This window comes from Arachis hypogaea, chromosome 19 (assembly GCF_003086295.3).
Source record: "Arachis hypogaea cultivar Tifrunner chromosome 19, arahy.Tifrunner.gnm2.J5K5, whole genome shotgun sequence".
NCBI classification, from domain to species: domain Eukaryota; kingdom Viridiplantae; phylum Streptophyta; class Magnoliopsida; order Fabales; family Fabaceae; genus Arachis; species Arachis hypogaea.
Window position 1 is genome coordinate 87,201,001 of NC_092054.1, and position 144,179 is coordinate 87,345,179.

Below are 144,179 nucleotides of genomic sequence, written 5' to 3' on the forward strand. Positions count from 1 at the left end.
TCGTGAGCCATAAGCAAGCCAATTGGGTAGATTTTCATGTTTCCTTGGATTTAATCAACCATGTATGAATTAATGCAATTTCATGAGGTTTTATGCTATAATTGTCACATATTATGAAAGAATGAATATCTCATGATTTTGAGCATAGCTTTGATGTGTTTGGTTGATTAATGATAGGTGAAGAAAGCTTGGAGAAAGGTTGAAGCAAGAAGGAATGGCTAGGAGAAAGAGAGGACAAAAAGTTTGAGCAAAAGTTTGCCTCAAACTTTAGCTCAAACTTTTGGAATAAGTGAAAATGAACCAGGGAGCAAAAAGCTGGACCAAAAGTTTGCCTCAAACTTTTGTGCAAACTTTTGGGCAAAAAGCTGGAGCAAAAGTTAGCCTCAAAATTTTGTGCAAACTTTTGGACAAAAAGCTGGAGCAAAAGTTAGCCTCAAACTTTTTGGCAAACTTTTGGCATCACAAATCAATACCCTGGAGAGCAAAAGTTTGCGCCAACATTAGCCCCTAACTTTTTGGCAAACGTTGGCGCATGAACAACACACCCTGGAGAGCAAAAGTTTGCGCCAACGTTAGCCTCTAACTTTTTGGATAACGTTGGCGCCATGAGTGTGGAAGGGGAGGCCAACGTTGGAGCAACAGTTTGACCCCAAACTTTTGCCCCAACGTTGATATCAGCAAAAGAGGGTGGCTGATGTGAAAAGTTGGAGTAAAAGTTTGCCTCAAACTTTTACTCAATCGTTCATGATTCCAAACCCGGTTCAATTCGGTTCTTCTCCAAACTCCAAGAGCAATCAACCAAGGCCTCTATCAACCCAATTCCATCAAGAGCAAAGGCCTAATTGAAGGCTTGAAGACCATTTGAAGAAAGTGTATAAATAGCATAGGATTTAAGTTTTTCGGAGAGCTTCCTTTTTAGAATTTTCAATACTTGCAGTAGAGAGTTTTCTTTTCGGTTTGATTAGTGCACTTAGTGCAGAGCTCATTTTACATTCTAGCATTGTTGTTTTAATTCAAGAGAATTGGGGAGGAGAATTGATCTCTCTTCTTCCTTGTTCTTGCCCAGCACTCTTTAATTTTCTTGCTTCGGATCTTGGGTGGAGAATTGAAGAACTTCTGTTTCAATCTCACCTTGGGATCTTGTTTAATTCTCTGCTTAATTGAATTTCAGTTTCGGTTAATTGCTTCTTCATCTATTTTCTTCGTTTCCTTTGCAATTGTTCTTGTTGGATCTAGGATGGCATTGAGATCTACACTTGGTTATCTAGTCTCTTGGGTCCTGAGATCCGGATTTCCCATTTTCAATTCTCTGTTTACTGCTTTCAAGCTCATTTACATTTCTGTCTTAAGATCCGGTTCAATTCCAGTCATCCTTTACTTCTCTGCTTGTTGCAATTTTACTTTTCCTTGTTTAATTTCTGCAAATCCAATTCCCAATTCCCTTTACAATTCAAGCCATTTACATTTCTTGCACTTTAAGATTCTGCAATTTACATTTCTTGCGTTCTAAGTGTCTGCCATTTAATTTCTTGTTCTTTAAGATTCAGCACTTTAAATTTCAGTTCTCTTTAATTTCATGCCAATTACCCATTCCCTTTACTTTCTATGTAATTTAAATTCTGCAAATCACAAATCTCTCAACCAAATCTTGATTCGCTTGACTAAATCAACCACTAAACTAAAATTGCTCAATCCTTCAATCCCTGTGGGATCGACCTCACTCCCGTGAGTTATTATTACTTGATGCGACCCGGTGCACTTGCCGGTTAGTTTTGGGTGTTTTGGAGAAATTCATTTTTCCACAAAAATACACATCAAGTTTTTGGCGCCGTTGCCGGGGATTGATTAGATTGACAATGATTAAGTAAAGTGGAGATCTAGATCTAGCATTTTTATTTTCTGTTTCTCTAATTTTCAACTAACCCACTAACTGTTTGAATTTTTGCTTAAGCTAACTAAAACTTCATTCTAGCAAGTAGATTGAAGTGTCACTGGTTTGTGTGTTTCTTATGTTCTGCGTGTATGTCAGGTACAAGAAGAACCACACCCACTTTTCATGAACAAGATGAAAGAACTCTCAGGAGGTTAAGAAGAGCTGAAAGAGGGAAAAATATTGTTGGAGAAGAGGAATCAGAAGAAGAATTCCAAGATATGGAGGAACATTCAACCAATCCACCTGGTGGAGCAGACAATAACAACAACAACCCACCCCAGAGGAGGGTTTTGGCCTCCTATACCTTTGCAAATGCTAGGCATTGTGGAAGCAGCATTCTCACCCCTAATGTCAATGTAAACAACTTTGAATTGAAGCCACAACTCATTACATTGGTCCAAAACAACTGCTCGTTTGGGGGAGGACCATTGGAGGATCCAAATCAACATCTATCTACCTTAAGGATTTGTGACACTGTCAAGTCCAATGGCGTGAATCCTGAGACCTACAAGCTTCTGCTGTTCCCGTTCTCATTAAGGGACAAGGCCGCACAGTGGCTTGAAACTTTTCCTCAAGGAAGCATCACTAGCTGGGATGATTTGGTGACTAAATTTCTAGCCAAATTCTATCCACCTCAAAGAGTCATTAGGCTGAAAACTGAGGTGCAAACATTCACACAATTGGATGCTAAAAATCTGTATGAAGCATGGGAGAGATACAAGGCTCTGCTGAGGAAATGTCCACCAGAAATGTTCACTGAGTGGGACAAGCTACAGAACTTCTATGAAGGACTCACTCTAAAGGCTCAAGAATCACTTGACCACTCAGCTGGAGGATCATTGCAACTGATGAAACCAGCAGAAGAAGCTCAAAATCTTATTGACATGGTGGCCAATAATCAATACTTCTTTGCTCACCAAAGAAATCGCCAGCCATCACAAAGGAGAGGAGTAATGGAGCTAGAAGGAATGGACTCAATCTTAGCTCAAAACAAGATGATGCAGTAGCAAATTCAACAATAATTTGAGCAAATGGCCAAGAGGATTGATAGCCTCCAAGTTGCAGCAGTTAACACAAGCCAACCATCATCCACATGGGGGCAAAATGAAGAAACTCAAGAAGAACAACAACAAGAGCAAGTGCAGTATATGCACAACCAAGGACCAAATGAAGTGTATGGTGATACATACAATCCATCCTGGAAGAACCACCCAAACCTCAGATGGGGAGATAATCACACCCAAAACCAACAACCATGGCAGAGGAACTCGAACCAAAACAACCCAAGAAGCAACCAAAACCACAACCAGCAGCAAACTAACCAGAACCCCTACAGAAAACCTCAAAACAACTACCCCAACCCCAACCAGTACCAATCCAATAACCAACCCACCAACCAAAATGCCTACCATCCACCACCCACATCTCATAACCCACCTCAAGTATCACCTGAATCTCAAAGACTCACTAACTTGGAGACCTTGATGGATAAAATGTTGAAACACCAGGAAATAACAACCAAGAACCATGAAGCCTCCATAAAGAGCCTAGAGAGGCAGATGGGGCAAATCTCCAAGCAGATCTCTAGTGAGAGACATTCAAGCTCTCTGCCGAGTGACACAATTCCAAATCCTAAGGAAGAATGCAAGGCAATACAATTAAGGAGTGGGAGAACATTGATGAGCAATAATGACACTACAAAGAAGCAATCAGAGAGCAGCAAAAGGCCAATAGAAGATGAGGAGCAAACAAAGGCAGATGAAACCAAGGATCGAGTTGTGATGCCAAACAAGAGCATTGAGAAACTCAAAGAGAAGGACAACCAACCACACGGTTCAAAAGAAGTAACTCAGGGACAGCAGCAAATAGGAAAGAGCATCACACCTCCACTGCCATATCCCCAGAGGTTCAACAAAGAAACTAAGGACCAACATTTTCATAAGTTCCTTGAGACTTTCAAAAAGCTGGAAATCAATATTCCCTTGGCCGAAGCACTTGAGCAAATGCCTCTGTATGCCAAGTTTTTGAAGGAGCTTATCAACAAGAAAAGAAGTTGGGATGAGAAAGAAACTATACTGCTTACTGAGGAATGCAGAGGCTTGATTCAAAAAGGACTTCCTCCTAAGCTTGAGGACCCAGGGAGCTTTTTGCTACCTTGCACCATTGGGGAATTAACCATCACTAAAGCAATGTGCGATCTAGGAGCAAGTATCAACTTAATACCATCCTCCTTGGTAAAAAAGTTGCATATAGAAGAAGTTAAACCAGTACAGATATCTCTAGAGCTAGTAGATAAGTCAACAGTATACCCCAGGGGTATGATTGAAAACCTTCTGGTCAAGGTGGACAATTTCATATACCCTGCAGATTTTGTGGTTCTGGATTCAGATGGGGATGATGGTGATTCTATTATACTGGGAAGGTCATTCTTGGCCACTACTAGAGCTATCATAGATATAGAGCAAGGAGAACTAACTCTCAGGATGCATGATAAGAGTGTCACTCTGAAAGTATTACCAGAAGCCCAGTTTAGTAATAGGAGGAGGGACTCTATGGAAATTGACAAGGTGATTTACAATAATATCCCAAGGCAGAAGATTGTGTAGAAGGATAAAAAAGTCCAAGAGGATATTGGAGTATTAGTTACTGAAGAGAGAAATCCCCAAGGTAAGTCTACAGCCGTAAAAGAAAGATCAACAAAAAAGGGGATAAAACGCAGAAACAAAACAAAAAGGGGTTGGAAGGATAGGAAGATTCCAACAGAGGGGCTTTCCAAAGGTGACAAAGTGCAATTGATATATCAACAACTGGGAGCAAGCCAACAGACTGATGACTATTACAATGTCAGCAACATACTCTCGTTGGAACATGCTAAAATTGAACACCAGAGAACAAAGAGGAGGATCACAGTCAGGGGAGACAAGTTGAGGCACTACAATCCTCAACCACCATAAAAGAAAGCTCCAATGTCAAGCTAGTGACAATAAAAGAGCGTTCCATGGGAGGCAACCCATGATTTAAGATTTATGTCATTTTAAATTCAATAAGCTATGATCATCTGAGCATGAAATTTATTTTCATAGACGTACTTAATGAATGCATGCAATTTTTTTTTACATATGCTAAGACTTCTAAAGTTTAGTGTGCCTTCAAGCACACCAAACCAGTGTTACAAACCTTTTCATACTATATGCCTAGCATATGACCAAACACTAAGTTTGGTGTTTCTCTTTTCATGAAAATAAAAAAAAATCATGCATCAATGATCATACATTATCTCTTACTGAGACTTTTCAATTAAAAAGAAATCATATTCTGTGATGAAGGCATCAATTGTGATTTACTACTAGAATCTCACATTTACCCCTTAAGCAAGATACAAGTTTGGTGTTCACCAAACTTTGATGCACGGATTTAGGGACACAATTGATCTTTCATGAAAAAAAAAAGAGAGAAAAAGGAAAATTATGATGAAAACATTTCTTATAAACATTTGACCAAGAATGACATTGGGATTTCAATTTCACTAGTTGGAGGAAGAAACACATATTTTCAACTATATGACCAAACATTAAGTTTGGTGTCCTCCAAGAAAAGCCACGGTTCAAATGGATATAAGGAATGATGATTCATGTAGTGTTAATGAAAAAAAAAAAGCACCATTGCCACGGTTTGATAAAGCTAATGTGTGTTGTCTTGTTGTGATGACTAGGTGGTCAAAGAACACTCTATGAAAGAGACAAGACAAAGGAAAGCATAGCATGAGGACAAAATCTCATCACATGCCTCAAAAAGAGAATCTGCCACTCCTTGAGATGATCACGGCAAAGACAATTGAAGAAGCAAGCTTTGTCTTCATTCATCCTTACATGCACACCTTTGATTCACATAGTATCTAATTGCATCCTAGCCCTTCATTGTTCATTTAAATAACATACCACCTCCAAGCCATGCATGTGACCGAACCCTTGCACTCCAACCATTTAAACTTCTCTTCATCATTTCTCATCATAACAAGCTCGGCCTCAAATTTCATCTTTTTCCAAACACACATCAAAATCTCTAACATTCTTCACACTCCCTTTAACCTCAAGAGTCTCAAACAACCAAGTGATCATGGCCTCTTCCTCAAGAACCAAACGAAGAAGAGGGAAAGATCCCATGGTGGAGGAGAGCACCCCTGAATATGACCGATGGAGATTCAAATCTCGGTACCATCAAATGCAAATTGAATGGATGAATGAGAAGAAGATATATCCAGAAATTCCACTCTTGCTGCCGGATGATGGATGCCAAGAAATGAAGGACAAAATTCGAAAGAGGAGGTGGGAGGAACTCATATCACCAATCACCCGAATCAATGCTAATATCATAAGAGAGTTCTATGCCAATGTCTCAAGACTTGACATGAGTGAGGCCCCAACATACAAGAGCTATGTGTGGGGAGTTGAAGTAGATTTTAGCTCGGATGCAATCAAAAAAGTCTTGGGACTAAAATCAGTCCGCTTTAGTGAACCAGGATACCACCAAAGGGTAAATGGTGATCCGGATTATGATGGGATTGCTAGAGATATTTGTATGGAGAACTCAGAGTGGGAAGGAAATGACAAGAATAAATACAAGTATTTGAAGAGAGTTAACCTTACCCCGGAAGCAAAGGGATGGTAAGAGTTGCTGAAAAGATCAATTATGGGCACAGTAAACACCTTAGAAGTTAACAGGAATAGAGCTATTATGTTGCTTTGCATAATTGTGGGAGGAGAGGTAAAAGTTCATGAAATCCTAGCAAAAGACATTCAAAAGCTTGCTGAGAAGAACTCGGCCGGGTCTTGGTTATACTATCCAAGTACCATTTGGAGGTTGTGTGCAAAAGCTAAAGTGCCAATGGAAGAGGAGAATCCAATGTGGTTAAGCCAAGGCATGCCTATAACCATTGAAAGAATGATGATGGCTCCTGAAGCACATCAAGGCCGAAGACCACATGGAAGAAGGCAGAGAGAAGAACCAATGGAGGGAGAAGAATTACAAGAGGAAGAAGAGCCACAAGAGGAGGAGGAACAGCAGCACATTCCTCTACATAACAATCTGAACATGACTCAAATGCAGGAAGCAATTGGAAGATTATCACAACAGTACATGAGAATTCAAGAAAGGCAAGAGGAATACCATTCACTATACATGAAAAACCAACAAGAACAAGAAGAACGGGAGCTAAGAATGATGAACAAACAAAGTGAATTCGAGTCAAAATTCCTTGTGATGCAAGAAGAGCATGCTTTTCAATCTCATGAATCATTTGGAAAGTTGGAACAAATGCAAGCCGAAAATTTAAAGGCTCTCAAAGAGTTCACAACACTCCAAGATGCAAGATATGAAGTCCAAGCCGACTACAACATAAATAGTCAAATCAAGCTGAACTATATTGGAGAGCATCTGCACAACATGGATCCAGCTTTTCCAACTTTTGATGAATTCTTCAAAAGAAGAAGTGAGATAGAAGTAAGCAATGCAATGAAGCTTGAAGATAGAGTAGAGGAAGCGATGAATAGAGCTGGTTTCTGGCGGGATCAACAGACAACAGACATGGACACAGGAAACACCAGCAACCAGGTGTATGAAAGAAGAAAGAAAAAGCATGACAAATGAAAGGTGGACTTGCTCCTTGTTCATCACTACAAAGAAAAAAGCTTGCATTGTGTCTGTTTTAAGTGGTCCTTGCATCTTTAAGTAGTTATCATAATTAATAATCTTTGCATCATGTTTGTTTCTCTTAGAATAAGTAAGCTAGTCTATGTGTGTGCTTGTATGTTTACTTTCACTGAACAAAACGCATGCTTTGTCCCCTGCATTTTCAATTCAATAAAAGAAATGTTTGAATGTGAAGTGAGATAGTTCTCTGTTAGATAGAAGTACAATAAAAGTAAGTGGTGGTGTGTGTGTGTGATTGTATAATAGCTCACTTTAGTGAATAAGAGAACTAGGATGTCTCCCTCTAAGTAGAAAGTGGCCTACTGTCTATGAATCTCAATCAAATAAAAATCCTTGGTTAGAAAGAAAAACAAAAGAAAGAAAAAGGGGAGAAAAAGAAATAGCCAAAGAGTGGCAGAACAAAAGAAAAACAAAAAGAAACAAAGCTGGACACCAATAGCTTGAACCTTAGAATATATGCCTGTGGTGTCTTTGTATTAGGATCTGCTTGGATTATTAAGCTCTTTGGAGTGCATCAACACTTGATGACTTGGGTTAACTAACCCGGGATCATCAGCTGAAAGTCCACTATCAAGAGCAACCTAACTACAAGGCATTTAGTAACCCAAAGAGGTGCTAGGCATCAATGTTCTAAGAAGGAATGTGAGCCAAGTGTCTATAGTGAATAATGTGTCAAGTATAAAGAAAAGGAAATGAACTTGCTACACATGACACTCAAATAAAGCTTATGAACAAGATAATAGCCAAGGATAAAGGAATAATGAGAGGTCATAGCAGTATGTTACTTGAAGCTTGAAGGAGGCTTTCTAGGCATAAGAGTCAATAAGAGGTGAGTGTGTACATATCCACATAAAACCCCATGAACTACCAATAACACTCTACTAGAATGAACATCCTCTTCCATTTCATTCTTTCTTCTCAATAAATCATTTCTTGCTTGGGGACAAGCAAGCTTTAAGTTTGGTGTTGTGATGACAAGTCATCTTAGCCTAGTTTCACTAGCCTTTTTCTTTTGTTTTCAATTGAATTATGCACTTTCTTGAGCCATAAGCAAGCCAATTGGGTAGATTTTCATGTTTCCTTTGATTTAATCAACCATGTATGAATTAATGCAATTTCATGAGGTTTTATGCTATAATTGTCACATATTATGAAAGAATGACTATCTCATGATTTTGAGCATAGCTTTGATGTGTTTGGTTGATTAATGATAGGTGAAGAAAGCTTGGAGAAAGGTTGAAGCAAGAAGGAATGGCTAGGAGGAAGAGATAACAAAAAGTTTGAGCAAAAGTTTGCCTCAAACTTTAGCTCAAACTTTTGGAATAAGTGAAAATGAACCAGGGAGCAAAAAGCTGGACCAAAAGTTTGCCTCAAACTTTTGTGCAAACTTTTGGGCAAAAAGCTGGAGCAAAAGTTAGCCTCAAACTTTTGTGCAAACTTTTGGACAAAAAGCTGGAGCAAAAGTTAGCCTCAAACTTTTTGGCAAACTTTTGGCATCACAAATCAACACCCTGGAGAGCAAAAGTTTGCGCCAACGTTAGCCCCTAACTTTTTGACAAACGTTGGCGCATGAACAACACACCCTGGAGAGCAAAAGTTTGCGCCAACGTTAGCCTCTAACTTTTTGGCTAACGTTGGCGCCATGAGTGTGGAAGGGGAGGCCAACGTTGGAGCAAAAGTTTGACCCCAAACTTTTGCCCCAACGTTGATATCAGCAAAAGAGGGTGGCTGATGTGAAAAGTTGGAGTAAAAGTTTGCCTCAAACTTTTACTCAAACTTTTACTCAAGATTTCATGATTCCAAACCCGGTTCAATTTGGTTCTTCTCCAAACTCCAAGAGCAATCAACCAAGGCCTCTATCAACCCAATTCCATCAAGAGCAAAGGCCCAATTGAAGGCTTGAAGACCATTTGAAGAAAGTGTATAAATATCATAGGATTTAAGTTTTTCGGAGAGCTTCCTTTTTAGAATTTTCAATACTTGCAGTAGAGAGTTTTCTTTTTGGTTTGATTAGTGCACTTAGTGCAGAGCTCATTTTACATTCTAGCATTGTTGTTTTAATTCAAGAGAATTGGGGAGGAGAATTGATCTCTCTTCTTCCTTGTTCTTGCCCAGCACTCTTTAATTTTCTTGCTTCGGATCTTGGGTGGAGAATTGAAGAACTTCTGTTTCAATCTCACCTTGGGATCTTGTTTAATTCTCTGCTTAATTGAATTTCAGTTTCGGTTAATTGCTTCTTCATCTATTTTCTTCGTTTCCTTTGCAATTGTTCTTGTTGGATCTAGGAAGGCATTGAGATCTAGACTTGGTTATCTAGTCTCTTGGGTCCTGAGATCCGGATTTCCCATTTTCAATTCTCTATTTACTGCTTTCAAGCTCATTTACATTTCTGTCTTAAGATCCGGTTCAATTCCAGTCATCCTTTACTTCTCTGCTTGTTGCAATTTTAATTTTCCTTGTTTAATTTCTGCAAATCCAGTTCCCAATTCCCTTTACAATTCAAGCCATTTACATTTCTTGCACTTTAAGATTCTGCAATTTACATTTCTTGTGTTCTAAGTGTCTGCCATTTAATTTCTTGTTCTTTAAGATTCAGCACTTTAAATTTCAGTTCTCTTTAATTTCATGCCAATTACCCATTCCCTTTACTTTCTATGCAATTTAAATTCTGCAAATCACAAATCTCTCAACCAAATCTTGATTCGCTTGACTAAATCAACCACTAAACTAAAATTGCTCAATCCTTCAATCCCTGTGGGATCGACCTCACTCCCGTGAGTTATTATTACTTGATGCGACCCGGTGCACTTGCCGGTTAGTTTTGGGTGTTTTGGAGAAATTCGTTTTTCCACAAAAATACACATCAGTCTGTCCTCATCTTCTCCCTGTAGAGTTTGGGTAAGTATAAGAGATTGACCCAGAAAGGCCTTGAAGTCTTGAAAGGGTTGTTCACATTCTTGAGTCCACTCAAATTGCTTCCCCTTTATGAGAATTGAGTATAGGCGTAGTGATTTCAATGCTGATCCTGCTAAGAATCTGGATAGAGCTGCCAACCTGCTAACACTTGTTCGGGTTTGCTTTTATGCCTCTTTGCGTTAGCATGAAACCTAAGAATTTTTTCGCCTCTACTACGAAGGTGCATTTCGAGGGGTTTAGGCTCGTGTCATGTTTTCTTATTGTAAAAAACACGTCGGAGAGGTCGGACAAGAGTAACGAGTCGGTCTTGCTTTTAACAAGCATATCGTCCACATATACCTCCATAAGCTTTCCTAAGTGGGAAGAAAATACCTTGTTCATCAGTCGCTGGTATGTGGCCCCGACGTTCTTTAACCCAAAAGCATTACTATGTAATAATGGTTAGCCTTAGGAGTTATGAACGAGGTCTTTTCTTGGTCTGGTTTGTACATCGGGATTTAATTATATCCCGAGTAAGCATCCATGAAGGATAAGTACCAATAACCTGAGGCTGAATCGACCAGAGTGCTGATACTTGGAAGAGGGTAGGGATCCTTGGGACAAGCCTTATTGAGGTCAGTGTAATCTACACACATCCCCTATTTTCCATTTTTCTTTTTCAATAGAATTACGTTCGCTAGCCACAGTGGGTATCCAGCATCCAACAATGCTTGCACTTGTTCCTCCACGACCTGTGTCCTTTCTGGCCTAAGTTTCTGATGCTTTTGCTGGACAGGTCAGGAGCCTGGATACACGGCAAGCTTATGAGACATTAGGTCGGGATCTATACCAGGCATCTCGATGGTTTTCCAAGCAAAGGGGTCGTAATTTCTTCTAGGTTGGCTGGTGCACGAATTGTGAATCACACTTTTCACAACGCGTACCACTAACCAGCAAGTGCACTGGGTCGTCCAAGTAATACCTCACGTGAGTAAGGGTCGAATCCCACGGAGATTGTTGGTTTGAAGCAATCTATGGTTATCTTGTAAATCTTAGTCAGGAAGTCAATTATGTTTATCAGTTGAATTGCGAATAAACAATAGAGCATGGATTAAAGGTTACTTGTTATGCAGTAATGGAGAATATGTTGGAGTTTTTGGAGATGCTTTGTCTTCTGAATCTTTGCTTTCCTCTATCTTCTTGTTCACGCACGCACGTCCTCCTATGGCAAGCTATGTGTTGGTGGATCACCGTTGTCAATGGCTACCTTCCATCCTTCCAGTGAAAACCACGCTCACGCGCTCTGTCACAGCACGGCTAATCACCGGTTGGTTCTCGATCCGGTTGGAATAGGATTTATTATCCTTTTGCATCTGTCACTAACGCCCAGCCTTCAGGAGTTTAAAGCTCGTCACAGTCATTCAATCCTTGAATCCTACTCGGAATACCACAGACGAGGTTTAGACTTTCCGGATTCTCATGAATGCCGGCATCAATTCTAGCTTATACCACAGAGATTCTGATTAAGAGATCTCAGAGATACTCATTCAATCGGATATAGAACGGAGGTGGTTGTCAGGCACACGTTCATGGTTTGAGGAAGATGATGAATGTCACTGATCATCACCTTCATCACAGTTAAGCGCGAATGAACATCTTAGATAGGAACAAGCGTGTTTGAATAGAAAACAGAAATACTTGCATTAATTCATCGAGACACAGCAGAGCTCCTCACCCCAACAATGGGGTTTAGAGACTCATGCCGTCGGAGAATACAAAGTTTAGATCTGAAATGTCATGAGATACCAAAAATAAGTCTCTAAAAGTTGTTTAAATATTAAACTAGTAGCCTAGGTTTACAAAAATTGGATAAACTATGATGGATGATGCAGAGATCCACTTCTGGGGCCCACTTGGTGTGTGCTGGGCTGAGACTTAAGCAATTCACGTGCAGAGGCCATTTGTGGAGTTGAACGCCAGTTTTTATGCCAGTTTGGGCGTTCAACTCCAGCTTTTGATCCTTTTCTGGCGCTGGACGCCAGAATTGGGCAGAGGACTGGCGTTGAACGCCAGTTTACGTCGTCTATCCTTGTGCAAAGTATGGACTATTATATATTTCTAGAAAGCCCTGGATGTCTAATTTCCAACGCAATTGGAAGCACGCCATTTCGAGTTCTGTAGCTCCAGAAAATCCACTTTGAGTGCAGGGAGGTCAGAATCCAACAGCATCAGCAGTCCTTTTACAGCCTGAATCAGATTTTTGCTCAGCTCCTTCAATTTCAGCCAGAAAAATACCTGAAATTATAGAAAAACACACAACTCATAGTAAAGTCCAGAAATATGAATTTTTCCTAAAAACTAATAGAAATACACTAAAAACTAACTAACACATACTCAAAACTATATGAAATTAACCCCAAAAAGCGTATAAAATATCCGCTCATCACAACACCAAACTTAAACTGTTGCTTGTCCTCAAGCAACTTAGACAAATAAAATAGAAGACTAATAAGTTGAGAAGCAATAATATCTCAGAGTTTTTGAGTGAAGCTCAGATTCTAATTAGATGAGCGGGACTAGTAGCTTTTTGCTTCTGAACAGTTTTGGCATCTCACTTTATCTATTGAAGCTCAGAGTGATTGGCATCTATAGGAACTTAGAACTCAGATAGTGTTATTCATTCTCCTAGTTCAGTGTGATGATTCTTGAACACAGCTTCTTTATGAGTCTTGGCCGTGGCCCTAAGCACTTTGTTTTCCAGTATTACTACCGGATACATAAATGCCACAGACACATAACTGGGTGAACCTTTTCAGATTGTGACTCAGCTTTGCTAAAGTCCCCAATTAGAGGTGTCCAGAGTTCTTAAGCACACTCTTCTTTTTGCTTTGGACCTTGACTTTAACCGCTCAGTCTCAAGTTTTCACTTGACACCTGCACGCCACAAGCACATGGTTAGGGACAGCTTGGTTTAGCCGCTTAGACCAGGATTTTAGTCCTTTAGGCCCTCCTATCCACTGATGCTCAAAGCCTTGGGATCCTTTTTATTTGCCCTTGCCTTTTGGTTTTAAGAGCTTTTGGCTTTTTCTGCTTGCTTTTTTTTTTTTTTTTTGCAAGCTTTGTTCTTTGCTGCTTTTTCTTGCTTCAAGAATCATTTTTATGATTTTCAGATTATCAATAACATCTCTCGTGTTCATTATTCTTTCAAGAGCCAACATATTTAACAGTCTTAAACAACAAATTCAAAAGACATATGCACTGTTCAAGCATTCATTCAGAAGACAGAAAGCATTGCCACCACATTTAACCAATTAGAATTTCTTTTATTAAACTCGAAATTTTATTGCTTCTTATTCAAAAGATCTACTATTTTATTCATGTTTAATGATGATGAGAAAAATAAACTATAGCTTAATTGGAGATAAAATCAAATAGATACTAATTACTATTATATGACTTCTAAGGTAAACTTTTTATAAGGACACTGTCACAGGGTTAAGGCGGAAATTGGAAATTAACAACCTTTATTCTGGGGGTATGGGGGTTCCTCTGATCCTTGGGATGCTTGGTATTACAAGAGAAGACTTTTGGCGCTTCAGTTCCCTTAAGTCACGTCCCTGCTCCTCTTGTTCTTTAAACATATGGGTCAGCATTTGACTGTGTTTCTTCTGTTGTTTAATTATTTGCTCCATAGCTTCCTGTATCTTGGTGACAGACGTCTCAAGATATTCCCAATATTCCGCTTGAGGAATCTCTGGGAGGAATTCCTGTGCTCTCTTCTTGATAAGATCCTCCTGTGCTTGTTGTCTCTCCATTGATGCTTTGGTGATTGACTTTTCAATTAGGATATATTCAGTTATTCCCATCTTGACTCCAGCGTCCTTGCAGAGCAGAGAGATCACGCTTGGATAAGCCAACCTGGCCTCTTTTGAATTTTTGTTCGCAATCTTATAGAGTTTAGTGGAAATCAGCTGATGAACCTTCACTTCCTTCCCCGTCATGATGCAATGAATCATCACTGCTCTTTTAACTGTGACTTCAGAACGGTTGCTAGTGGGCAACAAAGAACGCCCAATGAAGTCCAGCCATCCTCTGGCAACTGGTTTGAGATCCTCTCTCTTGAGTTGATTTGGGACGCCCTTTGTGTTGGTGGTCCACCTGGCTCCAGGGATACATATGTCCTCTAGAATCTTATCCAGGCCAATGTCTGCTCTCATCATCCTCCTGTTGAAGGAGTCTGGATCATCCTTTAGCTGAGGTAGCTTTAATATCTCTCTGATCTTGTCAGGGGTGGTATGAACAATCTTTCCCCAGACCATGGTCCGAAATTCGTAGCAGGCAGTTCCAGATAGTCTTTGCTTGTCAGTCTGCCACATATTAGCATAGAACTCCTGGACCATGTTCCTTCCTACTTTCGTTTCAGGATTAGCTAGGACTTCCCAGTTCCTGATTCGAATTTGCTCCTGGATCTCCGGATATTCATCTTCTTTCAGATCGAATCTAACTTCCGGGATCACTGATCTCAGACCCATTACTTTAAGATAATGGTCTGAATGTTCTTTAGATAAGAACTTCCCTTGATTCCAAAGTGGTTTTGGAACGCTCTCTTTCTTGCCTCTTGGAGTGGATTGTTTTCCTTTGGGAGCCATGATCTTAGTGACTTCGGATAAACACACCAAACTTAGAGGTTTGCTTGTCCTCAAGCAAAAGAAAAGAAAGGAGAGGGATAGAAGGAGATCGAGGTGCACTTGGTAATGGAGGAGGGGGGAGGCCGAACCCAATTTTAAAGGGGTGGGGGGGTGGGTTTTCGAAAGATTGGAAAAGATAAGCTAAAAAGATTGAGTTGAAAAAGATAAGATAGAAGATATAGTGTAATTTTGAAAAGATAGGATAGATTTTTGAAAAAGATAAATTTGGATTTTGAAAAAGATAATATGAAGATTTGAAAAAGATATGGATTAGTTGAAAAGATTTTTGAGTGAAAAAGATAGATTTGTTTTCAGAAAAGATTTTGAAAAGAGTTGGATTGAAATTGGAAAGATGGATTTTTAGAAATTAAGGATTTTAGAAATCAGGGTTCTTGACATGTTCATGTAAAAATCATGCCTTGAAGCATAAAATTTGAAATTAAAATGGAAATACGTGTGGGATAAATGGATTTGGCTCCTCCCTGTCTTCCTGGCGTTTGAACGCCCAAACACTGCTTGTTTTGGGCGTTCAGCGCCCAAATGCTGATCTCCTGGGCGTTCAGCGCCCATTTGCTGCCATTCCTGGTGTTCAACGCCCAGTGGGTGGCCATTTCTGGCGTTGAACGCCCAAATTGCTACCATTACTGGCGTTCAGCACCCAGTGGATGCCCATTTTGGGCGCTGAACGCCCAAAATGCCCCTTTACTGGCGTTTTCTTGCCATTGAGCTCCCTATCTCTGTTTTGTGTGCAAATTCCTTCTGTAACCCTGTAAACTTATGCAAATGATTCTTTACCTTAGTGTCAGTAAACTTTATATAAACAAATAAAAAAGAAAAATAGGGCAAAATGCTTAGAGGATTAATGCCCCATGGCTGGGTTGCCTCCCAGCAAGCGCTTCTTTATTGTCTTTAGCTGGACCTTGCTGAGCTTTTAATCTAGCTTCAGCCTTGAGCATTCTTGCTCAAAGTTGCCTTCAAGATAATGCTTGATTCTCTGTCCATTGACAATGAACTTCTTATCAGAATCAATATCTTGAAGCTCCACGTAACCATATGGTGACACACTTGTAATCACGTATGGTCCCCTCCACCGGGATTTCAGTTTCCCGGGGAATAGCCTGAGTCTAGAGTTAAACAACAGGACCTTCTGTCCTGGTTCAAAGATTCTAGATGACAGCTTTCTGTCATGCCATTTTTTTTATTTTTCTTTATAAAGCTTGGCATTTTCGAAAGCAGTGAATCTGAATTCCTCTAGCTCATTTAGCTGGAGCAATCATTTTTCTCCTGCTAATTTGGCATCAAAGTTTAGGAACCTGGTTGCCCAATAGGCTTTATGTTCCAGTTCCACGGGCAGGTGACATGCCTTACCATAAACAAGTTGGTATGGAGAGGTCCCTATAGGGGTCTTGAATGCTGTTCTGTAAGCCCACAGAGCATCATCCAAGCTCCGTGCCCAATCCTTTCTACGGGTACTTACTGTCCGTTCCAGGATTCTCTTTAATTCTCTATTAGAGACTTCAGCTTGCCCATTGGTTTGTGGATGATATGGGGTGGCTATCTTGTGGCGAATTCCATACCGAACCATGGCAGAGTAAAGCTGTTTATTGCAGAAGTGAGTGCCCCCATCACTGATTAGTACTCTAGGGACACCAAACCTGCTAAAGATATGTTTCTGGAGGAACTTCAGCACTGTTTTAGTATCATTGTTGGGTGTGGCAATAGCCTCAACCCATTTTGATACATAGTCAACTGCCACCAGAATATAAGTGTTTGAGTATGATGGTGGGAAAGGTCCCATGAAGTCAATTCTCCATACATCAAACAACTCTATTTCCAAGATTCCTTGTTGAGGCATGGCGTAACCATGAGGCAGATTACCAGCTCTTTGGCAACTGTCACAATTACGTACAAACTCTCGGGAATCTTTATAGAGTGTGGGCCAATAGAAGCCACATTGGAGTACCTTGGTGGCTGTTCGCTCACCTCCGAAATGGCCTCCATATTGAGATCCATGGCAATGCCATAGGATTCTCTGTGCTTCCTCTCTGGGGACACACCTACGGATAATTCCGTCTGCACATCTCTTAAAGAGATAGGGCTCATCCCACAAGTAGTACTTTGCATCAGTAACTAATTTTTTCTTTTGTATTCGATTGTACTCCTTGGGTATGAACCTTGCAGCTTTATAGTTTGCAATATCGGCAAACCATGGTGCTTCCTGAATGGCAAATAGATGCTCATCAGGGAACGTCTCAGAGATCTCAAGAAAGGGGAGGGACGTCCCTTCCACTGGTTCTATCCGGGACAGATGATCAGCTACTTGGTTCTCTGTCCCTTTTCTGTCTCTTATTTCTATATCAAACTCTTGCAGAAGCAATACCCATCTGATGAGCCTGGGTTTTGAATCCTGCTTTGTGAGTAGATACTTAAGAGTAGCATGGTCAGTGTACACAATCACCTTTGATCCTACTAAGTAGGATCTGAACTTGTCAATGGCGTAAACCACTGCAAGTAATTCCTTTTCTGTGGTTGTGTAATTTTTCTGGGCATCATTTAAAACGCGACTAGCATAATAAATGACATGCAGAAGCTTGTCATGCCTCTGTCCCAACACTGCACCAATGGCATGATCACTGGCATCACACATTAGCTCAAATGGTAATGTCCAGTCTGGTGCAGAAATAACTGGTGCTGTGACCAGCTTAGCTTTCAGTGTTTCAAACGCCTGCAGGCATGCTGTGTCAAACACAAATGGCGTGTCAGCAGCTAGCAGATTGCTTAGAGGTTTTGCGATTTTTGAAAAATCCTTTATAAACCTCCTATAGAATCCCTGCATGTCCTAGAAAGCTTTTGATTGCCTTAACATTGGCAGGTGGTGGTAATTTTTCAATTACCTCTATTTTTGCTTGATCCACCTCTATTCCCTTGTTAGAGATTTTATGCCCAAGAACAATTCCTTCAGTCACCATGAAGTGACACTTTTCCCAGTTTAAAACTAGGTTGGTTTCTTGGCATCTTTTCAGAACAAGTTTCAGGTGATCAAGACAGGAGCTGAATGAGTCTCCATATACTGAGAAGTCATCCATGAAGACTTCCAGAAATTTTTCCACCATATCAGAGAAAATAGAGAGCATGCATCTTTGGAAGGTTGCAGGCGCATTACATAGCCCACAGGGCATCCTTCTATAAGCAAACACTCCGGATGGACATGTGAATGCTGTTTTCTCTTGATCCTGGGGATCTACTGCAATCTGGTTATAGCCTGAGTAGCCATCCAAAAAGCAGTAATAATCATGACCTGCTAGTCTTTCTAGCATCTGGTCTATGAATGGTAAAGGAAAATGATCCTTTCTGGTGGCTGTATTGAGCCTTCTGTAGTCAATACACATGCGCCACCCTGTAACTGTTCTTGTAGGAACCAGTTCATTTTTTTCATTATGAATCACTGTCATGCCTCCCTTTTTTGGGACGACTTGAACAGGGCTCACCCAGGGGCTATCAGAAATAGGATAAATGATCCCAGCCTCCAGTAATTTGGTGACTTCTTTCTGCACCACTTCCTTCATGGCTGGATTTAGCCGCCTCTGTGGTTGAACCACTGGTTTGGCATTGTCCTCCAATAGGATTTTGTGCATGCATCTAGCTGGGCTTATGCCCTTAAGGTCGCCTATGGACCACCCAAGAGCTGTCTTGTGTGTCCTTAGCACTTGAATAAGTGCTTCCTCTTCCTGTGAATTTAAAGCAGAGCTTATGATTACTGGAAAAGTGTCACCTTCTCCCAGAAATGCATATTTCAAGGATGGTGGTAGTGGCTTGAGCTCGGGTTTAGGAGGTTTTTCCTCTTTCAGAAGAAAGTTCAGAGTCTCTTTCATGTCCTCTGAATCCTCCAAATCAGGCTGAACATCTTTAAAGATGTCTTCCAACTCTGATTCGAGACTCTCAGCCATGTTGATCTCTTCTACCAAAGAGTCAATGAGATCAACTTTCATGCAGTCTGTTGATGTGTCTGGATGCTGCATGGCTTTGACAGCGTTCAACTTAAACTCATCATCATTGACTCTCAGGGTTATTTCCCCCTGTTGGACGTCAATGAGGGATCGTCCAGTTGCTAGGAAGGGTCTTCCTAGAATGAGAGTAGCACTCTTGTGCTCCTCCATTTCCAGCACAACAAAGTCAGTGGGAAAGGCGAATGGCCCAACTCTGACAATCATGTCTTCAATCACTCCTGATGGGTATTTAGTGGAACCATCAGCAAGTTGGAGACATATCCGGGTTGGTTTAACTTCTTCAGTTAAGCCAAGCTTCCTGATAGTGGCTGCAGGTATTAGGTTGATGCTTGCCCCAAGATCGCATAAAGCTGTCTTGGTGCAATCACCTTCTAATATGCATGGTATCAGAAAACTCCCAGGGTCTTTAAGCTTTTCAGGAAAGCTTTTCAGAATGACTGCACTGCATTCTTCAGTGAGGAGAACTCTTTCTGTTTCTCTCCACTCCTTTTTATGACTCAAGATTTCTTTCATGAAATTGGCATAAGAAGGTATTTGCTCAAGTGCCTCTGCAAATGGAATCTTTATTTCAAGAGTCCTTAGATAATCTGCAAAGCGAGCAAATTGCTTATCCTGCTCCTCTTTCCGGAGTTTTTGAGGATAAGGTATCTTGGCTTTATATTCCTCAACCTTAGTGGTTAAAGAAGCCTTTTTAGAGGGGTTGTTATCAGCACTTGTGTGTGTCTGATCCCTCACTGGCAATTGAATGCCAGAGTCAAAAGCTGGAGTGACGTTAGACGCCAGCTCACTGTCTGTTCCTAGCGCCTGAACGCCAGAAATGTGCCCATTTTGGGCATTCAACGCTGGATTCTACCCCATTTGGGCGTTCAACGCCAGATTCTTGCCCATTTCTGGCGTTGAACGCCAATCTTGCCTTGTTTCTGGCGCTGAACGCCAGTTTTGGGCATGGTCTGGGCGTTCAGCGCCAGCCTTCCACCCATTTTCTGGCGTTTTAGTGCCAAAATTATTTTTCCCTGGGCTCTTACTGTCCTCAGGTAAATCTTTGGTGGGTCGCTCATTTCTTGAATTTTTGATGCCTTGAGGTGGGGTATTTAGTGTTTTCCCACTCCTCAATTGAACTGCTTGACATTCTTCTGCTATTTGCCTTGATAGCTGCTGCTTTGTTTGCTTAAACTGTTCGTCCATATGTATATTAGCTATCCTTGTCTCCTGTAGCCTGTCCTTGAATTCAGCTAACTGCTTTGTTAGAAAATCCAATTGCTGATTGAATTCAGCAGCTTGTTTTACAGTACTGAATTCAGCAGTTACTGTTTTAACCTCTTCATTCATGGAAGGGTTGCTGCTTAGATACAGATGCTGATTCCTGGCAACTGTATCAATGAGCTCTTGAGCCTCTTCAATTGTCTTTCTCATATGGATAGATCCACCAGCTGAGTAATCTAGAGACATCTGAGCTCCTTCTGCAAGCCCATAGTAGAAGATGTCTAACTGAACCCACTCTGAAAACATTTCAGAGGGGCATTTTCGTAGCATCTCTCTGTATCTCTCCCAGGCATCATAAAGAGATTCATTATCTCCTTGTTTAAAGCCTTGGATGTCCAGCCTTAGCTGTGTCATCCTTTTTGGAGGAAAATACTGATTCAGGAATTTTTCTGTCAGATGTTTCCATGTTCTTATGCTGGCCTTAGGTTGGTTATTTAACCACCTCTTAGCTTGATCTTTTACAGCAAATGGGAACAGTAATAGTCTGTAGACATCCTGATCTATTTCCTTATCATGTACTGTGTCAGCAATTTGTAGAAATTGTGCCAGAAACTCTGTAGGTTCTTCCTATGGAAGACCGGAATACTGGCAACTTTGCTGCACCATGATAATGAGCTGAGGATTCAACTCAAAGCTACTGACTCCAATGGAGGGTATGCAGATACTACTCCCATATGAAGCAGTAGAGGGGTTAGAATATGACCCCAGAGTCCTCCTGGACTGTTCATCTCCATTTATGTCCATGATGGATATATGGATATAACTTGGACTGATTTACCTTTTTAATTATTTTATTTTATGGAAAGAGGACAACTTAACCAAAAATAAAAATAACAAAAATTATGATTTTCGAAAAAGTGAGGGGAGAAAAAGTGGTTAGAAAGTTTTGAAAAAGATATGATTTGGAAAAGATTTTAAAATTTTTTTTTTTATTTAATTTTCAAAAATTTGTTTTGAAAGTAGAGAGAAAAGATATTTTTGAATTTAGTGAGGAAAGAGAAAAACAATAGGATAGCACAAGATTTAAAATTTTTAGATCTAGTGTTCCTTGTTTTCGAAAAATTTGGAGGGAAAACACCAAGGAACACCAAACTTAAAAATTTTAAGATCAAGACCAAACCAAAATTTTCGAAAATCAAAGGAAATCAACAGGAAAACACCAAACTTAAAGTTTGGCACAAAATTTAATAGAGAAAATATTATTTAGGAAAAAGAAGGTTTTGAAAAGAATATAAAAGATTCTAACCCAATTACCAAGAACACAGATTAACGCTCTAGCCAAATGAGTTATGGAAATTTTCAAAAAATTTTAAGAAAAATCAACAAGAAAACACCAAACTTAAAGTTTGGCACAGGATTTAACAGAAAAATGATTTTTGAAGAAGGTTTTAAAAATATGATAGCCAATTACCATGAACATAAACACCACGTTCTAACTAACTGAGCTATAAATTTAAAGTGTTTTAACAAGGGATAAATAATAAAAGACTCTAAACCAAAAAGAAAGAATTTTTTCCTAATCTAAGCAACAAAATAATCCGTCAGTTGTTCAAACACGAACAATCCCCGGCAACGGCGCCAAAAACTTGGTGCACGAATTGTGAATCACACTTTTCACAACGCGTACCACTAACCAGCAAGTGCACTGGGTTGTCCAAGTAATACCTCACGTGAGTAAGGGTCGAATCCCACGGAGATTGTTGGTTTGAAGCAACCTATGGTTATCTTGTAAATCTTAGTCAGGAAGTCAATTATCTTTATCAGTTGAATTGCGAATAAACAATAGAGCATGGATTAAAGGTTACTTGTTATGCAGTAATGGAGAATATGTTGGAGTTTTTGGAGATGCTTTGTCTTCTGAATCTTTGCTTTCCTCTGTCTTCTTGTTCACGCACGCACGTCCTCCTATGGCAAGCTATGTGTTGGTGGATCACCGTTGTCAATGGCTACCTTCCATCCTTCCAGTGAAAACTACGCTCACGCGCTCTGTCACAGCACGGCTAATCACCGGTTGGTTCTCGATCCGGTTGGAATAGGATTTATTATCCTTTTGCATCTGTCACTAACTCCCAGCCTTCAGGAGTTTGAAGCTCGTCACAGTCATTCAATCCTTGAATCCTACTCGGAATACCACAGACGAGGTTTAGACTTTCCGGATTCTCATGAATGCCGCCATCAATTCTAGCTTATACCACGGAGATTCTGATTAAGAGATCTCAGAGATACTCATTCAATCGGATATAGAACGGAGGTGGTTGTCAGGCACACGTTCATGGTTTGAGGAAGATGATGAATGTCACTGATCATCACCTTCATCACAGTTAAGTGTGAATGAACATCTTAGATAGGAACAAGCGTGTTTGAATAGAAAACAGAAATACTTGCATTAATTCATCGAGACACAGCAGAGCTCCTCACCCCCAACAATGGGGTTTAGAGACTCATGCCGTCGGAGAATACAAAGTTTAGATCTGAAATGTCATGAGATACCAAAAATAAGTCTCTAAAAGTTTTTTAAATATTAAACTAGTAGCCTAGGTTTACAAAAATTGGATAAACTATGATGGATGATGCAGAGATCCACTTCTGGGGCCCACTTGGTGTGTGCTGGGGCCCACTTGGTGTGTGCTGGGGCTGAGACTTAAGCAATTCACGTGCAGAGGCCATTTGTGGAGTTGAACGCCAGTTTTTATGCCAGTTTGGGCGTTCAACTCCAGCTTTTGATCCTTTTCTGGCGCTGGACGCCAGAATTGGGCAGAGGACTGGCGTTGAACGCCAGTTTATGTCGTCTATCCTTGTGCAAAGTATGGACTATTATATATTTCTGGAAAGCCCTGGATGTCTACTTTCCAATGCAATTGGAAGCACGCCATTTCGAGTTCTGTAGCTTTAGAAAATCCACTTTGAGTGCAGGGAGGTCAGAATCCAACAGCATCAGCAGTCCTTTTTCAGCCTGAATCAGATTTTTGCTCAGCTCCTTCAATTTCAGCCAGAAAAATACCTGAAATTACAGAAAAACACACAACTCATAGTAAAGTCCAGAAATATGAATTTTTCCTAAAAACTAATAGAAATACACTAAAAACTAACTAACACATACTCAAAACTATATGAAATTAACCCCAAAAAGCGTATAAAATATCCGCTCATCATTGGCCCCTATATTTGTTATTTTTTCAGGGTGATCTCTAATTTGCACTTCTTCCACCATTCCTCCAGGTTGAGGGCGCAATTTCTCTTGAGATCGAATACCACCAAGTTCAATAATGTTGACTTCTTTTCCCCCGGACTGCCTTTTAAATTGAGGCTTTTATTGTAACATTTGTGTGCTAGCTTTTAACCTCCCTTTATGGTAGCAATTAGTTCTATAATTGGAAACTTCATGCATAGATGAGGCATAGAGACAACTGCTACAAGTTAGTTCAAGGTTTTCCAACCTATTAGGGCATTATATGCCGAAGTGGCATCAACTACGATGTAGTCGATGCTTAATGTCTTTGAGCTCATACCCTTTCCAAAAGTAGTGTATAGAGAGATATACCCAAGAGGTCGGATCGATGTGTCCCCCAATTCGAAGAGGTTATTTGGGTATGCCTTTAGATCCTTTTCTTTCAGCTTGAGCTTATCAAAAGCGGGTTTAAACAATATATCTTACGAGCTACCTTGATCCACTAGTGTTCTATGAAGGTTTGCATTAGCAATAATAATTGTTATCACCACAGAGTTGTCATGGCTAGGCATTTCCCCTTGAGCGTCTTCTTTAGTGAACGAGATGGTTGGCAAGTCGGAGGATCTGCTATCTTCCCCGACTTGGTACACCTCTAGCGAATCCCCCATTAATCATGTGTATATGTCACTCAGGGGTTTGAGGTGTACGTTGGTACACGGAATTGTGATCACACTTTTCACAACTCCGGTACAACTAACCAGCAAGTGCACTAGGTCGTCCAAGTAATAAAACCTTACACGAGTAAGGATCGATCCCACAGAGATTGTCAGCTTGAAGCAAGCTATGCTCATCCTGTAAATATTAGTTAGGCAGATTCAAATGGTTATGAGGTTTTGATAATTAAAAGATAAATAAAACATAAAATAAAATAAGATACTTATGTAATTCATTGGTGGGAATTTCAGATAAGCATTTGGAGATGCTTTGTTGCTTCTAAATCTCTGCTTTCCTATTGTCTTCATCCAATCATGCGTGCTCCCTTCCATGGCAAGCTGTATGATCCTCTCAGTGAAAATGGTCCAAGTACGGTTTCTGCACGGCTAATCAACTGTCGGATTTCTTGTCTCGGATGAAAAATACCAGGTACAGCTACCGCACGGCTAATCATCTTTCGGTTCTCACTTGTGTTGGAATAGGATCTCTCTATCCTTTTGCACACTATCACTGCGCCCAACAATCGCGAGTTCGAAGCTCGTCACAGTCATCCCTTCCCAAATCCTACTCAGAATACCACAGACAAGGTTTAGACTTTTTGGATCTCAGGAATGCTGCCAATTAGTTCTAGCCTCTACCACGAAGGTTCTAATCTCACGGACTCGGTCCGTGGATTAGAGACCCAAGAGAATATACTCCGGCTATCGTCCAATGACTACGTTGAACATCATGTAGACCGCTTGTAGTTGTCAGGCACGCGGATCTTGGCTAAGCGAGTAACGAAGATAGTGGGTGATTGTCACGGGTCACCCCTTCATTCTGACTTAACAGAATTAAGTACGATAGTATATCTTGGAGAAAAAGTAAGCGTGAATTGAAAGAGAAACAATAGTACTTGCATTAATTCATGAAGAATAGCAGAACTTCACACCTTAATCTATGACATGTAGAAACTCCACCGTAGAAAATACCTAAGAGAAAAAGGTCTAGGCATGGCCAAATGGCCAGCCTCCTTAAAATGATCCAAAATTCCCAAGATCTCTGTGAATACAATAGTAAAACGTGCTATTTATACTAAACTAGTTACTAAGGATTATAGAAAATAAGTAACTAAGTGCAGATAGTGCAGAAATCCACTTCCGGGGCCTACCTGGTGTGTGCTTGGGCTGAGCATTGAGTTTTACACGTGCATAGGCCTTTTCTAGAGTTAAACACCAGCTTGGATACCAGTTTGGGCGTTTAACTCCAGTTCTGGTGCCAGTTCTGGCATTTTTACGCCAGAAAAGGGTTTCTGGCTGGCGTTTAAATGCCAGTTTGGGCCATCAAAAATTTGGCAAAGTATGGACTATTAAACGTTTCTGGAAAGCCCAAGATGTCTACTTTCCAACGCAATTGAGAATGCGCCAATTGGGTTTCTGTAGCTCCAGAAAATCTACTTCGAGTGCAGGAGGGTCAAAATCCAACAGCATCTGCAGTCCTTTCTGAGCCTCTGAATCAGACTTTTGCTCAGATCCCTCAATTTTAGCCAGAAAATACCTGAAATTACAAAAAATACACAAACTCATAGTAAAGTCCAAAAATGTGTTTTTTCCATAAAAACTAATAAAAATATAATAAAAAGTAACTAAAACATACTAAAAACTACCTAAAAACAATGCCAAAAAGTATATAAATTATCCGCTCATCATACGTTCTTGTCGTCCTCCTTCTTCATCTTTTTTCCTTTTCCTTTAATCATCTGACCTATCTACCAAGTACCTATCTAGTCGATCTTCTCTAACCAATTTTTCAATGACATTCTTTAAATCATAACAATCATTGGTAGAATGCCCATAGAGTTTGTGATATTCGTAGTATTCTATCCGACTTCCTACCTTTTTGTGTTTGATTGGACAAGGAGGTAGAAGCATCTCCGCTTGACGTATCTCTTTGTAAACATCTAAACGAGAGACCCGGTGGGGAGTGAAGTTATGAAATTTTAATATTTTTGGTTGTCACAAGTACAAACTCCAATGAAAATTAACTGAAGTATTTAAACCTTGGGTCATCTCAAAAGGAATTGCAATGAAGTGCTCAATTATTAGCTATGAAGGGGCAAAGGGGGTTTAGTTTGCAATTGACAAGAAAAGTAAATAATAAGACAGTAAATGACAAGAACAAATAAACACAGGGGAAGAACTCTTGGCTAGGCAAAGGAATTGAGATCACCATCCTTGTCTACAAACTATATATTGACAATTATGAGGGACCAACCCATTTAGTCAACCTCTATGCTTGAAGTACGTACAATATCTACTTCAGGATTGAAGTATGTCAAATAGGCTTGATCAACATCAATCCATAAGTCCTAACCTAGCTACTAATTGACTTAGCAGTAGGCTAGTGTCAATGTTTATCAAATTGACCACTAAGGATTCTCAAATCACCAAATCAATAAGACCTAATAACTCAAGGTCACTCAATTCCCTTAGCCTAGGCCAAGAGTAAAGAAAACTACTCTACAACTAGTGAAAACATTTCATCAAACACCTAGAGTGCAAGACCAGGTAGGGTGTCACGAAATTAATCTTGATTATTTTTGTTTGAGTTGTGTGAATTTTGTATGATTTGGCTGTGCTAAAAAGTGGTTGCATACATAATTGATTCTTGGTGAAAATTTGGTGAAATTTCGATGAAATTTGATGAAATTCAAGCTTTAAAGTTCATGTTCTTGGGGCAGCTGGAAAAATGAAACCCTAGGCTTAAATTGAGGTTCAATTTTTGTTAAAATCATGTAGAAATGATGGGGTTTTAGTGGATGCTAATTTATTTTGAATTTTGGTAAAAATCGGTTGCTAAAAAGATTGAAAAACGGGTAAAAACAAACAAAGAATCTGAAGAATTTATGAAGAACACGAAGAACACTTTGAGTGTGATGAATAACATTGAAGAATAGGCTTTAGATCCTTAAAAGGGCAAGGGAGTAAAATTTTTGGTGTTTAAGGGGTTATTTGGTAATTTCTGAAAGTTAGGGTGGTAAAAGTAGAAATATTAAAAGTTACGGGTAGTAAAAAGTGAATTTTAAAGGTTAAAAGTAAAAGGTAAGTTAATTTTCGAAAATTAATAATAAAATAATAAATAATAATAAAATATTAGATAATAATATTTAATTAAAAATAATATTTTAATAAAAATAATAAAATATTACGGAAAAGGCAGTTTTCTGTAAAAGTTTTAGAAAGACAATTTTAAGTGTAGAATCTCATAATTACCTTCATAAAACACTTAGGGAGTGGTAAGAACATATTAGTGAGGCAAAGATAAATAAAAGATAAAAAGTTGAAGAAAAGATAAAAATCAAAGAAAAAGTCTGTAAAGTTTTAATGACAGAAAAACAGACAAAGGCTAGTGAACGAACTCAAGCAACATAGTTAGTCTTTGAGTTGCGACTAGAGTTAGGTATTATATGAAAAGTTAAACTGTTTCGGTATAGACTTAATGAGCCTATACTTGGGACAGGCTAACTATTCATACCAAAATTTACATAAGCTTTAAATACACATGTTAAACAGAGAAATCAGAGCAGGGTAAAGAGACTAAGAGCAAAAGGCTTATTGAAAAGTTATTTGTTGCTTGCGGCGACCCAAGAGATATTATATATATATTTGTTGCTTAATGCAACCCAAGAGATATTAATTATTTGTTTGTTGCTTAATGCAACCCAAGAGATGTTTGTTTATTTATCTATTGCCCTGAGGCAACCCAAGAGTAATTTTCCGTTCCCAAGAGTATATATTTCCTGCGAGTAGAAAGCAGAGGCTGTCTCAATAGAGGTGCTAATAATTATATGCGCATTTATTTGAACGGAAAATCGTATCCGGAAAATCGTGAACTCGTGACCGGATAAATGTCGGGAATGCAGGTGCTAACCGACACATGAGCTCATGGCCTGTATTAGGACTAGACATGCATCATTCTTGTCTGCGCATCATTCTCTGTTGCATTCCTACTTGTGTGCGATCTATTTCTTTATGTTTGTTTGCTCGAGTGCTATGTCTGAGCTTTATCTTCTTGTATTCTTCTGTTTATGTTCTGTTCTTTGTTTTTCTATCTATTTTTAACTTCTGTTTACTACTTTACTGTATTCTATTATCCATCTGCTAAATGAAAATGAATAAATGAATGTAACTAAAAACCCCGACCCTACTAAGAACTCCCCAGTTCTTACCCCTTCTCTCCCTTCCTCCCCCTCAGATGGAGATGGGCGTGATCTTCTATGAGTTCGAGGACCCTTATATCTACGAGGATCCAGTACATCACAGTTACTTTATTATGGGTTTGGAGCCTCGTATTAGACGATATGCGTTACCTAATCATGCTTTTCAAAATCCTCTGTCTAGCCCACATTTTGACCCCGATGCTCCTTACAACTTTCCCTTATCCTGGTTACATCCTGACGCACCTGGACATCCTTTTCCTAATGATCCCGGACACCCTATACCAGCTCAACCTTTGAATGAGGCGATACCTGAGCCTATCATTCCTGATGACCCCGAGTTAGCTGGTGACTACGTACCTGTGATACCACCAGAGTGGGATTTTCCCCTGAGCCGATCCCCGACTTTCCACAGCCTGATGAGTCGGCACAACCGGACGGTGGGACAGCTCCTATATACGCGAACGGACCTGTGCTCGTGAATGATTTTGTACATAGTGACAGTAGTGTTTCTGGTGGATCTGAGGATATAGTTGTAGCTGCAGATGATGAGGAGGAGGAGGATCCTGAGATAGAGAAAGAGTAGGATGAGGAGATAGACGAGCCTCACGGCGATCCTCCGAACGGCCACATGTAGATATAGTTTGACTGCGGAAGGGGCACTCTTTTGATGACAGTCTAGTCTGACATTATCTGATAGTTAGTCTCTGACTTGTGTTAGTACACCCGAGGCTAGGAGCTATGTAGTGGTTAGGCTAGCCTGGCTGCCAGTTTAGCGGCTTTTTGTATAGGCCAGGCCCTGGGAATGTCATGTATATATTAGCTATGTAGGTTGACGAGGATGTAAACTGACTTAATCTTGTATAAAAGCTACATGTTTTGCTATAGTGTACATGATGTATATTATCTGCTATATTTCTATATTTCTCTATGCTTGCTTTTATTGCTCTCAATGTATGCTTGTTTATTTTTACATTATCATCCGCAGCGAATAAAAAAAACGTTACTCGTAAAATTGGTAATGTTCTAACAAGGCGCAGGCTCATATATTAAATAATAGATAATAGTTAGGAAGGACAAGTTAGTAACACTTAGCTTCTTATATGGCCATGGCATATTGGGAGTTGGGTCGTTACAATTTGGTATCAGAGCAGTTCGTTCCTAATAGAGCCCAGGGAGTGGACTGACTATGCTTCATTGCATACTCTGCTTGTGTGTCTCATGCTGTTAGGGTATCTTTTGATGCCAGGGCATTTTGGCCAGTTTCACTGACCTTTTCTTTACTGTTTTTAGGGTAGTTTCATGCATTTCCTTAGAAAATAAGCTAGTTTTGGGTAGATATTCACTTACATCTTGATTCAAGCATACATTGTGCACTTTACATGATTTCATGAGGATTTTGCATGAATTTAATGACAAATTGGATGTTATACTTCCCATGACTTGGACTAGAACTTTGATGCACTCTATTGCTTGATTTCAGGACAAAGGAAGCAAGGAAGAACCACGTTAGCAGCCACGTTAATCTAATTAACGTAACTCCTAATGTGGAATGGGAGTAACTTGCAAAGTTAATGAGAAAAGTAATCGCCAATAATGCTCTCGAAGCCATCATTGCCCACGTTAAGAGTCACGTTAACTAAGTTAAGGTGAACTCTAACGTGGAGGAAAGGAAATGGAGCCAACGTTAGTGACACTTACCTTTGTCACTAACGTTGGACCAAGCTCATAAGTGGCCACGTTAGTTTCCACGTTAACTTAGTTAACGTGGCCTCTAACGTTAATAAGTAAAGGGGAAGCCAACGTTAGTGACATTCAACTTTGTCACTAACGTTGGCCAAGTCACAATAAGCCACGTTAACTCCCATGTTAACCTAGTTAACGTGGAAGCTAACGTGAAGAAAGTAGGTGATCGACAACATTAGTGACACCAAACATTGTCACTAACGTTGGGATTAACCCACACAAGCCCCAATAAGCCACGTTAAAGCTAACGTGAAGAAGGAAGGTGATCACCAACGTTAATGACACCTAACATTGTCACTAACGTTGGAAGGAGTCCACACAAGCCACAATGAGCCACGTTAACTCCCACGTTAACTTAGTTAACGTGGAAGCTAACATGGATAAGGGAATGATGAGCCAACGTTAGTGACACTCAACTTTGTCACTACGTTGGAGATGGCTAGCATGGCCACGTTAGAAGCCACGTTAACCTAGTTAACGTGGACTCTAACGTGAGAAATAGGGGCACATTGGAATGTTAGTGACAAAGGTAAGTGTCACTAACGTTCTCGAAGGTTGGCAAGCCTACGTTAAAAGAGCCACATTAACTAAGTTAACATGGACTCTAACGTAGGAAAGGGGGAGACTTCTCAACGTTATTGGGAAAGGTAAGTCCCAATAACGTGTGTGAAGGACAAAGAGGCAACGTTAGTAGCAACGTTTGTGCCACTAACGTTGGAGTTAACGTGGCTCTTACTTTGGTGAGGAACTGATGCACGAATTATGAATCACACTTTTCACAACTCGTACCACTAACCAGCAAGTGCACTGGGTCGTCCAAGTAATACCTTACGTGAGTAAGGGTCAAATCCCACGGAGATTGTTGGTTTGAAGCAATCTATGGTTATTTTGCAATTCTTAGTCAGGAAGTCAATTATATTTATCAGTTGAATTGCGAATGAACAAGAGAGCATGGGTTAAAGGTTACTTGTTATGCAATAATGGAGAATATGTTGGAGTTTTGGAGATGCTTTGTCTTCTGAACCTCTGCTTTCCTTTGTTCTCTGATTCACGCACGCACGTCCTTCTATGGCAAGCTGTGTGTTGGGGCATCACCGTTGTCAATGGTTACATCCCCTCCTCTTGTGAAAATGATCCAAATGCTCTGTCACAGCACGGCTAATCATCTGAGGTTCCCGATTGTGCTGGAATAGGATTTACCCTCCTTTTGCGTCTGTCACTACGCCCAGCACTCGCGAGTTTGAAGCTCGTCACAGTCATTCAATCCCTGAATCCTACTCGGAATACCACAGACAAGGTTTAGACTTTCCGGATTCTCATTAATGCCGCCATCAATCTAGCTTATACCACGGAGATTCTGATTAAGGAATCTAAGAGATATTCATTCAATCTGATGTAGAACGAAGGTGATTGTCAGACACACGTTCATGGATTGAGGAAGGTGATGAGTGTCACTGATCATCACCTTCTCCATAGTTAGGCGCGAATGGATATCTTAGATAGGAACACGCATGTTTGAATGGAAAACAGAAATACTTGCATTAATTCATTGAGACACAGCAGAGCTCCTCACCCCCAACAATGGAGTTTAGAGACTCATGCCGTCAAAGAGTACAAAGTTTAGATCTAAAATGTCATGAGATACAAAATAAGTCTCTAAAAGTTGTTTAAATACTAAACTAGTAGCCTAGGTTTACAAAAAGTGAGTAGACTATGACAGATGGTGCAGAGATCCACTTCTGGGGCCCACTTGGTGTGTGCTGGGGCTGAGATTTAAACATTTCACGTGCATAAGGCTGTTTTGGGCGTTCAACGCCAGGTTTGGATCCATTTCTGGCGTTGAACTCCAACTTTTAATCCTTTTCTGGCGCTGGACGCCAGAATTGGGCAGAAAACTGGCGTTGAACGCCAGTTTACGTCATCTATCCTTGAGCAAAGTATGGACTATTATATATTGCTAGAAAGCCCTGGATGTCTACTTTCCAACGCAATTAGAAGCGTGCCATTTAGAGTTCTGTAGCTCCAGAAAATCCACTTTGAGTGAAGGGAGGTCAGAATCCAACAACATCCGTAGTCCTTTTTCAGCCTGAATCAGATTTTTGCTCAGCTCCCTCAATTTCAGTCAGAAAAATACCTGAAATTACAAAAAAACACACAACTCAGAGTAAAGTCTAGAAATATGAATTTTTCCTAAAAACTAATGAAAATAAACTAAAAACTAGCTAAAACATACTAAAAACTATATGAAATTAACCCCAAAAAGCGTATAAAATATCCGCTCATCACAACACCAAACTTAAACTGTTGCTTGTCCTCAAGCAACTAGAAAAATAAAATAGAAGACTAATAGGTTGAGAAGCAATAATATCTCAGAGTTTTTGAGTAAAGCTCAGATTCTAACCAGATGAGCAGGACTAGTAGCTTTTTGCTTCCGAACAGTTTTGGCATCTCACTTTATCCATTGAAGCTCAGAGTGATTGGCATCTATAAGAACTTAGAATTCAGATAGTGTTATTGATTCTCCTATTTTAGTATGATGATTCTTGAACACAGCTATTTCATGAGTCTTGGCCGTGGCCCTAAGCACTTTGTTTTCCAGTATTACCACCGGATACGTAAATGCCACAGACACATAATTTGGTGAACCCTTTGGATTGTGACTCAGCTTTGCTAAAGTCCCCAATTAGAGGTGTCCAAAGTTCTTAAGCACACTCTTCTTTCTGCTTTGGACCTTGACTTTAACCGCTCAGTCTCAAGTTTTCACTTGACACCTTCACGCCACAAGCACATGGTTAGGGACAGTTTGATTTAGCCGCTTAGGCCAGAATTTTATTCCCTTAGGCCCTCCTATCCACTGATGCTCAAAGCCTTGGGATCCTTTTTATTACCCTTGCCTTTTGATTTTAAGGGCTATTGGCTTTTTCTGCTTCCCTTTTTTTTTTGCTGCTTTTTCTTGCTTCAAGAATCATTTTTATGATTTTTCAGATTATCAATAACATGTCTCATGTTCACCATTCTTTCAAGAGCCAACATATTTAACAATCTGAAACAACAAATTTAAAAGACATATGCACTGTTCAAGCATTCATTCAGAAGACAGAAAGTATTGCCACCACATGTAACTAATTAGAATTTCTCTTATTAAAACTCAAAATTTTATTGCCTCTTATTCAAAAGATCTACTATTTTATTCATGTTTGCTGATGATGAGAAAGATAGACTATGGCTTAATTGGAGATAAAATCAAAATAGATACTAATTGCTACTATATGACTCCTAAGGTGAACTTCTCTAATGACACTATCACAGAGTTAAGGCAGAAATTGGAATTTAACAACCTTTGTTCTCGGAAATGGGTGTTCCTCTGATCCATGGGGTGCTTGATTCTTCAAGAGATAACTTCTGGCGCTTCAATTCCCTTAAGTCACGCCCTTGCTCCTCTTGTTCTTTAAACATATAGGTTAGCATTTGACTGTGTTCCTTCTGTTCTTTTATTATTTGCTCCATAGCTTCCCGTATCTTGGTGATAGACGTCTCAAGATACTCCGAGTATTCAGATTGAGGGATTTCTGGGAGAAATTCCTGTGTTTTTTTCTTGGTGGGATCATCCTGTGCTTGTTGTTTTTCCATTGATGCTTTGGTGATTGGTTTCTCAACTGAGATATACTCAGTTATTCCCATCCTTACCCTAGCATCCTTGCAGAGCAGAGAAATCACGTTTGGATAAGCCAACCTGGCTTCTTTAGAATTTTTGTTAGCAATTTTGTAGAGTTCAGCTGAGATCAGCTGATGAACTTCCACTTCTTTTCCCATCATGATGCAATGGATCATCACTGATCTTTTTACTGTGACTTCAGAACGGTTGCTAGTAGGCAACAGAGAATGCCCAATGAAGTCCAGCCATCCTCTGGCGACTGGTTTGAGATCTTCTCTCTTGAGTTGATTTGGGACACCCTTTGTGTTGGTGGTCCACCTGGCTCCAAGGATACATATGTCCTCTAGAATCTTATCCAGGCCCTTGTCTGTTCTCATCATTCTCCTGTTGAAGGAGTCTAGATCATCTTTCAGTTGAGGTAGCTTTAAGATCTCTCTGATCTTGTCAGGGGTGGTATAAACAATCTTTCCTCTGACCATGGTCCGATATTCATAGAAAGCAGTTCCAGATAGTTTTTGCTTGTCAGTCTGCCACATATTAGCATAGAACTCCTGGATCATATTCCTTCCCACTTTCATTTCAGGATTAGCTAGGACTTCCCTGTTCCTGATTCGAATTTGCTCCTAGAACTCCGGATATTCATCTTCTTTCAGATCGAATCTAACTTCCGGGATCACTGATCTCAGACCCATTATTTTATTATAATGGTCTGAATGTTCTTTATATAAGAACTTCCCTTGATTCCAAAGTGGTTTTGGAAAGATCTCTTTCTTGCCTCTTGGAGTGGGTTGTTTTCCTTTAGGAGCCATGATCTTAGCGATCGCGGATAAACACACCAAACTTAGAGGTTTGCTTGTCCTCAACCAAAAGAAAAGAAAGGAGATAAAGATAAAGATATGATAAAAATATTGATTTGGAAAAGATAAGATAGAAGATATGATAAGAGAGGATATAGTTTAAAACTGAAAAGATATGAAAGATTTTTGAAAAAGATAAATCTAGATTTTGAAAAAGATAATGTGGAGATTTGAAAAAGATATTAGTTGGAAAAAAATTAGATTTGTTTTGAAAATAGGATTTGAAAAGAGTTGGATTGATTTTGCAAAGAGGCTTGGTGCTTATGGATTAAGATACATTTGATATTTTTAAAGTAGGGTTTTTAGAAATTAGGGATTTTAGAAATCAGGGTTCTTAACATGTTTATGCAAGAAATCATGAATTGAAGTATGAAAATCAAGATTAGAATGAAAAAAATATGAAGAAAAATGAGTTTGCCTCCTCCCTGCCATCCTGGCGTTTAAACGCCCAAATGCTGTTCTCCTGGGCGTTCAATGCCCAGTTGTTGCCCTTTTCTGGCGTTGAACGCCAGATTGCTATCCTTACTGGCGTTCAGCGCCCACTGGCTGCCCCTTTTGGACGCTGAACGCCCAGAATGGGCTCTTACTGGCGTTTTCTTGCCAGTGAGCTCTTTTTCTCTGTTTTGTGTGCATATTTCTTCTGTAACCATGTGAACTTATGCAATTGATTCTTTACCTTGTTATCAATGAACTCTATATAAACAAATAAAAATAAAAATAGAAATGGGGCAAATTGCTTAGAGGATTGATGCCCCATGGCTGGGTTGCCTCCCAGCAAGCGCTTCTTTATTGTCTTTAGCTGGACCTTGCTGAGCTTTTAGTCTAGCTTCAGCCTTGAGCACTCTTGCTCAATGTTGCCTTCAAGATAATGCTTGATTCTCTGTCCATTGATAATGAACCTCTTATCAGAATCAATATCTTGAAGCTCCGCATAACCATATGGTGATACACTTGTAATCACGTATGGTCCCCTCCACCGGGATTTCAATTTCCCAGGGAATAGTATGAGTCTAGAGTTGAACAGCAGAACCTTCTGTCCTGGCTCAAAGATTCTAGATGACAGCTTTCTGTCATGCCACTTTTTTTATTTCTCTTTATAAAGCTTGGCATTTTCGAAAGCTGTGAATCTGAATTCCTCTAGCTCATTTAGCTGGAGCAATCTTTTTTCTCCTGCTAATTTGGCATCAAAGTTTAGGAATCTGGTTGCCCAGTAGGCTTTATGTTCTAGTTCCACGGGCAGGTGACATGCCTTACCATACACAAGTTGGTATAGAGAGGTCCCTATAGGGGTCTTGAATGCTGTTCTGTAAGCCCACAGAGCATCATCCAAGCTCCGTGCCCAATCCTTTCTATGGGTACTTACTGTCCGTTCTAGGATTCTTTTTAATTCTCTGTTAGAGACTTCAGCTTGCCCATTAGTTTGTGGAGGATATGGAGTAGCTACCTTATGGCGAATTCCATACCGAACCATGGCAGAGTAAAGCTGTTTATTGCAGAAGTGAGTGCTCCCATCACTGATGAGTACTCTAGGGACACCAAACCTGCTAAAGATATGTTTCTGGAGGAACTTCAGCACTGTTTTAGTATCATTGGTGGGTGTGGCAATGTTCTCAACCCATTTTGATACATAGTCAACTGCCACCAGAATATAAGTGTTTGCGTATGATGGTGGGAAAGGTCCCATGAAGTCAATTCCCCATACGTCAAACAACTCAATTTCCAAGATTCCTTGTTGAGGCATGGCGTAACCATGAGGCAGATTACCAGCTCTTTGGCAACTGTCAAAGTTACGTACAAACTCTCGGGAATCTTTATAGAGTATGGGCCAATAGAAGCCACATTGGAGGACCTTGGTGGCTGTTCGCTCACCTCCGAAATGGCCTCCATATTGAGATCCATGGCAATGCCACAGGATCCTCTGTGCTTCTTCTCTAGGCACACACCTACGAATTATTCCGTCTGCACATCTCTTAAAGAGATAAGGTTCATCCCATAAGTAGTACTTTGCATCCGTAATTAATTTCTTCTTTTGTATCCTGTTGTACTCCTTGGGTATGAACCTTGCAGCTTTATAGTTTGCAATATCGGCAAACCATGGTGTTTCCTGAATGGCAAATAAATGCTCATCCGGAAAGGTCTCAGAGATCTCAAGAGAGGGGGGGCGTCCCTTCTACTGGCTCTATCCGGTACAGATGATCAGCCACTTGGTTTTCTGTCCCTTTTCTGTCTCTTATTTCTATATCAAACTCTTGCAGAAGTAACACCCATCTGATGAGCCTGGGTTTTGAATCCTGCTTTGTGAGTAGATATTTAAGAGCAGCATGATCAGTATACACAATCACTTTTGATCCTACTAAGTATGATCTGAACTTGTCAATGGCGTAAACCACTGCAAGTAATTCTTTTTCTGTGGTTGTGTAATTTTTCTGGGCATCATTTAGAACGCGACTAGCGTAATAAATGATGTGTAGAAGCTTGTCATGCCTCTGTCCTAACACTGCACCAACGGAGTGATCACTGGCATCACACATTAGCTCAAATGGTAATGTCCAGTCTGGTGCAGAAATAACTGGTGCTGTGACCAGCTTAGCTTTCAGCGTTTCAAACGCCTGCAGGCACTCTTTGTCAAACACAAATGGCGTGTCAGCAGCTAGCAGATTGCTTAGAGGTTTTGCGATTTTTGAAAAATCTTTTATAAACCTCCTATAGAATCCTGCATGCCCCAGAAAGCTTCTGATTGCCTTAACATTGGCAGGTGGTGGTAATTTTTTAATTACCTCTATTTTTGCTTGATCCACCTCTATTCCCTTGTTTGAGATTTTATGCCCAAGGACAATCCCTTCAGTTACCATGAAGTGACATTTTTCCCAATTTAAAACTAGGTTGGTCTCTTGGCATCTCTTCAAAACAAGTTTCAGGTGATCAAGACAGGAGCTGAATGAGTCTCCATATACTGAGAAGTCATCCATGAAGACTTCCAGAAATTTTTCCACCATATTAGAGAAAATAGAGAGCATGCATCTCTGGAAGGTTGCAGGCGCATTACACAGCCCAAATGGCATCCTCCTATAAGCAAACACTCCAGATGGACATGTAAATGCTGTTTTCTCTTGATCCTGAGGATCTACTGCAATCTGGTTATAGCTTGAGTAGCCGTCCAAAAAACAGTAATAATCATGACCTGCTAGTCTTTCTAGCATCTGGTCTATGAATGGTAAAGGAAAATGATCCTTTCTGGTGGCTGTATTGAGCTTTCTGTAGTCAATACACATGCGCCACCCTGTAACTGTTCTTGTAGGAACCAGTTCATTTTTTTCATTATGAATCACTATCATGCCTCCCTTTTTTGGGACGACTTGGACAGGGCTCACCCAGGGGCTATCAGAAATAGGATAAATAATCCCAGCCTCTAGTAATTTGGTGACCTCTTTCTGCACCACTTCTTTCATGGCTGGATTTAGCCGCCTCTGTGGTTGAACCCCTGGTTTAGCGTTATCCTCCAATAAGATTTTGTGCATGCATCTAGCTGGGCTTATGCCCTTAAGGTCACCTATGGACCACCCAAGAGCTGTCTTGTGTGTCCTTAGCACTTGAATAAGTGCTTCCTCTTCCTGTGAATTTAAGGCAGAGCTTATGATCACTAGAAAAGTGTTACCTTCTCCCAGAAATGCATATTTCAAGGATGGTGGTAATGGCTTGAGCTCGGGTTTAGGAGGTTTTTCTTCTTCCAGAAGAATTTTCAGAGGCTCTTTCATGTCCTCTGACTCTTCTAAATCAGGCTGAGCATCTTTAAAGATGTTTTCCAACTCTGATTCGAGACTCTCAGCCATGTTGATCTCTTCTACCAAAGCGTCAATAAGATCAACTTTCATGCAGTCTGTTGATGTGTATGGATGCTGCATGGCTTTGACAGCGTTCAACTTAAACTCATCATCATTGACTCTCAGGGTTATTTCCCCCTGTTGGACGTCAATGAGGGATCGTCCAGTTGCTAGGAAGGGTCTTCCTAGAATGAGAGTAGCACTCTTGTGCTCCTCCATTTCTAGGACAACGAAGTCAGTGGGAAAGGCGAATGGCCCAACCCTGACAATCATGTCTTCAATCACGCCTGATGGGTATTTAGTGGAGCCATCAGCAAGTTGAAGACATATCCGGGTTGGTTTAACTTCTTCAGTTAAACCAAGCTTTCTGATAGTGGATGCAGGTATTAAGTTGATGCTTGCCCCGAGATCGTATAAAGCTGTCTTGGTGCAATTATCTTCTAATATGCATGGTATCAGAAAACTCCCAGGGTCTTTAAGCTTTTCAGGAAAGCTCTCCAGAATGACTGCACTGCATTCTTCAGTGAGGAGAACTCTTTCTGTTTCTCTCCAATCCTTTTTATGACTCAAGATCTCTTTCATGAACTTGGCATAAGAAGGTATTTGCTCAAGTACTTCTGCGAATGGAATCTTTATTTCAAGAGTCCTGAGGTAATCTGCAAAGCGAGCAAATTGCTTATCCTGCTCCTCTTTCCGGAGTTTTTGAGGATAAGGTATCTTGGCTTTATATTCCTCAACCTAAGTTGCTGCAAGTTTATTGCCTGCAGAAGTGGTTGAAGAAGCCTTTTTAGAGGGGTTGTTATCAGCATTTGTGTGTGTCTGATCCCTCACTGGCAATTGAGTGCCAGGGTTAGAAACTGGAGTGACGTTAGATGCCAACTCCTTGTCTATTTCTGGCGTCTGAACGCTAGAAATGTGCCCATTTTGGGCATTCAGCGCCAGATCTTGCCCATTTTCGGCGTTCAACGCCAGATCCTTGCCTATTTCTGGCATTGAACGCCAGTCCTGCCTTGTTTCTGGCGTTGAACACCAGTCCTGAGCATGGTCTGGGCGTTCAGCGCCAGCCTTCCACCAAATTTCTGGCGTTTTAGTTCCAAAATTACTTTTCCCTGGGCTCGTACTGTCCTCAGGTGAATTTTGGGTGGTTTACTCATTTCTTAACTTTTTGCTGCCTTGAGGTGGGGTATTTAATGTTTTCCCACTTCTTAGTTGAACTGCTTGGCATTCTTCTGTTATTTGCCTTCATAGCTGCTGCTTTGTTTGCTTAAAATGTTCGTCCATATGTATATTAGCCATCCTTGTCTCTTGTAGTCTATCTCTGAATTCGGCTAACTGCTTTGTTAGAAAGTCCAATTGCTGATTGAATTCAGCAGCTTGTTTTACAGGACTGAGTTCAGCAGTTGCTGTTTTAACCTCTTCTTTCATGGAAGGGTCACTGCTTAGGTACAGATGCTGATTTCTGGCAACTGTATCAATGAGATCTTGAGCCTCTTCAATTGTCTTTCTCATGTGGATAGATCCACCAGCTGAGTAATCTAAAGACATCTGAGCTCCTTCAGCAAGCCCATAATAGAAGATGTCTAACTGAACCCACTCTGAAAACATTTCAGAAGGGCATTTTCGTAGCATCTCTCTGTATCTCTCCCAGGCATTATAAAGAGATTCACTATCTCCTTGTTTAAAGCCTTGGATGTCCAGCCTTAGCTGTGTCATCCATTTTGGGGGAAAGTATTGATTCAAGAATTTTTCTGTCAGCTGTTTCTATGTCCTTATGCTGGCCTTAGGTTGGTTATTCAACCACCTCTTAGCTTGATCTTTTACAGCAAATGGAAACAGTAATAGTCTATAGACATCCTAATCTATTTCTTTATCATGTACTGTGTCAGCAATCTGTAGAAACTGTGCCAGAAACTCTGTAGGTTCTTCCTGTGGAAGACCGGAATACTGGCAACTTTGCTGCACCATGATATTAAGTTGAGGATTCAACTCAAAGCTACTGACTCCAATGGAGGGTATGCAGATGCTACTCCCATATGAAGCAGTAGAGGGGTTAGAATATGACCCCAGAGTCCTCCTGGACTGTTCATTTCCGCTTAGGTCCATGATGGAGAAAGGGTGATGATGTAAAATAGAGAAAATATTTTTATTTATTTATTTATTTATTTATTTATTTTTTGAAAATAAGATAAAGATAAATAAAAAATGGTGAAGATTTTCGAAAAATTGAGAAGAGAGGAAGTGGTTAGGAAATATTATTTTGAAAAAGATATGATTTGGAAAAGATTTTAAATTTTGAAAAAAAAAATCTGAATTTTAGAAATAAATTTTGAAAATTTGTTTTAGAAATAGAGAGAAAAGATATTTTTGAATTTAGTGAGGAAAGAGAAAAAACAATAAAATAGCACAAGATTTAAAATTTTTAGATCTAATGCTCCTAGTTTTCGAAAAATTTGGAGGGAAAACACCAAGGAACACCAAACTTAAAAATTTTAAGATCAAGACACAAGGAAAACTCAAGAACACTTCGAAGACTCACAAGAACACAAGAACATGAAGGAAGAACACCAAACTTAAAATTTTTAGAAAACCAAACTAAAATTTTCAAAAAACACAGAAAAATCAACAAGAAAACACCAAACTTAAAGTTTGGCACAGGATTTAATAGAAAAATTATTTTTGAAAATGATTTTAAAAAAGAAAATAAGGATTCTAAAATTTTAACACGACAATAATAAGAGACTCTAAACCAAAAAGGGAAATTTTCCTAATCTAAGCAACAAAATAAACCGTTAGTTGTCCAAACACGAACAATCCCCGGCAACGGCGCCAAAAACTTAATGCACGAATTGTGAATCACACTTTTCACAACTCGTACCACTAACCAGCAAGTGCACTGGGTCGTCCAAGTAATACCTTACGTGAGTAAGGGTCGAATCCCACGGAGATTGTTGGTTTGAAGCAATCTATGGTTATTTTGCAATTCTTAGTCAGGAAGTCAATTATATTTATCAGTTGAATTGCGAATGAACAAGAGAGCATGGGTTAAAGGTTACTTGTTATGCAGTAATGGAGAATATGTTGGAGTTTTGGAGATGCTTTGTCTTCTGAACCTCTGCTTTCCTTTGTCCTCTGATTCACGCACGCACGTCCTTCTATGGCAAGTTGTGTGTTGGGGCATCACCGTTGTCAATGGTTACATCCCCTCCTCTTGTGAAAATGATCCAAATGCTCTGTCACAGCACGGCTAATTATCTGAGGTTCCCGATCGTGCTGGAATAGGATTCACCCTCCTTTTACGTCTGTCACTACGCCCAGCACTCGCGAGTTTGAAGCTTGTCACAGTCATTCAATCCCTGAATCCTACTCGGAATACCACAGACAAGGTTTAGACTTTCCGGATTCTCATGAATGCCGCCATCAATCTAGCTTATACCACGGAGATTCTGATTAAGGAATCTAAGAGATATTCATTCAATCTGATGTATAACGAAGGTGATTGTCAGACACACGTTCATGGATTGAGGAAGGTGATGAGTGTCACTGATCATCACCTTCTCCATAGTTAGGCGTGAATGGATATCTTAGAATGGAACACGCATGTTTGAATGGAAAACAGAAATACTTGCATTAATTCATTGAGACACAGCAGAGCTCCTCACCCCTAACAATGGAGTTTAAAGACTCATGCCATCAAAGAGTACAAAGTTTAGATCTAAAATGTCATGAGATACAAAATAAGTCTCTAAAAGTTGTTTAAATACTAAATTAGTAGCCTAGGTTTACAAAAAGTGAGTAGACTATGACAGATGGTGCAGAGATCCACTACTGGGGCCAACTTGGTGTGTGCTGGGGCTGAGATTTAAACATTTCACGTGCATAAGGCTGTTTTGGGCGTTCAACTCCAGGTTTGGATCCATTTCTGGCGTTGAACTCCAACTTTTAATCCTTTTCTGGCGCTGGACGCCAGAATTGGGCAGAGAACTGGCGTTGAACGCCAGTTTAAGTCGTCTATCCTTGAGCAAAGTATGGACTATTATATATTTCTGGAAAGCCCTGGATGTCTACTTTCCAACGCAATTGGAAGCGCGCCATTTCGAGTGCAGAGAGGTCAGAATCCAACAGCATCAGCAGTCCTTTTTCAGCCTGAATCAAATTTTTGCTCAGCTCCCTCAATTTCAGCCAGAAAAATACCTGAAATTACAGAAAAACACACAACTCATAATAAAGTCCAGAAATATGAATTTTTCCTAAAAACTAATGAAAATAAACTAAAAACTAACTAAAACATACTAAAAACTATATGAAATTAACCCCAAAAAGCGTATAAAATATCCGCTCATCAGGAACGTTAGTGAAAAAGGTGATTGTCACTAACGTTCTCGAACCCACATTTCCACTTAAACGTTAACACCACTAACGTCCTGAGCTAAAGTCTCTGCCCACTTCACACTCTCTCTGCAAGTAAAACTAAGCCCAATGAAGAAGATAACTGCTTCAAACTCAAGATCCAAAGGCCCATACCCAAGACTTGAAGAGCCAACTAGAAGATCAGAAGAGTAGTATATATAGGAGTAGCTTTGAATTAAAATAGGAGTTAGAAATTATAGGGAGCCTCTTGGCATAGAACTACTCTCTATATTTTACTTTCTCTGCACTTCTAGTTTCATTATGTATTCTCCATCTTTGTTTTCATTTTCCAGAGCTATGAACAACTAAACCCCTTTCATTGGGTTAGGGAGCTCTGTTGTAATTTGATGGATCAATACTAGTTTTCATTATTCTTCTTCTATCTTTTCTCTTGATTTTACTTGAAAGTTTTCGATCTTCATCCAATTGGGTAGTTATCTTGGAAAAGAAGCTATTCAAACTTGGATCTCTTCTGAACCTTGAAAGAGGAATGAAGAGATCATGCTAGAAATGCTTTCTCATGCTGGACCAAATTGGGTTTGGATGGATATGTGACTATAATCCTCTCAACACTTGATTTGGGAAATGCATGTGGTATAATCAGTGACCATACTTCGTCTCTTCTCATGAGTAATTGACCAAGGAATTGGCTATTGATCAAGATTTAAGAGATTGAATTACAAGGAATTGTAATTCGATCACTTAAGATTGCCAAGGAGATCAATGAGTGCATTGATTGAGGAAGAGATGAAAATAAAATTGATCCGGAGAATGCAACATCTCCTGAGCCCAATGAACTCCCCATTTCTGATCTTACCCATTCTCTTTAATTTCTGTCATTTACTTTTATGAGCAATTACCCCATTCCCATTTAAGATTCTACAATTTACTTTCCGTCATCTACATTCAGCTCTTTATTTCTAGCATTTACTTTTCTATTATTTACTTTCCCGCCATTTAATTTTCTGCAATTCTCAACTCAAATTCTGATTCGCTCAACTAGAACATTCCTCTAATTAAAGTTGCTTGATCAATCAATCCCTGTGGGATTCGACCTCACCCTATTGTGAGTTTTTACTTGACGACAAATTCGGTACACTTGCCGAAGGAAATTTGTTATGAGACAAGTTTTCCGTGCATCAAGTTTATGGCGCCGTTTCCGGGGATTGATTGTGCATCAACAATGATTAAATTGGAGGGCAACTAGATTGAACATTTTATTTTTGTTTGATTTAATTTTCTGTTTGAGTAATTTACTTTCAGTTTTAGTTAATTTCTTCCCTTCCCCCTACTTTTTCAATTTTCTTTGTTATTTACAATTCAGTTCACTAACCCACTAACTGTTTGATATATTGCATCACTCACACTAACAGTCATTCTGACAGAAATACTTTCTGCATCTATTTTCCTTGCTTATACTTGTTGGTTGTATGACAGGGAGAAGAAGCAGGGCTTCAACTTCCTTTGATTCTGAACCTGAGAGGACCTTCTTTAGATTAAGGAGGGAAGCAAGAGGAAAAATAGTAGTTGGTGCTGAAGAAGAGAAGGAATACTTTGAACCAAACATGGAAGAAAACATGGAAAACCATCATGAAGAAGAGACTCACAACCATGGCGGAGGAGGTCGAGCAAATCATGCTGGGGAGGATAGAAGAATTTTAGGCTCTTATATCAATCCAAACCCAGAAAACTGCGGAAGTAGCATTCAAAAGCCAACCATCCATGCCAACAATTTTGAACTAAAGCCACAGCTCATCACCCTTGTTCAGAACAACTGTTCGTTCGGAGGAGGTGTCCAAGAAGACCCCAATCAATATGTAACCACCTTCCTGAGAATATGTGAGACAGTGAAGTCTAATGGTATTCATCCTGATGCCTATAGACTGCTCTTATTTCCATTCTCACTCAAGGATAAGGCAACCAAGTGGCTGGAGTCTTTCCCAAAGGAGAGCTTGACAACTTGGGAAGATGTGGTGAACAAATTCTTAGCAAGATTTTACCCCCCTTAACAAATCAGTAGGCTGAGAGATGAGGTCCAAACTTTCAGGCAACAAGATGGTGAGACTCTGTATGAAGCATGGGAGAGGTTTAAAGACCTAACAAGGAAGTGCCCACCAGATATGTTCAATGAATGGGTGCAGCTGCACATTTTCTATGAAGGCCTGTCATATGAATCAAAGAAGGCTGTAGACCATTCATCAGGAGGATCTTTGAACAAGAAGAAGACTATTGAGGAAGCCATAGATGTCATTGAAACAGTAGCAGAGAATGACTATTTCTATGCTTCTGAAAGAGGCAACACGAGAGGAGTGATGGAGCTAAACAATGTAGACGTTCTGTTGGCTCAGAACAAGCTCATTGCCAAGCAGCTGGCTGACCTAACCAAGAAAATGGAGAGAAACCAAGTAGCAGCAATCACCACTTCATCAACAACCCAAGAAGGAGTGAATGAAGAAGCAGAAGGTAGTCAGGAGCAAGCCAACTACATTGGGAATTCACCTAGACAAAACCATGATCCATACTCTAAGACCTATAACCCTGGATGGAGGAATCACCCAAACTTTGGGTGGGAAAATCAACAAGACCAAGGCATAGATCAAAGACGTTCAAATCCCAACAACAATGCAGCCTACCAACATTTCACATCTAGACCATATCAGCACCCACATAACCAACCCTCTCAACACCTTTACCAAGGCCAAAATAACCCTCCCCATCCTTCCACCTCTAATCCCAATCTACCATCATTTGATGACAGACTCTCAAGGATTGAGAATCTACTTGAAGGCATAGGCAAAGAGATTCAAGACAACAAGGCATTCAAGGAGGAAGTGCGAGCCAATTTCAAGAACCAGGGAGACACAATCAAGAGGTTGGAATCCCAAGTGGGGTATCTCTCTTAGCAGATTCCCAAACCTACAGATGGATTCCCAAGTGACACAGAGAAGAATCCGAGAGATGAAACAAAGAAAGTAAGATGGGAAGATTGCAAGATGGTCACTATAAGTGATAAGGAGACTGAGGACAAGCCAAACAAGTCGGCAGAACAACCTGGAGACACCTCAACAGAGAAGGAGGAAAAAGATCACCAAGAACCAGAAATCTCACAACAGGAGCTGCTGAGACTTTATGCACCCTTTCCCCAACTACTCAAGGGTGCTGTTGAGAAGAGAATATACTCATGATTTCTTGACTTGTTTGCATCTCTGAATGTCAACATACCATTCATCAAGACCATCTAACAAATGCCTGCATACATCAAATACATGAAGGAACTGCTCCCTAGGAAAAGCTCACTCAAAGGAGGCCAAACTATAGTAATGAACAAGGAGTGCAGCGCCCTCATTCAACCAGAGTTGCCTATAAAAAGAAAGGACCTAGGGAGTTTTCACATCCCCTGTGCCATAGGAGAAATAATGTTTGATAGAGCATTCTGCGATTTGGGAGCAAGCATCAACTTAATGCCCTTATCCCTGGTGAAGAGGCTGCAGATCAATGAGATAATGCTCACAGATGTAGTCATCAGGCTGGCTAACAAAACTCAAAAACAAGCAATAGGAGTGGTGGAAAATGTGTTGGTAAAGGTTGGGAAATACTTTCTTCCCACAGACTTTGTCATCCTGGACATGGAAGAGAGTCACACTCACCCAATCATATTGGGAAGACCATTCCTAGCTACAGCCAGAGCACTCATAGATGTTGAGCGAGGGGAGCTAATATTGAGGATCCATGATGAACGACTCAGTTTTAATGTCTTCAAACTCTCACAAGAAGCAGACCAAGAGAACAAAGAACCAAGCAAAGATCATAATGAGATACTGAAAGAGGAAGCAAGCATTGAAGCACAACCAGCCCAGCTGGGAAAGCCTTTGCTTGATGAACAAGGAAATAAGCAGTTGTCACAGCTCAAGGAAAAGCTGGAGGAACCTAAACCACCAGAGACATGTGAAGACAACAACAAAATTCCCTTAGAAGAAGAAGTCACAAAGAGCAAGGCAACATCAAAAGGAACAAAGAAGAAGGTACCAAGGAGGTGGAGGAACAAGAAGATCCCTACCGAGGACTTCTCTCTAGGGATAAAGTGATCTCAGCTTACTTCCCAGATATCCCCCTGATCTCCCCACTGTACCATCTCAGTTACCTAAGGTCTTCACTATCAACAGAGTTCTCTCCTTGGAACATGTAGAGATCATTGATACAACCAATGGATATAAGTCCAAGGCAAGAGGGGAGGACTTGAATCACTATCAACCTCCTTGATGAAGAAGAAACGCAAAGCTAGTGACGCTAAAGAAGTGCTTCATGGGAGGCAACCCATGTTTTATATGCCTTTAATAGTGAATAAGTCAATATTCATGAATTCCAACCCAAACTTGACAAACACTTGGTGAAATCCTTATTATGCAGTATATAGTGAAGAACAAGTTTGGTGTTCAAAGCATGCCAAGAAAGCATGGATGCAACTCAGAGCATGCTAGTCTTGGAGCTTTGAACAAAACTTTTCATCACAGTGCTCCAAACTAAGTTTGGTGTCACCCCAGGGTGCCACGAATATGCATATAAGGACGCACAGTTAGTTAGTTAGTTGGTGTTCATGAATAAACAACCTAATCCTTTTTCTTTACTATACTAGCCGTAAAGTTTAATTTTTATGATATTGATTTTTCTTATTTTATTTTTATAGGGAAAAAGAGAGGATCATTGAAGGGGATTGATTGGACAATTAAATGAAAAAGGTTCGGCCACTCCATGAAGAGAAACTACACCCTTGTCTCAAGAAGGAATGCATTGGAAATTGTTGCAACATTGAAAAAAGGAGACCCTTGGAGACCGAACCAATAACCTTCATAAAGTGATGATCCTTGTCCTTTCTCCATGCACAACCCCAACCGTCCATCAAGCAACCATTCCATCAATCCACACCCTCCACTCACTCATAATCTCCCTATATAAATGGGTCCTAGTGCATACTTACCCCTTACATTCAAATTCCCACTCTCCATACTTCACACTTTCGGCATCCAAAACCCCTTCATCACACCTCGTCTTAACCAACCAAATTCCTCATCTATCCTTACCATCCAATCCCCTCACACAGTAACTCAAATTCATGGCATCTTCAAGCTCCAAGAGGCAAAAGAGGAAGGAACCAATGGAGAATATTCCTTTCAATGAGAAGAGATTCAAAACTGCCTTTCATGAACAAGAATTTGAAAGGATCAAGATCAAGAAGATATTGCCTGAGTTAACCTTCCAAATCAATGAAGACGAGTGCCCACAGATTCGGGAGAAAATTGAAAAAGAGGGTGGCAAAGGCTCACTAATCCAGAGGGGAAGATCAATGCAAACCTCATCAAAGAGTTCTACGCAAATGTGGTTAGAGAAGACAAAACCAGGGCCCCAACCTTCAAAAGCTATGTAAGAGGAAAGGAGGTAGACTTCAGCCCAAATGCTATAACAAGAACTCTTCACTTGAAATCACCACATTTTGATGAGCCTAGTTATCATGCAAGGATAAGTAAGAGCCCTGACAATGGTGAGCTCATAGAAATCGTGACTGACATCTGTGTTATAGCAGCTGATTGGGAGAGGTATGCAGATGGAAGACCTCGGTTCATCAAGAGGGGAGACCTTAGCCCGGAAGCCAAAGGGTGGTTTGAACTCATAAGGAGATCCATCCTCCCAGCTGCAAATAATTCAGAGATCAATATTAATTGAGCAACTATGGTACATTGCCTAGTACAGGGTGGAGAAATCAATGTGCATGAACTCATAGCTGAGGGGATTCAAGAGTCAGCTGAGAAGGCTGATTCGGGTGCCAGGCTTTGGTACCCCAGCACTATTCTCAGACTATGTACAAAGGCTAAGGCGGTCTTCGAGGATAGCAATCCAGACTGGGTGAATCCTGGAAGGCTAGTTACAATCCAACGTCTTGTCTATACTACACCTGCTCAGCAACAATGAAGGCCACAAATAGAGAAGCTAAAAGTGAAACAAGGAGCTCACCAAAAGGAGCCTCATCAAGAAGAATATCAACAAGAAGAGTATCATGACCCAGCCAACTTGAACATGAATCACCTTCTAAGGGCCATTGAAGATCTGGGGATGAGACATATGGAAGGACAAGAGCAAATACTAAACCTTCAGTCCAATTGGATGAGGCAACAAGAAGAGTGGCAGAAACAACAAATGGAGCAGCAACAGGAACAATACTCCCAGCTCACTCAAGCCATCCACCAAGTTACTGAGAGGCAAGAACGTCAAGATAAGCATTTGTAGGAACTCAATCAGCGGCAAATAGCTCAGATGAAAGCATTCAATGAGTTCACTGTACTTAATGAAAGACGGCAACTACATAGGGAGGAGTTCAACGTAAAGACTCAAGCCAAGTTGAACTACATGTCTAGTAATATACATCATCTACACTATGCCATCCCTACATATGATGAGGTCCAAAAAGATTTTGTAGAACAAGAAGAGAGGAAGGTGAAACAGCAGAAGGAAACACTCAAGAAGAAGATGGAAGATGGTGGTTTCTAGAAGAAGCTGATTGGAAAAAGCAAAGGGAGTGGGAGTACGAGCAATCAAGAGGGACACAATGAGGACAAGCAAGGAGGAGAGCATGGGCAACCACATGAGTAAAAGGTGGTGGAGTTCCTTCTTTGGTTCATCCCTTTCTATGTTTTAAATAAGGAAGATCTTGTATGAAATAGAACAGGCTTCCATGATAGTTTGAACCTTTTAAATGCTGTTTTTTAAGTTCGTGGTTGAATAAGTCTATGATTGCTAGCCTTTATGTCACTACATCCTTACTTTGCTTACTTGTATGCTTGTCCCTTTGAATCAAATGAAAAGAGAATGAGTGTTTTGCAAAAGACCAGAGTGGAGTTCATACTATGGAGTAAGTTCATGAGTTTATGGTGTGGTCATAAGTTAGCTAAGTTGGTTCAACCACAAGGTGGGAGGACAACTATCTGTCATGAATACTATGCTTGAGACACACCCCATGAGACTAGCTAAATAAGAAGATCCTAATAAGAAAAAGGGAAAGAACAATAAAGGTTGAAAAATAAAAGAAAAAGAGTAAGCAATGAGGCTAGGCACCAATGATTTTAATCTTAAGGCATGTGTCTGTGGTGCTCCTGTGTGAGGGATCTACTTGGATGAATAAGCTCTTAGGGGTACCTTATCACTTGGTAACTTGGGTTAACTAACTCGGGATTATCAGCTGAAAGTCCACTATCAAGAGTAACCTTCACCACAGAGCATTTAGTAATCTAAAGAGGTACTGGACACCAAGGTCTCAAGAAAAGAAAATAAATAAACTATATGCCTGTGGTGTGTATGTATGGGGGAAAGAGACTTGAGGGAGTAAGTCCTTAGGGGTGTCTTAACACCTAGCACCTTGAACCAACTGGTTCGGGAGTGTTGGCTGAAAGCTTATCTTAAAGAGTCGCCCCCTTATAGAGCACTTAGCCTAAGAACACAAATAAGCCCTGAAATAACAATAAAAGGATCAATGAATAAAAGTCTCATGGGATGCAATCACAGTGAGTATTCTAGGACATGATAAAGGTCTGAAAGCCAGTAAAGGAATGAATCTAAGTTGCTATGCATGAAACCACCATAAAACCAAGGACATGACCTCCACAAGAATGACTCATTTCTCTTGGCATTCCATTCATCATTCTCTTGTTCCAGTACTTGCTTAGGGACAAGCAAGCTTTAAGTTTGGTGTTGTGATGCCAGGGCATTTTGGCCAGTTTCACTGACCTTTTCTTTACTGTTTTTAGGGTAGTTTCATGCATTCCCTTAGAAAATAAGCTAGTTTTGGGTAGATATTCACTTACATCTTGATTCAAGCATACATTGTGCACTTTACATGATTTCATGAGGATTTTGCATGAATTTAATGACAAATTGGATGTTGTCACTACAACATTTTGGATCTATGGCCACGGTTTTTTTGGTCACAGTAAAAAACCGTGACCATAGACCCTCTATGGTCACGGTTTTTTAGGGTGACCAAAAAAAAAAAGCTATGGTCACGGTTTTTTTGGAAAGGGTGACCATAGAGTACCTATGGTCACGGTTTTTTAAAAAATGGTGGCCTAAAAGGGTCTATGGTCACGGTTTTGAGGGGTGACCTAAAGGGGTCTATGGTCACGGTTTTTTACAGTGACCAAAAAGGGACTATGGTCACGGTTTTTCAAAAAAGGGTAACCTAAAAGGGTCTATGGTCACGGTTTTCGGGGGTGGCCTAAAGGGGTCTATGGTCACGGTTTTGGGGGGTGGCCTAAAAGGGTCTATGGTCACGGTTTTTGAGGTGACCTAAAGGGGTCTATAGTCATGGTTTTTTACAGTGACCAAAAAGGGGCTATGGTCACGGTTTTTTAAAAAGGGGTGACCTAAAAGGGTCTATGGTCACGGTTTTGGGGGTGACCTAAAGGGGTCTATGGTCATGGTTTTGAGGGTGGCCTAAAAGGGTCTATGGTCACGATTTTGGTGGGTGGCCTAAAAGTGTCTATGGTCACGGTTTTTGGGGGTGGCCTAAAAGAGTCTATGGTCACGGTTTTTCAAAAAGGGTGACCTAAAAGGGTCTATGGTCACGGTTTTGGGGGGTGACCTAAAACGGTCTATGGTCACGGTTTTAAGGGTGGCCTAAAAGGGTCTATGGTCACAGTTTTGGAGGGTGGCCTAAAGGTGTCTATGGTCACGGTTATTTACAGTGACCAAAAAGGGTCTATGGTCACGGTTTTTCGGAAGGGTGGCCTAAAAGGGTCTATGGTCACGGTTTTGGGGGTAGCCTAAAGGTGTCTATGGTCACGGTTTTTTACAGTGACCAAAAAGGATCTATGGTCACAGTTTTTCGGAAGGGTGGCCTAAAAGGGTTTATGGTCACGGTTTTGGGAGTGATCTAAAGGAGTCTATAGTCATAGTTTTAATCATTTGAGTTTTAATTAATTAAAATTTTTAAGTATTTTTTATTATTTTAAATATTTTTTCTTTTTAAAATTAAAAAGTTTTAATAATTAAAAACTAATAATAATTTTATATAATTTACTTTAAATATTAAAATTTTATATCTAATTTTATAAATATAAAACTAGGTTGAATACTATTAATAATTTTAAATTAAAAAATAATTTAAAACTTTTTAAAATGATTGTAGAATATTAAAATAAAAGATTCATCATATCGTAATTAATTTAAATTATTTGAGTGGTTAATTTTATTTGTTTATTTAAATGCGTATGATAAATTAATTCTTGGTATGTTAGATAAAATAAATTTGTAAAAAATAAAAATATAAGGCTCATTATATATAATATATCAATTTTATTATCTTAATTTTAAAAAATTAAAATAAACTCATTTTCTTAACCTATGCTATAGTGGGAAACTGAAGGAAATTGAACCGCGTGAACTTAAGGAAATTGAAACAAACCCCCCTTCTTTCTTTCCCCAATTCATAACCCTAGCCCCCATTGTCGCCGCCGTCGGAAGCTTGTTGGCGCCGCCGCCGTCCCGAGCTCTAAGGACATCGTCTTTATCTTCCTTGGCTTCTCCGTTCGTCGAAGGTTAGTGGCGTGGCGTCCGCTCTTGGGGTACTGCGCTCGTTAAGATCTCTCCTTACACCTTCTCCGCCGTCGCCATCGGTGTCTCAGTTCTCATTGCTGCTTGGTACGCCGTTTTCCTTTTCCGTTTTAGATTTTGTTAATTTATTTTCCTGATAATCTTCTTTTTGGATTGCGAAGGGGGAATTACGTGCTGCAATCAAGGCTCCCCGAAGCACTTCCACGAATCTCATTAGGTACGAGCCATATATGAAATAAAATTGTTGCTGAGGCATCTTCTTCTTGTTGCTATTAGCCTTCTGTTGTGCTGATTTCACATGGTTCTTGGCACCTTGAGCTACTGATTTCATGAATCTCGGTGCATTTCAGTTCATTAATTAGTAATGGATTTGAAACTTAATTATAAAACTCGAATAATAATGTTAAGACATACTTGGCAAAATTTGAAGATATAGGTAAAGGAATTGCGTTTCATGAGTAAATATTCTCTTGATAAGCAAGCTTTTGAGAGTTCCCATTTTGCCACTCCATACTTGTGTTTTGCCAAAGTAGCAGGGTGGCTTTTAGACTTGTCAAATTCAGTAGCAAGTTCTTCACCAAGCCTTCTACCAATGTGAAATGACCGAAATTCCTCTGCAAACTCTTTGGCTGTCACAATTATAATTTTAGCTCTTTTAAAGTTCAATATTATATTGTTTATTATTATTGCTAATTGATCTCTGATAATAACTAATATTGATTTAATTTTTTATGATTATATAATTATTTGCAGTGTTAGAGGAACTATCGAAAGGTATAAGAAAGCAAGTGCTGCTTCCTCAAACACAGAATCTGTATCTGAAGCTAATACACAGGTAAATTATATTATTAATTATAGTATAATGATGTTATATATGTATGGGACTATAGAAAATTAAGTTTTAGTTAATTAATATTAGCTAAATTTTCTTTTAAGTTCATAATTTAGGATTTAGATTTAAAGATTTGTAATTTAAAGTCTAAAATTTAAGATAAATAATATAATTAAAAAAAAACTAAAAAAAATTTGAACACATGATATAAAAAAAAATGCACATTATTATTAATTAGTTTTGAAATATAGAAGTCCATCCTTTTTAATGGGGCTCAAGGCCTAGGTAGGTTATCTTTTTTTTAATCACTATTCCTTTCAGTTAGTGATTTATATTTTATATTTCTAGGTCTTTATTTTGTCATATATATTTAACATTGTTTATGAATATCATTAGTTTTATCAGCAAGAATCATCCAAATTAAGAAGACAGATTCGTGATATTCAAAATCTAAATAGGTGAGTTTTATTTCTTTGTTCTTTTAAGAAAACTAACTATCTCAATTCTATATTAATGTATATGCATCCATGTTATTAATTAATAATTAATGATGTTTAATTTGTTTTGATTTGCAGGCACATCCTTGGTGAAGCTCTTAGCTCTCTGAGCCTCAAGGAACTAAAGAACCTTGAGAGTAGATTGGAGAAAGGTTTAAGCAGAGTTCGATCTAGAAAGGTATAGATATTATATATAATTAATAACTAATGATCACAATTAATTTAGGCCATTCTAATACATAAACATAATATATGTTTTGTTAAAGAACTTGCTAATAATTAATAAGTACAATCAATTTGGATTTATCGAATGGTCAAATCAATCGTCTATTTAGATAAGTATCGAGAGTTTGAATTCTGTTTTATATATGCAATAATTTATTAGTCAATATCAAACTCTTAAATAAAATTTAAATTTACAACAAATTAATTTTTTATCTATCAAATTAGAAATACGTTGAGAAATAAAAAAAATAATTAATAAATACTTTAATTTGAATTGTTACATGTGGTTTAATTTGCCTATTCCTTTAACATTATTGTCCTTGTTCCAAATCCAAGTTGTAGATTTGTTTTTGATCCCTGGTCTGACGTACGCATTCAAATTCTTGCTTGCATTTAAACTCTTATACCAAGCCTTCTACCAATGTGTTCAATGTCTCAATCCTAGTTCAATTTATCTTATACCAATTTTTTTCTTTAACTATCTATGATTCTGAGTACCTTTTAACAGTCATATTCAAATTTTTCCAGGTCTTATTTTTCTATCCTCCATAAAAAAGTGGCTGCTTAAATGCTTGGATCTTCTCTCTTTTTGCTTCCCTGGAATATTGGAGGTTAGATGTATGGTTAATGAACTTTTATTTTTCCCATATTCAAATCAATAGCTAATGATATTCTTACTTGTATTTAAACTCTTGTCAATAGTAGTTTACATATGTATTTGTACAGTGAGCAGGAATAAATTCTTCTACTTGTTTCTCTTACAATTTAAATTTATGTTCATACGATCATTTAGTTAAGTTTCAATGTTTTTGGTTTCAATTATGGTCCATTGAGTGAACCCCTTCGATGAGTGAGTTGAATGAAAAAAAAAATACTTGTAAATTGACTTTAATATAAAAATACTAATTTTTGTGTTTGATTCTTAAGACTAAATGATACATTTCTAGCATAAAGCCCGTATCATAGTTCCAACTAAATGATTTTTTATTTTTCAAAGGCTACAATTGAATTTGAATCCAGATCACTAGACCCAAGTTCACTAGACCCAAGTTCTGCAAAAGAAAAAAAAAATATATATATATATATATATATATATATATATTGTGTAAATTGGCCACAGTCACCGTGGATAACATGGCCTTCAAATTGGAGAACTCTTAATATAATAGCCTTATATATATATATATATATATATATATTGTGTAGATGGGCCACAGTCACCGTGGATAACATGGCATTCAAATTGGAGATTTCTTATAATAGCCTTCTTACAAATAACTTTATTCTCCAAAACCCAAAAAGAAAAAAACGATTCTTAATATTAGCATTACTTTCAACTTTTAAAATTTTTGTAAGCTTGAAAATATTTTTATATGCACACTCTAATAGATAGTTTACACAAAATAAATAAAGTAATAATAAAATGTTGATTAGTGACTTGTTAAGCTGCGATTTTGTTATAGACTTATGGCACTGAGTGTTTTGAATTTTGAATTTATGACAAGTGATTTGTGATTTGTGATTAGTGATTAGTTATCTTGTTATGCTACTGGATTGATTTAATTTAGAGGTGATTATTTTGACTTTGTTTTGTGTACAGGATAATTTTTTCGTACTGGTAAAGACAACAGAAGTTGCTGCGGTACCGTTTATAACAACTTCATATGGCATCTCAAAATGAAGGAACTAAGCAGTAAGTTTATCTCGTAATTGCCATATATAATAATTTGATAGCACATTTAACTAGGGTAGTAAGCGGATATATGGTAGCTAGATTGTCTCTATAATTGACCTATTAGATCATGTTTAGTAAGTTCAGATATTTGCATTCTTAGGTTTAATCATGTTTTGTCAAAAGATTGGATGGATTTACCAAGATTTGAGAACGAGTACATAGTTGGTGTAAATAATTTTTTAGAGTTTGCCTTCGTAATTGGAAAACCGGTTGGAAAAGAAATCCAATGTCCTTGTGCAAAGTGTGGAAATACTTATTGGCGTGAACGAGAAGACGTACATGAGCATCTTATTTGCTATGGGTTTGTCGAAGGTTATAAACGATGGATTAATCATGGGGATTAATCATGAGCATCTTACCTTGATTACTTGATTTGTTTGATGGGTTGGAAGCTAATAATAGTATTTCGGTATTACCTTGTTTTTTAAGCTTCTATTTTGGTTGCGGTTGTTTCTTTGTGCTGGATTTTTTTCAGTTTTAAGCGACTTCAACAGGGGAGTTGAAGTTCCACTCAAAGATAGATTAAAAACATATAAACATTACCAAATGGCTCAAAACCACATGCAAATGCTCCTTGTTATTTAGTGGTTGAAATTTTCATATTGATTGACTTACTTAACTTGTGCTCCATATTCATTACTCAACTGCACTGCATGCATCATCAAAAATATTTTTGTTCTGTTCTAACTTCTTTATTTCTTTTGCTAGCAGGAGGATATGATGTGAAGAAAATATGTTCAATACAAATATAAGATGGGATGGGTCTTATAATGATTTTGGTTATCTAAATGTATTATTTTGATGTCTTCTTTACATTTTGATAAGAGATTTTATTCGATAATACATGTAATGGATAAATTACACTCTATTTTGATTAGTGTTGTAATGGATATCTACTTTTTAATGAAACTTTTATGATTTACATTTATTGAATTTCTCATTCTTAGATTTATTTTGTGATTATCATCATTTTGGAATGTGATTATGCTTTAAAAAAATTTATAAAATAAAACAGGTTACCATAGATAAGTTATGGCCACCGTTTTAAGGAGGGGTGACCATAGATAAGCTATGGCCACGGTGAAAACAGTGACTATAGATAAGGTTATGGTCACTATTTTAATGCGGGGTGACCATAGACGCTATGGTCACGGTAAAAAACCGTGACCATAGATAAGGCTATGGTCACGGTTTTCATGTGGGGTGACCATAGAGGCTATGGTCACGGCCAAAACTGTGACCATAAATAAGGCTATGGTCACGGTTTTGGGAAGGGGTGACCATAGAGGCTATGGTCACGGTCAAAACCGTGACCATAGGTATGGCTATGGTCACGGTTTTAGGTAGAGTGACCATAGATAGGGCTATGGTCACGGTTTTGGGAAGGGGTGACCATAGAGGCTATGGTCACGGCCAAAACCGTGACCATAGATATGGCTATGGTCATGGTTTTTGGTTGAGTGACCATAGAGGCTATGGTCACGGCCAAAACCGTGACCATAGATATGGCTATGGTCACGGTTTTGGGAAGGGGTGACCATAGGGTCACGGCCAAAACCGTGACCATAGATATGGCTATGGTCACGGTTTTGGGAAGGGGTGACCATAGAGGCTATGGTCACGGCCAAAACCGTGACCATAGATATGGCTATGGTCACGGTTTTGGGTGGAGTGACCATAGAGGCTATGGTCACAGCCAAAACCGTGACCATAGCCTTATCTATGGTCACGGTTTTGGGAAGGGGTGACCATAGAGGCTATGGTCACGGCCAAAACCGTGACCATAGATGGGCTATGGTCACGGTTTTATCGCGTGACCATAGATTAACCTATGGTCACGGTAAAAAAACGTGGCCTAAAGTGCCAGAATTTGAACATTACAACCGTGGCCATAGAAACCGTGACCATAGATAAAAAAACCGTGACCATAGGTCTATGGCCACGAGAGAATAGGCCACGGCAGAAAAACCGTGACCATAGGTCAAAAACCGTGACCATAGACCTATGGTCACCCTTTTCACTAGCTATGGTCACGGTTTTTCACCGTGACCATAGACCATTTTTTTTGTAGTGTGTACTTCCCATGACTTGAACTAGAACTTTGATGCACTCTATTGCTTGATTTCAGGACAAAGGAAGCAAGGAAGAACCACGTTAGCAGCCACGTTAATCTAATTAACGTAACTCCTAACGTGGAATGGGAGTAACTTGCAAAGTTAATGAGAAAAGTAATCGCCAATAACGCTCTTGAAGCCATCATTACCCACGTTAAGAGTCACGTTAACTAAGTTAACGTGAACTCTAACGTGGAGAAAAGGAAATGGAGCCAACGTTAGTGACATTTACCTTTGTCACTAACGTTGGACCAAGCTCATAAGTGGCCACGTTAGTTGCCACGTTAACTTAGTTAACGTGGCCTCTAACGTTAAGAAGTAAAGGGGAAGCCAACGTTAGTGACATTAAACTTTGTCACTAACGTTGGCCAAGTCACAATAAGCCACGTTAACTCCCACGTTAACCTAGTTAACGTGGAAGCTAACGTGAAGAAAGTAGGTGATTGACAACGTTAGTGACACCAAACATTGTCACTAACGTTGGGATTAACCCACACAAGCCCCAATAAGCCACGTTAACTCCCACGTTAACCTAGTTAACGTGGAAGCTAACGTGAAGAAGGAAGGTGATCGCCAACGTTAGTAACACCTAACAATGTCACTAACGTTGGAAGGAGCCCACACAAGCCACAATGAGCCACGTTAACTCCCACGTTAACTTAGTTAATGTGGAAGCTAACGTGGATAAGGGAATGATGAGCCAACGTTAGTGACACTCAACTTTGTCACTAACGTTGGAGATGGCTAGCATGGACACGTTAGAAGCCACGTTAACCTAGTTAACGTGGACTCTAACGTGAGAAATAGGGGCACATTGGAACGTTAATGACAAAGGTAAGTGTCACTAACGTTCTCGAAGGTTGGCAAGCCTACGTTAAAAGAGCCACGTTAACTAAGTTAACGTGGACTCTAATGTAGGAAAGGGGGAGACTTCTCAACGTTATTGGGAAAGGTAAGTCCCAATAACGTGTGTGAAGGACAAAGAGGCAATGTTAGTAGCAACATTTGTGCCACTAATATTGGAGTTAACGTGGCTCTTACTTTGGTGAGGAACGTTAGTGAAAAAGGTGATTGTCACTAACGTTCTCGAACCCACATTTCCACTTAAACGTTAACACCACTAACGTTCTGAGCTAAAGTCTCTGCCCACTTCACACTTTCTCTCTGCAAGTAAAACTAAGCCCAATGAAGAAGATAACTACTTCAAACTCAAGATCCAAAGGCCCATATCCAAGACTTGAAGAGCCAACTAGAAGATCAGAAGAGTAGTATATATAGGAGTAGCTTTGAATTAAAATGGGAGTTGAAAATTATAGGGAGCCTCTTGGCATAGAACTACTCTCTATATTTTACTTTCTCTGCACTTCTAGTTTCATTATATATTCTCCACCTTTGTTTTCATTTTCCAGAGCTATGAACAACTAAACCCCTTTCATTGGGTTAGGGAGCTCTGTTGTAATTTGATGGATCAATACTAGTTTTCATTATTCTTCTTCTATCTTTTCTCTTGATTTTACTTGAAAGCTTTCGATCTTCATCCAATTGGGTAGTTATCTTGGAAAAGAAGCTATTCAAACTTGGATCTCTTCTGAACCTTGAAAGAGGAATGAAGAGATCATGCTAGAAATGCTTTTTCATGCTGGACCAAATTGGGTTTGGATAGATATGTGACTATAATCCTCTCAATACTTGATTTGGGAAATGCATGTGGTATAATCAGTGACCATACTTCGTCTCTTCTCATGAGCAATTGACCAAGGAATTGGCTATTGATCAAGATTTGAGAGATTAAATTACAAGAAATTGTAATTCGATCACTTAAGATTGCCAAGGAGATCAATGAGTGCATTGATTGAGGAAGAGATGAAAATGAAATTGATCCGCTCCTGAGCCCAATGAACTCCCCATTTCTGATCTTACCCATTCTCTTTAATTTCTATCATTTACTTTTATGAGCAATTACCCCATTCCCATTTAAGATTCTGCAATTTACTTTCCGTCATCTACATTCAGCTCTTTATTTCTAGCATTTACTTTTCTGTTATTTACTTTCCCGCCATTTAATTTTCTGCAATTCTCAACTCAAATTCTGATTCGCTCAACTAGAACATTTCTCTAATTAAAGTTGCTTGATCAATCAATCCCTATGGGATTCGACCTCACCCTATTGTGAGTTTTTACTTGACGACAAATTCGGTACATTTGCCGAAGGAAATTTGTTATGAGACAAGTTTTCCGTGCATCATCTTTAAGATACATTTGGCATGAATGTCTATGAGCGCTCATTTTGGAAATGTTTGTACCTTGAGATATTAAGACTAATCACCTTAATGTTGATTGTTTGGTGCATATAGGACCTTAATGACTGCGAATAGGCATAGTTTAATCGAGCTCCGAACGACGAATCGATGCAAGACACAGCTATCCTCATAGCTGTTATGATCTCCATGGCTATGGCTTTGTGAGATTTGGATGCTGTAAGGAATGAACGCTTGTTTTACTTGTGAGGAATCTGGACATCCAGCTAGGATCTACCCAAGAAAGTTTGTTCGGAATCCAGTACGAACCTAGCAACAAGGTCGAGTGTTTGCTATGACTACTGATGATGCTATGCAATCAGACGCCCTGATCCAAGGTCAGTGTTATGTCAGAAATTAATTTCTAACTGTACTGTATTACTCGGGTGCATCATATTCCTTTATCTCTTTAAGAGTTGCTCGTGAGTTGGGACTAGATTTCTCTGAGTTAAATTTTGATTTAATTGTCCATACACTTGCATCCTAGAATACTTTGACCAGTTTAGTGTGCCTACAAGTACCATTTACTACTAGGAACAGGACTTTTATACATGATTTAATCTGTTTGCCTCTATATGGTTTAGAAGTTATTTTAGGATTAGATTGGTTGTTCAAGTATCATGTTTTCCTTGATTGTTTTGAAAGAACTGCTATTATTCCGTCTGATAGTTTAGATATTAAACCATTTCTGTCTCATACTTTATATCTGAATTCTGTAAGAGTTACATTAGACGGGAGTGATTGTGAGGGGTACGTTCTGTTAGCGGCTAGCTCGAGTGACAGTGAACTAAGCTTAGAACGAATCCGAGTGGTGAAGGAATTTCCTGATATTTTCCCGGACGACATAACTGACTTTCCTCCTCAGCGAGAGATAGAATTCAGTATTGAACTTGTACCTGGAACCGGACCGATTTCCATAGCACCGTACCAGATGTCACCACTGGAACTTGCAGAGTTGAAGAAGCAGTTGGATGAGCTACTTGGAAAGAAATTTATTCGTCCCAGTGCATTACCTTGGGGAGCTCCGGTATTACTAGTAAAGAAGAAGAATGGTGGAATGAGACTTTGCGTAGATTACCGACAGCTAAATAAAGTCACTATCAAGAACAAGTACCCACTTCCACGGATAGATGTTTTGATGGATCAGTTAAAAGGTGCAACTGTGTTCTCGAAGATTGATTTACGATCGGGCTATCACCAGATTCGAGTGAAAGAGTCAGATACACTGAAGACTGCATTTAGAACTTGATATGGTCACTATGAGTATACGGTTATGTCGTTTGGACTAACTAATGCTCCCGCAATTTTCATGGATTACATGAATTGTATTTTTCGTCCGTACCTTGATCAGTTCATAGTAGTTTTCATAGACGATATTCTCATCTATTCGAAGACAGAAAGAGAGCATGAAGAGCATCTAAGGACTGTATTGCAGATACTGAGGACTCGGAAGTTATATCCTAAACTATCAAAGTGCAAATTCTGGACAGAGGACTCGGAAGTTATATCCTAAACTATCAAAGTGCAAATTTTGGACAGAGAGGGTAGCATTATTGGGACATGTTATATCACAGGGAGGAATTGCAGTGGATCCTTCAAAAATTGAAGCAGTAGTGCAATGGGAACCACCTACGACCGTTATAGAAGTTCGGAGTTTCCTCGGACTTGCTGGCTATTACCGGAGGTTCATCAAAGGATTTTCACAGATAGCCTTACCTTTGACTTACCTTACACGAAAGGAAGTTCCATTTATCTGGATGGCTGAGTGTGATAGAAGCTTCAAGATGCTTAAAGAAAAGCTAACAACTGCACCTGTACTAGTACTACCCGATCCGCAGAAACCTTTTGAAGTATACTGTGACGCCTCTCATAAAGGACTTGGATGTGTGCTGATGCAAGACAAAAATATGGTGGCTTATGCTTCCCGGCAGCTGAGACCTTATAAACGAAATTATCCGATGCATAACTTGGAATTGGCTGCAGTAGTGTTTGCTCTGAAGATCTGGAGGCACTATTTGTATGGTGCTCAACTAGAAGTTTTCTCTGACCACAAAAGTTTAAAGTATATCTTTGACCAGAAGGATCTTAATATGCGACAGCAAAGGTGGATGGAGTTCCTAAAGGACTATGATTTTAAGTTAAGTTATCACCCAGGAAAAGTGAATGTGGTGGCAGACGCCTTGAGCAGGAAGAATTTGAGTATCTCTTGGATGATGATAAAGGAAGAGAAGCTACTTGCGGAATTTGAGGACCTTAAGTTGGCTATGACTGAGACGTCAAGTGGAGTCCGTTTGGCGCAGTTGCACATAACACCAGATTTTAAGATTAGTATTCAGCAAGCACAAGCACAGGACTCAGAAATGATGATGATGCTGAGACGGATGAAAGCAGAGGAACCAGAATCTGTAAAACAAGATCATAGCGGTCTATGGAGGTATAAGAATAGGGTTTGTGTGCCTAGCTCTGGAGATTTACGACGAAGGATTCTTACAGAAGCTCATCAAAGTAGATTTTCTATGCATCCTGGAGTAACAAAGATGTATCAGGATTTGAAACAAATGTTCTGGTGGCCGGGCTTAAAGAAAGAGGTAGCTGATTATGTCTCAAAATGTTTAACCTACCAGAAGGTGAAGGTGGAACACCAGAAATCGTTAGGAACCCTACAACCCTTAGAAATACCACAATGGAAATGGGAGCAAATCACTATGGATTTTGTCACGGGATTGCCAAAGACCGCAACAGGACACGATGCCATTCGGGTGATTATGAACAGGTTGACAAAATCGACGCACTTCCTTATGATCCGAGTTGACTGTACTTTAGAAAGGCTGACGCGGATATATATTCAAGGAATCATACGATTGCACGGGATACCTTCGTCAATTGTTTCAGATCGAGATCCGATGTTTACTTCCAGATTCTGGGAAGCTTTTCAAAAAGCATTGGGGACAGAATTGCACATGAGTACAGCATACCATCCTCAGACAAACGGATAATCAGAGCGGACAATCCAGACATTAGAAGACATGCTGAGATCTTGTGTGATGGATAACCAAGGCAGTTGGGATAAATATTTGCCATTGATTGAGTTCGTCTACAACAACAGTTACCAAGAAAGTATCGGGATGGAACCATATGAAGTTCTCTACGGAAGAAGATGTCAGACACCATTATGTTGGAATGACAACAGAGAAGCTAGTTTCTTAGGTCCAGACTTAGTGCAAGAAACTACTGAGAAGATAAAGGGGATTCGTCAGAAGATCCAGACAGCACAGAGCCGTCAAAAGAGCTATGCCGATAATAGACATAGCCCTTTAGAGTTTAGTGAGGGAGACCATGTCTTTCTTAAAGTAACCCCGACTACTGGAATAGGTAGAGCCCTTAAGACTAAAAAGCTTAACCCTCGATACATAGGACCTTTCCAAATACTTAAAAGAGTCGGTCTAGTAGCTTATCAAGTAGCCCTTCCTCCATATCTGTCAAACCTTCATGATATTTTTCATATCTCGCAACTTAAGAAATATATTCCCGACGAGAGTCACGTTTTACAACCAGAGACAGTACAGTTACAAAATAATTTGACATATCAAGCATCACCAGTTCAGATCGTAGAAAGAAGTGATAAGCAGCTGAGAGGCAAGACTGTTCGCTTAGTCAAAGTAGCATGGGGACCAAGAGGAGTAGAAGAGCACACTTGTAAACTGGAAGATAGAATGAAGGCTGATTACCCACGTTTGTTCTCAGGTAACTGAAATTTTGAGGGCAAAATTTTCTTTTAGGAGGGTAGAATGTAACAACCCCGATTTTCGAGTACGCGAGATCTTTTCTGAAAGTACGGATTTCTCTGGAGGATCAGTAAGGGGAGAACCTTGAATATATCATCAAGTATCTCAATCCTCATTGTTATTATGTTATCTTTAAGCTAGAACCTTTTCTAAGGCAAGCTCGATAACGCGGTCACGAAGAACCTAGTTTTTGAACCGTATCGGTTAGGAGTTTTGATTCGGTTTTTCGTAAATAGTCTCAATTTGACAAACTAGACTCGATTTATGAGAGAAGAGAGATAATATGATGATATTATCATTATATTAGTATTAGAAGCTTCTTGAATAATATTATAAGGTTACCTGGTCATTTTTAGTTAAAAATAGAAAATCGGTTTAACCGGGTTCACAGTTTACTGGTGCAGCTTAGCACCAGCACTCTCTGATTACTTTAGCAATGCTAAGGCCTCATTATACATGTTTTATTCTCATAATAAATATGTTACTAGTGTCATTTATGCTAGTAGCTCAGAAAATAATTTTTAGAGATGTTTTTACAAGTGTTGCGATACATCTAGTTTTAGTAGTTATACACCTGAGATATTTTAATATTATTTTAATCCACCTCCAAGCCAACCAATCACAACTCACCCTACACCCCCAAAACCCCCAAGGCTGGCTCATTTCCACTTTGTGGCCGAAAATAGGAAGAGAGAAAAAGAGAGAAAAGTTCTTAGTTCAAAATCTTTAAAGCTTGATTTCTGCTGAACTAAAACTCAAATCAAAATTCCAATTCGACCAAAATGATCCTCTCTTCTTTCTCTACATGATCATATGACTTATCAAGGCTGGAATCAAGGTGAGTTGGCTGCACCATCTCTCTTTTGATTCGGTTTCAAGGAAACATGCTTAAACATGTGTTTTCTTGATGTTCTTCCTTAGGAATCATGCTTAACTTGACTTGAGGGCCAAGAAATGTGAACTTCCAGCAAGTCTAAGGTTAGAAATCAACTCCTAACATGCTGAGGGAGATATGTTTAGTTGAGGATTTTTGGATTTAAAGTTGTTCTTCATGTGATTTAGGAGGAAAAAGTGCTTAAGGACTACCTGAAAGTCTAACTGAATTAGGAGCAGCAAAACTAGGTAGGGTGTCACGAAATTAATCTTGATTATTTGTGTTTGAGTTGTGTGAATTTTGTATGATTTGGCTGTGCTAAAAATTGGTTGCATACATAATTGATTCTTGGTGAAAATTTGGTGAAATTTCGATGAAATTTGATGAAATTCAAGATTTAAAGTTCATGTTCTTGGGGAAGCTGGAAAAACGAAACCCTAGGCTTAAATTGAGATTCAATTTATGTTGAAATCATGTAGAAAAGATGGGGTTTTAGTGGCTGATAATTTTTTCTGAATTTTGGTAAAAATCGGTTGCTGAAAAGATTGAAAAACGGGTAAAAACAAAGAAAGAATCTGAAGAATTTACGAACAACACAAAGAACACTTTGAGTGTGATGAAGAACATTGAAGAACAGGCTTTAGATCCTTAAAAGGGAAAAGAAGTAAAATTTTTGGTGTTTAAGGGGTTATTTGGTAATTTCTGAAAGTTAGGGGGTAAAAGTAGAAATATTAAAAGTTACGGGTGGTAAAAAGTGAATTTTAAAGGTTAAAAGTAAAAGGTAAGTTAATTTTCGAAAATTAATAATAAAATAATAAATAATAATAAAATATTAAACAATAATATTTAATTAAAAATAATATTTTAATAAAAATAATAAAATATTGCGAAAAAGGCAGTTTTCTGTAAAAGGTTTAGAAAGACAATTTTAAGTGCAGAATCTCATAATTACCTTCATAAAACACTTAGGGAGTGGTAAGAACATATTAGTGAGGCAAAGATAAATAAAAGATAAAAAGTTGAAGAAAAGATAAAAATCGAAGAAAAAGTCTGTAAAGTTTTAATGACAGAAAAACAGACAGAGACTAGTGAGTGAACTAGGGCAACATAGTTAGTTTTTGAGTTGCGACTAGAGTTAGGTATTATATGAAAAGTTAAACTGTTTCGGTATAGACTTAATGAACCTATACTTGGGACAGGCTAACTATTCATACCGAAATTTACATAAGCTTTAAATACACATGTTAAACAGAGAAATCAGAGCAGGGTAAAGAGACTAAGAGCAAAAGGCTTATTGAAAAGTTATTTGTTACTTGCGGTGACCTAAGAGATATTATATATATATTTGTTGCTTAATGCAACCCAAGAGATATTAATTATTTGTTTGTTGCTTAATGCAACCCAAGAGATGTTTGTTTATTTATCTGTTGCCCTGAGGCAACCCAAGAGTAATTTTCCGTTCCCAAGAGTATATATTTCCTGCGAGTAGAAAGCAGAGGCTGTCTCAATAGAGCTGCTAATAATTATATGCGCATTTATTTGAACGGAAAATCGTATCCAGGAAATCGTGAACTCGTGACCGGATAAATGTCGGGAATGCAGGTGCTAACCGACACATGAGCTCATGGCCTGTACTAGGACTAGACATGCATCATTCTTGTCTGCGCATCATTCTCTGTTGCATTCTTACTTGTGTGCGATCTATTTCTTTATGTGTGTTTGCTCGAGTGCTATGTCTGAGCTTTATCTTCTTGTATTCTTCTGTTTATGTTCTGTTCTTTGTTTTTCTATCTATTTTTAACTTCTGTTTACTACTTTACTGTATTCTATTATCCATCTGCTAAACGAAAATGAATAAATGAATGTAACTAACAACCCCGACCCTACTAAGAACTCCCCAGTTCTTACCGCTTCTCTCCCTTCCTCCCCCTCAGATGGAGACGGGCGTGATCTTCTATGAGTTCGAGGACCCTTACGTCTACGAGGATCCGGTACATCACAGTTACTTTATTATGGGTTTGGAGCCTCGTATTAGACGATATGCATTACCTAATCAAGCTTTTCAACATCCTTTGTTTAGCCCTCATTTTGACCCCGATGCTCCTTACGACTTTCCCTTATCCTGGTTATATCCTGACGCACCTGGACATCCTTTTCCTGATGATCCCGGACACCCTATACCAGCTCAACCTTTGAATGAGGCGGTACTTGAGCCTATCCTTCCTGACGATCACGAGTTAGCTGGTGACTACGTACCTGTGATACCACCAGAGTGGGATTTTCCCCCTGAGCCGATCCCTGACTTTCCACAGCCTGATGAGCCGGCACTACCGGACGGTGGGACAGCTCCTATATACGCGAACGGACCTGTGCTCACGAATGGTTTGTACATAGTGACAGCATTGTTTCTGGTGGATCTGAGGATATAGTTGTAGTTGCGGATGATGAGGAGGAGGAGGATCTTGAGATAGAGATAGAGCAGGATGAGGAGATGGACGAGCCTCACGGCGATTCTCCGAACGGCCACGTGTAGATATAGTTTGACTGCGGAAGGGGCATTCTTTTGATGACACTCTAGTCGGACATTATCTGATAGTTAGTCTCTCACTTGTGTTAGTACACCCGAGAGCTAGGAGCTATGTAGTGGTTAGGCTAGCCTGGGCGCCAGTTTAGCGGCTTTTTGTATAGGCCAGGCCCTGAGAATGTCATGTATATATTAGCTACGTAGGTTGACGAGGATGTAAACTGACTTAATCTTGTGTAAAAGCTACATGTTTTGGTATAGTGTACATGATGTATATTATCTGCTATATTTCTATATTTCTCTATGCTTGCTTTTATTGCTCTTAGTGTATGCTTGTTTATTTTTAAATTATCATCCGCAGCGAATAAAAAAAAAGTTACTCGTAAAATTAGTAACGTTCTAACAAGGCACACGCTCATATATTAAATAATAGATAATAGTTAGGAAGGACAAGTTAGTAACACTTAGCTTCTTGTATGACCATGGCATACTGGGAGTTGGGTCGTTACATCAAGTGACATAGAAACATAAAATTGTATTAAAAAGAAATTGAAATCAACAATAGTGCATGAACATAAAAGAGAGTAAAATAAAGGAAATGACAAGTAAAACTAGAAGAATAAAGATGTAACAACAAGAAATTAAATGGGAAAACTAAATCAAAACAAGAATTAAAAGTTGGATCCAAGAAGATTTGACCTAAACTACCCTAAATTCTAGAGAGAAAAGAGAGCTTCTCTCTCTAGAATTCTACCTACAACATGATGAAAACTACTCTATGATTGCTCCCCCTATTCCCTTGCAATCCTTGGGTTCAAAAGCATAAGAAATGAGTTGGATTTCTCCCCAACGTTATGCCTTTAAGTGAGTCACGTGACCAACATCACCCGTGTGCATGGATGATGCGTGCTCGTCGCTTGATGATTCTCTGGTCATGCGTCCGCGTGGGTGACGTGTTGATGAACTGAAGATTGATGGTTTAGAATTCACAATAAATTCTCGTTGCAAGTATAGTTTCTAAACCAAGCAGTCATCCTTTTATACAAAAGTTTGGTTGTCACAAGTAACAAAACCCAATAAAAATAATAACCAAAGTATTTAAACCTCGGGTCGTCTTCTTAAGGAATTGCAGGGTGGTATCATTTATTATTGGTTATGTAAAAATTAATATTTTTGGGTTTTTGAAATAGGGAACAAGGAGAATAAATTAGTAATAAATTAAATTAATAATAATAATAACTCTTGGCAAGGTATAAGAAATTGGAGTCCTATCCTAGTTATCCTTATCAGGTGTGATGAGAATTGAATTCTGCTCCCACTTTAATTAACCTCTAACTATGAAGGTAAGTTAAGTGGATGAATCAATTTGATTCCTCAGTTCCTAGTCAATTCCTAAGAAAAGACTAGAGTTATTGGAATTCAAATCAATCAGCAAAGAATTCCAATTTTCAATCAACAAGGAGTTTGATAACTCAAGTGTCTCCAATTTATCAATTCATCAATTAAAACCAAGAATATTAAAAGCTAAATAAAAATCATAAATCCGAAATACCTCAAATTGTATAAATAAAAGAAATCAAATCTAACATGGGAATTCATAAATTAAATTTGGAAAATAAATAAAAGAAGGAACATTGAACCTGAAATTGAGAAATAACAATAAACTGAGAGGAATCCTAATTCCAAAAATCTAAATCCTAAATCCTAAGAGAGAGGAGAGAGCCTCTCTCTCTCTAAAACTACATCTAAATCCTAATAATTGTGAATGTGTATGTCTTGATTTCTAAATGAATGGATTCTCCCACTTTATAGCCTCTAATCTGTGTTTTCTGGGCCGAAAACTGGGCCAGAAACAGCCCAAAAATTGCTGGGGGCAAAATCTGCCACGCTGATTTTCGTCATTGCGACGCGTCCGCGTGGAGCACGCATTCGTGTCGCCTATCTGTATGGCCACTTTGGCAAATTAAATATCAAATCGAAGCCCCGGAGGTTATCTTTCCAACGCAACTAAAACCGCATCATTTGGACCTCTGTAGCTCAAGTTATGATCGATTTAGTGCGAGAGGGTCAGGCTGGACAGCTTAGCAATTTCTTCAACTTCTTGTATTCCTTCCACTTTTGCCTGCTTCCTTTCCATCCTCTAAGTCATTCCTGCCCTGTAATCTCTGAAATTATTTAACGCACATATCACAGCATCGAATGGTATTAAGAGATGATTAATATTAGCAAATATAAGGCCAAAGAAGCATGTTTTCAATCATAGCACAAAATCACGAAGGAAAATGTAAAACATGCGATTTCTATGAATAAGCGTGAGAATAATGGATGAAAAACCACTCAATGTAGCACAATATAAACTATAAAATAGTGGTTTATCACACGTGTGCGTCGCTAGCAAATCTCCTTCTCACGCGTACGCGTGAGTGACGCGTGCGCGTGGCCTTGAGTTCAGCAAATCCCCATTTCTTCATGAATTCTTTATTTTTGCATACTTTTTCTTCATTCCTTCAACCCAATCTTTGCCTTCTAATCTTGAAATCACTTAACAAACATATCAAAGCATCGAATGGAATTAAAGTGAATTAAAATTAGCGATTTAAATCCCTAAAAAGCATGTTTTTATTTTTAAGCAGGTGTTACTTAGGTGGAATCAGAAAGAGTTGGATTATTAGTGATATAAACATAACATTTTCATAAGTTGTGAAAGGAACAAGTGATAGGATTAGATTGAGAGTTGGAGTTGCTTTGTCTTTCTGAAGTAACTCTGGTACTACCGTCTTCTTTGCTTGTGAATGATCTTCTTCTATGGCAGGCTGTAAGTGATCAAAGCCACGCCAATGGTCTTTGATCTCCTTTGCTACAGAATGAACGCCAAGGCCCTTAGTATTCAATCCAATGGAGGATGAAGCGCATAGCAATCCAATCTCTTGGCGATCCTATTCAAAACTCCACAGACAAGGTAGAATCTTTCGAATCAGAGAACGCTGCTTCTTGGATCTAGCCTATACCACAGAAACCTTAATCTCCCTAGAGATCGGCTGAACTGATGTCTCGAGAAGTCCCCAATGAAATCGTGGATTAACCGTCTGAGATATGTAAATCCATAGCTGTTGGTTCATGCTTTCTGGCCAAGTATTCAAACGAACCCAAGTAGATGCGGGTGTTTGTCTGGCACGTTTGTCTTAATGTGATGAACAGAGCCAATTTGTCAGATCGTCCTGTTCATCACGATGAAGATCGGGATATACATCTTAGAAATAGATCAGACACGGATCGAAGAAAAATAAATAGTACTTTTATTAATTCATAGGACTCAGCTGGGCTCCTCCCCTCAACCTAGGAGGTTTAGAAACTCATACTGAAAGTAAGAACACGATGGAGAAAATATGGCAGACCTCCCTTCCAGAGGAGGAGGAAGGTGCCCAAGGTCAAAGATGATGTAAAAGGTGATAAAGATGTCTAAATTACATAAGTTTAATCCCTTAAATAGATGACTAGTAGGGTAAAACAGTCTAATTAGTGCTAAAATATACTTAAGGGGCCTACTTGGTGAGTGTTTGGGCTGAGCTTTAATGAGATCCATGTGCTGTGAGGCTCCTTGGGCGTGGAATGCCAGCTAGGGAGTCCACTCTGGGACTTTGGATGTTGGGCTCTGCTCTTTGGGCGCTGGAAGTCTGGAAGAGTGCAGGTAGCTGGCGTTAGACGCCAGTTTTGGGCCTTCTAATCTGAAGCAAAGTATAGACTATTATAAATTGCTGGAAAGCTCCAGAAGTCAAATTTCTATAGCCGTTGAGAGCACGCCATTTGGACTTCTGTAGCTCTAGAAAAGCTCTTTCGAATGCAAGAAGGTTAGATCTGAACAGCATCTGCAGTGCTTCCTCTGTCTCTGAATCAGACTTCTGCTCCAGCTCCTCAATTTTAGCCAAAAAATATCTGAAATTTCCCAAAAACACAAAAACTCATAGCAGAATCCAAAAATGTGATTTTAACACTAAATCCTATAAAAACTTAATAAAAACTAAATAAAAACTACTAAAAACTATATGAAAGTAATGTCAAAAAGCGTATAAAATATCTGCTCATTAGGGGTCAACCTTAATGAGCCTAACATCAAATTGCCAACCACTACACAACTCTCTCTTACTCTTCAATCCACAAAGAGCTCTAAGTTGACCATCTATTTCAATCAAACCATATTCAAGTGGGAAAGTAAAGCTTAGAGATAAGAATTTTACCCACTTGAATGTTGTGTTGGATGGTGACTTAGGAAGGGATGTCTCCAATGGTTTTGCAAGTATCATTCCCTTGTTCTCTTCCTTGACTACCTCCACCTCTTGGCAAGCATTTTCAATGTCAATTCCTTGTTCACCAACTTCTTCTATACATTCCTCAATGCTCAAATCATGTGTTGGAGGTTGTGCTCTAGCCTCCTCAACATCAATTTCAGAACACAATGAGGAAGGTTCAACAATCTCAAATAGCACATTAGTTGGTGTGGAATCAACTTCAATAGTAGGACTTGGTGCTTGCTCAGCTTCTTCCAATCATTCATCATCCATAATATGCCTAGGAGATTGCACATTATCCTCCTCAACATCAAATTCATGCTCAAGGGAAGAAGGTTTAACAACTTCCACAAAATCATCAACAACATTGCTTGGTGTGGAAGTGTCATCAAGCTTGAAATTCACCTCTTATTCAACTTTGCCTAGGTCTTCAACCACTTCTTCTTCTTCAACAATCTTCATCTTTTCTACTTGTTTCACAACACACTCCACTTCCTTGTTCTCATGTTGAGATTCTAAAATCTACTTCATGCTCCTCTCTTCGGTTGATTTTCCACATTCATCCGTGGAATTGCTTTGCTTGTTGCATGAGTCCCATAAGTCCAAGGTGGCTTTAATCTTGGCAAGGTTAGCCATGATATCTTCATGGCTCTTTTGGGCTTTCTCTTGCTCTTTTTGATGGATGATTGTTTGAAGCCGATCTATTGCTTCCTTGAGATAATCCATTGGCTCTTGTTCCACTTGATTAACATAAGTAGGATCATATTGCTCTTGGATGGGTAGATATGGATATTCTTCCATGGAGGGTTGTGGTGAAAAGGAGAATTCATATTGTGGTTGAAATTTCTCATACATGGGAGGTGGTTCCTCTTAGTAATGGTATGGAGGTGGTGGTTCTTGAGGGGATTGGTGTTGGAATGGTGGTGGTTCTAAGTATTGTTCATATGGCACATGAGGTGGTTGGTATGGTGGATATGGATTGGGATCATATGGAGGTGTTTGGTGGTATGAGACTTGTGAGTATGGTGGTTGAGGACTATATTGAGGAGGGGGTTCATAGGCATATAGTGGGGGTTGTTGGTAATCACAAGGAAGTCCACCATAGCCATTGGATTTGTATTCGTTATGGAATGGCTCTTGCTCATAGCACATTTGGGAAGGTTGTTGCCAAGAAGGGTGATCAAATCCTTAAGGCTCTTCCCATCTTTGATTGTTCCATCCTTGATGCATGTTGCCATTGTAATTTCCATCTCCTACAACATAGTTGTAACCACACTCATAGACAAAGTGATGAGAATTCATAATAGCAAAAGAAAAAAAAATAAAAACTAATAAGAAACAAGAGAAACAAATTCTACAACTAGCAAATAAAGCAAAAATCAAACTATTCACAATATTCACATATGAACAATATCCAATAACATAACACCATTGCAATTACCCAGCAACGGCACCAAAAATTTGATAGTGAAAGATTTATACTGGTTCGAAATTTAGCAAAATAATTTTGTTGTGAGCATAGCCCAAACCGATAATCGATCCTCACATCAAATTTTAATGTTTATGGTTGTCACAAGTACAAACCCCAATAAAAATTAATCAAAGTATTTAAACCTCGGGTCGTCTCATAAGAAATTTCAATGAAGTGCTCAATTATTGGCTATGAAGGGGCAAAGGGGGTTTGGTATGCAATTGACAAGAAAAGTAAATAATAAGAAAGTAAATGACAAGAACAAATAAAGACAGGGAAAGAACTCTTAGCTAGGCATAGGAATTGAGATCACCATCCTTGTCTACAAACTATATATTGACAATTATGAGAGACCAACCCATTTAGTCTACCTCTATGCTTGAAGTACATACAATATCTACTTCAAGATTGAAGTACGTCAAATAGGATTGATCAACATCAATCCATAAGTCCTAACCTAGCTATTAATTGACTTAGTAGTAGGCTATTATCAATGGTTATCAAATTGACCACTAAGGATTCTCAAATCACCAAATCAATGAGACCCAATGACTCAAGGTCACTCAATTTCCTTAGCCTAGGCTAAGAGTAAAGAAAACTACTCTACAACTAGTGAAAATATTTCATCAAACACCTAGAGTGCAAGAAAAGTAAACTTCACAAAATGGCAAGAATTAATGAAAACTATAACTAACAAAAGCAAGAAATCAACAATAGCAAGTGAGGTAAACATCAAGAGACATAGAAATATAAAATTGCATTAAAAAGAAATTAAAATCAACAAGAGTGCATGAACATAAAAGAGAGTAAAATAAAGGAAATGACAAGTAAAACTAGAAGAATAAAGATGTAACAACAAGAAATTAAAAGGGAAAACTAAATCAAAGCAAGAATTAAAAATTGGATCCAAGAAGATTTGACCTAAACTACCCTAAATTCTAGAGAGAAGGGAGAGCTTCTATCTCTAGAATTCTACCTACAACATGATGAAGACTACTCTATGATTGCTCCCCCATTCCCATGCAATCCGTGGGTTTAAAAGTATCAGAAATGAGTTGGATTTGGGCCTTCTTGAGCTCAAAAATCACCCCCAGCGTTTTGCCTTTAAGTGAGTCATGTGACCAACATCACGCGTGCGCGTCGCTTGATGATTCTCTGGTCATGCGTGCACGTGGGTGACGCGTGCGCATCGCTGGCAAATCTCCTTCTCACGCGTACGTGTGAGTGACGCGTGCACGTGGCCTTGAGTTCAGCAAATCCCCATTTCTTCATGTATTCTCCTTTTTTTCATACTTTTTCTTCATTCCTTTAACTCCATCTTTGTCTTCTAATCCTGAAATCACTTAACAAACATATCAAGGCATCGAATGGAATTAAAGTGAATTAAAATTAGCGATTTAAAGCCCTAAAAATCATGTTTTTACTTTTAAGCACAAATTAGGAGAAATTCACAAAACTATGCTATTTCTTGAGGTGGGAAGGGGAGGCTGAGCCTCGGGAGGGGTTCTCTAAGTCAGAAATTCTCCTCCATGTTAATGTATTTTTCTACCTACTCTTGTACTTCGTACAAGGAAGCCGGGTGTCACTTGGATATGGATTGAGAAAACGACCCTTCTTTAAGGCCATTAACCAATCCCATTATCACTACCTCAGTAGGTAGGTTTTGAATCTCCAATAATGCTTTGTTAAATCTTTGCATGTAATCGCGAAGTGTATCCCCGACCTCTTGCTTAACACCGAGCAAGCTCGGGGCGTGCTTTACCTTATCCTTCTGAATTGAGAATCTCGTAAGAAACTTCCTTGTCAGGTCATCAAAACAAGTCACCGACCTGTGGGGTAAGTTATCAAACCACTTCATCGCGGCTTTGGTCAGGGTCGTCGGAAATGCCTTACAGTGAGAAGCATCAGAGCAGTCGGTCAAGTACATCTGACTTTTAAAGTTACTAAGTGGTGCCTCGGGTTGGTTATTCCGTCATAGAGATCCATATCGGGGGGGTTATAATTTCTTGGAACCTTGGCCCGTATGATCTCTTCTACAAACGGATCTTCACTCCCTATAGGACTTTCATCCCGATCTACTCGATCGCCCTGTCTTCGGAGGTAAGCTTCCAATCTTAAGAGCTTTTCTTCCAGCCCTTTTCGTCGTCCTACCTCTCTTTGATGTTCCTGTTTTGCTTCCCATTGGCGTTTAGCTTCTTGTCCGAGTTGTTCTAGCCGTCCACCGTGGCCGTGGACTAGTCCTAATATCTCCGTTGGATGGGGAGGGTCTTCATCTTCCGTCGGATGCACCTTTGATTGTATTTCCCTCGGTTGGGGTTTCCTAATGTCCCTTCTCCGTGAGGAACATGAGTTCTTTCCCGTGGTGGAGGTATCGCGAGAACGAGGCCATCCTGATGAGGCTTAGGTTCTGATTCATAATAGTTGTTTGCCATTTTTAAGGGTCGAATTCCAGGTCCCTGAAAATGACGCCAATGTTCCGATGGTTACCTGAAACATTGATTTTTGCTTGAGCGTGAGGCCCAGACTCCTATTGAGGCAGTGTTGATGACATGTCATCATGTCATTTTTTTCTATGCTTTTTCATACAAGAAATTGATGATTAGTACTTAAATATTGAATGCTTTTGTACTTAAATGGTATTATTTTTTTGATCTTTTGATTTTATAAACTTTGTAGGAAATAAGAAAAAAAGAAGCAAAAAAGCACAAAATAAGTTAAAAAAGGAGAAAAGAGAAATTTTGGGGCACATTTTGGAGTTTGGGCACGCTTTAGAGCCTTAGGCCACGCTTTTAAAAGCGTGGCCCATGACTAAATCAAGAAAGCGTGCTCTGTTTTCACAATCAGCGCTCATTTGCAAAGAGAGCGCTAAGTTAACTAAAGGAGCATTTTCGGGCAAATTCAAAATTGGAATTGGAGTTTTGCAACCGACGCGCACGCGTACATAATGTCCACGCGTCGATGGAGAATCTGGAAGGAAGCACGCAAACGCGTGGGTGGCGCTAAAGCATGGAATTAACATTTTCCCACCCACACGCAAGCGCATAGGACGCGCATGCTTGGGGTAGCGTTCATTGCGCGAACGCTACGTTCTCAAGGGGAACGCTGCAAGGGACGCGCACGTGTACATGATGCGCATGGCTCGATGTGACAGATTGCCAAAGCATGCGTAAGCGTGAGGGACACGTACGCATAAAAGGCCCAAAACGCAAAAAGGACGCGCATGTGTGCAGGACGCGTATGCGTGGGTGAATGAACGCTGCGCTCAATTTGAAAATGCTCCGTTCTCCTAGAAGTGAATTTCTGCTCAAATGAAATCTGATTCCAAGCCTAATTGAAACTCCAAAGCAAGCAGAGTTCATTGACATCACTCAAAGGCACAAGAAACAGTTAGAGTAGGAATTTCTTTTGAGTTGTAATTTGTTTTCAATTTCAATTTCATTTGTAATTTAGGAATGCCTATAAAAAGGCTTTAGTCCACAGTTAGGAAAGAGAGCGCTGGAGTAGGCTGCAGTAGTAGTAGGCAGCAGTAGGAGTAGGAGTAGGAGTAGAATAGAAGGCTCTCTTGAAATACTTTTACTTTTCTGCACTTTTACATTTCAGTATTGGATTCAATTTGGCTTATGCAATTTCAGTTTTTGATAATTCTCTTCTGCAAATTTTCCTTTCTGCAATTTTACAATTCAGTTTACATTGAGCTTGATTTACCTTCCTGCAATTCTGTTCCTCTGTAATTTTACATTTGAGTTTGCTGTGAGCTTGATTTACATTTCAATGCAATTTAAATTTCCCTGCACCCAATTTCCTTTAGAGTTGATGCAATTTACGTTTCTTGCTCTTTAAGTTTCTGCAAATCTACATTCTGCACTTTACATTCTCTACAATTTACTTTCTGTCGCTTCATTTTCACCTAATTCCCCAGTGTTAGCTTGACTAAACTAATCACCTCACTAAAGTTTCTTGATCCATCAATCCCTGTGGGATCGACCTCACTCTCGTGAGTTATTACTACTTGATGTGACCCGGTACACTTGCCAGTAAGTTTTTGGCGCCGTTGCCAGGGATTAATTTAGATCGACAATGATTAAGTGGGTGATAAGTTTAGATTAAGCATTTTCTTTGTTTTTGTTCTTTTAATTTTCTGTTTTAGGCTGATACTAAGGTGTTTGAGTTATTGCCTCACTAAGAAATTCTCATCTGTGACATGAATTTCGATTTTTAATGGTGATTGTGTTTTACAAAATGTAAATGGAGTTCAACTCATCTTTTGATCAAGCAAATTTCATGGGATATTACCCACCATCACAATATGATTCAAGTCATTATCCTAATGGTAGATGGGAATATCACCAAGAAATCACATATTCTGAGCAACCCAATCAATTGAGATATGCTTCAGAGCCACAAGATGAGCAAGACAATTCCATGGGATACTACCCAACACCATAAAATGATTCATGTCATTATGCTAATGGTGGATGGGAGTATCAACAAGGAATGAAAGAGTATGAACAATTAAGTGAAATGAGCTACCTCCTAGAGCCACAAAGTAACCCATATTGTTATGATACTTACTTAAATTATGGCCGGAAAGGGAATTTCAATGATACATATTCTATTCATCAAGAGACATCATCACTCGATTATGCTTTCAATACTTTCATGCAAGATTGCTCCCCAGAACCACAAAATGACCCATATTGTAATGAATTCAATAATTATTCATGTTGTGGGTGGGAGGATCAAAACCAGAGAGTATTTGACAGTTCATACTCCACTTATCAAGAGCCAGCATCACGTGAGCAAACCTTTAATTCAATTATGAAAAATTGTCCATCCTCACCTCTCAGCTTCTCATTTGAAAATTCTTAATCACTTGATTATGCCTTAACACAAAGTTTCCTCCAAGATCCAGACAACTCATTTCACCAACCACAAAATTCATTCCACAATTCACAAAATTCATTCCATACCCCTTAAAACAACTTCACCACAACACATCCATGTCCACAAAATTACTCTCAACCTTCATCTCTTGAGCTAGCAGAGAATGTCCTTCAAAAGTCCAGAGAATTATTGAAAAGACAAGAACAATCCTGGAAAAGGCAAGAAATTCTCTTCAAGAAGATGGATGGGCACTTAAAGCAAATAAGGAGAAACTTAGAACTATCAAACATTGAGGATGAAGACCAATTTGTGGGTAAGGAAACGGAAGAACAAGAAAAAGGGTCCCTGTGTCAAGTGAAATTGCAATGAAGGATAAGGTGGTGAAGGTATATGAGCCAAGAATTTTATATTCACAAAAGCTACTTGAGGTGACAGAGGAACTTGAAGACTAACCCCCAAAGGATTTAATGGAAGATCATGAAAAAGAAAGAGAGGAAGATCATCAAGGGAGTTCACACTCAATTGAAGCAGAGAGCTACATAGATGAAGGGCTCATTGAACCACCAATGCAAGAAGCTTCTGAGAAAGAAAACAATCCAACAATCACACAACCACCAAGTCTTGATATCCAAGAAGTGAAGGCAACTAACAAAAGCACCGAGAAGAGGATTGTGACCAAGATACCAAGGACAACATTCAAGAAAAGGTCAACTACAAACAATCCAACCCCTGATTCAGCAAGCAAGTTCAATCAAGAAAATGACAAAAGAAAGCTTGCTGAGAAGAGGCCAAGACAGGAGATACTGACTGGCTTTTCTCTTTCATTGAGGTCATTCCTATTAACAAACTGGAAGAAGAGGAAGAAAGTAAAGAACAACATGTCAAGCTAATGACACTAAAAGAGCGCTTGTTGGGAGGCAACCCAACCTTAGGTAACATTTCATTTCTTTTCTTTGTTTATTTTCTCTGTCAGTTTTGTTTAATTGCAAATAAAATTGGCATATGGTTACATTCTAAGTTTGGTGTTGCCCTGCAACAATCTGTTTTCAATCCCTCTGGATGATTGCATTAATTCTAAATGGAAGTGTCACACTAAGTGTCTGAGTTTGGTGTGCCACTTAATTTACTATGCAATGAATCCAGCAACACCACTTGTCTGCATAATCATAATGCCTTAGCAGTGTTAGCTTTCTTTTGGTTTGACATTTTTTTATATTCTCTTTGTTTTAGTCATTTCTTTGTTTTTAGTGTTGTCTTTTAGTTTGCTCATTAACTGTTTTTGTTAATACCTCACCAAGAAATCCTTATTTGTGATAGATTTTTCATTTGGTGATTGTATTTAACACATAACAGTTTCATTTGCTTAGTTTTATTTCAAATAAATTGACATGTGATTGTATTCTAAGTTTGGTGTTTCTATGCAACAAAATTTTTTTACAATCTATACTGCATACTTGCATCAATTCCAAGTGAAAGTGTCACACTAAGTTTGGTGTGCCACTTATTATTTATACAATATATCATGCACACCCTCTTATTTTTGCAATCACAATGTCTATATTTTCTGTGCCTTCACTGTTATTTTTCATTTTTCTTGCTTAAACACATGTATTACTAACATTTCATTGTGTAAGACACTCATGATCCATCATAAACCCCATCACCACTGTACCAATTGTTGCTTGAGGATAAACAAATACTCTAAGTTGGTATGGAAAGGGGATGAATGGAAGGAAAAGGACAACAACAGTGAAGATGAACTACAAGGTGATAAAGTTCTTTTTCCTCTTATTTGTTTCCAGTATTTTAAATTGCATGATTGTCTTTATCTTCTCTGTATGCATGTGTGTTGTGAATAATCATAGTTTGATTTCTAAATTGTAACATGTTGTTGTGATATTATGACTACCATCTTGAATTTTGTAAGTTTAAAGCAATAAAGTATCATGATCATAAACAAACAAGGCATTAAAGAAGAACTTAGCATGGGCATACAAGTATTGGAAGGCTAGTATGATTAATTATTGCTCAATTGCATTAGATTTTATTTAATTGAAGTTTTCATCTAGGACATTTTATGAAAGTTTTGAAATCATGAAAACCTTGAAGAAGCAAATGCAATTAAGGCAAGAAAAGTAAAAGGGAAAGAATGAGAAAGCTGAAGGCTCTGAGTACCAATGACAATTCAATTGTTAAGTACTTGTGGTGTTTATGTATCAGGCAAAAAGCTTGAAAACAAAACACTTAGATTCAAGGCTAGGCTCAAGTGCAAAAACACTCCCTCAAAGCTCAAGGCTCTGAGCATCAATGATTAGAGAGTCAAGAAAAGAAACAAATGAGCTTAATGAAGTCCTCTAATTAAATGCTTGTGGTGCTTATGTATCAAGTGGTAATACTTGAAAACAAAGCATTTAGAATCATAGCTTTGTAATCAACTCATGGGGCAAAGCACCCAAAAGGAGAACCTAATAAGAAAATCAAAAGCTTGTTTCAAGGAAGAAATATAAGGAAAAGATTTCCTAAAATGAGCTAGATAGAAGCATCAATCATTTACATTTCTTTTGTGATTGTGGTGTTTATAGAAAACTAGCCAACCATGAACATTAAGTTGCTATTCTTCTTACCTTGGATTGTCAATCTTTATTGCATGATTCTTTTCTTGCTTGTGGACAAGCAATGTTTAAGTTTCGTGTTGTGATGACATGTCATCATGTCATGTTTTTCTATGCTTTTTCATAAAAGAAATTGATGATTAGTGCTTAAATATTGAATGCTTTTGTACTTAAATGGTATATTTCTTTGATCTTTTGATTTTATAAACTTTGTAGGAAATAAGAAGAAAAAGAAGCAAAAAAGCACAAAATAAGTTAAAAAAAGGAGAAAAGAGAAATTCTGGGTCACATTTTGGAGTTTGGGCACACTTTGGAGCCTTAGGCCACGCTTTTAAAAGCATAGCCCATGACTAAATCAAGAAAGCGTGCTCTGTTTTCACAATCAGCGCTCATTTGCAAAGAGAGCACTAAGCTAACTAAAGGAGCATTTTCGGGCAAATTCAAAATTGGAATTGCAATTTTGCAACCGACGCGCATGTGTACATAACGTGCACGCATCGATGGAGAATCTGGAAGGAAGCACGTAAATGCGTGGGTGGCGCTAAAGCATGGTGATGAGCGGATAATTTATACGCTTTGTGGCATTGTTTTTACATAGTTTTTAGTATGATTTAGTTAGTTTTTAGTATATTTTTATTAGTTTTTCAATAAAAATCACATTTCTGGATTTTACTATGAGTTTGTGTGTTTTTCTGTGATTTCGGGTAATTTTTTGCTGAAATTGAGGGACTTGAGCAAAAATCATATTCAGAGGCTGAAGAAGGACTGCAGATGTTGTTGGATTCTGACCTCTCTGGACTCAAAGTGGATTTTCTGGAGCTACAGAACTCTAAATAGCGCGCTCTCAATTGCGTTGGAAAGTAGACATCCAGGGCTTTCCAGCAATATATAATAGTTTATACTTTGCCGGAGTTTAGACGATGCAAATTGGCATTCAACGCCAGTTCCATGTTGCATTCTGGAGTTAAACGCCAGAAACAGGTTGCAAAGTGGAGTTAAACGCCAGAAACAGGTTACAAACTGGCGTTCAACTCCAAGAGAAGCATCTACACATGTAAAGCTCAATGCTCAGCCCAAGCACACACCAAGTGGGCCCCAAAAGTGGATTTATGCATCATTTACTCATTTATGTAAACCCTAGTAACTAGTTTAGTATAAATAGGACTTTTTATTATTGTATTCAAAGTCTTGGTTACTCCGGTTCCCCTCTGGGGCCGAGACCAATGAACTCCATTATCACTTATGTATTTTCAACGGTAGAGTATCTACACACCATAGATTAAGGTGTGGAGCTCTGCTATTCCTCATGAATTAATGCAATGTACTATTATTTTTCTATTCAATTCAAGCTTATTCCTATTCTAAGATGTTCATTCGCACCCAAGAACATGATGAATGTGATGATTATGTGATGCTCATCATCATTCTCACTTACGAATGCATGCCTGACAAACACTTCCGTTCTACATGCAAACAGGCTAGAATGAATATCTCTTAGATATCTAATACAGAGGACCGAGTCCGAGATACTAGAATCTTCGTGGTATAAGTTAGAACCCATGGATGGCCATTCCTGAGATCCGGAAAATCTAAACCTTGTCTGTGGTATTCCGAGTAGGATCTGGGAAGGGACGGCTGTGATGAGCTTCAAACTCGCGAGTGATGGGCGTAGTGACAGACGCAAAAGGATAGTAAATCCTATTCCAGTATGATCGAGAACCGACAGATGATTAGCCATGCAGTGACAGCGCATTGGACATTTTCACAGAGAGGACGGTATGTAGCCATTGACAACGGTGATGCCCAACATACAGCTTGCCATGGAAAGGAGTAGGAATGATTGGATGAAGACAGCAGGAAAGCAGAGGTTCAGGAGGAACGAAAGCATCTCTATACGCTTATCTGAAATTCTCACCAATGAATTACATAAGTATCTCTATCCTAGTTTATATTTTAATTATGTTTTAATTATCAATTCTCTATAACCATTTAAATCCGCCTGACTGAGATTTACAAGTTGACCATAGCTTGCTTCAGGCCGACAATCTCCGTGGGATCGACCCTTACTCACGTAAGGTTTATTACTTGGACGACCCAGTGCTCTTGCTGGTCAGTTGTGCGAAGTTGTGACAAAGTGTGATTCACGTTTGAGAGCACCAAGTCTTTGACGCCATTGTTGATGATCACAATTTCGTGCACCAAGTTTTTGGCGCCGTTGTCGGGGATTGTTCGAGTTTGGACAACTGACGGTTCATCTTGTTGCTCAGATTAGGTAATTTTATTTTATTTTTAAGCTTTTTATTTCTTATTTTCGAAAATAATACAAAAAAAATTTCTTCTTTTTTGTTTTTCCCAAAATAATTTTCGAAAGAACCAAAAAAATTCTTATAAAATCACAAAAAAAGTAAAAATTTTATATTTCTTGTTTGAGTCTAGTGTCAATTTTTAAGTTTGGTGTCTTGCATGTATTTTTTTCTTTTCTTAAAAATTTTCAAAAAAATATGTTCTTGATGTTCATCTTGACATTCAAAGTGTTCTTGGTGTTCATCCTGACATTCAAAGTGTTCTTGCATGCATTAGTTGTTTTGATTCATAATTTCTATGTTTTGTGTCAATTTTGTGTTTTTCTCTTTCATCATTAAAAATTCAAAAATAAAAAAAATATCTTTCCCTTTTTCTCTCATAAATTTTCGAAAATTTGAGTTGACTTTTTCAAAACTTTTTAAAATTTAGTTGTTTCTTATGAGTCAAATCAAATTTTCAATTTAAAAATTCTATCTTTTTCAAATCTTTTCAAAAAAAATTCAAATCTTTCTCATTTTTCTCTTATGATTTTCGAAAATTTCACAATGATTTTCAAAAATCTTTTTTCTTATTTTTGTTTCATATTTTTGAAATTAATGCTAACAATTAATGTGATTGACTCAAAATTTTTAAGTTTGTTACTTATCTAGTAAGAAAGGTTCAATCTTTAAACTATAGAATTATATCTTTTTAGTTTCTTGTTAGTCAAGTAATCAACTTTGATTTCAAAAATCAAATCTTTTTAAATTTCTTTTTCAAATCTTTTTCAAATTAAGTCTCAATCATATCTTTTTCAAAATTAATTTCAAAATCTTTTCTAACATCTTATCTTTTCAAAATTAAATTTCAAATCCTTTTCAACTAATCCTATCTTTTTATTTCAATGATATCTTTTTCAAAACTACCTAACTAACTCTCTCTCTAATTTTCAAAAATCACCTTTCCTCTTTTTCAAAATTTCTTTTTAATTAACCATTTGTTTTAAATTTTAATTTGATTCAATTTTATTTTTCTTTTCAAATTTTTGAATTTTTATTTTAAATTCAATTTAAAAACAAAAATACTTTTATTTTGATTTATTTAATTTTCGAATTCTCTCATCTCTCCTCCCCTTCTGTTTATTTATTCATCTACTAACACCCCTCTTTCACCCAAGAATTCGAACTCATTCCTCTCCCTTGTGTTTGGATTCTTATCTTTTCCTTCCTCCATTCTTCTCATTTTATACTTACAAAAGGAATCTCTATACTGTGACATAGAGGATTCCATATTTTTTTTTCTGTTTTCTTCTTTTTCATATGAGCAGGAACAAGGATAAGAACATTCTTGTTGAAGCTGATCCTGAACCTGAAAGGACTCTGAAGAGGAAGCTAAAGGAAGCTAAAGCACAACTCTGTGGAGAAAATCTGACAGAAATTCTCGAAAAAGAAGGAGACATGGCCGAAAATAATAACAATGCAAGGAAGATGCTTGGTGACTTTACTGCACCAAATTCTAATTTACATGGAAGAAGCATCACAATCCCTGCCATTGGAGCAAATAATTTTGAGCTAAAGACTGAATTAGTTTCTCTGATTCAGCAGAATTGCAACTTTCATTGACTTCCATCAGAAGATCCTTTTTCAGTTCTTAACTGAATTCTTGCAAATCTGTGATACTGTTAAGACCAATGGGGTTGACTCCGAGGTCTACAGGCTTATGCTTTTCCCGTTTGCTGTAAGAGACAGAGCTAGAATATGGTTAGACTCTCAACCTAAAGATAGCCTAAACTCTTGGGATAAGCTGGTCACGGCTTTCTTAGCCAAGTTCTTTCCTCCTCAAAAGCTTAGCAAGCTTAGTGTAAGACCCATAATCTTTGAAAAGTCTTATTATGATCAAGTCTCAAATCATATAGTTATTTATAGCCTTAATTTCGGAAATCATTTTATTAAAGATAATTAAGGCAAGTTGTGATTTATTGAATTTGAGACAAGTTATGATTTATTATCCAATTTTACAACTATTGGATTATTTTCTATATTCAAATTATAAAGTTGGTAGTTGCGAAATAATAAGGATTTCTATATGATTTGGATTAAATAAGTAATATTTTAAATATTAATACTGCTATTTTGGAAAATGAAGAAATTGAGTATATTATTTCTAATTATTTGGTTGGGACATTTTATTGAAAATAATTTATGAAATTGATGAGCAAATAGTATTTTTATACATTATTATTAATGGATTAGAATTTATTTCTAATTACTATAATATCCCTATTTTTATTTGAAATTACCAAAATGCCCCTAACCCTAATTTTAAAAGAGAAACCCTAACCCTAAAAACCCTACCCGGTTCCCCTGACCCGGTACACCTAGAGTACCTAATGCAGCAGCAGCAGCTGCAAGCTGCTTGAAAGAAAGAAAGAAACAGGAGTAGGGAACGAATTGAGAGGGAAGGAAGAAGGAAGGTTCGCCGGCGTGGAGAGGGAAGGGAGCTCACAGTGCCGCCGTTGCCCTCACCGCGTCGCGCCGCCGTGGCAGTCCACGCGTCCTTGTCACCGTCGCGAGCCTCCTTGCCGTCGCCACCATGAAGCCGCCGATCTAGTCCGAGTAAGAGAGAGATCCGAGAGGGGAGGAGGCCAACGCAGCCGCCGAGCCCGTCACTGTGCCGATTCGTCGCGCGAACCATAACCACCGATGGAGAAGGAGGAGCGAGCGCGGAGAAGGTGAAGTCGCCGCTGTCGCCGGCACCTCCATCCCGCGTCACCGCCGAACGCGCCGTGACCTCTGCCGTCGCCAGTCTGGTTTGCTCTGCCGTCGTGCCGTTGAGGAGAAGGCCGTCCAGTCACACCGAACAGGAGAGACAGAGAGATTTGAGGCTGAGCTGGGGGTTCAACCACCATGCCCAACCGTGCTTGCGTCGCCGGCGCCGCCTCGGTTGGAATTGTCGCCGTCAGAAAAGGGTCCAGGCCACCGCTAATGGAGCTAGCCGGAACTGTTCCAAGGTTTTGCCGCTTATTTAGATCCTGCTCTGTTTTGGTTAGTGGCGTTATCATTGTTCTGGCCGCCGGAAAACCTTGCTGCCGTCGCCGGAAAAGTATGCCGGTAAGGGTTTCAAACTTGGTTTTCATTTCTTGTGAGATTATGGGAGTCTTATTGTCGCGGCATGTTGGTTTCAGGCACCATTGCCGGAGTCCGGTCGCCGCTGCAACTTGAGATGGCTGCCGGGATGCTGCCGAACCGGTTCGGAGACCGCTGCTGTTTCGGTTCAGTCGTTCCTTCTTCGGTTCGGTAAGCGTTTCGATTTGAAAGTCCTTTTGTTACTGTTCTGTAATCTCACGCTGAGGTTTGTGACGTTAATTGCTATACGATTGAGTTTCAGTTGTTATATGTTGCGATTAGAGTTGTTGAGACTGTTGCGAAAGTGGCGTGGAGCCGAGGTTTTGGCTGACGGGATTTTGATTGTTGATCTCGGGTCAAGGCGGAAAGGATTTTGTGACGCGTTTGGGCTATGGTTTTGCGTTTCGAGGTAGGGGCGCTTTCCAAAAACTACAGTTTATTGTTGGAATTATTACATATGGGTACTGATGTGAGATATGGTGTAATTAGTGATTGTATCTGCCTTATGTATTATTTGATTGACTCGAACGATTATGGATGTTGGCTTGGCTGAATTGTTGTGTGGCTTGTGAAATGTAATGTTTGGAGTTGATTCTTTAAATATTTGAAATGAGTTTAATCCGTTGAGGATTGGTTTGAATTGAGTCAATTATTTGATGATGTGAAAGATAGAATACTCTTGAAATCCAGCCTGGGTTACTTTAATTAATTTGGTTTTGATAAATGATTTGTTAGTGAACCGATTCTTTAAAGATTTGGAAATGAGTTAAATTGGTTGATATTGAGTTGATTTTGAAATGGTTTTCTTGAGATATGCCACTGAGGCAACTGTTGGATTTAGCTTGCTGTTGAATTGATTTCTGGTTTGAGCTGTTGAAAAGGAATGAGAAAACGGTTTAGTTGGGACCCGAACCGGGTGGCAAAAGTCCAAGTTTTAGGGGAGGTGCTGCCGAAATTTCTATAAAATCTAAGTCTTGTTTGAAAGGCTATTTAAAAGATTTGGATTTGAGAAATTGTATTATTTGATTTATTAAGAGGATAATTATGCTTTCCAGCTTAATTTATTTGATGAACCTTATACGTTGAGTTCGGTTTATTTAGAACTGAACTATGTTTACCGTTTGAATCACTGAAGGAAAGAATGATGCTATAACATCGATTTCAATATAAAAAGGAGTTTTTTAGTGATTTTAAAGGAACCTAGATTTTTGATTGAGTAATCAAGTTTGAGGCATTTTAAAAGAGTTGGAAAAATGGGTTCCAAAAAGAAATCTGAAAGCGGTTTGATTCAAATAAACCGGTTCCGTTTCAAATGAGTTGATTTTTGGACCGGGTTGGAACTTGTGATTTCGTATGGTTCAGTTTCATAATAAATTCAGTTTTATTTACTTGAACTGAGAATCTATGATTTTAAGAGTTTCAATGAGTTTTAAAGAATTGATGTAAGATGACCTTCCCTAAAGACTTGGGACTCTGCCGAAAAACTTTTGTTATAAAATCCCATCGTTGGATGGATGATTTTGAATACTGTGAAACAAATCCTTAACTTGCCATGGTTTTGGAAGTTTTGGAAAGAGAATGCCGAGAGTGGCTTTGCTTTAAAAAAGGGAACTCACTTTGAGTAAATTCGGCTTATGAGCCTGAGAAGATTTGAGAAATGAGATTTCTAAAGCCAGGGCTGAAAAGAGTTGAAACTCGATTTCAAAGTGAAATGAATTGAGAAAATGATTTATGGCTTAAATGCCGACTTTATGAATTTAATGATGTTGAATGGTGGAAGTGCTGTTTTGTTGTGAGCCGGAATGGCTGTGTATGATTATACATATTGGTTGGTTCTGGATTGAACCGTGAGCCGGAATGGCTGTGTATGATATGAGTATTGGCTGGTTCTAGACTGAACCGTGAGCCGGATGGCTGAGATGGATGTTGATCCATGGATGAGATTGAATGCATGTTTATGCTGAATCATTGATAAATGTAAATGTTGCACTTCCACTATCTGAGATACGAGTTTCCCTGGGTAGTAGCAGTGGCTAGCCACCACGTGCTCCAGGTTGAGACTTGATACTCTGTTGACCCTATGTCGTAAGTGTGGCCGGGCACTGTGAAAGTCCCGGATGAGCTCGCCCCCGTATATATTCACCAGTGAGGGTGATGGATATGGATCATGATTATGATCAAGTTTATGATGAGTATAACTCGAGTTGGGGATGCACGACAGAGGGACAGTCCAATGGTTAGCTACCAGGACTTGTCGGGTTGGCTCTATAACCGACAGATGATATCATCAGCCACTAGGGACAGGCATGCATCATATGCATTTGTGTGACATTGGTTGGGTGTGCATATTATACTTGGTTTGCCTATGTGATTAATTGCTAACTGCTCTACTTGTAATAACTGTTTGTTTGTGCTTGCATCCTTCTATTTGTGTTTGCTACTGGGACTCTGTTGGACTGTGGTGATTGGTTGCTGGTTGGATTGTTTGGGCCTAGGGCCGTGGTTGGAATGAGGTGAACCGATGGTTGATTTCACTTTTGTGTTTCTGGTTTGGAATAAATTATGAAAGACTATTTTGGTTCCGCATAGATAAACCGTTTTGAAAGGCTTTTGAGTTTTTGAAAATTGAACCGTTCTTCTTTCCGAAAAGATTTCCGACTTTACTTTCATTGTAAACTGTTGTTTTTGAAAAGAGGCATGAGACGGTTATTAATCACTGGTGCGGTTATCTTCATGTATCCTATTACAGTAATTCCCAAAAACCCTCTACTGAGAACCCTTTCGAGGATGATGTTCTCACCCCCCTACATTTTTCCCCTTTCAGGATATGGGCGCAGAAGTTATGAAGAGCTTATTTGATTGTTGTTGTGATGCTCTGTATTGTTTTAGTTATGGTTTATTGTACCCTCGCCTTTATCTTGATATAATATGTAAGAGGGATAGGAATTGTATTGTATTATGTTATTAATATTATTTATATATCTTTATGTATATATATGGATGTACTCTTTATGAGTTTTTGTAAGTTGTATGGTATTTATGGATGTATGTCATCGGATGAAAGTATTTTTGGGAGCGGTATTGCGGTTTAAAGTTTTAAACAGGCTCATACTTTAGTATTAAATAGTATAAGTGTCGTCGTAATGTCCGAGCTATCAGAGTAACGCAGCCGGAAGCGTGAGCTTTGGTAGTTAGGGTATTACACTTAGAGTGGATGTCCAAACCTTCAGACAGAAAGAAGGTGAATCCCTCTATGAAGCTTGGGAGAGATACAAGGAACTGACCAAAAAGTGTCCTTCTGACATGCTTTCAGAATGGACCATCCTGCATATATTCTATGATGGTCTGTCTGAATTATCTAAAATGTCATTGGACCATTCTGTAGGTGGATCCATTTACCTTAAGAAAACGCCTGCAGAAACTCAAGAACTCATTGACATGGTTACAAATAACCAGTTCATGTACACTTCTGAAAGGAATCCTGTGAGTAATGGGATGCCTCTGAGGAAGGAAGTTCTTGAAATTGATACTCTGAATGCCATATTAGCTCAGAATAAAATATTGACTCAGCAAGTCAATATGATCTCTCAGAGTCTAAATGGATTGAAGGAATCATCCAACAGTACTAAAGAGGCATCTTCTGAAGAAGAAGCTTATGATCCTGAGAACCCTGCAATAGCAGAGGTGAATTACATGGGTGAACCCTATGGAAACACCTATAATCCCTTATGGAGAAATCATCCAAATTTCTCATGGAAGGATCAACAAAAGCCTCAACAAGGCTTTAATAATGGTGGAAGAAACATGTTTAGCAATAGCAAACCTTTTCCATCATCCACTCAGCAACAGACAGAGAATTCTGAGCAGAACACATCTAGCATAGCAAATATAGTCTCTGATCTATCTAAGGCCACTGTGAGTTTCATGAATGAAACAAGGTCCTCCATTAGAAATTTGGAGGCACAAATGGGCCAGCTGAGTAAAAGGGTCACTGAAACTCCTCCTAGTACTCTCCCAAGCAATAAAGAAGAAAATCCAAAGAGAGAGTGCAAGGCCATTGATTTGACCATCATGGCCGAACCTACAAGGGAGGAGAAGGATGTGAATCCTAGTGAGGAAGACTTCCTGGGACGTTCAGTGGCCAATAAAGAGTTTTTCTTTGAGGAACCAAAGGAATCTAAGGCTCATCTAGAGACCATAGAGATTCCATAGAACCTCCTTCTGCCCTTCATAAGCTCTGATGAGTATTCTTCTTCTAAAGATAATGAAGACATTACTGAAGAGTAAGTTGCTAAGTACCTTGGTGCAATCATGAAGCTGAATGCCAAATTATTTGGTAATAAGACTTGGAAAGATGAACCTCCCTTGCTCACCAATGAACTGAATGCATTGGATAGGCAGAAATTACCTCAAAAGAAATAGGATCCTGGCAAATTCTTAATACCCTGTACCATAGGCACCATGACTTTTGAGAAGGCTCTGTGTGACCTGGGGTCAGAAATAAACTTAATGCCACTCTCTGTAATGGAGAAACTTGGGATCTTTGAGGTGCAAACTGCCAGAATCTCATTAGAGATGGTAGACAACTCAAGAAAATAGGCTTATGGACAAGTAGAGGATGTGTTAGTAAAGGTTAAAGGCCTTTACATCCCTGCTGATTTCATAATCCTAGACACTGGGAAGGATGAGGATGAATCCATCATCCTTGGAAGACCCTTCCTAGCCACAGCAAGAGCTGTGAATGATGTAGACAGAGGAGAGTTAGTCCTTCAACTGAATGAGGACAACCTTGTGTTTAAAACTCAAGGATCTCCTTCTGTAACCATGGAGAGGAAGCATGAAAAGCTTCTCTCACTGCAGAGTCAACCAAAGCCCCCACAGTCAAACTCTAAGTTTGGTGTTGAGAGGCCACAACCAAACTCTAAGTTTGGTGTTGAACCCCCACATTCAAACTCTAAGTTTGGTGTTGGGAGGTTCCAACAATGCTCTGAACATCTGTGAGGCTCCATGAGAGCTCACTGTCAACCTATTGACATTAAAGAAGCGCTTGTTGGGAGGTAACCCAATGTTATCTAATTATATTTATTTATTTTCTATTATTATTTTATGTTTTCTTTAGGTTGATAATCATGTGAAGTCACAAAAACTAGGCATGTAAAGCTTCTGAGCAACTTTAAATAGATTCTCAGGTTCCCGGGGTGGCGAATGTCAGAATAGATTCCAGGATCCCAAACCTTGCTTTTAAATCCGCCTCCGTCTTAATCTATATTTTTCCATCCGTGCGGTTTAGAAAGTAGATTCTCACCATGGTGACCAAACGTTTTCTGTGATCCATTCGATTGATCATGATGCCAATCCGTGCACTTCGAGTTGAAGCGTGGAACCTTATTGAACCTTGTGCACCAGCTCTGAGTACGAGCCATTTCCCTCTTACTCTTAAAGCCGCAGAGAGCTCTAAGCTGGCCATCTGTTTCAAGCAACCCATATTCAAGTGGAAAAATAAAGCTAAAGGTTAAGGATTGTACCCACTTGAAGCTTGTATTGGGTGGTAATGGCCTTGGGATAGGTGTTTCCAGTGGTTCTGTAAGTTCTACTCCCTTGTGCTCTTCTGTGAATTTCTTCACTTCCTTGCAGACTTCTTCAAATGCATCCATGTCCTGATCAAAGCCTTCTATGTCTTCCTCGTCACTTAAGTCATAAACGGGAGGTTGAGAGAAATCTACCTCCGCATCATCTTCGTATTCACTTGGGGAAGATTCTTCGATCTAAGAGAATTCACTTGCGGATGCAAGTTCATTACTAGGAGAACTTGACTTGAGATTATCATCATCAAGAAAACTTGCTTCTTGGATTATTCCATCTAGTTCTTCATAAAATACTTGCTTTGGGAGTTGTGCACTATCCTCCTTAGCATCAATTGTAACGTCCTTGACAGAATTTTCCATAATTCTGGATTCCCATGGGAGTTCAGCTTCTCCTAAGTCTTCAACCAACTCTTCTTCTTTTACAATGACAGCTTCTTCTACTTGTTCCAGTACGAAGTCATGCCCTGTTCTATCCACTGAAGTTTCTAGTATCTCCTTCATACTACGCTCTTCATTAGATTGTCCACATAGGGCTGTGGGAGGTCCTTGAATGTTCGAACGTCTAGAAGATAATTGACTTACTGCTTGCTCCAGTTGATGAAGGGTTGTTTGAAGTTGATCTACTGTTTCCTTGAAGTGAACCTCTGATTCTCGGGGTGATGGACTTGGATGTGGTACATGGGGAAGTGGTGGTGTTTGGGAGTAATTGGATTGGAATTGGGGCAAATGAGGATCATATGGTGGTGAATGGTGAAAAGGAGCTTGTAAGTGTGGTGGTTCGAGGTTACGTTGAGAGGATGGCCTATAAGCACAGGGTGGGGCTTGTTGGTATCTACAAGGTTGTCCACCATGTCTATTGGCTTGGTATGCATTGTAGAATGGTCTTTGTCCATGATATCTTGGAGGGTGTTGTTGCCATCTTTGATTGCTCTGACCTTGATGCATGTTCCTGTTATAACTTTCACTCCTTTCAAAAATATTAGAACCAAACTCAAAGCGAGAGGGGTGAGAATTCGTAGTAGCTAATGGAAATAAAAGGAGAAAATAAAGACAAATAAAAAAGTAAAAGAAAAATATTTACAATAACCAGTAATAAGGCACACGATTGCAGTTCCCCGGCAATGGCGCCATTTTGACGTTAGGTTTTTTTGCTAGTAAAAAATTTTATAAAAATAGTCGCGTTGTAGATATAGTTTCTAAACCAACAGAAATCCTTTCATACAAACGTTTTGGTTGTCACAAGTAACAAACCCCTTAAAAATTGATAACCGAAGTATTTAAACCTCGGGTCGTCTTCTCAAGGAACTGCAGCGAAGTATGTTCTTATTATTGGTTATGAAGATTGTAAATTGGGGTTTTAAAGATGAGGAATAAGTGATTTAAATGGCAAGTAAAATAAATAAATAACTGTAAAATAAACTTTTGGCAAGGTATGAGAAATTGGAAGTCCTATCCTAGTTATCCTTATCAATAATGATGAAGATTGAATCTTAATTCCACTTAGTTAGCCTTTACTTAAAGCAAAGAAAGGTCAAGTGACTAATTAGTTTGATCTTCAAATCCTAGTTAATCCCTAAGGAAAGATTGGGATTATTGAAGTTCAATTCAATTAGCAAAGATAACAATTATCAATCATGTTGAGTTTGATAACTCCTGAGTTACTGATTTCTTAACCAAGACCAAAAGGGGAAAAGTAAATCTACTTGAATAAAAATGTCTTCAGATTGGAAGCAACAGTAACATAAATAAAAGAAAGCAATCATAAACTGAAATACCTCAAATAACATTAATTCAAAGAATAATCTGTAACATAGAAGAATTCATAAATTAAATTGAGAAAATAAGTAATTAAAAAGGAATATTGAACCTGATAAAAAGAGATAATCATGAAAGCAAAAGAAATCCTAATTCTAAATCCTAAAAGAGAGAGGAGAGAACCTCTCCCTCAAAACTACATCTAAATCATGAATAGTGAATAATTGGAGACTCTCTTTTGAATGGATGCATTCCCCCACTTCATAACCTCTGATCTGTGCCTTCTGGACTTGGATTTGGGCCAAAAAGGGCTTCAGAAATTGCTAGGAGCGTTTTCTGTAATTTCTGGTGCGTGGCCTCTGTCACGCGTCCGCGTGGATCACGCGGTCGCTTCAGTCATGCGTCTGCGTCATATGCGTTTCGCTTAAGGCATGCGATCGCGTCAATCACGCGGTCGCGTCACTGCCATTTCGCGCTGGCATGCGGCCGCGTCGTCCATGCGATCGCGTCACTGCCAGTTTCTCCAAAAACTCTGTTTTGTGCTTTCCTTCAATTTTTGTATGTTTCCTTTCCATCCTTTAAGTCATTCCTGCCTTAGAAGATCTGAAACTACTCAACACACAAATCACGGCATCGAATGGAAATAAAGGGTAATTAAAATAAATTTTTTTACATACATCACATAATAAGGAAGGGAAAGTAAAACCATGCAATTTTCATGAATAAGTGAGTGAAGGATTGAATAAATCACTTAATTTGAGCATAAAATATATCATAAAATATGGGTTTATCAACCTCCCCACACTTAAACAATAGCATGTCCTCATGCTAAATCCAAGATAAAGAGTAAGGTAAGGTTAAAGTGGTGGAATCTCATGCAATGCAATCTATTCTAAATGCAACTACCTAAATGAATCATGCAATTCTAATTTTTTATTCACTTGTATATAAAACTTACATGTAGTTAAATTAATTCACATTCTCAAGGAATCATATATGCATAGCCAAACCTTAGATAATGATAAAGCACTTTTACAATTGAGATGGGAAAGAAAAATATTTTACAAACTTACAAGACAATTAACAATTTAAGCAGAGATATATGTTGATGAGCTATTGAACCCTCATTGGATTTTGTGTTTACTCTCTAGTCACTCAGTGTTTATTGGGTTAATCACTATATTCTTCTTTTTATCCTTACTTTCTATAACTTTGTTCTTCATTTAACCAATCAACAATTATAGAATATAGGTATACAAAAATCATGAGGTCTTTAATTAAGGTTGTAATGGGGCCAAGGTAAAGGTAAGGGTATATGTATAAGGTTAAGTGAGCTAATAAGTGAATCCTTGATTAGTCTAAGATTTCACCTAACATACATACTTTGTAAAGAAAGAATTTATTTACCTATTCACCCAAATTTTCCCACTTTTGATGTTACATGCTCATGCATTAGTTTTAATTTTGTCCCATGTGCATTGCTTTATTTTGCATTTGGAGAATTCTTTTGTATCCCCTTTATTCAAATACTGAAAAATAAAATTTTTTTTAATGCACATGGTAATTCAATTATTTTGATTTCACATGAGCATGCTTCCCAAAATTTTTATTTTGAATTATTTTATTCTTTTTAACTTTCTACCCTTTGTTTTTATCATCCATGTTCCCAATAGGTTTCCCACACTTAAACAATACACACTTTCTATCTTAAGCTAACCAAGGATTCAACTTGGGATTTTTATTTTGTTTTTCTGCTTAAGGCTAGTATTGTGGTTTATAGAATAAGAGGGGATTTAAAGGCTCAAGGGGGCTAAACAAGGGTGATGTAAAAGGTAGGCTAATTTGGGATAAGTGAGCTAGAATCAAACAATGGCCTCAATCACTTTCTTGGTATATATCTATATTCTATAATCGGACATATAGATTAAAACAAAGTAAAGAACACCAGAATAAAAAAGAAGGGCGGAACACACAGGAATAAAAATTATGGTTTGAATATAACCATATAATTAAGCTCAAAACTCACAGGCTGTGTGTTCTCTAACTCAAAAATCATATATCAGTTATATATGTCATGCAAATAAAAATTAAGAGTTCCCATTATTCTCAATGTAAATCATAAGGTGGCTTTAAAGTTTTAGTGTTTCTCCTTGATGAAATGTTGTTAACTAACTAACATGTAATGCTATATATAGGGTGTGTGGATTGTTTTTATTATGTTAAAGTCTCTAGTTTACTTCCTTTTTATATTTTTAATTTAAACTAAGTTATCTTATGCTAAAAAGGGTAAACTATACTAATTAATCCACAATTTCTATAACTAATAAGTTAGAATTGCAACTAAACTAAATGGCTAAAATATGAACTAAAGTGCAACATGCAGAAATACAGTAAAAATACATGAAAATAGCAATGTATAAGTACTGAGAAAATAAAAAAATAAAAAGAAAAATACAGAAAAGTAGCAAAATAAAGTAAAAGAGTCTGTAGTGGTTCACCAAAAAATACGCCAGAGATGGCGACCTCCTCACACATAAAATGAAGCATCGTCCCTGATGCTCACTCAAGTAGGGTGTGAAGGGGTGTCATCACTGGAAGGATGGGTAGCCGGAGTCTCTGTGGTGGTGGTCTGAGGATCTGCCTACTGCAGAGGAGGTGCTGACTGAATAGGAATCTCTGGGTCTGCAGCCTGAATCTGAGGCGGGGCCTCCTGCTATGATGCAGCCTGCTCCGTGCCTGCCTGCGCAGCCTCTCTCTGTGGATGGGTCTCCATCTCGTGATCATCTGTCTCTTCCTCAGATGGCTCTGATCGTGTGTCAGGCTCAGAGGGGATGTCACTGCCAGAACGGATCATCAGCTTCAGGTGCTCATAGCGTCGGTTGCTACGACGCTCAGATCTCTCATATCGGCACCGGTTGCGGCGCTCCATCTGGTCTAGCTGCTGAAATAGGCGGTGTACTAGGTGATAAACTGGCTCTGAGGTAGGTGGAGGTGCAGTGGTGGTAGCAGGGGTTGCTGGGGTAGCTGTAGAGGAAGAGGGGCCAGCACATAGTGTGGCTGTCTCACCAGGAGCTGTGAGGAATGGAGGTCTGTAGCCCAAAGCCAGAAAGTTCCTGCTGTGAGGGATAATCTTCTTGCATTCTGCAGTTGGTGGCTTCTCATCAGCATCCTCCCAAGGCACGTCAGCTCAACAGCTTAGCTGTGTAATCAGATATGGAAAGGGGAGAGTGCCTCGGACGTGGACCCTGGCCATGTAGTACCAGATGAAGCGTGGCAGGTACAGGTCCTTACCCTCCATCACACACCATATGAGGGTGATCATAGCGGCAGGTAGCTCCGTCTCATGGGTACTCGGCATAACAAAGTTGCTCAGGATCTGATGCCATAGCCGAGCCTCATCATTTAAGTAAATCTGCTTGATTCCCTTAGGCATGGTGGTGTTTTGACCCATGACCCATGGAACAGTCGGGTCAAGGGCTGTCTGTGCCTTGACGTCATCCCAGTCAAATTTCATGAAGCGCATGTCCTCCTCAGCCTTTTGATAACCATCTGGCTTATCAGATTTAGGCAGAAGCTTCAAAATATCCTCAATGACCTCTTCAGTGACCAGTATCTGCTTTCCTCTTAAGTTCACTGCATCTAGGGAAGTTATGAAGTAATTGTAGTAAAACTCTCTTACCCAAGAAGCATTGACCTTAGTCAGGTTTCTCTCCAGGAAGAACCAGTCTCTTTGTTTGATCTGATCAGAGGTGTATTGCTGGAGTTCTTCCGGAATTTTCAGAGTTCGCTCCAGGTACAGGTTCCTGGAGGTTGCAAACACCGAATACTTTAACTCGCAGTATTTGTTTGCAAACTTGATGGGATCAGTAGCATGGAGTAGCTGGTCAGCCTTCTCCTGCGGGGTAAAGTGTTTCTCCCGCCAGGAGTCATCATGCATGATGTCCAGGATGGACATAGAGGATTCTCCTCTTTTTCGTTTGCCAATTGTTGCCTTTTCTTTTCCTTTTCTTTGGGTGTCAGACATCCTGAAAAACAGAAATCAAGGATATAATAAAAATAGGAAAACAAGTAGGCAAATAACAAAAGAAGCACATAATGGCAAAAGAGCAGTAGAATGATGAAAATGAGTTAAGTAAATGTGCATTAAGGATTGTATAGGAATTAGAAAACTGAAAAGAAAAATTCACAATCCAAAATGTAAGATCCATAGAATTCATGTTAATTAGGAAAAATTATCATCATGCCTTAGTTAGAAGGTTAAAGAGAATAGTGAAAGAAAAAAAACAGAAGAGATGTTTTAAAAGGTAAGTAGGTTAGGAATGAAAAAGAGGTAAGGAAGTTAAAATCAGTGAGTTAGTAAAAAGAAAGTCAGAGTAAGTGGCATGATGATCATTTTCTAAGTAACAAGCATTCACAATTAGAAGCTACAGTTAACTCATATCCAAACAAGGAAATCAGGTTGATGATGATTCAAATAGATATAGAAATAGCAAAAATTGGAATCTAAACATCAAAAATGCAGATTATGAACCAAAAAATCAAAAAGAATAAGATAGCTAGCCCTGGTATTCATGAATTGGTTTGGTAAAAGCAGAGTAAAGCAGAGTTTAAAGTGCCAAACCAAGACATGAATGGAAACAAAACAGTTTACAGAAAATTGGGCAGCATTCCGGCTAAAATTGGATGTTCCCGGAAAATAAACAGCAACAGAATAGTTCATATAAAATAAAACAAACTGCAATTAGGTATGAACAAGAAAGAACATTCACAATAGCAGCATGAATAGTAAGAACAGCATATGAACAATACTAACATCACAACAACAGCAGAATTGTGAAAATTATAAAGCAAGTAGCATGAACAGCGCAATTAATCAGGCCTAAATTCACTAACCACATCCTAGGCTACCTAACCACCTAGAATCCACTACAACATGCATATCTAACTAGCCTAATTATGAACATAAACAAAAAATTATGGTATTAACTATGAATTGAAAGAAGGGTGGCGTTCGGCGGAACCTGGTAGGCGTATGAATGAAAGTGGGGCAGAGAGATGATAGGGGGTGGTGGTGGTGGCGGCTGACGCGGCTGTTGAGGGTGGTTGGTGCGGCGGTGGTGGCTGTTCGGACGTAGGGGGTTTCGGGTAGGGTAATGGGGGTAGGGTATAAGGGGGAAGGAAGGGAACGGAGGCGTGGGTGGTGGGTGGAGGCGCGGCGGTGATGGCGGCGCGGTGGGGGTGGTGGTCACGGAGGGGGCAGCGGTGGTGGAGGGAAGAAGAGGAAAGAAGAAGAAGAAAGAGAGGGAAGGAAGAAGGTGGTGGTATTGCGGTGGGGTTTGGGTGGTCGACGATGGGGCGGTGGTCGGTGGTGGTGGCTGGAAGTTGGTGGTGGTTGGTTGTAGAGAAGAGAGGAAGGAGAAGGGGGTTAGGGGGGCACGAATGGGTAGGGTTTCGCGTGGCTGGGTGTTATCGAATTTGAATCCACGCGATCGCGTGGGGAACGCGGTCGCGTGGCTGGGGTGGAATGGGGGTTGACGCGATCGCGTGAGTGATGCGATCGCATGGAATGGGTAAAAGGATGAATGACGCGGTCGCATGAGGCATGCGACCGCGTTGCTGGAAATTGTGCTAAACGCATAATTCCATCGTCGTTTCAGTGCAACTCTCTGTCTCCTTTGAGGTGTTGTGCAATCCATGCGACGCGATCGCGTCGCTCACGCTTTCGCGTGGGATGGGTGTTCTGCAAGTGACGCAATCGTGTCAGAGACGCGACAGCGTGGGTCGTTTTGTGCGAAACGCGCAACAGCCGCATGATTCCAGCCCAACTTTCGGGGCGTTGGATCTTTATGCCGATTTCTAGATCATGAGGCCACGTTAGTGACGCGGACGCGTGGGAAGTGTTTTTCGCAACTGACGCGATCGCATGAGTGATGCGGTCGCGTCGCGCGCCCTTTCTTCTTTTTTTTTTATGCAGGTATGCATTTATGCAGTATGCAATGCGAGTGAATAATATTCAGGTTCAATTGAAAAGGAAATAAAAATAAATAACACGAAATAAAACTATAAAAGAAACGACCATACCATGGTGGGTTGTCTCCCACCTAGCACTTTTAGTTAAAGTCCATAAGTTGGCATTGGATGAGCTTCCTGTTATGGCGGCTTATGTTTAAATTCATCCAGAAATCTCCACCAATGTTTGGAATGCCAATGGCCTCTGGGGTCCCAAACTAGGCATGTAAAGCTTCTGAGCAGCTTTAAATAGATTCTCAGGTTCCCGGGGTGGCGAATGTCAGAATAGATTCCAGGATCCCAAACCTTGCTTTTAAATCCGCCTCCGTCTTGATCTATATTTTTCCATCCGTGCGGTTTAGAAAGTAGATTCTTACCATGGTGACCAAACGTTTTCCGAGATCCATTCGATTGATCATGATGCCAATCCGTGCACTTCGAGTTGAAGCATGGAACCTTATTGAACCTTGTGCACCAGCTCTGAGTACGAGCCATTTCCCTCTTACTCTTAAAGCCGCAGAGAGCTCTAAGCTGGCCATCTGTTTCAAGCAACCCATATTCAAGTGGAAAAATAAAGCTAAAGGTTAAGGATTGTACGCACTTGAAGCTTGTATTGGGTGGTAATGGCCTTGGGATAGGTGTTTCCAGTGGTTCTGTAAGTTCTACTCCCTTGTGCTCTTCTGTGAATTTCTTCACTTCCTTGCAGACTTCTTCAAATGCATCCATGTCCTGATCAAAGCCTTCTATGTCTTCCTCGTCACTTAAGTCATAAACGGGAGGTTGAGAGAAATCTACCTCCGCATCATCTTCGTATTCACTTGGGGAAGATTCTTCGATCTAAGAGAATTCACTTGCGGATGCAAGTTCATTACTAGGAGAACTTGACTTGAGATTATCATCATCAAGGAAACTTGCTTCTTGGATTATTCCATCTAGTTCTTCATAAAATACTTGCTTTGGGAGTTGTGCACTATCCTCCTTAGCATCAATTGTAACGTCCTTGACAAAATTTTCCATAATTCTGGATTCCCATGGGAGTTCAGCTTCTCCTAAGTCTTCAACCAACTCTTCTTCTTTTACAATGACAGCTTCTTCTACTTGTTCCAGTACGAAGTCATGCCCTGTTCTGTCCACTGAAGTTTCTAGTATCTCCTTCATACTACGCTCTTCATTAGATTGTCCACATAGGGCTGTGGGAGGTCCTTGAATGTTCGAACGTCTAGAAGATAATTGACTTACTGCTTGCTCCAGTTGATGAAGGGTTGTTTGAAGTTGATCTACTGTTTCCTTGAGGTGAACCTCTAATTCTCGGGGTGATGGACTTGGATGTGGTACATGGGGAAGTGGTGGTGTTTGGGAGTAATTGGATTGGAATTGGGGTAAATGAGGATCATATGGTGGTGAATGGTGAAAAGGAGCTTGTGAGTGTGGTGGTTCGAGGTTACATTGAGAGGATGGCCTATAAGCACAAGGTGGGGCTTGTTGGTATCTACAAGGTTGTCCACCATGTCTATTGGCTTGGTATGCATTGTAGAATGGTCTTTGTCCATGATATCTTGGAGGGTGTTGTTGCCATCTTTGATTGCTCTGACCTTGATGCATGTTCCTGTTATAACTTTCACTCCTTTCAACAATATTAGAACCAAACTCAAAGCGAGAGGGGTGAGAATTCATAGTAGCTAATGGAAATAAAAGGAGAAAATAAAGACAAATAAACAAGTAAAAGAAAAATATTTACAATAACCAGTAATAAGGCACACGATTGCAGTTCCCCGGCAACGGCGCCATTTTGACGTTAGGTTTTTTTGCTAGTAAAAAATTTTATAAAAATAGTCGCGTTGTAGATATAGTTTCTAAACCAACAGAAATCCCTTCGTACAAACGTTTTGGTTGTCACAAGTAACAAACCCCTTAAAAATTGATAACCGAAGTATTTAAACCTCGGGTCGTCTTCTCAAGGAACTGCAGCGAAGTATGTTCTTATTATTGGTTATGAAGATTGTAAATTGGGTTTTGAAGATGAGGAATAAGTAATTTAAATGGCAAGTAAAATAAATAAATAACTGTAAAATAAACTTTTGGCAAGGTATGAGAAATTGGAAGTCCTATCCTAGTTATCCTTATCAATAATGATGAAGATTGAATCTTAATTCCACTTAGTTAGCCTTTACTTAAAGCAAAGAAAGGTCAAGTGACTAATTAGTTTGATCTTCAAATCCTAGTTAATCCCTAAGGAAAGATTGGGATTATTGAAGTTCAATTCAATTAGCAAAGATAACAATTATCAATCATGTTGAGTTTGATAACTCCTGAGTTACTGATTTCTTAACCAAGACCAAAAGGGGAAAAGTAAATCTACTTGAATAAAAATGTCTTCAGATTGGAAGCAACAGTAACATAAATAAAAGAAAGCAATCATAAACTGAAATACCTCAAATAACATTAATTCAAAGAATAATCTGTAACATAGAAGAATTCATAAATTAAATTGAGAAAATAAGTAATTAAAAAGGAATATTGAACCTGATAAAAAGAGATAATCCTGAAAGCAAAAGAAATCCTAATTCTAAATCCTAAAAGAGAGAGGAGAGAACATCTCCCTCAAAACTACATCTAAATCATGAATAGTGAATAATTGGAGACTCTCTTTTGAATGGATGCATTCCCCCACTTCATAACCTCTGATCTGTGCCTTCTGGACTTGGATTTGGGCCAAAAAGGGCTTCAGAAATCGCTAGGAGCGTTTTCTGTAATTTCTGGTGCGTGGCCTCTGTCACGCGGTCGCGTCATCTGGAGTTTTCCTTATCATGCGGTAGCTTCAGTCATGCGTCCGCATCATACGCGTTTCGCTTAAGGTGCGCGATCGCGTCAATCACGCGGTCGCGTCACTGCCATTTCGAGCTGGCATGCGGCCGCGTCGTCCATGCGATCGCGTCACTGCCAGTTTCTCCAAAAACTCCGTTTTGTGCTTTCCTTCCATTTTTGTATGTTTCCTTTCCATCCTTTAAGTCATTCCTGCCTTAGAAGATATGAAATTACTGAACACACGAATCACGGCATCGAATGCAAATAAAGGGTAATTAAAATAATTATTTTTACATACATCACATAATAAGGAAGGAAAAGTAAAACCATGCAATTTTCATGAATAAGTGAGTGAAGGATTGAATAAATCACTTAATTTGAGCACAAAATATATCATAAAATATGGGTTTATCAAGGGAGGAGCAATAAAGGCAAGGAAGAGACATAGAGGAGCTCAAAAGCACCATTGGTTCTTCAAGAAGAGGAAGACGCCACCCTCACTAAGGTGGACTCATTCCTTAATCTCCTTGTCTCTTTATTTTACTATTTTTTTATTTTTGAGCTTTATGTTTTATCTATGTTTGTGTCTTTACTACATGATCACTAGTGTCTACGTGTCTATACCTTAAAGTTGTGAATGTCCTATGAGTCCATCACCTCTCTTAAATGAAAAGTGTTTTAATTACAAAAGAACAAGAAGTACATGGTTTCGAATTCATCCTTGAAACTAGTTTAATTATTTTAATGTGGTGACAATACTTTTTGTTTTCTGAATGAATGCTTGAACAGTGCATATGTCTTTTGATATTGTTGTTTATGAATGTTAAATATGTTGGCTCCTGAAAGAATGATGAAAAAGGAGACATGTTATTTGATAATATGAAAAATCATAAAATTGATTCTTGAAGCAAGAAAAAGCAATGAAGAACAAAGCTTGCAGAAAAAAAATTGCAAAAAAAAAAGAGGAGAAAAATGCGAAAAAAAAGGAAAAAGGAAAAAGCAAGCAGAAAAAGCCAAAAGCTCTTTAAACCAAGAGGCAAGAACAAAAAGCCAATAGCCCTTAAAACCAAAAGGCAAGGGTAAAAAGGATCCAAGGCTTTGAGCATCAGTGGATAGGAGGGCCTAAAGGAATAAAATCCTGGCCTAAGCGGCTAAACCAAGCTGTCCCTAACCATGTGCTTGTGGCGTGAAGGTGTCAAGTGAAAACTTGAGACTGAGCGGTTAAAGTCAAGGTCCAAAGCAAAAAAAGAGTGTGCTTAAGAACCCTGGACACCTCTAATTGGGGACTTTAGCAAAGCTGAGTCACAATCTGAAAAGGTTCACCCAATTATGTGTCTGTGGCATTTATGTATCCGGTGGTAATACTGGAAAACAAAGTGCTTAGGGCCACGGCCAAGACTCATAAAGTAGATGTGTTCAAGAATCAACATACTGAACTAGGAGAATCAATAACACTATCTGAATTCTAAGTTCCTATAGATGCCAATCATTCTGAACTTCAAGGGATAAGGTGAGATGCCAAAACTATTCAAGAGGCAAAAAGCTAATAGTCCTGCTCATCTGATTGGAGCTAAGTTTCATTGATATTTTGGAATTTATAGTATATTCTCTTCTTTTTATCCTATTTGATTTTCAGTTGCTTGGGGACAAGCAAAAATTTAAGTTTGGTGTTGTGATGAGCGGATAATTTATACGCTTTTTGGCATTATTTTTACATAGTTTTTAGTATGATTTAATTAGTTTTTAGTATATTTTTATTAGTTTTTCAATAAAAATCACATTTCTGGACTTTACTATGAGTTTGTGTATTTTTCTGTGATTTCAAGTAATTTCTGGCTGAAATTGAGGGACTTGAGCAAAAATCAGATTCAGAGGCTAAAGAAGGACTGCAGATGCTGTTGGATTCTGACCTTCCTACACTCAAAGTGGATTTTCTGGAGCTATAGAACTCCAAATGGCACGCTCTTAATTGCGTTGGAAAGTAGATATCCAGGGCTTTCCAGCAATATATAATAGTCCATACTTTGCCCGAGTTTAGATGATGCAAATTGGCGTTCAACGCCAGTTCCATGTTGCATTCTGGAGTTAAACGCCAGAAACAGGTTGCAAAGTGGAGTTAAACACCAGAAACAGGTTACAAAGTGGAGTTCAACTCCAAGAGAAGCATCTACACGTGTAAAGCTCAATGCTCAGCCTAAGCACACACCAAGTGGGCCCCGGAAGTGGATTTCTGCATCATTTACTCATTTCTGTAAACCCTAGTAACTAGTTTAGTATAAATAGGACTTTTTATTATTGTATTCGAAGTCTTGGTTACTCCAGTTCCCCTCTGGGGCCAAGACCAATGAACTCCATTATCACTTATGTATTTTCAACGGTAGAGTTTCTACACACCATAGATTAAGGTGTGGAGCTCTACTGTTCCTCATGAATTAATGCAAAGTACTATTGTTTTTCTATTCAATTCAAGCTTATTCCTATTCTAAGATGTTCATTCGCACCCAAGAACATGATGAATGTGATGATTATGTGACGCTCATCATCATTCTTACTTACGAACGCGTGCCTGACAAACACTTCCGTTCTACATGCAAACAAGCTAGAATGAATATCTCTTAGATATCTAATACAGAGGACCGAGTCCGAGATACTAGAATCTTCGTGGTATAAGTTAGAACCCATGGATGGCCATTCCTGAGATCCGGAAAGTCTAAACCTTAGCTGTGACGAGCTTCAAACTCGCGAGTGCTGGGCGTAGTGACAGACGCAAAAGGATAGTAAATCATATTCCAGTATGATCGAGAACCGACAGATGATTAGCCATGCAGTGACAGCGCATTGGACCATTTTCACAGAGAGGACGGGATATACCATTGACAACGGTGATGCCCAACATACAACTTGCCATGGAAAGGAGTAGGAATGATTGGATGAAGACAGCAGGAAAGCAGAGGTTCAGGAGGAACGAAAGCATCTCTATACGCTTATCTGAAATTCTCACCATTGAATTACATAGGTATCTCTATCCTAGTTTATATTTTAATTATGTTTTAATTATCAATTCTCTATAACCATTTGAATCCGCCTGACTGAGATTTACAAGGTGACCATAGCTTGCTTCAGGCCGACAATCTCCGTGGGATCGACCCTTACTCACGTAAGGTTTATTACTTGGACGACCCAGTGCACTTGCTGGTCAGTTGTGCGAAGTTGTGACAAAGTGTGATTCACGTTTGAGAGCACCAAGTCTTTGGCGCCATTGTTGATGATCACAATTTCATGCACCACATGGAATTAACATTTTCCCACCCACGCGCAAGCGCACAAGACACGCACGCGTGGGGTAGCGTTCATTGCGCGAACGCTATGTTCTCAAGGGGAACACTGCAAGGGACACGCACGCGTACATGACGCGCATGCGTCGATGTGCCAGATTGCCAAAGCACGCATAAGCGTGAGGGACGCGTACGCGTGGAAGGCCCACAACGCAAAAAGGACGCGAATGTGTGTAGGACGCGTACGCGTGGCTGAATGAACGCTGCGCTCAATTTGAAAACGCTCCCTTCTCCAGGAAGTGAATTTCTGCTCAAATTAAATCTGATTCCGAGCCCAATTGAAACTCCAAAGCAAGCAGAACCCATTGACATCACTCAAAGGCATAAGAAACAGTTAGAGTAGGAATTTTATTTGAGTTGTAATTTGTTTTCAATTTCAATTTTATTTGTAATTTAGGAATGCCTATAAAAAGGCTTTAGTTCACAGTTAGGAAAGAGAGCGCTGGAGTAGGCTGCAGTAGTAGTAGGCAGCAATAGGAGTAGGAGTAGGAGTAGAATAGAAGGCTCTCTTAAAACACTTTTACATTTCAGTATTGAATTCAATTTGGCTTATGCAATTTCAGTTTCTGATAATTCTCTTCTGCAAATTTTTCTTTCTGCAATTTTACAATTCAGTTGACATTGAGCTTGATTTACCTTCTTGCAATTCTGTTCCTCTGTAATTTTACATCTGAGTTTACTGTGAGCTTGATTTACATTTCAATGCAATTTAAATTTTCCTGCACCCAATTTTCTTTACAGTTGATGTAATTTACGTTTCTTTCTCTTTAAGTTTCTGCAAATCTACATTCTGCACTTTACATTCTCTGTAATTTACTTTCTGTCGCTTCATTTTCACCCAATTCCCCACTGTTAGCTTGACTAAACTAATCACCTCACTAAAGTTGCTTGATCCATCAATCCGTGTGGGATCGACCTCACTCTTGTGAGTTATTACTACTTGATGCGACCACGTACACTTGCCGGTGAATTTGTGTGGAATCGTTTTTCCCTCATCAAGTGTCCGTCTTGTTCCAATGACAAGGTGCCGCTGTTTGAGTTCCATGTGAGGAAGTAGGGGTGGTACCTGCAAGAGACTCCATTGTTTAAGTTAGCAAGGGTTTTAGACAGGATTTAGTAGAATAGAACGTGAATATACCTTAGGGGTGTTAGTGTATTTATAGTAAAGATGTTTGACCACCTTTGCTGAAGTAGTTCCACCTTAATTGATGGATAACTATTTCTTTAATTTTGGTAGTTTGTTAGGATCTATCTTTAAAAGAAGATAGAGATAATTAGAGACATTTGAGGATACAATTATTTATTCGAATGAGTAATGTCGGTCTTTATTGCCGTATCCGACCTCATTAAAAAAGTCGAATAATAATAAAAAATACTCTTTTTAGATAGATATTTTTGTGTTTATTGAGTCTGACTCTATATTTTGGCTCAGATTATAAACAGTATTATGTGATGTTATATATCATTCTTGCACTAGGTTCATTATATTTAAATTTCTAATGATTACACCCCAACTCTCTATTGATATTCTTCCTATTATCTTTCCACATGTACCGAAACTACCTAATGTACATAATTTTAAATAGTTTATTCCTCTTTCTTCATTCATTATTGTCATTCGTTGAGTTCATTTTTATTCAAATATTGACAAAAAGAAAAATAGAAGTCGTCTTAATGGTAACGAGTAACGAAACCGCATGCACATATATATAATACATGGGCTGGTATTAATTAGATTTAAATTTATCGGAGACAATATGAAGAAATACAGGAAATAAACATTTAATTAGTCAATATTAATTAATTTTTTTTATAAAATTACTTTTTGTTTTGCTCTTTTTTAGAATATAAAATTTGATATTTAAAATTTAAGATAAAATAATAATTTCAAAAAAGATTAGCTAATATTCACTAAAAAAATACTTGAACTCTAAAAGCATTTATAACCTCGGGCTTGCATTGCTTTGCTTGCCTTCTTTGCAGCGCTCACAGATTGTGTCTAGATACAATGCACCTTTGGATACTTTCTAATAATATAATGCTAATTAATCAAACTCATCGTACGAGATTCAAATTAGATTTAGGAATCTTTTTATTATAAACTGGTACGAATGCTAAGTGATCATGCACACCAAGAACACATTTTAATAAAATAAATAGCCTAGTGCCTACAGCTTCCCTTAGTTTCTTTGTTTTATCGTATTCGTATAGTATGATATGTGTAACATTCTGGTTTTTTGCAATAAATTTGTGTAGCCGAGTTTTACGTTTTGTTCCCGTAATATTTATGATGAATGTTTTTGCAATTTTTAAATAAAATGAATAATAACGTAATATTAATATTATGTTATTATTTAATTTTATTTGACGAATGACGGTCATTTGATATTGAGTCTGAAAGATTATAAAAGCTTGACTTTACTAATGTCATTTACATAGTAATTTACTCAATTTTTATTTTAATTAAGTACCACTACTTGAAATAATCAATTGAGTTTTTACTATGCTCAATTACCTTAATTACTTTTCAAGATATTTAAAAGTTAACTTTGCTGACTCAACAGTTTAAAATCGCGACATGCAGCACTTAATGCGCCACGTGTCGCGATCATGCCTCCTTCCCCTTGATTAAGTGATACTTAGTCACTAATCAAGCTATATAAAAGCACAAAATTCTCTCTCTTTCCTCAAGGAACAGCCAAAGCATGCATCGAGAGAAAAGGGAGAATTTTGGTTGATTTCTAACTTTCTGAGCTTGATTTTTTGAGATCCGTGACCCCACCAAAATTTTGATCTGAGAGAAGTGACCATATCTTCCTCCTCTATGTGGTGACGTGCGTTTAGTTTGGTGGAATGACGAAGTGGAGCTGCCCCTGCCAGGAACCAGTTCAGCCGAACCAAGGTAGGGGAAGAACCACTGAGTTTTCTACATTTTCGCTCTATTTGATAGATCAAAAACCTCCTCCAGTATCTTGTGTGTGTTCTGCACTTTATAGAGGTAGGGTTTGACTTTTTAAATCTGTGATTGCAAGGTGTTGAAATTTTAGCTGAATTACTGCTGAAATTGGTGTTATGATTAGGCCATGTTGTGGAATGTCGAATTGAGATGTTGTTGAATAATTGGCTAAAATTTGAGCTATATAATAGAATATAACTGAGTTCTGTCGATCGGATGTTGATTTTAGATTAAATATAACTAAACATGAATTTTATTGAAATTAATTGAGATTGGTTTTTGAAGAAAATAATTGGTTTGCAAAAAATAAAAAAGGCTTTAAAGTAGAAGACGACTTTGGGAAAAATATGACCCTAATTGAACGAAAAATGTAACGACCCAACTTTCAGTATGCCATGGTCATACAAAAAGTTAAGTATCACCAACTTGTTATTCCTAATTATTAACTATTATTTAATATATGAGCATGTTCCTTGTTAGAGCGTTGCCAATTTTACGAGTAACTTTTTTTTTATATCGTTGCAAGCGATACGAGAATATAAATAAGCATACATTGACAGAAATATAAAGGAAACTTAAAGAAACATAGAGCACAACTAATAATATACATCATGTACACTATCAGAAAAACATCTAGTGTTTATAAAAGATCATGTCAGTTTACATCCTCGTCAACCCGACGTAGCTAATATATATACACGACACTCTCCCAGGGCCTAACCCATATAAAAAGCCGCTAAGCTAGCACCCTGGCTAGCCTAACCACTCTATAGCTTCTAGCTCTCGGGTGTACTAACATAAGTGAGAGACTAACCAAAAGTCAATATCAGACTGGAGTGCCATCAAAAGAATGCTCCTACCACTGCCAAACTATATCTACACGTGGCCGTTTGGTAGATCATCATGTGGCTCATCCATATCTTCATCCTGCTCTATCTCTATCTTTGGTTCCTCTTCCTTCTCCTCGTCAACAACTAGAGCTATAACTTCGGAACCACCAGAGGCACTACTATCACTTTGTACAAATTCATTTGCGAGCACAGGTCCGTTCGCGTGTATAGGGTCTACTCCATCATTCGGTAATGCCGGCTCATTGATAGTGAGAATTTATACTGGTTTAGAATTTAACTAAATAATTTCTTTATGAGCATAGCCCCAAACCGATAATCGATCTTCACATGAAATTTTAATATTATTTTGGTTGTCATAAATACAAACCACAATGAAAATTAACCGAAGTATTCAAACCTCAGGTCGTCTCACAAGAAATTGCAATGAAGTGATTAATTATTGGCTATGAAGAAACAAGGGGGGTTTGATTTGGTATAAAGGACAAGAAAATAAATGGCAAGAAAATAATGGTAACAACTAAAGAAAGCAAGGAATAAAGAGAGACATTCATACCAAGGATTAAGAATCTAGGCTTTCTATCCTAGTCACTAATCATATCAATAATTAACAAGAATTTATCCTATTTCGTCAACTCCAACAATGGAAGAAGGCACAATGTTATCTTCACAATTTTGAGAAAGTCAAATAAGACTAGTTAATCTCGATCCAAAAGTCCTAATCAACTCACTAATTGAATTAGCAAGAGATTAGAGTCAATGGAAACAATATTAACTAACAACTCTAGATCACCAACATAAGTTGGGTATTAATGACTCAAGATTGCCTAATTTTCTTTCCAAACCAAAAATGCTCAAAAAGCTACTCTAACATCCAACCAAGCATTTTATCAAACACTTGGAAGGTATAAAACGAAAGCATGATAAATTGCAAGGAATAATAAAATCTACAACTACCCAATTGCAAGAAAACAATAACAATAACTCAATTAAATAATAAGAAACATAAAACATAAATTGCATTAAAGAAAACCCAAATCCAACAAGATTTCATCAACATAAAAGAGGCATAAAAAGGGAAACTAACCAGAAGAGACTAGGAAATTAAACTACTAAAGCATGAAAATGTAGAAGAAACAAGATGAAAACAAGAAATTAAACCTAGTTCTAAGATGCAATTAACCTAAGTACCCTAATTCTAGAGAGAAGAGGGAGCTTCTCTCTCTAGAAAACTAACCTACATGATGCTATCCTAAAACTAATTACTCCCCCGTATTTTCACTTTAATGAGGTTACGTGCTAGTTGTGACGCGTATGCATGGGTCACGTGTACGCGTTGTCTGGCATTTTCTTCTTACGCGTACGTGTCATGTCACGCATACGCATCGCCTGGACGATGCGTCTCTATGCGTGCGAGTCTGTCACGCGTGCTGTAAAACCCGGTTAATTAGTAAATAATTAACCCACAAATTAGATATTTTTCTCGAAAGTGAGGAATGAGGTTTTTATGGTTTAATGTGGTAGAAAAATTTAAAACGAGAATTTTGACACCAATTTTAAAAAAATCAGCCCAAGATCGGGCCGAACAGGTCAAATCAGGCCAACTAGACCCAAGTTGGGCCCAAGGGCCCAGCCAACTCTCATTTAATGAGAGAGCTCAGCTCTCTCTTCCCTCTTGAACACACACACACACGCCGGAAATTAAAGAAAGGGGGAGGGGGAAGATTGAAACCCTTGCTACTGTTCACCTCAAACGTCCATGGATCATAACTTTTGATCCGGAGCTCTGATTGACGCATTGTTTGCGGTCACACGACCGCGGTGTTGAGCTCTACAAAACCCATAAGCCACATTTTATTCTTCAAAATTCCAGCCTTAAGTTTTGAGTTTCTTGGGTAATAATTTTGAGATTTTGAGCTCTTTTGTGTTATAGGATCAAATTAGCTTGAGGGGAAGGCCTTGATCCTTGGATAAGGTGAGATTCTCAACCCTAAGCTAAAGAATTGGAATTTTGTGATTTAGTGATTGAGTTATTGTGTTTGGGTGTGATATTGTGGCTTAGGCATTGTATATGTGTGTTTTGGAGCTTGATTCGTGGTTTTGGAAAGCTTGGCAATGAGCTTTTGTGGTTGGAAATCTGTTGGTGAGGTTTTGGAGACCTTAAGAGTTGTATTAAAGAGTGTTCCGGGTTAAGCGAGAATCGACCAAGGTATGGTTTTGGTTTTCTGTATCTAAAATGTAACGTGGTTGTGAAAACGTAGGCTAGTGGCCTTAGGATAAGATCTTTGGAGCTATTGATGTGGTTGATGAATGATATATGTTGTGTAGTTATGTATGTATTTGATGGATTATGAAATGTTGATATAATTTTGGGGTGATTTAGATTTGGATTGGATATATGAATTATGATGATAATGGTTGGCAAGCATGTAATGTTATATGTGATGTGCATTAATGTGTTTAATTGATGATCATGTGGAGGCTCTTGTTGATGAGATGGTGGGAATATAAAATTGATATGTGAGAATATATGGTAATTGGTAAATTTGAATGTTGATTGGGATTTGTTGAATTGAAATTTGGTTAAATAATGGACAATTTAGTGGGTCGATGATTGAATGAGTGGATAGAAGTATTTGGTGTTGAATAACTGAGTTTGGCTGGTTTTTGAATGAGTTCGGTAAGTGTATGCTTTACAATGGGGAGTTTATAAATTTTGGTAAAAACAGAATTTTGATGAACTTCAACGGACCATATCTCGAGCTATTGTTTTTGGAATTTGATGATTTTTATATCAATTAAAAGATAATTTCATAAGCTTTAAAATGATTTAAATTTGGTTGAAATCGAAATTTTGTGGAAGGAAATATGATCGTTGGAAGTTCGGGCCAAAAATCTGAATTCTGCAACTTCTGCAGAATTTGTGATTTCTGGTTTGTGTGCGCATACACAGCCCTGTGCGCATGCACACTCCGCGAAATTTTGAGCCTGTGCGCATGCATAGCCCTGTGCACATGCACACGCGGGTATGGAGCTGTTGCTGGGAGCGCTAGCACGCTCTGTGCGCGCACATGGCCAAGGGAGTCTTGCAAGCTGTGCGTATGCACAGACCTGTGCGCACGCACACGTTGGGAATGGCACAATGGTGGTGGCGCTAGCACACGTTGTGCGCGCGCTCCACCATGGAAATTTTGCTTTCTGTGCACACTTTTAAAAAATGCTTCTAGGTGTGCGCACGCACACCCTTGTGCGTACGCACGCGACCCAGTTCTTTTCTAAAGCTACTATTTTCAAGTTTTTCACATTTCCAACACGCTTGTAACCTTCCGAGATGTTGTTTCATACTTATAAACCCCCAATTTCATCCCATAAATCTTAAATTAATGTAAAACGCCTAGGGAATGAGAGTAGGCTAGGGAAGAGGGTACTTGTGGAGGAAGACAGGGGATATTATGATGATTTGTGAGTAATAATAATGACATGAGTTGTGGAGAAGGGTGGTGGAGTACTGTGTATTAGATGAGCCGAGAAGGGCTGAGTATGATATACGCCGAAAGGGCGGAATGTGAAATGAGCCGAATGGCTGTGTATGTTGATGGTTTATGGATGTTAATGAACTATGAATTTAAGCCGGATGGCTAAGGATAAATGCATGTGTAATCCATGAATGAATATCATAAATGAACAATGAATGGAAAGGGTTGGATGTGAGTATGTTTGTATGCCTTCTCTCTGGTTGTAAGGGTGACAGGACACCGATACCCTCTAATGGTAAAGTGGCGACAGGGTGCAGATACCTTCTAATGATATTAACGCGCAATAGATAGATTGTGCCCGGGTTGGCTACCGGACACGTCGGGTTGGCTTGATAACCGATAGATGAGACTCATCAGCCACTAGGACTGGCATGCATCAAAAGTATTATATGTGAATTGTCTGGATTGCCCAATTGTCTTATTTTCTTCCTACTTGTGCATCTCTCGTTTGATATACTTGTGTTTGCTTTTTAATTGTTGTTGGCGGTTAGGAGGTTTGCAGGATTTGGAATGGGGTCTTGTAGTTAGAATGAAGACCTTTAGTTAGTCTCCTGTTTTTTATTCTTATAGTCTAGACTTGTTTGTATGCTTTGATTATAATCTGGAAGTTCTAGGATTGCCTTCGGCTTTCCCACGACATTACATGCTAGATATTTGGGCACTGTTACCATGCTGATAACCTTTGGTTCTTACCCATGTGGATTTTGTGGTTTTCAGATGCAGGACGTGAGGCTCCTCGCTGAGGCATGCTGGAGACTTCCTTTTGGCGGAGATCCTTAGCATTTTAAGGATTTTATTTTGGTTGTTATATATACCTGTTTAGATACTATATTCTCCACTGTATATGAATTTTGTATTTACTCCTCTTAGAGGCTATTTTGAAGAAACAAGTTTTTGTATTTTGTCTTTTGGGTTCTTTTAGGTAATTCTTCTATACATGTATATATACTTATATGCTCGGACCGGTTATCTTCGCAAGCCGAATCCCGAGTCTTGATATATGTATCTTGGCACTCTTTTGAATATCTCTTAGCGTCAGTTTGCTCTTTATCTGTTTCGTATACGTTATCGATCGGAGTGTTGCGCTTCTCGATTTATCGGTTTTTTATTACCCCTTTTTCTTCAAAGGCTCCTAGTTATGAACATCTTTGCACTACTATACGTACAAAATTTTATCTTTAGAGGTTGTAATACCTCGCCACCTCTGTCTTATGACTTAAGCATAAGACTCTGCACCGCTTTAAATGCTCCATATCCTTATTTTTCCATGAATTCTCCACTTTGCATGCTTTTCTCTTCACTACTTCCATCCAATTCTTGCCTTATGAATCTGAAATCACTCAACAAATATATCAAGGCATCAAATGGAATTAAAGTGAATTAAAATTAGCAAATTTAAGGCCCAAAAAGCATGTTTTCACATTTAAGCAAAAATTTAGGGAGAATTACAAAACCATGCTATTTCATTGAAAAAATGTGAGATAAGTCGATAAAATCCCCTAAATTAAGCACAAGATAAACCACAAAATTGGAGTTTATCAAACCTCCTCACACTTAAACCAATCATGTCCTCATGCTAAACTCAAGAAAGAAATAAAGGTTATCAACATTTATTCAATAGAAACTGTCTATATGCACTCTATCTAAATGCAATCTATCTAAATGAATGCATCTACTTAGTCAAAATAAATCAATTTCCGAGAAAGCATATATGAACATAAGGGCTAAGGCAATAGCAACCAAGTTAATACGTGAAAATTAATTTTTTTACGTATCAAGTTTCTCTATGCTTTTTCATATCAAAAATTAGTTTTTCTATGCTTTCTCATATGCAATAAATGTTGTGATGACTGCGCATCATGTTATGTTTTTCTATGATTTTTCATATCAAAAATTAGTTTATAATGCTCAATTACTGAGTATTTGTTGTGTTTAAGTTGTATATTGCTTTGATCTTTTGATTTGATGAATTTTGTAGAAAATAGTGGAAAAAGCACAAAACAAGCTCAAAAGAATAAAAGAGCTTAAAGGGTGAGGCAGTAAAGATAAGAAATAGGGGAGAGCGCCTTTGGCGCTACGCTTTGCCCAGAAGCGTTTTTCAGCATCAAGAGAACGCCTTTGGCACTACGCTTGTCCCAAAAGCGTCCCTCACATCACGAGAGTGCCTTTGGCGCTCCGTTCTCCTCAAAGGTGCTATGAAATCCAAGAAGAGTACCTTTGGCGCTACGTTCTCACCAAAAGCGACTGCGATAGAAGTTGGAAAATTTCGGCGGTGACGCATACGCGTGAGTGACATGTACGCATGAGAGTGATATTTTTGCCAGTGACGCGTGCGCATGGGTGACGTGTACGCGTGAAAGTGTTATTTTTGAAAGGCCACGCGCACGCATGGATGAAGCGTACACGTGGAAGAGCGCCTTTGATGCTAACGATACGCCTTTGATGCCAACGCTGAAGATGACGCGCACACGTGGGTGACGCGTACGCGTGACAAGGGCCAAAAACAGTGATGACGCGCACGCATGGGTGACGCGTATGCGTGAGTGCACGAGCGCTATGCTTCCCTCAAAAACGCTATGCAAGCCTGGAAGCATCATTCTAGCTCACTTAATCTCATTCCAAGTCCATTTAAACTTCAAGCAATCAAGCCCACAATTGTCAACAAATCAAGGACACAAGAATCATCTAGAATAGTTAATTTTCACTTGATTGTAATTTGATTTCAATTTCATTCCAATTTGTAATTTAGGATAGCCTATACAAAGGCCTTAGTTTCATAAAATTAGGAAACCCGGGAAAGAGGAGGATATTAGGCTGGACACAATTGGAGGAGGGGTCTTCAGACTCCCACTTCTCACCCACACGTCTGTCCTCTTCCACTTTCTTACTTGTAAATATTTTTTTGTTATGAATTACTAACTCTTTCCATTGGGAAAGAGAGCTGTATTGCTATTTGATGGATTGATTATTTTTATTCTTCTTCTTCTATTCACCTCTCTTTGATTTACTAGAAAGAATTTCGTTCTTCATTCTAGCATTCAATCATCTTGAGAAAGAGGTTGAATGAACTTGGGTTTTATGTGAACCTTGGAAGAGGAATCATAAAATCATGCTTAAAATTCTTTCTCACACTTGAATAGATTTGGGTATGGGTTAGATATTGTGACATTTAATCTTTTCAATACTTGGATTTAGGAAAGTGTGTGGTATAATCAGGGAACAAGCTTCATCTCCTCTCATGAGCAACTAGACCAAGGAATTGGCTATTGATCAAGATTGGGGAGATTGAGTTACCAAGGAATTGGGACTCAATCACTCATGATTTCCAAGAGGTCAATGAGTTGCATGATTGAAGATGGAATGAAATCAATTAATCCGGAGAATGCAATATCTCTTGATCCCAATGTTTATTTTATCTTTCTTTTTTTATTTACTTTATGGTTATTTACATTTTTTGCACTTTACATTTCCAACACTTTACTTTCATGTACATTTATGCCATTTACTTTCTTACACTTTATTGCTTTCCTTTACTTTTATGTCATTTATAATGTTTGTCTAACTAGAATAATCAGTCAATTATTGTTTACTTAATCCGTTAATCCTCATGGGATCGACCTCACTTATATGAATTATTATTTGACGACAATTCGGTAAACTTGCCGAAGGAATTTTAGTAGTGATACATTAATTCCCATGATCATTTTTTTGGCGCTGTTGCCGGGGATTAATTGTGATTAACAAACCACCGGTGGTTGGTCACCTAGATTAAACACTTTCTTTCTTTCTTTTTGTTTTTGTCATTTAATTTATTTTAATTTTCTCTTGCTACTAAGGTGTTTGTGTTATTGCCTCGCTAAGAATTCCTTATCTGTGACACAAGGAATTTTAATTTCTCTTGGTGATTATGTCTAAAACAAAGTATCTTCAAGTAAGAATGGAGTTTACCTCATCTTTGAATCAAGCGAATTTCATGGGATATTACCCACCACCACAAAATGATTCAACTCATTATCCTAAGAGTAGATGGGAACATCACCAAGGAATGAGAGAGTATGAGCAATAAAATAAAATGGAATACCTCCCAGAGCCACAAAATAGCTCATACTGTTATGACAACTACTGAAATAGCTGGGAAAGGAATTTTAATGCTGCATACCCCATTCTTCAAGAACCATCATCCCGTAATTGTCCAACCTTGAACCTCCATAAACTCTTCTAGCATTTGCAATAGAAGAACTCTCCAAGAGATATCTCTTCATTGCTCAACTCAGTGAGTTCTTAAGGCAAAATGTGAGAGAGGTGATTGAAGAAATGGAAGCCTCAATGAAGAGTCAAGAAGAGCAAATGAGACAATTAGAACAACATTTTGTTGTTAAACCAATCAATGTCTTTCCTTGGCCAGGGAAAGAATATCATGCCATCACTCTAAGGAGTAGAGTAGTGCTTAATGTGGGTGAAAATGAGGAATTGGTAGAACAAGAGAAAGAGATCCTTATACCAAGTAAGCTACTATTCCAAGAAGTTCTTGATGAAGAGTACACTCCAACCATCACACAACACCTAGGTTTTGAAAAGAAAGAAGAGAAGGTAATCAACTAAAGCACTGGAATAAGGATTGTGACCAAGAAACAATTGCCTATAACCATGAAAAAGAGAAGGTCAAAGAACAATCCAACCCCTGCTCCAACAAGCAAGTTCACTCAAGCTAACAACAAAAGAAAGCTTGTTGGGAGGCACTCAAAATAGGGGACATCAACTTACTCTTCTTTCCACTTGAGGTCATTCCTCTTAACCAACTGGAAGAAGAGGAAAAAAGTTGAGAACATGTTAAGCTAATGACATTAAAAGAGCGCTTGTTGGGAGGCAACCCAACCGTAGGTAACATTTCCTTTCTTTGCTTTGTTTATTTTCAATAATTTTCCATATGATTGCATTCTATGTTTGGTGTTGCCATGCAACAATTTGATTTTCAATATTCACTAGGTACTTGCATCACTCTAAAATGAAAGTGTCACACTAAGTTTGGTGTTGCCACTTATTTTTCATGCTATGTACCATGCACGCCACTTATTAATGCAATCACATTGTCCCTGTTTTTACTTCTTGTGCCCTTATTGTATCTTTAACTTTGCCTGCTTAAGCATATCCATTACTCAGATTTCATTGTCAAAGACACTCATGACCCATCATAAACCCCATCACCACTGTTTTATTTGTTGCTTGAGGACAAGAAATCATTCTAAGTTTGGTGTGGAAAGGGGAAGAATAGGAGGAAAGTGACAACAACAATGAAGATAAACTACAAGGTGGTAAAGTTCCTTTTCCTCTTATTTATTTCCAGTACTTTAAATTGCATGATTGTCTTCTATTCCTTTCGATGCATGTGTGGTTGCTCCTTGTGAGTAAGCATAGCATAATATTTGAATTGTAATATGTTGCTGTGACATTATAACTACCATCTTGAATTTTTGTGAGTTCAAAGTGATTAAGTATCGTGATCATAAACAAATAAGGTAATTAAAGAAGATGTTAGCATGAGCTTATAAGTATTGGAAGGCTAGCATGATTATTGTTGTTCAATTGCATTTGAATTTGTTTAATTGAAGTTTTCATCTAGGACATTTTATGAAATTTTTGAAATCATGAAAACCTTGAAGAAGCAAATGCAAATAAGGCAAGAAAAAGAAAAGGGAACGAATGAGAAAGCTGAACGCTCTGAGTACCAATGACAATTCATTTGTTAAGTACTTGTGGTGTTTATGTATCAAGCAAAAAGCTTGAAAACAAAACACTTAGAGTCAAGGCTAGGCTCAAGTGCAAAGCAACCCCTCAAAGCTCAAGGCTCTGAGCATCAATGATTAGAGAGTAAAGAAAAGAGACAAATGAGCTTAAAAGTCCTCTAATTAAATTCTTGTAGTGCTTATGTATCAAGTGGTGATACTTGAAAATAAAGCATTTAGAGTCATAGCTTTCAACACTTGGTGCAAAGCACCCAAAAAGTTAAGCTAAGAAAAGAATGAAAAGCTTGTTTTAAGGAAGGAACATAAAGAAAAAGATTTTATAAAATGAGCTAGATAGAAGCATCAATCATTTGAATCTCTTTTGTGATTGTAGCATGCATAAGAAACTAGCCAACCATGAACATAAAAATTGCTACTCTTCTCACCCTAATTTGTCAAAATTTATTGCATGATTCTTTGTTTTCTTGAGGATAAGCAAAGTTTAGGTTTGGTGTTGTGATGACTGCGCATCATGTTATGTTTTTCTATGATTTTTTATATCAAAAATTAGTTTATAATGCCCAATTACTGAGTATTTGTTGTGCTTAAGTTGTATATTGCTTTGATATTTTGATTTGATGAATTTTGTAGAAAATGGTGGAAAAAGAAGCAAAAAGCACAAAACAAGCTCAAAAGAAGAAAAGACCTTAAAGGGTGAAGCAGAGAAGATAAGAAACAGGGGAGAGCAACTTTGGAGCTACGCTTTGCCCAGAAGCGTTCTTCAGCATCAAGAGAACGCCTTTGGTGCTACGCTTGTCCCAAAAGCGTCCCTCACATCAGGAGAGCGCCTTTGGCGCTCCGTTCTCCTCAAAGGCGCTATACAATCCAGGAAGAGCACCTTTGGCATTACGTTCTCACCAAAGGCGCCTGCGATAAAAGTTGGAAAATTTTTCCAATGACGCGTATGCGTGGGTGACGCATACGCGTGAGAGTGATATTCTAGCCGGTGACTCGTGCACGTGGGTGACACGTACGTGTGAAAGTTCTATTTTTGAAAGTGCTATTTTTGAAAAGCCATGCATGGATGAAGCATACGCGTGGAAAAGGCCCTTTGACACTGACGCCAACGCTGAAGATGACGCACACGCGTGGGTGACGCGTACGCATGACAAGGTCCAAAACCTGTGATGATGCGCACATGTGGGTGATGCGTACGTGTGAGTGCACGAGCGCTACGCTTTCCAGAAAAACCCTATGCAAGCCTGGAAGCATCATTCTAGCTCAGTTAATCTCATTCCAAGTCCATTTAAACTTCAAGCAAGCAAGCCAACAATTGTCAACCAATCAATGCCACAAGAATCATCTAGAATAGTTAATTTTCATTTGATTATAATTTGCTTTCAATTTCATTTCAATTTGTAATTTAGGATAGCCTATATAAAGGCCTTAGTTTCATAGAATTAGGAATCCCGGGAAAGAGGAGGACACTAGGCTGGACACAATTGGAGGAGGGGTCTTCGGACTCCCTCTTCTCACCCACACTTCTCTCCTCTTCCACTTTCTTACTTGTAAATATTTTTTGTTATGAATTACTAACTCTTTCCATTGGGAAAGAGAGCTCTATTGCTATTTCATGGATTGATTGTTTTTATTCTTCTTCTTCTATTCATCTCTCTTTGATTTACTAGAAAGAATTTCGTTCTTCATTCTATCATTCAATCATCTTGGGAAAGAGGTTGAATGAACTTGGGTTTTATGTGAACCTTGGAAGAAGAATCATAAAACTATGCTTGAAATTCTTTCTCACACTTGAATAGATTTTGGTATGGGTTGGATACTATGACATTTAATCTTCCCAATACTTGGATTTAGGAAAGTGCATGGTATAATCCGGGAACAAGCTTCATCTCCTCTCATGAGAAAATACACCAAGGAATTGGCTATTGATCAAGATTGGGGAGATTGAGTTACCAAGGAATTAGGACTCAATCACTCATGATTGCCAAGAGGTCAATGAGTTGCATGATTGAAGATGGGATGAAATCAATTAATCCAAAGAATGCAATATCTCTTGATCCCAATGTTTATTTTATCTTTCTTTTTTATTTACTTTATGGTTATTTACATTTTCTGCATTTACATGTCCAGCACTTTACTTTCTTGTACTTTACATTTATGCCATTTACTTTCTTGCACTTTATTGTTTTTCTTTACCTTTATGTCATTTATATTTCTTGTTAATTATCTCTCCTTAATGTTTGTCTACCTAGAATAATCAATCAACTATTATTTGCTTAATCCGTTAATCCTCGTGGGATCGACCTCACTCATGTGAGTTATTACTTCACGACAATTTGGTATACTTACCGAAGGAATTATGGTAGTGATACATTAATTCCCATGATCAAGTTTTTCAAAAACTTGTTATGTAAAAAATTAATTTCACGTATTAGCTACCGGCAAGTATTCCGGGTCGTATCAAGTAATAAAACTCACTTAGAGTGAGGTCGATCCCACGAGGATTAAAGGATTAAGCAATCAATAGTTACTTGATTATTCTAGTTAGACAGTTTATTTTAGAGTGATAAGCAACAAGAAATGTAAATGACTAGAAATTAAAAGAAAGCAATAAAGAGCAAGGAAAGTAAATGACGTAAAAGTAAAGTGCAAGAAAATAAAGTGCTAGAAAGTAAAATTGCAAGGAATAAAAAGTACAAGAAAGTAAAGTGCAAGAAATTAAATGACGGAAAGGTAAATAACTATAAGTAAAAATAAAAGAAAAGCATTGTGATCAAGAGTTATTGCTTTCTTTGTTTTCAAGTATTACCACTTGATACATAAGCACCACAAGCATTTAGTTAGAGGACTCTTTAAGCTCATTTGTTTCTTTTCTTTACTCTCTAATCATTGATGCTTAGAGCCTTGAGCTTTGAGGGAGTGCTTTGCACTTGAGCCTAGCCTTGAATCTAAGTGTTTTGTTTTCAAGATTTTTGCTTGATACATAAACACCACAAGTACTTGACAATTGACTTGTCATTGATACTCAGAGCCTTCAGCTTTCTCATTCTTTCCTTTTTCTTTTCATGCCTTAATTGTATTTGCCTTCTTCAAGATTTCATGATTTCAGAAATTTCATAAAATGTCCTAGATGAAAACTCCAATTAAACAAATTCAAATGCAATTGAGCAACAAGTTAATCATACTAGCCTCCCAACACTTATAGCTCATGCTAGCTTCTTCTTTAGTTACCTTGTTTGTTTATGATCATGATTAATTAATTACTTTGACTCACAAAAATTCAAGATTGTAGTTATAATGTCAGATCAACATGTTACAATTCAAAACTCAAGCTATGCTTATTCACAAGGAGCAACCACAAATGCATAGAAAGGAATAGAAGACAATCATGCAATTTAAAGTATTGGAAATAAATAAGAGAAAAAGAAACTTTACCACCTTATAGTTCATCTTCATTGTTGTTGTCACTTTCCTCCTATTCTTCCCCTTCCCACACCAAACTTAGAATGATTGCTTGTCCTCAAGCAACAAACAAAACAGTGGTGATGGGGTTTTTGATGGGTCATGAGTGTCTTACACAATGAAATGTGAGTAATGCATGTGCTTAAGCAAACAAAATTAAGGATACAATAAAGGCACAAGAAATAAAAACAAAGACAATGTGATTGCATTAATAAGTGGCGTGCATGGTACATAGCATGAAAAATAAGTGGCAACACCAAACTTAGTGTGACGCTTTTATTTTAGAATGATGCAAGTACCTAGTGAAGATTAAAAATCAAATTGTTGCATGGCAACACCAAACTTAGAATGCAATCATATTCCAAATTATTGAAAATAAACAAAGCAAAGAAAGAAAATGTTACCTAGGGTTGGATTGCCTCCCAGCGAATACTCTTTTAATGTCATTAGCTTGACATATTGTTCGTGACTTTCTTCCTCTTCTTCCAGTTTGTTAAGAGGAATGACCTCAAGGGGAGAGAAGAGCAAGTTGATGTCCCCGGTTTCAACCTCTTCCCAACAAGCTTTCTTTTGTTATTTGCTTGATTTGCTTTGCTTGTTGGGGTAGAGGTTGGATTATTTGCAGTTGACCTTTTCTTCTTCATGAATGTTGTCCTTCGTATCTTGGTCACAATCCTCTTTTTGGTGCTTTTGTTGGTTGCCTTCACTTCTTTGATATCAAGCATTGGGTTTTATGTGATGGGTGGAGTGTCCTCTTCATTAAGAATTTCTTGAATTGGTGGTTCAATGAATCTATCCTTCATGCAACTCTCTGCTTCAAGGGGATGTAGACCCCCTTGGTTGTCTTCCTCCCTTTCTTTTGTAAGATCTTGCGTTACTTCCTTTGGGAGTGAGTTTGCATGTTGCTTTGTCACCTCAAGTAGCCTCTGTGGATATGGAATCCTTGGCTCATATACCTCCACAACCTCATTCTTCATTGAAGTTTCACTTGATACAGGGGCCTCTTTTTCTTATTCTTCCACTTCCTCCTTTGCATCCACAAATTGATCTTCATCCTCCTTGCTTAGCAATCCTAAGATTTTCCTTATTTTCTTTAAATGCCCTTCCATCTTTTTGTAGAGAATTTCTTGTTCTTTCCAGGATTGCTCTTGTCTTTGACAAAATTGCTCGACTGTTAGCTCAAGGGATGAAGGCTGAGAATGATTTTATGGACATGTATGTATTGTGGTGAAGTCATTTTGAAAAGTATGGAAGGAGTTTTGTGAGTTGTGAAATGAATTTTGTGGGTCCTGGAATGAGGTTTCTGCATAGTGAAATGACTTTTGTGGTTGGTAAATTGAATTGTATGGATTTTGGAAGGAATTTTGTGCTGAGGCATACTCAAGTGATGAAGAGTTTTGATATGAAAAATCATGAGGTGGAGTTGGACAATCTTGCATGAATGTATTTGAGGCATAATCAAGTGATGATATCTCTTGATGATTAGAGTATGGAGCATTAAAATTCACCCCCAGCCATAATTTTTGTAGTTGTCATAGCAATATGAGTCATTTTATGACTCTGGGAGATACCCCATTTTACTTGATTGTTCACACTCCATCATTCCTTGTTCATATTTTCAGCCACCATGAGGATAATAACATGAATCATTTTGTGGTGGTGGGCAATATCCCATGTTATTTTCTTGATCATTTTGCGGCCCTGGAGCATATCCCATTTGGTTTGATTGCTCATACTCTATCATTCCTTGGTGATATTCCCAGCCACCATTAGGATAATGACTTGAATCATTTTGTGGTGGTGAGCAATATCCCATATGATATGATTGATCAAAATATGAGGTAAACTCCATTTGAATTTTCTAAAACACAATCACCGAAAAATTGAAATTCCTTATGTCACATATAAGGAGTCCTTAGTGAGGCAATAACACAAACACCTTAGTAGCAAGATAAAATAGAAAATTAAAAGAACTTAAATGACGAAAAAAAGAAAAAAAAATGTCTAATCTAGGTAATAACCACCAGTAGTTTGTTAATCACAATTAATTCCTGGCAACGGCGCCAAAAACTTGATATGTAAAAAAATTAATTTTCACGTATTAACTACCAGCAAGTATATCGGGTCGTATCAAGTAGTAAGACTCACAAGAGTGAGGTCGATCCCACGAGGATTAAAGGATTAAGCAATCAATAGTTAGTTGATTATTCTAGTTATACGGTTCATATTGGAGTAATGAGCAAACATGAAATGTAAATGACTAAAGATTAAAAGAAAGCAATAAAGTGCAGAGAAAGTAAATGACGTAAAAGTAAAGTGCAAGAAAATTAAGTGCTGGAAAGTAAAATTACAAGGAATAGAAAGTACAAGAAAGTAAAGTACAAGAAAATAAATGACAGAAAGGTAAATAACTAGAAGTAAAAATAAAAGAAAAGCATTGGGATCAAGAGATATTGCTCTCTTTGGATCAACCATTTTCATCACCTCTTCAATCATACAATTATTGATCTCTTGGCAAATCATAAGTAACTGAACCCCAATCTCTTAGTGATTTGATTTCTCTTAACATAAATAATTGCCAATCTCTTGATCTAATTGGTCATGAGAAGAGACAAAGTTCAATTTCTGATTCAAAAGCCACACAAATCTCAAGATCAATTCAAAGTGGTTACATCTCACATACCAACTAAGAATGTATTGATCAAGAGGATTATGAGAGAAAAGCCTCAAACTGAATTCCATGATCCCTTTCTCAAGGCTCACATGTAATTCAAGTGGATCCAATCCCCCTCTCGGTAGTAATTGGATCTATGAAACACAAAGACCCTCTCTAAAGCAAGAATAAAAGAAGAATTGAAGATGAAGAATGAAAATACATCAACCCATTGAATTGCAATAAAGCACTATTTCCCAATGGAAAGCGTTAGTAATTCATAACTATAATTTTTACAAAGTAAGAAAGTGGAGGAGAAGAGAAATGTGGAGAGAATGTCCGAAGACCCCTCCAAAATGTGTTTCAAGCCAAGAGTTCTCCCTTCCTTTTATCAATGAAGAACTAAAGCCTATTTGTAAGCTAGCGTAAATTACAAATTGAAATGAAATTGAAAACAAATTATAATCAAATGAAAATCAACTATTCTAGATGATTCTTGTGGCCTTGATTGGTTGACAATTTCGGGCTTGCTTGCTTAAATTTATAGTGGACTTGGAATGAATTTGACTGAGCAAAAGTGAATTAGCGTTAGTGGGTTGAGCGTAGCGCCAAAGGCGCTGCAAAAAAATTCTGCTTCCAGGCTTGCGTAGCATTTTTCTTCAGCGTTAGCGCTCGTGCACTAACGCGTATGCGTTACCCACGAGTGCGCATCATCAATGATTTTGGTACTTGTCACACGTACGGGTCACCCACGCGTGCACGTGGTATTCAGCGTTCGTGTCAAAGGCGTAGTGTTAGTGTAAAAGGCGCTCTTCCACGCATACCCTTCGTCCATGTGTGCGCATGGTCTTCAAAAATATTACTCTCATGCATACGCGTCACCCACGCGTACGCGTCACCGACTAAAAATATCACTTTCACACGTACGCGTCAACCACGCGTGCGCGTCACCGGCAAAAATTTCCAACTTATCGTAGGCCTTTTGAGAAAATTGTAACGTCAAAGGCACTCTTCTAATGCTGAGGAACGCTTCTGGGCAAAGCGTAGCACCAAAGGCGCTCTCCCCTGTTTTTTATCTTCTCTGCTTCACCCTTTAAGCTCCTTTCTTCTTTCATGCTTGTTTTGTGCTTTTTACTTCTTTTTTCACCATTTTCTACAAAATAGATCAAAATCAAAGAGATGAAAGTAATCTATGATTTAAGCACAAAAAACCTCAATAATTAAGCATGAATAATTAAATTTTCATATGAAAAAGCATATAAAAATACAATATGATGCGCACGCATCAACTTCTCAATCTCTTCTCCGGATCTCTCTTCGGATTTCCAGATACTCATTCTTCTTGAGCTTGAAAGGGACCTCAGGGATTACTTTCTTCTCTGCCACTACTTCATAGAAGTGGTCTTGATGAGCTTTGGTGATGAGTCTCTCCATCTCTCCAGATACAGAGCAGGTGGCTACTGCCTTTCCTTTCCTCTTTCTAGAGGATTCTCTAACCTTGGGTGCCATGAATGGTAATGGAAAGAAAAAAGCTAGGCTTTTCTAACACCAAACTTAAAACTTTGCTCATCCTCGAGCAAAAATAAAGAAAAGAGAAGAATGCAGTAGAAAAAGAAGAAAATAGAGGAAGATAGAGGGAGAGAGAGGGCTCGGCCTTGTGGGGTGTATAAGGGTATGAGAGGTGTATGTAAGAAGGGTTATGAAGAGGGGTATTTATAGGATGGGAGAAGGGGTAGGTTTGGCCATGGGTGGGGTTTCGGGTGGGAAATTTGATTTAGAAGTAGGTGGAGGTTGGTGGGAGTTATGATGGGTTTGGAGAAGTGATATGGATGTGATTGGGTTAGGGTTTATAGGGAAGTGTGTATAGGGAAGTGTGAAAGTAAGTGGGGGTAGGTGAAGATGTTGTGGGACTGATAAACCCATATTTCATGATATATTTTGTTCTCAATTTAAGTGATTTATTCAACCCTTCACCCAATTATTCATGTGAAATTGCATGGTTTTACTTTTCCTTCCTTATTATGTGATATATGTCAAAAACATGTTTCCTATGCTTTAAAAATAATTATCTTAATTACTTTTTATTACCATTCGATATCGTGATTTGTGTGTTGAGTATTTTCAGATCTCCTAAGGCAGGAATGATTTAAAGGATGGAAAGGAAACATACAAAAATGAAAGGAAAGCACAAAATGGAGTTTTTGAAGAAACTGGCAGCGACGCGAACGCATGGACGACGCAGCCGCGTGCCTAGCGCGAAAAGGCAGTGACGCGAACGCGTGACTGACGCGGACACGTGCCTTGAGCAGAACACAGATGACACGTACGCATGACCGAAGCTAACGCGTGATAAGGAAAACTCCAGATGACGCGATCGCGTGATCCACGCGGACGCGTGACAGACACCACACACCAGAAACTGCAGAAAATACTTCCAGCGATTTCTGAAACCCTTTTTGGCCCAGATCCAAGTACAGAAAGCACATATTAGAGGTTATAAAGTGGGGGAATGCATCCATTCAGGAGGAGGCCTTTGATTATTCGCTTTTCATGATTTAGATGTAGTTTTTAAAGAGAGGTTCTCTCCTCTCTCTTAGGTTTTAGATTTAGGATTCCTCTTAAAGGAGTTAGGATTTCTTATTATTTCAATTTAGGATTTCAACTCTTCATCAGGTTCAATATTTCTTTTACCTTATATTTCTCTTTTACTTTCAGATACTTTAAATGCTCTCATTTAATTACTTATGTTGCCAAATTGGCTTATGAACTCTCTATGTTTAGATTGATTTTCTCTTATTAATGCAATTGAGGTATTTCAGATTTATGATTCTTGTTTAGCTTTTTATATTCTTGGCTTTAATTGATTAACTGGAGGCTCTTGAGTTATCAACTTATCGTGATTGATTGTTATGTCGGCTAATTGACTGGAATTCCACTAACTCTAGTCTTTCCTTAGGAGTTGGCTAGGACTTGGAAATCTAACTAATTAGTTCACTTGACTTTCCCTTGCTTTTGCAAAGATTAACTAAGTGGGATTAACTTCAATTCTCATAGGAGTAACTAGGATAGGACTTCCGAATTTTCATACCTTGCCAAGAGTTTATTTTACAGTTATTTATTTATTTTACTTGTCATTTAAATTACTTGTTCCTTACTTTCAAAACCCCCAATTTACAAAACTCATAACCAATAATAAGAACACCTCCCTACAGTTCCTTGAGAAGACGACCCGAGGTTTAAATACTTCGGTTATCAATTTTAAAGGGGTTTGTTACTTGTGACAACCAAAACGTTTGTGCGAAAGAATTTTCTGTTGGTTTAAAAGCTATACTTACAACGCAATCATATTTTTATATTTCTTTACCGAGAGAAAAAACGATCGTCAAAATGGCGCCGTTGCCGGGGAATTGCGAACGTGTACCTTATTATTGGTTATTGTAAATATCTTTCTTTTAATTGTTTATTTGTTTTTGTTTTTCCCTTTTATTTCTATTAGCTACTATGAATTCTCACCCCTCTCTCTTTGAGTTTGGTTCTAATATTGTTGAAGGGAACGAAAGCTATAGCAGGAACATGCATCAAGGTCAGAGCAATCAAAGATGGATCGAGCCACGAGGACTTGATCAACCCTTTAGGCAACAACACCCTCCACAGTATCACGGACGAGGACCACTCTACAATGCATACCAAGCTAATAGATATGGTGGACCACCTTGTAATTACCAATAAGCCCTACCCTGTGCTTATAGACCATCCTCTCAACGTAGATTTGAACCACCACACTCACAAGTTCCTTTTCACCATTCACCACCGTATTATCCTTATCCACCACAATCCCAATCCAATTACTCCCAAGAACCACCACATTCTTATTTTGAACCCTCTCTCCCAACCAATGAACCCTCATACCCACCCCAACCTCCAATGAATGACAAACTTCGTGTTCTTCTTCAAGGGCAAGCGAGGATGCAAAAGGGCATACTGGAACTCACTACTGCCTTAACTGAGGTAGTAAATATAATAGCCTCCCGACATCTGAGCGCTCAAAATACTCCCATAGCTGCATGTGGAGAATCAAAAGAAGAGCGTAGCATGAAAGAAACACTAGAAACTCCGGTGGACAATGAGGAGCATGGCTTTGTATTGGAAGAAGTGGTTGAAGATTTAGGAGATGCTGAACCTCCATGGGAATCGAGAGCTGTAAAGGATTCTCCTGAGAAGTTCGAAATTGATGCCAAAGAGGACAGTTCACAACCTCCAAAGCATATACCTTGTGAAAAATTGGATGGAACAAACCAAGAAGTTGATTCCATAGGCAGTGATGATCATGAATAAAGCTCTCCTAATCACGAACTCACATCCGCAACTGAACTCCTTGAGCCTGAAGAATCTTTTCCAAGTGAATACGAAGATGATGTTGAGGTAGACTTCTCTCAACCTCCAACGTATGACTTGAGTGACGAGGAAGACATAGAAGACTTTGATTAGGACGCAATTGCAGTTGAAGATTTTTGCAACAAAGTAGAGGAATTCACAGAAAAATACAAGGGAGTAGAGCTTACAGAACCACTGGAAACACCTATCCCAAGGCCATTACCACCTAATATAAGCTTCAAGTGGGTACAATCCTTAACCTTTATCTTTACTTTTCCACTTGAATATGGTTTGCTTGAAACAGATGGCCAGCTTAGAGCTCTCTGTGACTTTAAGAGTAAGAGGGATATGGCTCGTACTCAGAACTGGTGTGCAAGATTCAATAAGGTTCCATGCTTCAATTCGAAGTGCACAGATTGGTACCAAGTTCAATTGAATGGGTCTCGGAAGACGTTTGGTCATCTTGGTGAGAAGACAATTTCTAAACCGTCTGGATGGAAGAATATAGATCAAGACGAAGGCGGATTTAAAAGCAGAGTTTGGGATCCTGGAAAATATTATGACATTCAATACCCTGGGAGCCTGAGAATCTGTTTGAAGCTGCTCAAAAGCTTTACATGCCTAGTTTAGGACCCCGGAGGCTGTTGGCATTCCAAACATTGGTGGAGATTTCTGGATGAATTTAAGCATAGGCCACCATAACAGGAAGCTCATCAAATGTCCAACTTAAGGACTTTAACTAAAAGTGCTAGGTGGGAGACAACCCACCATGGTATGATCGTTCCTGTTTCAGTTTTATTTCGTTTTGTTTATTTTAATATTATATTATTTTCATTGAACCTGAATATTATTCATTAGCATTGCATACTGCATAATTGCATAATTGCATAATTACTTTAAAAAAAAGCGCACGATGCGACCGCATCGCTAACGCGTTTGCGTCGGTCGCGAAAAACACCTCCCACGCGTCCGCGTCACTCACACGAACGCGTGATCTGAAAATCAGAGTAAAAATCCAACGCCCAGAAATCTGGGCTGGAATCGTGCGGCTGGTGTGCGTTTAGCACAAAACGGCTCACGCGTTCGCGTCTCTGACGCGAACGCGTCACTTGCAAAACACCCATCCCACGCAAAAGCGTGAGCGATGCGTCCGCGTCGCGTGGATAGCATGGCACCCTAAATAGAGACAGAGAGTTGCGCTGAAACGACGCTGGAAGTGTGCGTCTAGCACAATTTCCAGCGACGCGGCCGCGTGCCTCACGCGTCCGCGTCATCTATCTTTTATCCATTCCACGCGATCGCGTCAACCACGCGACTGCGTCGACCCCATTTCACCCTAGTCACGCGAACCCTAATGCCATCGCGCCCCATACCCCCCCATTCTCCTTCCCTTCTCTGCAACTCCCTCCTCTGCAAACCATCACCACCGCCAACTACCTCCGGCCGCTGCACCACCCCCAACCACCCAGACCCACCGCGACGCCACCCCCTCCTTCTTCCTCCCCTCTGCATCTTCTTTCTCTTCTTCCCTCCACCACCGCCTCCCCCCACCGCAGCCAGCCACCACCACCACGCCACCAGTGCCGCCTCCCATTCCAACCCCCTCCCACCCTCACAACCCCTCACCCAACCCAAACCCCACCCTCCAACCCAACCTGCTCCACCACCGCACTGCCCTGTTCTGCCACCGCGCCGCCGTGCCCCCTCCCAGCACCGCCACTTCACCACCACCTTAGTTCATACACATACCAGGTTCAGCCGAACGCCACTTTTCTTTCATTTGTAGTTAGTTACTTATTTTTCCGATTATGTTCAAATTAGGCTAGTTAGAGATGCATGTTTGTAGTGGATTCTAGGTGGTTAGGTAGCTAGGATGTGGTTAGTGGATTTAGGCCTGATAATTGCGCCGTACTTGTTGCTTGTTTTACCTATTCTGCAATTTTGGTCTGGTTGTGTTGTTAATACTGTTCATATGCTGTTCTTCACTGTTTCATGTTGCTGTTACACTGCTCTTTCATGTTCATATTACTTATGTGTATTTGCAGCTTTATTTTACTTTATATGAACTGTTCTGCTTGCTGTTTATTACTCGGAACATCCAATTTTTGCCGGAATGCTGCCCAATTTTCTACAAATTGTTTCATTTTTACATTCCGGAATTGGTTTTGGCAATTTTTAATTTTGCACTACATAGCTACAGCTAAACCAATTCATGAATGCACGGGCCAGCATTCTTTTTCCTTTCAATTTCCTGGTTCATAAATTACACTTTTGATGATTCGATTTCAATTTTTGCTATTTCTATATCTATATGAATCATCATCAACCTGTTATCCTTGCTTGAATATGAGTTGATTATTCTTTAAATTTGTAAATTTCTTGTTACCTAGGAAACAGTTATCATGCCACTTACTTTAACTTTCTTTCTCCTAACTCATAGCTTTCCACTTTCTAACCTCTTTTTCACTTTTAACCACTTTTAACTTTCTAACTTCTCCCTTTGTTTTTCTTTTACTAACTCCTTCAACTTTTCAACTCATGGCATGATTATTGTTTCTCCTAATTAACAGGTATTCTACTTATAATATATTTTGGATTGTGATTTCTCATCTCAAATTTTTAACTCCGAAACAATCCAAAATGTACATTTATTTGACTCATTTCATTATTCTACTGCTCTTTTGCCACTATGTACTTATATTGCTATTATTCTATTTGCCTACTTGTTTTTCTGCTTTGTTCTTCATTTATATCCTGGAATTTCTGCTTTTCAGGATGTCTGACCCTCAACGAAAAAGAAAAGGCAAGGCAACCACTGGTAAAAGGAAAAGAGGTGAATCCTCTATGTCTATCCTGGACATTATGCATGATGATTCCTGGCGGGAAAACCACTTTACCCCGCAGGAGAAGGCTGACCAGCTCCTCACTGCCAATGATCTGGTGAAATTTGCAAACAGATACTGTGAGCTGAAGTATCCAGTGTTTGCCACCTCCAGGAACCTGTACCTGGAGAGAATTCTGAAAATTCCAGAAGAACTACAGCAGTACACCTCTGATCAGATAAACCAGAGAGGCTGGTTCTTCTTGGAGAGAAACTTGACAGAGGTCAATGCTTCCTGGGTCAGAGCGTTTTACTGCAACTATTTCAAGACTACCCTGGATGCAGTGCACCTCAGAGGGAAACAGATATTGGTCACTGAGGAAGCCATTGAGGATATTCTGCAGTTTCAGCCTAAGTCAGATCAGCCTGACGGTTACCAAAAGGCTGAAGAGGACATGCGCTTTCTGAGATTTGACTGGCTTGCTGTCAAGCAAAGGATAGCCCTTGATCCTACTGTCCCATGGGTCATGGGAAAGAACACAGCAATACCTAAGGGAATCAAGCTGATGTATCTGAATGATGAGGCTCGGCTCTAGCACCAGATCTTGAGTAACTTTGTTATGCCGAGCACTCATGAGACGGAGCTGCCTGCTGCTATGATCACCCTCCTCTGGTGTGTGATGGAGGGTAAGGACCTGTATCTTCCACGATTCATCTGGCATTACATGGCCAGGGTCCATGTCCGAGGCACTCTCCCTTTCCCTTATCTGATTACACAGCTTGGCCGTCGAGCTGCCGTGCCTTGGGAGCTGGCTGATGAGAAGCCACCTGCTGCAGACTGCAAGAAGATTATCCCTCACAGCAGGAAGTTTTAGGCTTTGGGTTACAGACCCCCATTCCTCACCGCTTCTGATGAGACAGCCACACCTTCAGCTGCCCCTTCTTCTTCCACTACTATACCAGCCCCACCCACTGCACCTCCACCTTCCTCAGAGCCCGTTTATCACCTCGTGCAGCACTTATTTCAGCAGTTGGACCAGATGGAGCACCGCAACCGGCGGCAATATGAGAGATCTGAGCGTCGCAACAAGCGATGCTATGAGCACCTCAAGTTGATGATCCGATCTGGCGGCGACATTCCCTCCGAGCCTGACACACCATCAGAGCCATCTGAGGAGGAGGCGGACGAGCATGAGGATAAGACACATGTAAAGAGAGAGGCTGAGTAAGCTGGACCAGAGCAGGCTGCACCACAGCAGGAGGAGCCACACCAGATTCAGGCCGCAGACCCAGAGATCCCTCTCCAGTCAGCACCTCAACTGCAGCAGACAGATCCTCCTACACTTATCCAGTCTGCAGATCCTCAGGCCACCACAGAGACTCCAGTAGCCCATCCTTCCAGTGATGACACTCCTTCACACCCAGCTTGAGTGAGCATCGAGGACAATGCTTTACTTTAAGTGTAGGGAGGTCGCCATCCCTGGCGTATCTTTTTGGTGAACCACTACAGACTCTTTTATCTTATTTTGTTCTTTTGCTGTATTTCTACCCTATTTTCCGCATTTTGCACTTTAGTTCATATTTTAGCCATTTAGTTTAATTTACAATTCTAAACTTATTAATTATAGAATATGTGGATCCATTAGTATAGTTTACCCTTTTAGCATATAATAGTTTGATTTAATTGAAAATAAAAGGAGTAAACTAGAAACTTTAGTAAATTAAAACAATCTACACACCTTGTATATATAGCATTACATGTTAGTTAGTTAACAACATTTCATCAAGGAACAACACTAAGATTTTAAGGGCCACCCTAAAAAAATTACATTAAGAATAATGGGAACTCTTAATTTTTACTTGCATGACATGTATAACTGATATATGATTTTTGAGCTGGAGAACACACAGCCTGTGAGTCTTGAGCTTAATTGTATGGTTGCATTCAGACCATAAATTTTATTCCTGTGTGTTTTACCCTTCTTTTTCATTCTGATGCTCTTTACTTTGTTTTAATCTATATGTCCAATTATAGAATATAAATACATACCAAGAGATGATTGAGGCCATCATTTGAATTTTTCCTCACTTATCCCAAATTAGCCTACCTTGTGCATCACCCTTGTTAGCCCCCTTTGAGCTTTTTAATCCCCTCTTGTTCTATAAACCACATTACTAGCCTTAAGCAGAAAAACAAAATAAAAATCCCAAGTTGAATCCTTGGTTAGCTTAAGATAGAAATTGTGTACAATTTAAGAGTAGGGAATTTTATGGGAACATGGGATGATAGAAACAAAGTAGGAATTTAAAAAGAATAAGTTGTTCCAAAAACAAAAAATTTGGGAAGCATGCTCATGTGAAATCAAAACGATTGAATTACCATGTGCATTGATTTAAAAAAATAAATAAATAAATAAATAATATATTTTCCAGTATTTAAATAAGGGGATACAAAAATTTCCCAAATGCAAAATAAAAAGAATCAATGCACATGGGTCAAAATTAAACACATGAGTTTGCAATACAAAGAGGGAAAATTTGGGCAAATAGGTTAAGAAACTTTGATTTATAAAGTATGTATGTTAGGTGAGATCTTAGACTAATCAAGGATTCGCTTATTAGCTCACTTAGCCTTATACATATACCCTTACCTTTACCTTGGCCCCATTACAACCTTGAATAAGACCTCATGATTTTTGTATGTATGTATTCTATAATTGTTGATTGGTTAGGTGAAGAACAAAGTTATAGAAAGTAAGGATAGAAAAAGAATAGAGTGATTAACCCAATAAACACTAAGTGACTAGAGAGTAAACACAAAATCCAGTGAGGGTTCAATAGCTCATCACCATATATCTCTGCTTAAATTGTTAATTGTCTTGTAAGTTTATGAAATATTTTTACCCATCTCAATTGTAAAGGTGCTTTAACATTATCTAGGGTCTGGCTATGCATATATGATTCCTTGAGGATATGAATTAACCTAACTACATGTAAGCTTTATATACAAGTGAATAACAATTAGAATTGCATGATTCATTTAGGTAGTTGCATATAGAATAGATTGCATTGCATGAGATTTCACCACTTTAACCTCACCTTACTCTTTATCTTGGATTTAGCATGAGGATATGCTATTGTTTAAGTGTGGGGAGGTTGATAAACCCATATTTCATGATATATTTTGTGCTCAATTTAAGTGATTTATTCAACCCTTAACCCACTTATTCATGTGAAATTGCATAGTTTTACTTTCCCTTCCTTATTATGTGATATATGTGAAAAACATGTTTTCTATGCTTTAAAAATAATTATTTTAATTACCTTCAATTACCATTCGATGCCGTGATTTGTGTGTTGAGTATTTTCAGATCTCCTAAGGCAGGAATGATTTAAAGGATGGAAAGGAAACATACAAAAATGGAAGGAAAGCACAAAATGGAGTTTTTAAAGAAACTGGCAGCAACACGAACGCATGGACGATGCAGCCGCGTGCCTAGCGCGAAAAGGCAGTGACGCGAACGCGTGACTAACACGGACACGTGCCTTGAGTAGAACACAGATGACGCGTACGCATGGCCGAAGCTAACGCGTGATAAGGAAAACTCCAGATGACGCGATTGCGTGACCCACGCGGACGCGTGACAGACGCCATGCACCAGAAACTGCAGAAAACGCTCCCAGCAATTTCTGAAACCCTTTTTGGCCCAGATCCAAGTACAGAAAGCACATATTAGAGGCTATAAAGTGGGGGAATGCATCCATTCAGGCGGAGGCCTTTGATTATTCGCTTTTCATGATTTAGATGTAGTTTTTAGAGAGAGGTTCTCTCCTCTCTCTCTTAGGTTTTAGATTTAGGATTCCTCTTAAAGGAATTAGGATTTCTTATTATTTCAATTTAGGATTTCAACTCTTCATCAGGTTCAATACTTCTTTTACCTTATATTTCTCTTTTACTTTCAGATACTTTAATGCTCTCATTTAATTACTTATGTTGCCAAATTGGCTTATGAACTCTCTATGTTTAGATTGATTTTCTCTTATTAATGCAATTGAGGTATTTCAGATTTATGATTCTTGTTTATCTTTTTATAATCTTGGTTTTAATTGATTAACTGGAGGCTCTTGAGTTATCAACTTATCGTGATTGATTGTTATGTCGGCTAATTGACTGGAATTCCACTAACTCTAGTCTTTCCTTAGGAGTTGGCTAGGACTTGGAAATCTAACTAATTAGTTCACTTGACTTTCCCTTGCTTTCAAAAAGGTTAACTAAGTGGGATTAACTTCAATTCTCATAGGAGTAACTAGGATATGACTTCCGAATTTTCATACCTTGTCAAGAGTTTATTTTACAGTTATTTATTTATTTTACTTGTCATTTAAATTACTTGTTCCTTACTTTCAAAACCCCCAATTTACAAAACTCATAACCAATAATAAGAACACCTCCCTGTAGTTCCTTGAGAAGACGACCCGAGGTTTAAATACTTCGGTTATCAATTTTAAAGGGGTTTGTTACTTGTGACAACCAAAACCTTTGTGCAAAAGGATTTTCTATTGGTTTAGAAGCTATACTTACAACGCAATCATATTTTTATATTTCTTTACCGATAGAAAAACCGATCGTCAGGGACCCACGGTCCTGAGAGGCCAGGGAATTCAAATTCCTTGGCCTCTGCACTGGCATTTCAATGCCCAGGGACTGCTCCCAAGCTGGCATTCAACGCTATCAATGCTGTCCATTAGGGGCGTTGGACGCCCAGCCAGAGCTCCCTGGCTGGTGTTCAACTTTTAATAACACTCCATCCAGAGTGTTCTGTTTTTACTGCTGTGATATTTCTGTCTCTGTTCTGACTGCTGCATATGATCATGACTCTAAAAGAAAAACAAAAGAAAATAAAAGGAAATAAATAATTAATTAAGGTTGGTTTGCCTCCCAACAAGCACTTCTTTAATGTCATTAGCTTGATGGTTAGCTCCTTACGGAGGTGAGTATGGGCTCAGATTTTCGCCCCTTATAGTGAACTTTCTTCCTGTCTTCTCATGAATGAGCTCCACATGCTCTAAAGACAAGTTACGACTCACTGTATGTGGTAAGACTAGTTTCTTGGTGAAGACAACTCTCTTGCCAGGTGAGAGGCCTTCAGTTGGAACTTTCTTGTCCCTCCAGCCGTTAGGTAATTTCTTCTTAGTACCTTTGTGCTTAGAGCTTGTTGGTGGCTGCCCAACACCAAACTTAGAATTGATGTTTGGGGGCTCTGTAAAGTTCTGCACAGTAAAAATTGATGTTGGAATACTAAGTATTGCACAATTATCTCTCTTTTATCAGAAGGAGAATTGGGATGAGGCATCTTGAACAAGATGTGATTCTCCCCTAGTTGTAGAGTCAGTTCTTCCTTAGCCACATCAATGATAGTATTGGCAGTGGCTAGGAAAGGTCTTCCAAGGATGATAGAATCATCCTCATCCTTTCCAATATCCAAGACTATGAAGTTTGCAGGGATGTAGTAGTTTTCAACCTTTACCAAGACATCCTCTACTAATCCATATGAATTCTTCATTGTCTTGTCTGCCATCCCTAATGAGATGTTTGTAGCTTGAACCTCAAGGATTCCCAGCTTCTCCATTACAGAGAGTGGCATAAGGTTGATGCTTGACCCTACATCACACAGAGCCTTTTCAAAGGTCATGGTGCCTATGGTGCAAGGAATCAGAAAGCGTCCAGGATCTCGAAGCTTCTGAGGTAGCTTCTGCTGAACCAAAGCGTGGAGTTCTTTGGAAAGCAATGGAGGTTCTTCCTCCAAAGGCTTTGTACCAAATAATTTGGAATTCAGCTTTATAAGAGCTCCTAGGTACCAAGCAACTTGCTCTTCCCTAGTGTCCTCATCCTCATTAGAGGATGAGTAGCCATCAGAACTTATACACTGCAGAAGTACATTCAAAGGAACCTCTTTGGTTTTTACATGAGCATGGGCTTCCATGAGTTCAGGGATAGAGGGTTCTTGAGTGGGACTTAAGCACTCAAAGGGTGTGCTTTTACTAGTGTTCAATGCCAGCTCTGATAGCTCTTTGGGCATTGAACGCCCTTACTGTCCACCCTTACTGGTGTTAAATGCCAGTCCCTCTAGTATTTTAGGCATTGAACGCCCAGCAAGGGTATCCTTGTTGGCGTTCAATGCCAGCTTCCGTGGGTGTATGGGCATTGAACGCCCAGTGAGGGGTTCCTCACTGGCGTTCAGCGCCAGAGTTCCTGGGTGTTTGGGCGTTGAACGCCCAGCCAGTGCTCCCAAGCTGGCGTTCAACGCCAGCTCTACTGCCAGGATGGGCGTTGAATGCCCAGTGAAACCTTCTTCACTGGCGTTCAACGCCTTCCCAGTCTTCTCAGATTTGGCCTCTACCTCCATGGTTATGGCCTTGCACTCTTCTCTTGGATTCACCTCAGTGTTACTAGGAAGAGTTTCAGGAGGAGTCTCAGGGATCCTTTTACTCAGTTGACCAACTTGTACCTCCAAATTTCTAATGGAGGATCTTGTTTCATTTATAAAACTATGAGTGGTATTAGAGAGGCTAAAAACTAAAGTTACTAAGTCAAAAAGGCTCTGCTTAGAGGTTTCCATATTCCCTTGAGAAGATGGGAATGGTGGCCTGTTATTGAACCTATTCTGGAACCTTCCACCTTGATTATTGTTGAAACCTTGCTGAGGTTTCTATTGATCGTTCCATGAAAGATTCAGATGGTTCCCCCATGAAGGATTATAGGTGTTTCCATAAGGTTCTCCCATGTAATTCACCTCTTCCATGGTAGGTTGATCAGGATCATAAGCTTCTATTTTAGAAGATGCTTCCTGAGTACTGCCAGCTGCAGTTTACATTCCAGTCAGATGCTGGGAGATCATATTGGCCTGTTGGGTCAAGATCTTGTTCTGAGCCAAAATGGCATTCAGAGTATCAACTTCAAGAACTTCTTTCTTCTGAGAAGTCCCATGGTTTACAGGATTCCTTTCAGAAGTATACATGAATTAGTTGTTTGCAACTATCTCAATGAGTTCTCTAGCTTCTGCAGCCGTTTTCCTCAAGTGGAGTGATTCACTTGCAGAACTGTCCAATGAAATTTTGGACATCTCAGACAGACCATCATAGAACATGCCTATGATAGACCACTCTAAAAGCATCTCATGAGGACATCTCTTTATCAGTTGCTTGTATCTTTTCCAAGCTTCATAGAGGTATTCACTTTCTCTTTCTCTGAAGGTTGGAACTTCCACTCTAATCTTGCTCATCCTTTGAGGAGGAAAGAATTTAGCCAGAAAAGCATTAACCAGCTTTTTCCAAGAGTCTAAGCTCTCTTTTGGTTGGAAATCCAACCATATCTTAGCTTTGTCTCTTACAGCAAAGGAAAAAGTATAAGCTTGTAGACTTCAGGATTTACTCCATTAGTCTTTACAATATTATATATCTGTAAGAATTCAGCTAAGAACTTATGTGGATCTTCCATTGGAAGTCTATGGAACTTGCAGTTCTGCTGAAGAAGAGAGACTAACTGAGGCTTAAGCTCAAAATTCTTAGCTCCAATGGCAGGTACAGAGATACTTCTGCCATAAAAGTGAGAGGTAGGCATGGTGAAGTCACCAAGGACCTTTCTGGCATCACTTTCAGGTTCAGCCATGTCTCCTATTTCTTGTTCAAAATTTTCTAAAAGGTTTCTTCTGGAGTGTTGTGCTCTAGCTTGTTGTAAGCTTTTCTTCAGAGACCTTTCAGATTCAGGATCCAGATCAAAGAGGAGTTCTTTATCCCTATTCTTGGTCATAAACAAGAAGAGAAAAAAAGAAAGAAAGGAAGAAAGCTTTTTGTGCCATTGGCCAAGAGCTCCCAGTGAGATGTGAAGAAAGAAAAAGAAGATAGAAAAGTGAAGATGGAAGATGAGAGAGGAGTAGAATTCGAATAGTATAAATAGAGATGAGAAGAATTAGAAATAAAAGAGATAAATAAGAACTAAAATATTTTTGTTTTTATTTTATTTATTAATTATTTTCAAAAATTAAGTTAATAATATAAAAAGAATTAAAAATTAGTTATTGATTTTTCAAAAATAAAAGAGTTAGAAGAAGAAAGAGTTTTCGAAAATTAAGAGAGAAGAGTTAGTTAGGAAGTTTTGAAAAAGAAGAGAGAGAAGATGAGATATTAATTAGAAAAGATTTGAAAATAAAATAAGATAATAGATAAGATAAGAAAATATTTAAAAATTTGAAAAAAAAAAGATAAGAAAAGAAATTAAAAAATTTAAGAAAGATTTAATTTTAAAATTTGAGATTAGAAAAGATAAGATAAGAAACAAAAAAGATTCGAAAAAGATTTTAAAAAAATAAGATTTTGAAATTTGATTTTGAAAAAGATTTTATTTTAAAGTTTGAATTTTCAAATTTTAAAATTTTAAATTTTGAAAAGTTGAAATTTGAATTTTGAATTTTGAATTTTGAAAAAGATAAGATTTTTGAAAATTGGAAACAAAGATAAGATAGGATAAAAATTTTGAAATTAAAATTTGAATTTTTATGATGTAATTTTTGAAAATTAAGTTAAAATAAAAATAGAAAAGATATTTTTATTGATTTTTGAAGTTAATGAGGAAAGAGAAAAACACTCAAAAGACACCAAACTTAAAATTTTTAGATCTAATACCTCTAATTTTCGAAAATTTGAAGGAGAAACATAAAGGGATACCAAACTTTAAAATTTTAAAATTAAAACAAAAGGAAAACACAAGAACACTTTGAAGATTGAAAAGAACACCAAGAACAAGACTCAAAAAGTTAAAGAATACAAGAACATATAAAGAATACCAAACTTTAAATTTTTGAAAAACCAAACACAAAATTTTTGAAAATTAAAAGAAAAACAACAAGAAAACACCAAACTTAAAAATTGACACGAGATTTAACCAAAGAAAATATTTTTGAAAAATTTTTAGAAAGAAAGACTCAAAGGGAACGAAAATTTAACCAAGAACAAACACAAAAGACTCAAACTAAGAACAAAGATTAAACAAAGAAAAGAAAAATATTTTTGAAAAGGTTTTTAAAGTTTTCAAAAAATAGAGAAGAAGAAAATAAAAATAAAAGATTCAACAAAATAAAATAAATTACCTGATCTAGAGAGCAAGACAATCCGTCAGTTTGTCCAAACTCGAACAATTCCCAGCAACGGCGCCAAAAAACTTGGTGCACGAATCCCTACACCTTCGTACAGTTGTACCAGCAAGTGCACTGGGTCGTCCAAGTAATACCCAAGCGAGTCAGGGTCGATTCGATGAGGATTGTGGTTTGAAGCGAGCTATGGTTATCTTGCAGCTCTTAGTCAGGCGAATCAGAATTCAGTTGGATTGATGCAAGGGCAATCAGTAATAGGAATATGGTAAGGATTGGAGTTGCTTTGTCTTTCTAAATTAACTCTGGTATAACTGTCTTCTTTGCTTGTGAGTGATTTATTCAATGGCAGGCTGTATGTGATCAACGCCATTATTGAGAGGTCATCAATACTCCTCCAGATCTGAACCCCAGGGTTAGTGTCGATCCAGTCTACTTGAGGGTGAAGCTCGTATAGTCCATTCTCCTTAATGAACCTACTCAAAATGCCACAGAAAAGGTCAGATCTTCCGGATCAGAGAATGCTGCATCTTTGGGTTCTAGCCTCTACCACAGAGACCCTAATCTCCCTGTAAATCGGTTGAATTGGTGTCTCGAGAAGTCCCCAACGAAGTCGTGAATTAGCCGTCTGAGAGATGTATAATCAAGTTGGCGATTCAATGCTTTCCACTGAAGTATTCATATGAACCCAAGTAGACACAGGTGTTTGTCAGGCACATTTGTCTTAGTATGATGAACAGAGCTGATTGTCACTAATCATCCCATTCACCATGTTAAAGAACTAATATACATCTTATAATTAATCACGCACGGATCAAAGAGAAACAATAATACTTTTATTAATTCATAGGACTCAACAGGGCTCCTCCCTTCAACCTAGGAGGTTTAGAAACTCATACTGAAAGAAAATACAATAGTAAAAACATGTAAAGTGGCTGAAGATGTACGAATTACATAAACCTAATCCCTTAAATACTAAACTAATAACTAGTAAGGGTAAAACAGTATTTCTAGTGCTAAAATCCACTTCTATGGCCCACTTGGTGAGTGTTTGGGCTGAGTTTTGATGAGATCCACGTGCTATGAGGCTCCTAGGGCGTTGAACGCTGGCTAGGGGATCCTCTCTGGGCGTTCAGACACTGGTCTCTGCTTTGTGGGCGCTGGACGCCTGGAAGGGGGCAAGAAGCTGCCATTGAACGCCAGTTTTAGGCCTTCTAATCTGAGGCAAAGTATGGACTATTATACATTGTTAGAAATCTATAGAAGTCAGCTTTCCATAGCCATTGATAATGCTCCATTTGGACTTCTGTATCTCCAGAAAATCTCTTCCGAATGCAAGGAGGTCAGATCCGGACAACATCTGCCGAGCTTTCTCTATCTCTGAATCAAACTTTTACTCCAGCTCCTCAATTTTAGCCAGAAATTATATAAAAACTAAACAAAATATACTAAAACTATATGAAAATGATGCCAAAAAGCATATAAAATATGCGCTCATCACACAGCATGGACAAAGAGTTGTGCCAGGATCGTGTTGGTGGGATGCGAGGCGCACAAGCCCACCCACGCGTACGCGTGACCCACTCGTACGCGTGACCCACGCATACGTGTCGCCCTGCAATCCTGAATTTTGAATTTTTAGTGCTGGGGCTGTGCAAACCGCATTGTCCAAACAGTGAGTTCTGCTGGGACCATGCGGGTTATGTGCGCTAGGCGCGATATGCTATCATGCGTACGCCTCCTCCACCTTTTCCTGCCATTCACTCTTACGCGTGACTAACCCGTACGTGTCACCTAGTTTTTTCTATTTTCGCACGCACGCCTGACCCACGCGTGCGCGACCTCAGTTGCCCTGCTTCTATCCTATTTCTTCTTCCCCATTCCATTCTTCTTTTTTTCTTTCTTTCTTTCTTTTCCTTTCTTCTTCTTTCTTCTTCCTTTCTTCTTCTTCTTTCTTCTTCCCTTCTCCCATTTCTTTTCTTCCCTTTCTATCTCTTCTTCTCACCTTTCTCATCCATTCTCACTTACAATTCCCCATTTTTTTCTTCTCTCACTTTTCAAAGTTTCACTTCTCATTTTTATCCTCTTTCATTTTTTTGTTTATTACATTTGCATACTTTTATTCATTGTATTTTAACTTTGTTTTTATTGCTTGTTCTTATTTTCTTTCCTATGTTTGTTATTCTACCATCGGTGTTGGATTTTCCTACTCAACTGTTGAGGATTTTTTTAGATCATTTTAGTGCTTCTTGACTTGTTTGATATTGATTGGGTGATGAAATCCTAAGCTCAAAATAACCATGGGAAAACCTCAAGCTCAAATTTATATATACATCCATGCCCATGGGAGAACCCGGGAAGTTAAAGTGTCCGATCACATTTTGCAACAAAGGGTCAACAGATAATCCAAATACATAAGCCAAATAGATTATTAATTTATCATTTATTAATGTCATCATCATCATCAATTCATGTCCCATTCAATTGCAATTCATTATTATCATCATCATATTTATCAGTTACCTCTCATTTAGTGTTAGCAATACCTCATTACTTAGTTATCCACTTCGCAAATCCTTCTCACTATCCACTTAAATTATTCAACATGTTCATCCATGTTCCAAATCTTAAAAACTCGCTAACGGATCCCAAACAAGTGTTAAAGTGGTTTGGAAAGTTAGAGAATAGGTTAAAATCTAAAAAATGCAACTTTTTCAAACAGGGTGGTCATGCATACGCATGCCACCCGCATACGCACGATTGCGAATTTTGGCAATTCTGCGTATGCGAGCACCCTCTGTGTACGTGGATTTTCAAAATAGAGGGGGTATCTCACGTACATATAGACACTGCCGCGTACGCACACATTCAAAGTTTGGCCATTCTCCCGTACGCATGCCTCATGCGTCCGCATGAACGTGAAAATTGACAAAGTCGCGTATGCATCTACCTC

At 38.8% G+C, this 144,179-nt stretch overlaps 1 protein-coding gene and 2 non-coding genes across 3 annotated transcripts; 1 reads left to right on the forward strand and 2 right to left on the reverse strand.

Annotated features, from left to right (window-relative positions):
- Positions 1-6,340: 6,340 nt before the first annotated feature.
- Positions 6,341-56,873, forward strand: LOC114926012 (uncharacterized). Its single transcript, XM_072228449.1, has 10 exons — positions 6,341-6,597; positions 52,456-52,640; positions 52,685-52,743; positions 52,818-52,873; positions 53,410-53,491; positions 53,885-53,946; positions 54,064-54,163; positions 54,739-54,828; positions 55,811-55,903; positions 56,654-56,873. The coding sequence occupies exons 1-8, from the start codon at positions 6,341-6,343 to the stop codon at positions 54,760-54,762; spliced, it is 825 nt and encodes a 274-aa protein (XP_072084550.1). The 3' UTR covers positions 54,763-54,828; positions 55,811-55,903; positions 56,654-56,873.
- Positions 45,078-45,184, reverse strand: LOC112781980 (small nucleolar RNA R71). The gene has a single exon (XR_003192726.1). It is a non-coding gene; the product is annotated as a small nucleolar RNA R71 (small nucleolar RNA).
- Positions 56,874-89,401: 32,528 nt separating the features above from the next.
- LOC112782158 (small nucleolar RNA R71) lies at positions 89,402-89,509 on the reverse strand. Its single transcript, XR_003192895.1, has one exon. It is a non-coding gene; the product is annotated as a small nucleolar RNA R71 (small nucleolar RNA).
- Between the last annotated feature and the right edge of the window lie 54,670 nt (positions 89,510-144,179).

Excerpts from the sequence above, each read along its gene's own strand:
- LOC114926012 (XM_072228449.1), top strand. The coding sequence starts at position 6,341 with ATGAGTGAGGCCCCAACATACAAGAGCTATGTGTGGGGAGTTGAAGTA. Across the intron at positions 52,744-52,817 it reads TCAGTTCTCATTGCTGCTTG|GGGGAATTACGTGCTGCAAT; the intron begins GTACGCCGTTTT and ends TGGATTGCGAAG. Across the intron at positions 54,164-54,738 it reads GCAGAGTTCGATCTAGAAAG|GTCTTATTTTTCTATCCTCC; the intron begins GTATAGATATTA and ends AAATTTTTCCAG.